Raw genomic sequence first — 113072 nt, forward strand, 5'->3', positions numbered from 1 at the left:
ACAAGTTGAACTCTACGCATAGTCATTCAAGGCAAGTCTATGTTATGCATCAATATAGTTTGAGACAATTCTAACACGACTGTCAATTAATTCAAGACGAGTTTAAGTCAAGCGTCAAGACATTTGAGACACGTCTAAAGCAGTTTTCCAGTGATTTGTAGTAAATTGGTATAACAATGTGCAAGTCTCCTGTAATATGAAATAAATCTAAGTCGTTTCCTAAAATCTTTCATTGCACGGGCCTACTGATTAAATATTCATGGTGTGTGGTCATGCAAGGCTTTATCCTGCCTTATTTTTATTTTCCTGGGATCTTCCCGGTGAAATCTTGACAGTTCTTGCTTTCATGTAAGTCCAAACCTGCAGCTAGGTCATAGGACTGCAATTGCAGTGATTATGAGGACTCTCACAGCAGGCCAATTTGTACATGTAACTTTAAAGAAAGTAACCCTACACAGCCTGCCACATGGATTTTTAATGAGAGTGCTTAGGCATCATACCACTGTCTGTTGAAGAGGTAGAGAGAGAACTGTTAGTCAGTTTACTTGTACCTGAGTCAATACACACTTAACCAAGTACACTTGGGTATTTAAACATCTCAGAAGAACAAAAAGAATTCACCTCTCTGGCACAAACCTCTCTTTCGATGCTCCACTAGTGATCAGTCCTGCATTGCAAGACCCATCTCCACATCCCTGTGTCACTGCTGGAGAAGAGTCTGTCGGCACCCATTATGTCTCTGCTATAGGGGACAAAGACTCTACTAACTGTATGCAGCAAAATTGCTCCTGCAAAAGAGTTACATTCATATAGCTGAAGAGTAACAAGCAGACATGTGGACTCGAGTCACATGACTTGGACTCGAGTCAGACTCGAGTCATGATTTTAATGACTTCAGACTTGACTTGATCAAATTCGGCATGACTTACGACTCGACTTGGACTTGAATACTATTAACTCGAGACTTGACTCGGACTTTGCCTCTTTTACTTGTAATGACTTGACATGCCTCGAGTCAAAAGCTAAATTTCCTGATCATGGACATCCTTCCCTGCAATGCGAACCTGCGAAGCCCCAAAGACCGCAAAGTGAGAGAGCCGGCAGGCAAGTGCGAGCAATGCAATCATGTGGTGGATTTTGGCCTTTTTGGATTGGATCAGGGACCTAACCAGCGTGATTGGATAATCCACGGGTTTCCCCTCATTAATATTCACGATTTCCCCGGATTTCATCTACGGAAAAGATGCAATTGTGCCACGGAAGGGAAGCCTAGTCGAGAGCTGTCCGTCTGGTCTGCGTCTCTCTCAGTTGCAATTGGCAGGTTTAAGATCCAGATTAGGTTCATGGTTGTGAATTATCTATGTAAATCGACTCTATAGATAACACGTTCATTCTACATGTTGAATGATGATAGCGTAATACAAATATAGGCTATACATACAATGACAAAACTGCCGTGGGCGATATGTTATCCATATCCTTTGTTCAAATTAATGTTCAATAGCTCTATGCCAATGGGAACAACAGAACGTGCGCATTACATATGGACCAATGCGACACGTTCATTACGGCCGTGGACCGATAAACACTCAGTACCGTACGCACACCAACCGGCATTTGCGTGTTTAACACCTTGTTTAACACTGGCGTTACCGCCGCTTAACCTAAATAATGAAGAACTGCTTTTAATGACGACTTGGCCGAGATCTTAACGTGCTGTTCATGCGTTTCCCATGAATAGCCTACTACTATAACTCGGAGCGGAGCAGGATATAATGCGCATGTGCGACGTTGCTAGGCAACGTGTACAAAGGCTGGGGGGGTGGGGGGGGGGGGGGATGCCCCCAGACCCCCCAGACCCCCCAGACCCCCCAGACCCCCCTACAACGGTTTAGTTTGTCACCTTTTTCAGCCCTTCTGAGTTTGCAGGTATGTACACAAATAACTAAGATTAGGGAGGTGTACTCTGTCTCTCTCTCTGTCTGTCTGTCTCTCAAGCGCCTACCCCCAGCACCTTTCATTGTGTGTAGTCATGCTGCTTAATTGTTATGCAGATTAAACATTGTTTTATTGAAATATTAGGTTTCTTTGTGATTTAAGCAAAATGTTGACCTACTGTAACTGGCATCCACTGAAGCATCAATGCCAGTTAGATGCATCCACACAGTCCATGCCTCACTAGTCAAGGCGCTTTACCAACTTTAGGATGACAGTGGTGCCTTCCTTGCTCATACATTTCTAACCCACCATTCACACACAATACTTTGAAGGTCTTTGGGCGCATGCGTATATACAGATATATAAAATATATGCATAGTTTAATCTGTATGTATAAAAAAATACTGAAGATTAGGTTGATATGTTGAAATTGTGTGATCGTTAGTCTGATAATGGCATTATTAAGTGAAGAGTACATGATGACTTGTTCAGGACTCGAAGAAGCTTGGGACTTGGACTTGGACTCGACTTGGCTTTGGTGTTACTTGGACTTGGACTCGACTTGCCCTTCTCTGTCTTTACTTGGGACTTGACTTGGACTTGACTGCTGAGACTTGGGACTTACTTGGGACTTGCCAAACAGTGACTTGGTCCCACCTCTGGTAACAAGCTACTGGTGACTGACTTATCACCCTTTCTGTTTTGGCATTTGTAATGCTTGTTAATCATTGAACTCTAATTATTGTATTAAAAAAACTTTACTATTAAATAAACTATTTAATATAGACATTGACTTCTGCACCAGAATGTCTAGTAATAGAACAACACATTTGGAAACATCCACATGTGTATAATGTATCTTTTATATATCTCTGCCATAAACATTATATCAAAGCTGTTGGCCGTTATACAGTCCCCTATAGCTCTTTGTTCAAGTCCCCATATTTAAAAGAATAACAAACTGTAAATCTGTTCACACATCATAACTTTTGGTGCTTACATTTTTGACCGGCACTATGTTCTCATCAGTACAAATGACAGGTAAGGAGAAGATATGGTGCTAAAACTAATCCAACCAGTAATGCTACAATAATATAAATGATTAGAACAATATGTTTTTAGAGGGTTTGCTGTCAGCTTTAACCTTTTCCACCTACGCTAACTTGTGTTATTAAAGACTGAACTCTCCCTGGTGAATTATTTATGGAGGGGAAAGGCAACCTGAGGACATGTAGATGCTGAAGCTTCACATGACTGCAAGGGCAGCGGATTTTGTGACAGCAGCAATGATTCACCAAACTATTAATTGTTGTGTTATTACCGAGTACAGTGAGTGGGTGGAGGTCAGAGGGATCAGCCTCGAAGATGCAGAAAGTCCAAAATATTTGCCCCAAAGATTTATGCTTGTTTTGTTAAAACGTTTTTTTTTCCAAATGTCGCCTATTGTGCAAAATCCATGTCATGTTTTTTATACATAAAGATGCTCCTCTTTTGGTCCTGTGTAGCTGTTCAGATTTGGCCACTTTGTGATGTCACAATGTTTTTTGGGTTGCACAACCATGAGCCACTAACCAACCAAGGTAACGCCTACCCACCTTATCACCTGAATCTCCTCCCAGAGCTTCATTATGTTTTATAAATCATTACTGGTGTGGCCAGCAGCAGCTCATTAGCATTTAAAACTACAGACACAGAATCAGCACTTTTGGAACAGGGCTGAAATGAAGGGGTTTATGGCATGCTGCAAAGCACAATCTGTTTGGTATTTCGAACACTTCAGAGACATGTTTTGTAGACAGTCTCTGAAACCTCTAATATATTGTTGTAAAAGAGTATAATAAGGGACTTTCAAATCTTAAATTGAGGCAGCACAACAGTAAAACCACCTACTGATTGTTTCTGTATACAGAGGCTTCTTTATAAGAAGTAATATCCGACAATTTTAAAACTTAAGCAAAACAGTGAAATTCAGGTTGAAAAGGAATATGCAATAAACTTAATAAATCAAGATAAAAAGCTTAAACAAAGCGGAAATACGAACTTCTGTTTATTCTTTTCAAAAAGCACATATCTATGTCTGTTCTTATAGTTCAGATTATGCTTTAACGTTCCTATGTATAAACTCTTAAAAGAAGATGTCTGATAACCCGTATCAGCAATATTAATACCTGGACGCCATTAGCTGAGGCTTATCTTCTAAAGATTCTTCATTTTCAGAAGTCTCTAAATTTTGAGCTGCAGGTGAGTAAGAAGGGGTTACAATGTACCTTCTCCAGAGGAAATTAGTTCTCCACTCTTATGAATGTACTCTTATGAATGTACTATTATTTGAATCTAAATTATGCCTGAGAGAAATCCTAATTTTGCAAGATTAGATCTCAACGTTTTTCAGCAGAGTCTCAATTTGACCTGTTTTAGCATACAGATAGGCACACAACTTATCAATTCTATCTAGTTCACCCTGAAACTTTATATGTATTTCATAAAATTATAAAACATAATAATGTCTGCTGGTGTGTTTGTCAGCGAAAATAGATTAAACTTGAGTACGCTTTTCATGAAACTTGGAGGGAGAGTGTGGTACATACCAAAAAAATAAATGTAAAGGTTGGAGCTGCGAATGCCTTTCTAATTTCTTCATTACCCAGCTAATTTTAGCTTTCTGAAAACTATGTCTTATGACCGCATTCACTCTCTAAATGCATGTGCAAACCTGCAGTATACTGCAGATGTAGACGACGAAGAAGAAGAAGAAGTACAGAACATAATTATAAAAAACTCTTTGCATCAGACAGCACAATTTAAAATGGCCAAGATAAATGTGCATGTATCAGTGATTCTGATGCAGGGTGGTGGATGTGAGATGAAGCAAGACAAATTAATTATAATGATTGTAATTTCAGCAGGTCATGACCGAAAGAACGAGATCGCGGATACAAGCGGCCAAAATGGGATTTCTCCGCAGGGTTGGTGGCATCTCCCTTAGGGATAAGGTGAGAAGTTCAGTCATCCGGGAGGGACTCAGAGTAGAACCGCTGCTCCTTCGTGTTGAAAAGGGCCAGTTGAGGTGGTTCGGGCACCTAGTGAGGATGCCACCTGGGCGCCTCCCTAGGGAGGTGTTCCAGGCACGGGAGGGGACCGAGGGGTAGACCTAGGACCAGGTGGAGGGATTATATCTCTTTGCTGGCCTGGGAGCTCCTTGGAATCCCCCAGTCAGAGCTGGTTAATGTGGCCAGGGAAAGAGAAGTTTGGGGCTCTCTGCTGGAGCTGTTACCTCCGCGACCAACTCGGATAAGCGGGAGAAGATGGATGGATGGATGGAATTTCAGCATTGGAATTTTCCTTCATGCACACTAATATATGTATTTGTTTTCAACAGGATCATAACATATGTTTAGAGAAATGCTTTTTCCCCAGGACATGAATGTCTTTTTGAACAATGTGCTTCTGTTTACTGCTGTCTTATAAAAGACACATAGAGGCTCTTTATCTCTACATCACTTCTGCAGCTGAATGAATCTTTGTCCCTCTGAAGAGGAGAGAACTGCCTACCTGATCAAAGTGTTTACTGTGACTCGGAGATTGAGAGCACTACCTGATACCAAAGAGGAAATAAAGTGCAGACGAAGCCGCACTTTGAAAAACAAACAGGGGCTTTGTTTGGCTGTGATACATTTGGATTAATTGTGTCTTCTCTTAACAGAATACTCAATAGATCACTTACCTCCCGCCTTACGTGTGTCTCCCGCTCACTGTCCTCTAGAGCTAGTAGGCAGGATGTCGCAGCTGTAAATTATAACAGCAGTTTGGTTTATAGGCAGGAGAAGGACAATCAAAACTCCTCTTTGGAAAACCATTCCACCTTGATGACATGAAAGTGGCCAGAAAACAAAATAGGGGCAAGACAGATGAGATCAACCTTCCCTTTCTCTCCTTTTATAGTTCAAATGTCTGCTTTTTTTATGACATCATCTAAAGTTATTCCTGCACTACATTTTATGATTAATAGCAAAAGCTATTTTTACCATGTGGAGTAATAGGAGCTTGTAAATAATGTTTATAATCTGGTGATGTCAGCTCCCCCCGTTTTGCTTCTATTCTCCATCTGCCCTGCATAATCTACTTACTTGTCTTTATTTCCTTGCATATTCTAGCTGCAAATGTAGCCTGTCGTGTATTCTAAGTTACGCGTATTATGTGAAGTGGATGTTGAATACAAATGATGGATGTACCAGCAGTACCTTTCCCTTATAAAGCTGTTTGGTCGCCCAACAAGATCAATGTATAACCATACTGTTTTCCTGTCATCAGCACTTACAGCCAAAGAACAATCCCGACCTACTGGGACTCTTCACAAATAGTCACTCAGAGCCTGGTGGTAGTCTTCACATTGTCAGAATTGTGCCCTAAACGTTTGACACTGTCAGAATTTGAACAGCCTTGGGACCAAAGACATCCTTTTTGTGACAAAAGCTGTCTTCACGTGCAATCTAACACCCTGGTTGTGAATGTACAACATATAGACTTTCTATAATGACAACAAGATAAAATATTCCTGCCATTGATGGGTTATACCTTTTACATTTCCTGCAGACACAATCCATCCTGTTCAGAGCTGGGAGCTTGGGAATAAAACAGTGCTGAAGACTTTAAAAAAAGACTGACGGAAGTTGTGGAGGAATAGGATGCAAGTCCTTCTGATATCCCCACCAGCCAGACACCATAATGTAATTCACAGATGTTCACTGCCAATGTGCGTACAAGTTATTTTCAGCGCTCTGTAAGAGTGTCCGAATTCTATTCCTCATGTTCCCAAGTGCCTCATGTGTATTTCTGTCTTGTTCACAATTTCCCAACGGAACCTGAAGCAACATATCAATCTCACAACAGGCAGTCTGGGAGATGGGACCCCAACATCTTCCCAAAAAAGTAAATTAACTCGCCTGGAGTTTTCTCGTGTCTCAACAACAGATAAATGCTTCCATATCAGCATGGTCTGAAAATGTGTTTTTGACCAAGCACATATGCTAGGGTGCATGAGTCATACAGTGGCAATTTATCTTTACACTCATATTAAACAGTTTCATAAGAGCAGACTCAGACTGCACTCTGCATCTTTACTTCCAGTACAGCTGTATGGCTCAGTAGGATAGAAGTAATGACAACATCTGATTGGTTGAACTGCAAAATGTGAAGGTCCTCAATGAGCTGGGTGAGTTAGAGGTTGGAAAATAACTGCTAAAAAAACAATAAGACAAATTCCTATATAATATATACATAATTGCACTATTAAAAGGAAACTATTTAAAAATTGAAATAAATAAGAAAACACGGATTAGAAAACGTACAAACAATCTGCATTGTACAATTTTAGATTAAACCAAATTGTTTTTTTATCGCCAACAAAACTCAAAAAGTATGGCTATTAGGAATTGCTATTTTATCTATTTAGTTGAGGTCAACATTTTAGTTAAGGCATAAAAACAATAAGGAAAAAAAAAACAGCAATACAGTACTTGAACCAAAGAAGGTGTGTAAATGTGTCCGTCACCGTAATATCCTCCACTTATTTTCTCTGCGCTGTGTGAACTTCATGGAACATAAACTGCTCATTTAATAAACAACTGAAAATTACCTCTCTAGTGACTATACCAGGTCATTTCATTTTCTCTAACAGCATTACATCTACTGGTTGCACTACCAGGTTCATGAGCACAGTAGGAGGATGTTACAGGGAGGCAATTGAGATTGCATTGCCTTTTGAACCTGATTAGAAGGCAAACATTTGAAACCTCAGCAATTGCATGAGGTCATTGGTGTAGGATGCAGGCAACATATAAACAGCTGTGATTGTAGAAATGTTCAGCCTTGTTGCCTAAAAATGATACTACCATACAAAAAAAAATGCTTTCTTAAATTAAAAAATATATATATTTACCTAATATATATAATGCTGGTACACAGCCTCCTGGTTTATGTCCGGTATGACCTCCATATGGTAAAATAGTTACACTTAAAATTGCGATCTCTCTTAGACTACAAAGTACAGTGTTTTTAACTTCAGTCATGAAGAGTGGCGGAAATTGAGTCCGATGCAGGAGACTGCAGGCAACGGGAACTTTGAATAATAACTTCAAGATCTGCAAAGAAAGGCAAAAGATGACAACAAAACAAAGGATCCAGAAAAGACTGTAGTCGAGAACATAAATACACACTCATCTGATGAGTGGATGACGTGCAGGTGGAGAGATGTGCTGAGAAGCTCAGGTGAAGGGAATCAAGTGATTAAACAGGAGTTAGGTCAGGGAGCTGATTGGTGAGTAGTTAAATGGCTCAGAGGAACTGTGGTAGCAGAAAAGGACTAACAAGGCTGATTCGGAGCAGATGTAAAATACAGTAAATAGCAAACATTTTCACTTTTTTCAGTATTACAATATATATTTAGAGATATATCCATGATTGTGCTTTGTTAACATTGCCATTGCGCCTCATCCGCATGGTGGTCTACTGAGGAGAAATACCATACAATAAGAGTTTAACAGGTCAAAGACTAGCGCAGTTCATAGTATCTTTGTGTAGGTACTTAAAGCCTATTGAGTACCTAGATGGTGCACTCAAAACAGTCAAAAATGTGGGTGTGGAACACTGGACACTTCTAACTCAATGAATGATTGACATATTGGCTATGTAACATAAGGTGCAGGAATAGCAGTGGATGCTCATGAACACAGCAATATTTAAATACAAGTTATACATAGGTTTTTTCAATTTCCAATAAACGCATATCTATACTGTTGAAAAAGTCGAAGGAGACGTGTAACCTGGCAATTTTTTACTTGTTCAGATAAGTAACATTTGAAGATTTCCTCTATCACCAAAGCACTTGGAGGTGCATCATTTGATGTGGAGATGTACAATTGGAGGGATTTGAGTTGTGGAACTTGAAGTGTGATTCATGCATGTCAATGATCAGGGCCTCACATCCACCACCAAGGGATCTGACTCTGAATACACAGCTAATGATGCTGTCAAAATGTACGGTTATCTGACATTAACTTTGTTCCAATTCAGCAAAGCAATAAGAGTGTGGATGAAGCTTTATTTAATTACAGAAGTGCACTCATTGTTTGGGTTTCTGTAGAAGTTGGCATGACTAAATGCATTACTGTTTGCTGCCTGCCAAGCTAATCTCACAGAACAATGAAATGCCTCCCACGGCTGGACTAGCATGTGGGCAGCTTTTGAAGCGGAACACAGGAAATAGAGAGGCGCCCTCTTTCAGAGACACACACTGTGGATCATAGATGGACACGTGTCAGCATAAACACATCTGTACATTTTTCCAAACACCTGAACATCGGAATAAATGTTTTTTTATTTCTTTTTTTTTGTTAATTGATTGTTTACTTTGCCATTCAAACCTAACCAAATGTGTATTTCGTCTTTAATGATTTCAACAAAAGCAACCACTTGACAAACAATGACATGTTTTTGTTCAGTTATTTCAGTAGAAGCTACTTTATAGAGTACTTTCAGCAATTACTTCTCCTTTTTGACATGCACTACATTACCTCTACTCCAACAAGGTTATATCTTGTTTGTTTGTCATCTGTCAGCAGGACAACGGAACAACAACTTGCCCGAATAATGTGAAACTCTGTGAAAGGGTTAGGTTTGGACAAATGAAGAACCCATTACATTTGGAGCCAATCCAAAAACAGTGCAGATACACAAATTATGTTTCACTTTCATTAACATCGGAAGATAGGGCATCCGTGCTGCATTCATGTGATCTCTGAAAAATCCGGAAAGTTAATTCACAAACTTGGAAAACTTCACATGAACGCCACCTCCTAGTCGAAACAACAGCTCAGAAACAGATAACTTATTCAAACACTCTAAGCATTAAAACACCACACATCTTTTCTGTAGTGTCCAGGATGTTTCTACATAGTGATTTAAGGCTCATGAACCCACCAAAGTCAAAAGAACAACTACGCAACTCGGGAAATCGGACCATCTGAGGAGCTTGAAAATGCACCTGAACCTGAACCTGAACCTGAGTTTTGGCTTTTATAAAGGTCTACGCTCTACAAGTGCAATTGTAGTTATTGCAAGTTACATTCATGTAAGACCAGCCTTACTCCCTAAATGTTCACAAGGATCATTATTTAAGACAGCGATGGAGACTGTGAGAGAACAGAAAAACGTACAAAAGGATTTTGATAAACGGTACCCTTTCAAATCTCATACTGACCATGGCATCTGCCAAGTCAATGTATATATTTTCTGGATGCATGTAATGCAGTTTGGCTTTCTTATGTGTTCTCAATGTTGCTGTGGACGTGCATAATGCGTAAAGTAGCCTATGTATAATGCAGTGCTCAAAGTAGCATATCTCACTCTGCTATCCAACAGTGATTCTCACTCCCTAAAGATACTATCAGGTCTAAATGAAGATAATAAAGAACATTAACAAACCCCCCTTGACAACGCCAGTCCAGAAAAAATTGGACATGCCCTTTTGTCTGAAAAAGAACAGAAGCAAAGGAAAAAAATAGATCTAGATGATTAGTTGGCATCCAATCCCAGAATCCATCTGTTATCCGTCTGATGATGATTTAGCACCGGGGGAACCTGCAATGTTTTGGGGGTTGAAAAGAGTTTGAGAAATCTGAGCTTTGTGTGTGTCTTTAAATAACCAACCTTAGCTAGCCAGTGGGAAAAAGTTGCCAGCTAAGGGAGTCCAGGGGAATAAACTTCTGTGAGAAAAAAGATCCAAATATGGTGGTCTGGCGCAATCTAATGCCACTATTATATTATACAGTACAGACTCTTCATTATTGCACATTTTAATGAAACCTATCTACTGTATGTCTGACTGCCCAATTGTAAACATGTAACAAATTATAATAAAGGAGAACCAGGCATCCTGTACTTATAAGCTTACAAAGTCTGTAAATAAGCAATAATGTTAAAACTATGCATTTTCCTGAATAATGAGAACTTTAATCATAACAACGTGTTAATTTGTTTTAGTTTTCATGCATTTATTGACACCATAACAAAGCTGAAGCTAACCCGAACCCTAATAACAAGAGTAAACAGTGGGTATAATTAAGTAGTCAATACAAAAAACTGAAACCAGAAAGCTATCTTGTTCTGTGGCCTGCAAATCAATACAGAATCTGTTTATAGTCAAAGGTTATGGTCATGTGGTATCATATTTTCCTAACCAATATCCAGCTTAGTTGTCGCTGCAATTAACCTTTAGCACCTCACTCCGCAACCTCGTTTGACACTGCTTTCAGCCCGTACAACACATCAACCCAGTGATGGGAACTGAGGTGTGATCCGTGCGATTTCTGCATTGAATCCCATTTTTCTCTGTAGATGTATTGCCTTGTATAGTTCCATAGAAACATTTCAGTTAGAAGCAATAAAGAGCTGCAGAAATAAGGTGCAGCTTGCAAACAGCCAGGATCAGCCAGCATGGAGAATGAGATGAAGTTTGCATACAGCTGAGCGATGGGAGAGGAAGCAGCAAAGAAATGAGCAGCTGGCACACAACGCCCAGAAGGTCACCACAACAAACACACTGAGAAAACTCACACACACTCCCAAACAAACAGATGCAGTGAATTAAGGAATACAGATGGAGCTTTGACAGTGGATACAGCTCATGCTTCCTGGCTTCAGGGATGACTGACATGTGATATATTTATTAAATTGTGCTATATTTTTAACAAAAGGCATTGAGAATGAACTGAAAGAGCTCCGGAAGAATGCTGCTGTCATTACCCCAGGAAAAAAGGAGAACAAATCGGAAATTGGAAGGAGAGCAGCTGCCATGACAATAACATGATCTGCGGGTCAGCAGAAAGAGAGAGGGTTAGGTAGATAATGATCCTGCTGATCCTCCAATATGTGGTGTACTTCAACACACACACACACACACACACACACACACACACACACACACACACACACACACACACACACACACAAACACACACACACACACACACACAAACACACACACACACACACACACACACACACACACACACACACACACACACACACACACACACACACACACACACACACACACACACACACACACACACACACACCCCAGATGAAGGTGACAAAGACAAGATTGTTTTTTACTTTGCATGTGGGGATTGAAAGACTGCTTTGAATCTTAAAATGCTTCAATCTTTGCTTCAGGTGTGCTTCATTTATAGACACAATCAAACACATACAAATGTGTTCTTCATACCTGGATAACTGAGTTAACTACATTAAATTGATGTGTAGCCAGGATTAAGGTAAGGGTTAGGGTAAGCCAGATTCTTTTTGTTCTTCATAGGTAGCTGAAACTCACCTTAACTTGGAGCCGTTTAGCTGCTTCAGGTCCTTACAGCAAGTGTTATCGATATGTCCTTTACAAAAACAATATATCAAATGACGATGTAAAACAATGAAAGGGGTAACCTCAGTGATGGACACTCAGAGGATTGCCACCTTAATCTGCAGCTCCCCTTGAGGCATAAAAAGCTTTATAGGAAGTTGTAGATCATTTCTGATTTAAGGGTAAGATGAAGTAAAAGAGAGATTTCAATGAATGAGATTTCTAATTTACCTCAGATACTCCAGGGATATACTCATCAATAAATGATGAAATGTCATCATCATTAGTCATTCCATCTTGTCTGCACTTCCATATCCAAGGGCATTGACATTTGAGTCAGTTTCGGAAATTACAGAGAATTAATAATAATAATATAATATTTTTGAGAATTTATTAACTGTGCTTTTCTTATGGGTTTTTGCAGGTTTTTATATTACACAGCACTAACAATGGTCTGCTTTATTAAAAGCAAATGTACCTGCAGGTTTTTTGTTGTTCTGTGTTTATCGTTTATTTCAGTTATTCTAAACCGCCTTGGATAAAAGCTAAATGAAATGTAATGTAATATATAAGATTGAGTTTTATGGTTATAATAGCTTTAAAATAATGCTCTCAGTAAATCACTGTAAGGTTAATAGCGCTGCTAACACCTTCAGTTGTTTACTTATGGGGCTTTAGGCCGTTTTACGTTTTGATTTCAAACCTGAACATCCTCCTGTTTGCTGGTCCAGAGCCATGAAGTGGCTTTTTCCTTTGGCTACCCCAACCTACCAGCAGCTGTTTACCTCTCACTTCCTGCACTCCTAGAGTCTGATTTGACTGTACTGGGAAACCACTGCAGCCAACCTCAACTGGAAATAGCCAGACTTGCCGACCTTTGTTCTTGCATTGTTGGACCAGGTCCTGGTACTTGGGAGCTCCCGTCTCCTGACAGTCAGTTTAATCAGGATGAACCTTCACCTCCTCAGACAATATGACCTCAGAGATTATTGGAGTTCCGGGGAAAGTGAAGTTTTTTTTACCCAGGCCCACAATTGTCTTGCATTATTGTGCACCCTGTAGGACGCTCTGCAAAATTGTTGATCATTTTTTTTCCAATCCATTATCTACTCTTAATAACATAGCACAGAATTCTATTAGCAATTGCTCTACTGAAAAATAAAACGGACGAAAACAGAACGTTGTAATGCATTCACTTTCTTCAGTGCATTTGTTGCTTCCGTTTTGCTTTCAATTGAAATCAAGTAAACTTCCAGCTCTACTGAACTCCAACAAAAATGCCATAGATATCATTTTCCCTATGATTGCCCTATGAGATTACATGAGGAAATTACTCAGGAAATGAATCATAAGATAAAAAGGAGCTGGCCAGCTAGCTGAGCTTAAGTACTGTCCATCATAGTGAGATAGATGGCCTAAACACCAATGTAGGCTTCCATCTGCAGCTCCAGAGAACCCAGCAGCTCAATTACATCAGCCTTCATATCTCAGAAATCTGCCCACTTACATTGAAATATGGATAGTTTGAAGATACTTTGAGTTGTCTTTATATGTGTTATAGATAGGTAGATAGATAGGTAGATAGATAGGTAGATAGATAGAATCGGAGGATGAAACCCTCTTTATTGTCACATACATGTACACAGCAGAGCACACACAGTGAAATTAGTCCTCTGCATTTAACCCATCCTAGTACAAGGAGCAGTGGGCAGCTACCGTGCAGCGCCCAGGGAGCAATGGGGAGGGGGGATTGGAGGTGTCCGGTGCCTTGCTCAAGGGCACCACAGCAGGGCCAAGGAGGTGAACTGGGACCTCTCCAAGTAGCAGTCCACTTTCCATATTTCAAGTCTGTTGGGGACTTATAGATAGATAGATAGATAGATAGATAGATAGATAGATAGATAGATAGATAGATAGATAGATAGATAGATAGATAGATAGATAGATAGATAGATAGATAGATAGATAGATAGATAGATAGATAGATAGATAGATAGATAGATAGATAGATAGATGGATAGATAGATAGATAGATATGGTGTACTTTTACTGCACTGCATGTATTAATATAATATTAATATAATCAAAACTTAAATCAGACTTTGGTTACACCGGGAGTCAACTCAAAATCCAACCCTTTACCAGCTTTTATTATACTTTAATGCATCAATAATTATACTCTGTCAGAGCCATTTCCTTAGTTTACATTAATTAACCATTTTAAGATTAGATTAAAAACATGAGATTGTGAGGTGTTTATTATTTACTTAAATTGCGTGTTACTCCTTCAGGTCGGGCTCGCAGCATAAAAGGAGAGGTGCTGCCGCCTAACTGTGTGGCTGACCAAAGCATACAGTTATTAGATCATCTCATCAGGACATTCTTTTTTATTTCTTCCCAACATCAAGCGTCTATTCCTCCGTCAGCCCAGGAGCGATTCACAAACAAAGAAACAAAAAATGATATCATGGTCACTACATTAGCCTAAAAACTTCTTTTTGGATGGAAAACTGGAGGAAAAGTGAGTGAAGGAGCAGCGGTATCCAAACAAAGGAACAAAGGAGATGGCGCAAACCAGGAAAACACCACAACGGTAAATAAAGTATCAACGTATCAACATGCTCCAATTAGTGCAACAAACTGGGTGGATGTGAATTATTAGGTTAAGGAAGAGATACATCTTCTTTTAACCCTGGTGTGGTGTTCAAAAATATGAACACCACACCAGGGTTTCAGCCAGGGGTGAATTGTTATAGAGTGTTACGGCAGTACGCAGGAATGTTCTCCTGAATCTGTCTTTGTGACAATTTGAAAAATTGCACACTAAGCAATTCACTTTTTGGATTTATTTTTAAAATGAGACACATGAGGTTAATAGGATACATTAAAGGGGTCTTCAATTATGCTCATATTCAGGTTTCATATTTGTATTTTGTGCCTCTACTGTGACATGTTTCCATGCTTTAATGTTCAAAAAGCTCTTTCACCTCGTCACCATGTTACGAAAGTAAACTAAGGAGTCCAATAGGCGTCTCAGGCTGAGGGGGGAGTGTGTGGCAAAGAATCTCCCTCTTGAAGGAACACAGGGAATAAAGCTTTTGCAGACCATTTACATGCACAAAAACACAACTACAGGAAAAGGCAAACCCCAGAAAGCCACATTGGACCCTCTGAATGTGTAGCTTTAATGTCCCAAGGAAAATCTAATTACAGGATTCAAACTAATCCGATTGTACCAGTCACACAGATCGCTATAGTTACAGCTGTGTTGACCGCAGCCAATTAGTGTGACAAATGACCATCATTTACAGCTGTTGTGGAAATTCCACACTTAATCACCTTCTGGTAAGAAAAGAACAAATCTACAAGCTTCAAATCAAAGTTGTGTTATTTAATAAAGAGCAGAGCATTCAACGGAATCATTTCCAGCTGGAGGCCAGATAACCTGCACAACCAATGTCGTACAAGGATCTGACCTCGATCCAACATTAAACCAGTTTCTTAAAGAGAAGGAAGAAGGGGTACAGCCAATCAAATTCTACATTCTGAACATTTGTCAGATGGACAAACTGCATACAACAAGGCAATTTACATTACAGGATGCTAAAAGAAAGGGAAATGGGAAAGGGGATGCTACATCAAAGGACTGTATTCAACAGTGTAATTTAGATTACAGGGTTAAAACAAAGGGAGGGGGGAAAGGGGAAGCTAAATCAACAGACAGGGGGACAGACATTTGTCTTTCTCAGGACTTTAGCAGCTTGATGTGAATTTCATTAGTGTGATGTGGATTGAAACTGTGGGAAAGTCGAACTGCAGAAGAAATTTACAGTCACATATATATAATTAAATGGGACTATTATAAATTTCTACGATAACAGCCATTAATATCCTATCCTCCTTAATGTGGCTGTCCACTGCGCTGTCCACTGGGATCAGTACGAACTTTTGTAACTTTTCATTATGTTCTCACTTCTTCCCCAAGGCTGTTTGATGTAAGTGGAAATGTTTGTGTGTGTGTGTGTGTGGGGGAACAGTCATGTTACTGGTTAACAACAATCCCAATCAAACATTGATGCATGTGGAGTACCTCCTTCCTGCTGAGTTCTCATTGAGATTGTGGAAGATAAGGAATAGGCAGCTACAGGAACGCTAAAGCAATGCTTCTGAAACAAACACACTGAAACCATGTTTTACCCTGGGCCACAAGGCTGTTACCAACAGTCTACGTAAGTCATCATTTAATTAACAACTCTAGCCAACACTTTTTCAATGCCTTTGCTGTTCAAGCTTGTTTTCATTATTATATCTCGTATGATATCTGATTTTATTGTTTATCGTTTGATGCACACAGACAGGGTTCATACAATCTCATGTATACTTTTGATAAAACACAAAAGGCTCATCTATTATTCTATTCAGAGCAAATCCCAAAGTGTAAGGCTAGCATTGTGATCATAATCTGCCTTAATATTTTTTAAACATGAAGACTTGAATTGTTTTTGATAGACCCCTAGCGGAGAAATTTCATTGATGTTTAAACAATAGACTTTTACATCCCCCTACTTCTGGTCATCATGATCCCTCTGAGTCAATCAGACGCAGGAATGCTTAAGAGTGGGCCAGATGTCTTAGATTGCTGATGCATCATAGATGGATTTAAGTCCCTGGACAGATAGCGATGTCGTTCACTGGTAAATCCTCAGGTTACTTTGGTGACCTCTTGCAAACAAAGAGCAATTGGAATATGTTGCCCTTGGGCTTTGGGATAGCACGAGCATTTTTGAACAACTTATGCCCAGTTGAAAATGACTTGCATGAACCAAGATGAGGAAGATTAAGAACAGTTGTTTTTGTATGTCTTTCATTTTCTAAATAATCTCCCAATAAGGTTGATCTTCACACCAAGCTGTTACCTTTGCAGATTCAGTTTTCCCAGCCTGGTGCAGTCTACAATTTGTCTTGGTAACACTTTGACAGCTCTTTGTCTTGGCCATAGTGGAGTTTGGAGTATGACTGTTTGAGGTTGTGGACAGGTGTCTTTTATACTGATAACGAGTTCAAAAAGGTGCCATTAATACAGGTAACGAGTGGAGGACAGAGGAGCCTCTTAAAGAAGAAGTTACAGGTCTGTGAGAGCCAGAAATCTTGCTTGTTTGTAGGTGACCAAATACTTATTTTACAGAGGAATTTACCAATTAATTCATTAAAAATCAGACAATGTGATTTCCTGGATTTTTTTTCTCATTTTGTCTCTCATAGTTGAAGTATACCTATGATAAAAATTACAGGCCTCTCTCATCTTTTTAAATGGGAGAACTTGCACAATTGGTGGCTGACTAAATACTTTTTTGCCCCACTGTATGTAGTTGAAGTTAATCGAGGCTGATTAAGTACTGTAGGTCTGATTCAGAAGCTATATTTGGGATCAGCAGCAGGTAAGTGTGTTATGACCAGGACATACGAAACACTACAGAAATATGATTTATAGCATTCAACCCTCCTTTAACTGGCTGTGGCTGTAAGCTGTCATTGAACACACACACACACACACACACACACACACACACACACACACACACACACACACACACACACACACACACACACACACACACACACACACACACACACACAAGAGACATTCATAAGTAAGTATAGCCACAGAGCCAATGTACAGTGGGATTGTGTTTTCTCCAGGCTTAATTACTGGCTGTGTGTGTGTGTGTGTGTGTGTGTGTGTGTGTGTGTGTGTGTGTGTGTGTGTGTGTGTGTGTGTGTGTGTGTGTGTGTGTGTGTGTGTGTGTGTGTGTGTGAACCAGTCATGTTACTTGGTTAACAGACAGATGTCACAAGAAGTCAAAACATTGAGTGCATGTGGATGTACCCCTCCTCTCCTGGCTGAGTATCTCACTTTAAGATTGGTGAAGAGTAGAGGAATGGATAGTTACAGGTAAGCTACAAGCAATGCTGCTGAAGAACAAACACACTGAAAAACATGTTTACCCCTGGGCCACAAGGCTGTTAATCCAACAGTCCTACAGTAAGTTCTATCATTTTAATTAACCAACTCATTAGCACAACACTTTTTTAATGCACTTTATTGCTTTTCATAGCTTCTTGCTTTTCATTATTTATTATCCCCTCGTATGATTATCTGTTTTTATTGTTTATCTGTTTTTGATGCACACTATGACAGGGTTGCACTACAAAATCTCATTGTATATTTTTGTATAATAACAATAAAGGCTTCTATCTATCTATTCTATTCTAGAGCCAAACCCCAAAGTGTAAGGCCAGCATTGTGATCAATAATATCTGCCTTAAATATATTTTTTAACCTGATGAAAGACTGCAATTGTTTTGATTGAGAGCCCCCTAGCGGTAGAATATTTTACATTGCATGTTTAAAAATAGCTTTTACATCCCCCTTACACATTTGTGGTCTTACTGTTGTATCCCCCTGAGGTGAAAGAGCGCAAGGATGCTTAAGTGAGTGGTGCCAGATGGTCTTAGATTGCTGATGCATTCATTAATGGATCTATAATGTCCACATGGACAGATAGCGGATGTCGTTCATCCTGTCAAATCCTGCAGGACATCTTTAGGGACTCTTGGTCAAACAAAAGAAGCAATTGGAATATGTTGCTTTGGGCTTTAGGAAGAGAAGCAGAGCATTTTGAACAACTTACTGCCAGCTTTAAAATGACTTAAGTGATAGAAACACATAGAAGAAAGATTCAAGACACGTTTGTTTTATTTATATTCTCTTTAATATATCTTAAAAAATGGATATACAATCTGAGAAAGTAAAGGTTGAGAATTTGAGGAACATATTCTTAATCTTCTCCCATGGCCCATAGATTGAGTAAGCCCAAGCAGATGCATCTCCCAATAGCATTCTGGGGAAAAAACACTGCTAACTGCCAAAGTAAAGAACATATGACAAGTCAGAGCTGTAAGGCTAAGATTAAGCACAGTTGGACTTCCATATCCAGGAGGCAGCTACCACCACACGATTCTTTTTATAGTGAGTACACAGGAGGGCTTCTTATTGATAGGCTGATACATTAGCCTTCAACGTTTGAGTAGACCAACACCATGCTGGAAGATAACCCTGAACACCCACATTCACATTTGCTTTCAATGGACCTGGTATTTGCTATATTTTCAGGTCCTTTATTTTAGCAGAAGCCAGTGACATCTGTTTCTCTGTTTACTTTAAGTTAGGTAACTGATCATTTGAGATGTTAAACCTAAGGGCCACAACAACAAAAATAAAAGAGGACCAAAAGGGGGGCAGAGCATGCTGACAACTCACATAATTTCAACACCTCATACATTAACTGCCCACGCACATGAACTCTCACACACGCTCAACAAACAGTATTTCAACCTCAACACAAACACACACCTCCAACATAAATTTCAATCTTAAACAAGTACATTTTTGACATCCTTTTAAAAAGAACCACGGCCTGATAACAGACTTTGCCTCATGCAGATGAGTGAACACAAAGCTGAAAAGAGTGAGAACAGTGTTGATGTTCTGAGATATGACTGAAACTGGAGGCACAATGCTAGCCAGGGCCGAGCAAAACACACACTAACAAACACTCACTGGCTAACTGAGTGACAGTCTCTTTCTTTCTCTGACACAAGTTTTATGGCCAGAATTCCACAATGGCAGTGAAATAGCAGCACCTACTCAAGTTTATTAGCAAGCTAACGAGTTAGCTAAAAAGCTTTATAGCAAGTAAGCTATTCCACGCGTAAACAGGCTAACTGGCTACAGAGTGTTTACTCTCCCTCCTCTAAACCTGTAATACAAGGGCTACAATTTTAATTATCTACATTGTGGGAACCTTAAGGAACACATAACTGGTGACAAATGATAATAAAGCCCTTCGCAAATTATTTGATAAGAGTTGGACAAAGGGAAAGACAATGTGTACTGTCCTTAAATAAAGACTACTTATTAGCTTTGGTCTCCCAGGGCTAACTTCAGTGCCGTCAATACTTCTTAGAACAGTAATGTATTTTATTCTGTACTGCAGCATGATGACAACTATATGAAAGAATAACTGTGAGGTTAAAGTGCTGACTTTTGACATTAACTATTTCTTTAAAAAGGTGTTCACAAAAATGTTTGGTGAACAGTGTCGGACTTCTGGGCCAAACTAATGATATCTGGTTCTTGAGCTGCTAAATGCTTCACTTTGTTCACAACCTTTAAGTCATTAAGAGTCTCCATCGGCTGTTGTACTGTAGGCTTGTTGGACCTTTTTTGCTGAAAACAGCCAAAAACGACACTATGAGAGCAGTGACCGTGAACAAATAGGTGTGAAAAAGAGAAGCAGGCGGAGGAAAAGACAAAAAAGGACAATGAGGAGAGCAGAAGCTGAAAACAGTACAATAGATTTGGCTGTGGTTTTAGAAGTCTTACTTTATCCCACTGGAGCTGAAAACACAAAAAGAAAGCATGAGCGTTGTGTGTGTGTGAGTGTGTGTGTGTGTGTGTGTGTGTGTGTACATGCAAGAAAAGTGACAACAGAATGGGACGATGTGGTCATTCACATGCTGTCTCGTGGTGCTTTAATGTGTGTGAATAAGTGTATAGATACTTGTGGATGTATGTGTTTACCTTTTACTACATGATGTTACACTGTGCGTATTTATATGTTTGTGAACTCTCATGCATTTTCTCTTTAGCGACACAAACATAGCAGGCACTGGAACGGAGAAACTGATAGCAACACATATTCCTTCTTTTGATTAGTCTTAAAAAGCTGAACGTGACTGCCTTTATTTTATTTATCTGCCGGTGATGCATCACATCCCTTGCCGGTCGTTGCCATGGCTCGTTTCCGACAGGCTCAGGGACACCTCAGGGAGGCGGCGTCATTCGGCGATCTTGTCACAATGAACAGACATTGTGGTCATCGCAACCATAATCGATTAGTACAAATCAAAGAATCATTTTCTTCTGTATACAAGTCTTTACGCATCTTTTTTCATTTAATTTTTATTTCGCTCCTGCAGGGTGGAGTTTATTGCAATCTGGCGAGCAGCAGGGCATGTTGTCGAGAGGAGGGGGAGTGGTAAGAGTCAGCTGTCGATTCACATGGGGAGTTGGCCGAGACAAGCAGAGGCAAGGTAGAGCAGTTTGGTTGGTGCAGGCTGGTGTAGGTAGCCGGTGCTTCTATCATCTGGCGTAGTGCTTGATGTAATCTTGAACCTTACTCCGAAAATCCTCCTGGATTAAAGACAAGAACAAATAAAAGGAGGGTATGAGAGTTAGAGGAAGAAGCCAGATATTAAACCTTTGTAAAGGAGGGGGGATTGAAAGAAAAGCAAGAGTGAAATGTAACACGATCCAATATTTTAAAACACATTAAATAAAGAGTGCATCAACACACACACACCACTGTTTCTCGACAACATCATTTATTTGGCTGCCTGCCTATGTATGTTAAGGACCACCCAAATATTTTTGCCGAAACATAAAAAAAAAAAAGTATCCATCTAAGAAATACATTTAAAAAAAATGTATTTCATTTGTATATGCTGAGCAGAGAGCCCATTCCCTCTGTCATTTACTGCCCAAAATATGATCCAATTCTGTGTTAGAAGGCTACAGACAGTGTTTCAAATTTTTTGACTTCTTACAAATTACATCAATTATAAAAAAAAATGTTGTTTCAAGGAATATAAAAATATCTTGTCAACAGTATAAAACTGTGTGCTCTTTGTAGTAGATTTGAAATGTAACTTGTTATGGCTGTATCACCTTGTTTGGCCTTTATTTTACATTCACAATTACATTTTGAAGATGTGTCACCTTGTGTAGATGTCTACATCCACATTAGCCTACATCTTATTTACGATATCTGTCATTGGAGTTGACATTCCTCTGCCAAATCCCTTCTGGTAATGCGTGCCCTCTCCACCCCTTCCCATATTTTGCCCTCCTCTTTATCATAACCTTACTGGCCCTCCTTCCCTCCCCTCGAACCATCCATCCCTCCATATGGTACCCACTCCTCTGTCACTTCACTGACCCATCCCTCCTGGTTACGTTGGTCTGATAGAGCTGTGTGACCTCTTCTGACAGCCCTCTTACTTTCCCTTGGCTCTGCACATACATTGAAGCCCTCCATGTCAACCCCTTTGGCTGTTTGGGAAACACATTGATGGTTTAACTTGACATTTCAGTCTTTATGTTCTTTAATACATCAGACAGGATGTATTTCAATACCATATATCTGGTTAAAGGCTGTAGACTTGTATTTGTTTGAACTCTAGCAGCTTTTTTGTTTGAATTGCAGTATCTGTGACTTTAATGCAGAAGATTTCTAGATTTCGGCTAAAATGTTGTTTGCATAAATGTATTCCAAGTGAATACTACTTAATTCCTCAGGGCCACCAGAAAGTCATACAAAAAACATGTACTTGGGTTTTACACATTCACCCATGCGTTTACTTGCTTCCAACATCTCTATTCACATCACTAGAAATGCACTTGAAATTTTAATAGGGATGTAATGGTGCAAGAGAAGTCGCGGTTCAGTTCATACCCTGATTAAGGAGTCATAGTTCAGAAATGTGGAAAGAAAGGCAGAAACACACATTTCTATTTATGTATTTTAAAAAGGCAGACAAAATCCTCTTTATTGGGAAAGGAAGTAACATTAACAATTTTGATTAACTTAACGCAACAGGGTCACAATAGGCTAAAAAATCTAATGAAAAAAGTGATGAAAAGTACTCATCGGAAGGCTGTTGAAAAGTAGAGGAAATAAAGATTGGCAAATGTTGGTGATGCCATTAAGATTCAAGATTAAGATTCAACTTTATTGTCATTGCACAGAGTACAAGTACTAGGACAACGAAATGCGGTCTCTGCATTTGACCCATCCTAGTGTTAAGAGCAGTGGGCTGCCATTATGTACGGCGCCCGGGGAGCAGTGTAGGTAACCAGTGTCTTGCTCAGGGACACCACGGTGGCACTAGGTCTTTCGGGGGCTTGAACTGGTGACCTTCCAGTTCCCAGGCCAACCCCCTATGGACTTCGCCACCACCGCCCTTGAATGTGTGTTATCATTTGTAGCGGACCTGAAACTGGACTCCCAGCTTCACCATGTGTTCTCCTTCCCCTGGCCATCGTTTGCAAGCAAATCTTGGGGGAAATTGCGCATGTGAAATGTGATTCTGCATTACGTGCATCACTGTGAAAAGGGTTTATTCTGCGTGCGGCTGTGTGCCCTGGGTCATGAACCCCACATTGTGACGGTTCAGTATGAATAAATAAACCGTTACAGACACTTATACTTCCAAGTTTCTTTTTAGCTCAATTAAAGTGCGCTGCGTGTACTTTTGAGCGATATCACAGTTAGTTTCTAACCTCAGCCTACCACCCCTTTATAGCTCCCCTCTCTTGGCCTGAATTTTACTTGTTGGTTCCCATTAACCATCCATCAGTGCAGGGGTCTGGACCATTAATTGGCATGTCTTGCTGTCTGACATTAAATTCAAGTGTCCCACACTGACATCAGATTGACAGCTGGTTTACACTACAGCTCCAGAGGTAAGTCACGGATGCACTGCTGGGGCTTCTGTCTGTGAGCAGGAAGCAAAGAACGTGAGGAAAACCACGAGTCAGGGGGAAGAGAAAGTGATGCAGAGAGACAGGAAGAGGAGGCATGTTATGTGTGGAAAATAGAAAGGAATGCTGAAAAGCTGCCAGCGACAAAAACGTCAGCAGTAATGACACCAGTTTGAGTATCTGTCCACAGCAGGATGATGGATTGGCCTTATTGCTGCTGAGGGAGGTCTCCCTTTAGACGCTATTTTAATGCCACAAGTGCAAAGGCAAGTGGAGAGCACTGCATTTCGGGTGCAAGGACTGTGTGGACTGTTGTGTATTTTAGGTGCAGTGGTGCATGGGTAAAAAAGCAAAAAAACACCCACATTTTTCAGAAAATTGCTTTAAAGTAAACCAATATTCTCTTAATGTAGAAGCTTCTAATCTGATTTGATTCACTTGAGTTCAGAGATTCAAATATTGATAAGGCTTGAGCTCAGGGATGAGGCATATAATATACATATAATCACAGAAATGGGTCACTGGATAAAATAACAACAATCTGCCTGACTCAAGTTTTGCTATGTAAAATACACACTTGAAATGATGAAATATGGTCCGTCTGTCATTGTTCATCAACCCTTATCTTTTGTGTACCCAGCTGTCTCTTGCAAGCTTTTGTAAAGGTTTGTAGGTAAATCCACGAGGAACAAACACCTAAACAGACGTACACACAGCATGCCACACTATGACATTTAGTGGAACAAATGAGGGAGTAGAAGGTTTGCAGGGTGCACATAGACGGCAAGGAGGGAAAGAATTCAAACAAACACAGTGGGGTTGTTCAAACAATGTGAAGCTTAGGCTTGCCCAAATTAGACCACATCACATCGACACGGAGGGTACAGCAAACACGCAAACAGACAGAAAACTAAGAATTGTGTTATAAAAGGGTGTTCAACATAAGCCCAATTAAGATGTCCATGAAAGACTTGAATGAGATTTGAATTGTTCATGTGGCGACGCAAATGAAGCACATTCCGTAAGAAGCAAGGGCTGTCTAACAAAACCAATGCAGCGTTGCGATTCTCCTCCTGTCGTCACTGATGTGAATGAAAAAGAACAGACGACAGCTGTTGTTTGTGGGCAACGGCACCCAGAACCCTACACTTTGTCATTTTTGCACAGAGACTAGTCTGAATAAAAGTCTAAGTTAAGTTTTTTGAACGTTGAAAGAGCAGCTACAATGGTAGCTTAGGCTAGCCCGTATTGATCAGATCTCCATTCAGAAACAAACAATTTCAACATTTGTACTTGCCATCTTGTGGACAAACATGTCAAAACATAAAATAAGGCTTCTTTTTTATTATCTTTATCATTATGGAGATATTTCGTCAATATTTTGATATTGTTCTTGCAATTAAATGCAAATTACAAATTACTTTGGCATAGTTTAAAGACTCCAAGCTAACTCTATAAACTGTATAGTCTATTACAAACTTTGTTTGGCTCCATTTCAACTATGAAAGGCAATTAAATCTTCTCGCCTGCTGCGATTTGGGCAGGTTCCTAAAATATGTAGCTTCATCCTAGGGAAAGACATGCAAATTAAACCCTTTGGGTACAAATGGTTCTTTTAAAATGATCTCAAAGTTGAGAACGGAAAGCCACTGGATGTGTTAGGTAAACAGATTGCAAAGGGAAAAATTAAGGGGAGTGGAGAGATGTGAAGAGGGAAGAGAATAAATAGAATAGAGAAGAGAGATGCCAAGAGATGCAGAGGTGGCCATGAGTCCTTGTCAACAGTCCTGGGTGTTTTGACACTCACTGAGAAATTCTGAATTTGGTTTGTTTAGTAAAAATGTCAAAGACCCTTCACATCTGGGTCTGGTCCAGAAAAGTGATTCTGCATCAGTTGCCAAGCTTTCCACTCCACACTCCGAAAGGAGTTTATGTTTTCGGTTTGTCTATCCGTCTGTCAGCAGGATTAATAAATAACTGCTGGTCTGATTACATGACACTTGGTGGAAGGCTGAAGCATGTTTCTGATTCACGTGGCAGATGAACCGATTTTGTTTCATCATCACTGTGAGATGTGATTGACACCTTGGGTCATGTAAACTTGGATACAGATTTTATCTTAAAGCTCATCAATACAACAAAGTCATTATAATTACTAAATAAAGGAAAATGCAACCATCCAAGGAGCATTGATTGAGCAAGTCTCAAATTGACTTTGTTTTAACTTTCATCGAAGGCTAACAATAAAGAAACTAAAGAGGGTGTTCCGAAAAGATTCATGGCGTAACTGCTGAGATTATTGAGATTAAATATATGTCTAATAATATCTATAAGAGATGCTAGTTCGTCCACTACACACAACTGTTTGCCTGAATTTGTTGACATCCACTGCCCTCCTTCAACTTAGACACCCCACTGCCAGGACAGGCACACTTCATAATGAGGCGCTACAGGTTGCAGTGCTATTAATATGTCAACCTGGTTAGAAAAGACCATAATGATCAATTATATTGGCATCTCTTTTACAGTTTCGCGTTTCACCAAGATGCACATATACAATTAAGACATAATACTTTCACACACTATCACAGACTGTCATCACTTCAATTCTACTCTGTTGCTGCTTATACAAAACCAATTGTGGAGTGAAGAAACAAACCGAAAATACACAACTTCTACCGAAAGCTTACAAAAAAAGGATAAGACAAACAGGTAAAGTGGAAAACAAGATAATAAAATATAATAATCATTAGTAAAAACTGTCTTTTCTGTTTTTAAACAGGATCTCGCATGACTCACAAAAACCGGGATGTCTCTTCCTCATTTGCTACAGTAAAGGCACAACATGGCGCCTTTTTCTGGCAGAAAGACACTGGCAAGACGTAAACTAGCATTGCTCCCTTGGATTATGTGCTACTATCTATTTGTTTGACACTGTATTTTTCATCATGAGCACCAACCCGAGGATGCTTGCTCTCCTGTCATGACTTGATCTGACATCCAAAGGGAGGAGGACGATAGAAATCACACTCACTCTGGCCAATCTGCTCTAGCTAATGTGCTGTTGGTCTTTGTTATGATAGTGTTCAACTGAAAGACACGTTCAACAACTTTTCCGGTAACTTCTACAATGACATCACATATTTCTAACTCAAAGTGCTCGAAACAGCAGCACAACAATGGTGGTGAAGCGCTTAGTCCCGAGCCGGCCGAATATGCATCATTGCAAAAGTGAAGGATCAGGATGCAGGATATGGTGTGTGCTTTTGTGTGTATCTGCTTGACATGATTGACTATTGATTAGAGAGGATAAGCCACCTGAGAGACCTAAGGACGCCAGAGCGTGAGCATGTTACTGACAGACAAAGAAAGAGCAGTGTCTCACATTGATGAGTAACAATCAATGGAGACTCTACAGAATGTGAAATACAGAGGGGAGATGATGGGATGCTTGGACTGTAGTAGTAGTCAACATCACATTAAGTATACCACAACAAACTCTGGTCACATGTTCCAGATACAATGGCAACACAGTTTACATGTTCCTATTAAAACACTGGGTCAGACTTTGATCTCTTCTGCTATCTGGCAGTTCAGCCTATGGCCATTTTGTAGACATTTTACTAAAAATAGTACAATGTATTATGTTTATATTCCAGAATTCAGTAGCTTATATGCAGCACAAATATTCATGTAAACACAGCTTATGCTGGAGCTGCAGAAGCTTTTGAGCCGATTAGTCTATTCCATTTTAGTGTCACCCAGAACTGTTTGACATACAGGTATTTGTGCATGTACACGCACAAAGCCATTCACAACCAACATTGGTACAATACAACAGTAATACACACACAGACCCACACTAAATTGCCCATGAGGATGCTTCCTTTCAGCCACTTTAACCAGTAAATGTATTCAGAGCAGCCACAGGAGGAGTTCCACTTCAAAAGCCTTAACACACACGCACGCACGCACGCACGCACGCACGCACGCACGCACCCACTCCCTGCTGAAGTTGATTACAGCAGGCGTTGACTCAGTGGGAGTGGGTCATGGATGGATGACTTTGTGTTTTCAGTTGTTGTGACTCCACAGAACCACAGCAGCACACTGAAGCAGTACCAACACTTACAGTAAAAGCAGTGTTAATTGCTTTTAAAGCATGTGTTCCTTTAAATTGGATCAATATTTTTCTAGACAACATCCACAGCTTTGTGAGGTAAATTAGCCACTGTGGAAAGTAACCACCCTGTTGCCTTTAGATCCTACAAGGAAATAAATTGACATTTCAAAGCTTTCTGGTAAAGAAAAAAAAAACGTGCTGGGAATCCACTTCAGTGGTGGCCTCATGCTAAAAAGTGTCACAAACAAATACAAATAAAAATCAACCGAGAAAGTCATGATAATTTTTGAACAACTCAAAACCTCTCCAAGATTAAACACAGAAAAAAGTCCAAAATCTGAATTCAGAACCTGTGCGACAGAGCAGCCCTCATTTCTTGCACACTCACTTCGTCTTTCCCTCTCACACACTTACAAAGAGACAAACTCAGTCAAATCTAATGAGCTCGCATGGCAGCCATTATCAAGCACTGCTGGCTCTATCCCAATGCATCATGGGAAAGGCTATGTGCACAGTGTCAAAGGTCAAATGTTGTACTTTAAAATGCTTTCAGCTCGCCTCAAACCAGGCTCAAGTAACAGCTATTACTCTGGCTCAGGAGGCCACCGGCAGAGTTACATTAGTGTTGTTTGCAAATTGAGGATTACTGTAAGCAAAACACGGAGAACATCTTTTTTTTTTTTTTCAATTTTCCGACATGATGTACTGATAAGGAGCTGCAAGGCAGAGAGTTAAGATAAAAATGGAAAATTGCAAATAGAGGGAGACAAAAATCAATTAGCCATGGTGTTTTTCTTTTGGAAACATCTTGAAAATCAGTTTAGCTTTGGAGAAGGCTGGCATTAAACTGCTCCCAAGACAGCTTAAAGTGAATCCTTGTTTATCTGGAAATTGCTGGATGTTAAGGCCTAGATAAATTATAGCTTATGTACAGTTTAATTCAGATGTATCCATGTTCAGAAAGTATTCCAGGATGTTTTCCGATGAAGGAACTGAAGAATAATGTGTTTTTTGGTCACAGCTCACCCTTAAATTGACTGGACTTCTAAGGATCGATCTGAATCATATGGACCCCTGATCAGAGCGTTCTTAGCTACAGTGTTTTCCTCTAGCAACCATCTGCTATTGCGAAAAAGCAGAAAACTCAATGTCCAAATTGAATTGGGTATTCAACAATGCAAAGATGGTGCAGTGATGATGTATTTTTGTAGGCCGACACGGATGTCAGCATTGCAAGGGCTCCCTCGTCAAAAAGTCAATGAGATTTTACATCGGATTTTGTATAGTAGAAAAAAGGGTTTTGTGATAAACACACATTTATGGTACTTACATGTTTTGTTCAGCAGGATAATCTCAACATATAACCACCCATTTTATTATAATTGAAGCATAAATGCAATCACCACAAATAAGTAGCTAATAGGCTATAAACAAACTACATCACATGACTTCAAAACACCACTGCTAAGCTAAATAAGTACTCCAGTTCGATGTGATGAAGTTTAGCTGTTTTATTTTGTCACTTGTGGGTATCCTTCATTTTAGAGATACTTAAAATCTACAGGCAATCACAATTGGGGTATTTGCTGATGTATTTTATGTCTGTGAAAAGACGGGAAAATTGTGTAAGCCCACAGACATTATTTAAGACATCTAATCAGAACCTCATTTCTGGGTTTAGAACTTATTTGTACACCATTTTAAAAACATACAAACACACATAATGTTAAACACACAACATATATATATATATATATATATATAGAAAAAGTGTGTAGTGCGGGGGAAGTCCTCCGTTTGCTGGGGTTGCTAATTTGAATGTGTAGAGTGTGCTGTTGTGGTCTAAAATGAACTAATCATGTATGAGCAACTACTTTTGTTAAAAAAAGGTTTTTATATGCACACAATCACAGCCATGCTGTGCCTTGTCTTTAGCCCACTACACCAGATTAAAGCCAACTCTATATCACATAATTTTACCTACAAAAGTAAGTAGTGTGCACTGACAGGTGCAGCAGAAAATTAAGTTGTACTGTATGTGTAAGAATTTTTAGGCCTATGAGCATACCTCAGAAATATGAAAAGGCTTCACAAGCGAATCGGCTGCTGTCAGTGGGTGCACTTCATTTATGTGTCACGCTAAAACAGAATGGGAGATGACAATCGCCCTGGATGTGTCAGTGAAGCCTCACCTTGTCTCTCAGATGATGTTCTGCTGCATCGATGTTCAAAGGGTCATCAAAGTTCAACAGGTCCTGGATCAAAGGCAAACACAGAAGATGAGGTGAGGACAGAAAAGTTTTATTGAGAAAAAGTTGAAGAAAAACGAGTCATGAAACAGGAGTGATTAATCATGACCGCAAAACGCTTGGTGGTCTTGTTAGAGAACTTTGCATGGTTCAATAATCCTATCTGTAAGGCACATTTTGTTTCCAAAAAAAACAACTGCGGAGAAAGATATTGCCCATTCAGCACTATTTGCTGTCTGCAATGTCACCCTGGATTCTGCAAGTGTGGAAAAAGAAACCATTATAATGATGCTGTTGCCGTTGAGACAATGTGCAAAAAGCGAGGCAAGTGGAGAATTATCAGAGATAAAAGGAGAGGAATGCCTGAGAGGTTGTTTCCTGATTAGGAGGTAAGATTTAGGGCATGACCACACATCAATGCAGATTACCATCATCATTATCATCAGAGCCAGTGATGACCTGTGGGTAAATTCAATCGATGATGGATTTATGCAAGCTTGAGGTTAGTAAAGTATGCCTATTTGGGCTAAACTAAATAATCTCTTTCCTTTCAGCTGCTTATTAACATTTGCTTTGGCATCCAAAGTGTTTAATAAATCAGACTAATTTCCTTGTCCTAAACGAGACTGTAACATATCCTCCATTCCATCTGTCATCTGAAAGCATGTTCGCAATCATTTTTCAAATAATTAAATCCCTTTTAGCATGCCTATTTTTTTATTGTATTCTGACTGATTAAACATTTCTAAATTTGGTCCCTAAACATAACTCCAAATCTGGTTTGTTATCTTAATTTTCAGAAGAGTCTGTAATGAATCACTGTATGAATGAGAAAAAGGGACATCCAGAACCAGCTGGGGAGGCAGTTACACAAGCGTAATGCGTTCTTATTTCCCTTGCGTCTTAAAGTGTTATTCATAACGAGAAACACAATTTCCCTAACGTCTAAAATGATTGTATTATTTCAAGTTTAAAGAGCGATGTGATCGGTGCTTGGACTCCGTCATTGGTGTATCCTACATAGCTTTAGCAACTTCGAAACTCCAAGGGTGTGGATTTGTTTGATCAGAAGGTAAACCTATGGTGCACTCATGTGATTCAGATCAATCTTTTGTCAAAGATAGCAGATCTATTCCTTTTTTAAAATTAACTTATGGAAAACTGCATTCATAAGTTAGTTATCTTTCTCAAATCTGCTTAAAATGATTTATGTTCTGGCCATTTAATTGGTCACTGTGATGACTGATCAAAATGGTATAGTTAAGTTGTTTAGCTTTAAACAACAATCCATGTTGATGGAGGTAAAACAAAGAGCAAAACTTACAGTAAACAAGGAGTTCAATCCCCAGACAACGTCCTAGAAAAAAGAATGAATAAAACATTAATGATGAATAGTCAAATAGTATCACAGTTTACATTTAAATACACACTCTTGTCACAAGGGACTACGTAACAAAAGTTAGTATAGTTGATTAATGGCAGAGTGCGAGTACAAATATGTACTATAATTTACAGTGTTAGCATATATATATATATTACAAATATTCCATTATCTTTTACCCAAACCAGATCTATGGATCATCAAATATTTAGTATTGGCTGCTTCTACCAACAATTATTTCAAGTATCTGTATGAAGCTGACACGATACATCCTTATCTGTGTCTTATAACATACAAACCCTGGGATACCCTAAACATACAGTATACTATGTAAAACTAAGCGAGTAAACCAGCATTTGCCCTTCAAAAGCATTGCAGAATTTCTCCGACATTTCCCTTGAGACAAAGCAGTAGCTTTGCGGTACAAAAGATTTAAGTTGAAAACCTTCAAGTCTCTCTCTCTTCTGGCAGCAGGAGCTGTGGGACACTTTAATGTACCACTGTATGCAGGGCAGGACTCTGAAGTACTATACATCTGAAAGCAGCTATAGGCATGCTATGTATGGAAATCAAAAACAACAGCGACATTATGATTCCCTTTTTCGCTTTAGCTTCTGACTTACGGTATCCCATGGGAAAAGAAAGGCTCAACAATAAGGATGTATTCGGGCTATGAAACAATTTGTATAAGGGCAAAATAAAGTAAACTATAACGCTAAACCCTGAATGGTTTCCAACTAGTCAGTCTGTTCCAACTGAAGCAGCGGTCACAAAGTGATAGATAAATACATGAATGTGGGATGTTTTATTTCTGCTGCAATCAACTTTGTGGTGGTTCTTTGATTAACAATTTCCAATGCATGCTGTCAGGAAATCCGTTCAACTATCTTTTGTTCCTTCCACACCTGTTTTTTTATTTCACTTAAATAATGAAATTAGGCTTTCAACGGTTATAAAAGCAGAGAATACTCGAATCACACAGCTAAGGAGAGTAGACTGTAGCTTAAAATAGAAGAATTATTAATATCACTGCACCATGATAAAAATAGCAGGTACTGTCTGGGTCTGCATAATACCACTGAAAACTTAACTCCTACAATGTTGTTTCTCCTAATGGAGCTGTCCGTTTTCTGCTGCTCAGGTGGTGTATAATTCCAGGGGGCCAGAAACCAGAAAAAATCAGACCCTCCTATTACTTTCTTCTCAGATGTTGGAAAGGTTGAAGGATCACTTGCAGCACAAAGTAGCATCTGTTCACATTTGTTATAATTTTGTCTGTATATAGGGCCAAATTAACTCTTATTTTTATGAGTGTATATATACAGCAGTTTAACAGAAATAGGTATAGAAAAAGATAAATATATTGTGTTGAAATTTAAAAGGGCCCTAATTTCCAGGTTCATATTTGTATTTTATGCCTCTACTGTGACATGTTTCCATGCTTTAAAGTTCATCATAATGCCTTTTCACCCTCTGTCTGAAACCAGAGCCAAGTCTGCTCTGATGGTTAGCTGGCCAGCTCGTTATGATTGGTCAACCACTTAGAGATGATGCTCCTTAGCCTATCCGTACATGTGTTTGAACAATAACCAATAGGGGCGCGAGTTTGATGTCATTTTATTACGGAAATAAACAAAGAAGTCCAATGGAGGCGTTTAATGCAGTGGGGGGGGAGTGTGTGGGAGAGAAACTCCCTCTTGAAGGGGCTTTGGGATTTTAGCCCTTGCAGACCATTGACATGCACAAAAACCTATACTGAACAACACACTTCAGGAAAAGGAAGACCCCAAAAAGCATAATCGGGCCTTTTTAAATTATTTCAAAGTATTTTATAGAAGCAAGACTCAAAGCAACAAAGTGGTGAGTTGACTGTATTTCCAACGTTGTGTTGAATGTACCATTTTTGCAAAGTTATTTTGTGTGGCACTGTCTGTGTTGGTGAGTGTGTGGGCTGAAGTGGAGAAGAGTGGTGACCAGTGAAGAGGGACATCATCACCCACTCAAAACTAACACAATCCTTTCTGACTCACAGCTTTAGCACTTACTTTTTTCGCAGATTGTTTTTGCACTCTCTGACACACATGAACCCGAGCCCGACCACTCGCATGCATATGATCACATCACATCTACGTCTAAGTAAACAACAAATGTCTGCATTTAAACTTGGACCAGGAGATATAAACAAAAACAGCCACGGAGGCAATGGTGGACAGGACAAAAATCACAAAGCTAAACTATCTATGAGCCACATCAATGTACCAGTATAGAGAAACGTTTTACAAATGGTTTCATGGCAGCGGCAAAAAAGACAAGTTTTCAGTCTGGATTTAAAAGTTGCACAGACTTGCAGTTTAGTTTTTTTCAGATATATGAAGCATAATAACTCAATGCTTTGAGAGACAGGAAGCCAGTGTTAAGACCTCAGAACTGGATTAATTTGATCCACTTCCTCAATTTCAGTGAGGCCTCAAGCAGCAGCGTCTAGAATAGTCGACTGAAGGTAAATGCATGATGTTCCAAGTTTTTCTAAGTCCCGCTGAGACATAAGTCCTTTAATCCTAGACATATTCTTAAGGTGATAAAAGGCTGACTTTGAGTTCTCTTAATGCAGAGCTGCCAACATTGTGTTTTAGAAAATACTAGCAAGCCGAGCGGAGCGAGGCAAATTTTTTTTCAAAGCCGGGGGTCCGAGGTCCGCCGAAGCCCCCTGAATGCCCCCTTATTTCATTTTTACTTTACTTATTTCTATTTATCTTTTGTATTCAACTGTTATTATTTTACTGTAAATTGTATGTATATATAGTTCCCTATTCCTTTTCCTATCACCCTGCTGCTATAACATGTGCAATTCCCTTACAGGATTAATAAAAGTTATCTTATCTTTTTTTTGGGGGAAAAAAAACGGCCCAGAACTTTCATTTGAGTCATCTGGCAATTGGCAGTTTTTGTGAAAAACCCTTTCCCGAAAACCCGGAAAAAAACCCCCAAAATTTCCAAAAAAAATTTTTTTTAAAACCCAAAACATCTGAAAAAACCTGCAATAAAAAAAATTTAATTTTTTTTAAAAAGGTTTTTCGGGGGCCTTGGGGGGTTTCAGCCTTATCCCCTTATTTAGGGTTGGGTTGGTTTTTCGGGTTGTTTAATTGCCTGTTGAAGGGAAAAACCCCCCCCCTAATTTTTGGGAAGAGGCCAGGGTACCCAAAAAGGCGAATTTTTTTTTTTGGGCCCGAGGAAGAGGTTCCACCCGAAAGGAAAAAAGGAAAGAGGGCCAAAACCCGCAGAGAAAGGGACTTAACCCTTTCCATCCTCGCTCCCCAAGGGGCCCTTTCCCGGCGCAATTTTATCCCCCAACCGGGGGGGCATAAGACCCTAATTTTTCCCCCCAGCCCACCCAAAAGGGGGGAACGCCGGAAAGCCCACAAATTAGCTCCCCCCCAAACTGCACCCAAGAACTTCCCCCGGGTCATCATGGGGAAATCTTCCCCCCAAATCCACCCTTCAAAACCCGCCCGCCTAACCCCCCCCTCACCCCCCTCAACCAAACCCTTTTTTCCGGTTTTTTCCCCCCTCGGTCTCCTCTCTTTTCTTTTCCCGGGTTCCTGTCCCTTACACTCTTTCACCATTTTCCCCCTTCAAAGCTTCCTTTTCAAATCCGTTTAAATTTGCTTTTCCTCCGATTTCCTCCCCCTTCCGGACCGCCTTAGGGCTTGGGGAAGGGGGGCCTCAATTTCTCCCTCTCCTCCGGGTTTCCCCTCTCCCCCCTTTTCCCAGGCAATGTTTTCTTTCCTTTCGGGGGCTTGGGCCTTTTTTGGGCGGGGGTTTTTTCTTCTTTCCCCCCCCTTTTTTCTGATTCATCCTTGCTCCTTTCCCCCTTTTTCCCTTGCCTTCTTTTCTTTTGCGCCTTTTTTCCCCCCCCCTTTTTCTAGTTTTTTGGCCCCCGGGTCCCCAAAAATCCCCAAAATTTCCTTCTCCCTCGGGGTTTTTTCCCCTTCCCACGGGGGGTTTTTTCCTTCTCCCTCCCCCCCCCCCCCCCCCCCTTTCCCCTGGCTCTCCCCTCCCCCCCCCCCTTCTCTCTCCTTTTTCCTTCTCCCTTCCCCTTTTCTCCAAAAATTTTAAAGGGCCCCGGAAAACCCCTCACTTTTTTTGGACCCCCCCCCTTCTTTTTAACAACTTTCCTTTCCCCCCCTCCTAAATTTTTTTCCCTTTTTTCCTCTTCCTTTTTTAAAAATTTTTCCACCCCCCTCTTCTCCTCCCCCCCCTTTTTCTCCTTTTTAAAAAATCCCTCCCACCAAACTCCCTGTTTTTTTTTTGGCCTCCCTGAAACGGGCCCCTCTCCCTTATCTCCCCCAAAACCTGCTTTCCCCAGGCTACTTTTCTCTTCTTTCTTTTTGGGTACCCCCGGACCCCGCACCGGGAAAAAAAATTTTTCCCCCCCCCCCCCCCCGGCAAGGGTCCCAGCTTACAGCCCGCCCAGGCCCCCCAATGGGGAGAGGGCCCCAGCCCCCCGGCCAAACCACCCCGCAAGGACCCAAAGGGCCGTTTTTGTCCCCAGCCCCAACCCGCAAAAAATCACAAAAAAGCAGAACAAAATTTACCAAAACCCCAAAAAACAAAACAACAAAAACCCCGAGAGAAGGGCCTGGAAAAACACCAAAAAAAAGAAAAATGAAAAAGGGGGGGGGAAAAAAGGAAAAAACAAAAAATTTTTTTGCAAGAAAAAAAACAACCGGGCATCCGAACTGAAACGAACAGGAAGGGGTTTTTGGACGAACCCGAAAAAAAACGCCAAAAATGTTTGAAGAGGGCAGTAAGACCCCAAACGCAGCCGGAAAACCACAGGGCCCCGGGGGGCCCCCGACGGGAGGGTTTCCACCGGCCCACACCTTCCTTTTAAATCACTTTAAATTCAACCAAAAAACCCCTCCCCCCCTTCCCTCCCCTTTTCTTTTCCCTCCTACTTTTCCCCCTTCCCCCCTCTCCCCAAAAAATCTTTTTCCAAAACTCTCGGGGGTCCCGCTTCCCCCGGGGATTCCCTTCTTTCCTTATACTAGCGAAGGGTTTCAAAATTCCCCCCTTTTTCCCCCCTTTTCACCCCCCCTTTTGAAGACTTCCTCAGCCCCCCGACGCGGCTTGGATTCCAAACTTGGCCTTTAAAAAAAAAAAAAAAAAAATTTTTAAAATTTAAAAAAAAAAACCCAAAAAAGTTGGGCCCAAAAAACACTTTCCCCCCTCCTTCTTTTTCCCACGTTTTTCCCTTCCTTTTTTTCCCCCCCCCCCCCGGTTTTTTTCCCCCTCCCCTCTTTTTTTTCCCTTTCTTTCCCCCCCTTGGCATAATCCCTTTCTCTCCTCTTCCTTGTCCTCCTTTTTTCCCCCCTCCCTTCCCCTTTCTCCGGGGGCTTTAAACCCCCAAAAAAAAAAAAATTTACTTTTTTCGGCCCCCCCGGGCACCTCCCTGAAAGCTAAACCTTCCTTTTTTAAAACCCTTTCAAATTTTTTAAAACCCCCCCCTTCCCGCCCCGGGCCCCCTTTTCCCCCCCCATTTTTCTTTCTTTTCCAACCTTCCCCCATTTTCCCTTTTTTTTAAAATTTTTTTTTTTTTGGACTTTTCTCTTTCTTTTTTTGGTTTTTCCCCCCTTTTTCCCTGTTTTTGGGCTTTAAAACCCCCCAAAGGGTTTTTTTCCCCCTTTTTCTTCCCCCCCCGAAAAACCCTTCCTTTTTTTTGCTTTTTTTTTCTCCCTTGCAATTTGCCCATTTTTTTTTTTAAATTTAAAAAAAAACCCCCCCCTTTTTTTTTTAAATATTTAATTCCTTGTTTTTTTGAAAGACCCCTGTAAAAACGTGGTTTTAATTAACGTTTTAAAGGCGGGGGCCCCTTTTTTTGTAGGACAGCCCATTTGTTTTTTTAACGCTTGTTGGAAAACCCCTTTTCTGTGTAACGAAAAACCCCGCTTTCTTCGACTAAAGTTCTTTTTCGGTTTTAAATGTAATTTTTGTAATTAATTTTTTAAATTTTTTAAAAAACAAAATATTTTCTGTGATGGGGCGGGAAAACGGGGGGGGGAAAGAGCGGCGCCTCACGTCAATTGAGCAATCCCTCAAAAAGGGGGAGCGGAAAAAATTAACCCCTTTTAAATTCCTGCCTGTAACAAAAAAAGGTGAGAAAATTCCCTCCTGTATAAAGCCTCCCTGTGGTTCAAAGATCTTGATGGATTTTACCCCGATATATATATGTAACAGTATGTAACCATAATGATTTACCCCCGATGAATCTGCCACAAAATACAACAATGCAAATGCAGACGAATGGAAAGCCACCAGTACGTTTAATTATTAGCCAAGATTACATTGATATCCGAGTGTTTCCGAGGGGATTGTTTAATGTCTGTCATCCATTTAACATCATACAACGTCGTTGTGATCACTTTGAACCCAACGATCTTTTTTTTTAATGTATTGGTGAGCTGAGTTTGAGAAATTAAACTGTGCAGCTAAAGTTGTGTTTTTGGTTGCTATAGTTATCTAGTTGCTATGCTAGCTAGCTCAAGAGACTTAAATAACCTAAACGATTTAAATGGAAGCGTTCAATTCGCATGTAATGATAGCTAGTTATCGAGCTGATGTTATAGTTTCCCCGATTTAACTCATTGTATTTTAATGGGTAAAGGTAAAAATCCTCAGGGTGCCTGTGCATCTTCGCATGAAATAATATATTAGCCTACCAGTTATTAACACGAGTTCTCTAGCTACCAACTGCCAACTCGTTGTACCTATCATAGGTGTGTGTGAAGAATGCTGAGATAAAATATGAAAAACAACCAGTAGTCAATGTGCAAGCTGCCAATTGAATTATGTTTTAATAAACTCTATTGACTTCACATATTTTTCACCGCACGGCACTGGTCTACATGATAGAATTCTTCATCAACAGCGGGAGCCAAAACAGCATAGCATCCTGGTAACAGTAGTGAGGGTATTACAAAAAAGAAGTACAGCCGATCCTATTGGCTCTTTGTCAACGCAAGGGACGAATCATAAAACGGCTTATATGTGAGCTTTAGGGCTGGTTGGATGTCAACACAGGCACGAGGCTGCCAGCTACACGATTCATTTTTCGATTTGTTGGGTAATGCGTAGGATATTCAAGTCAAGCGTAGCGGCGTAATTAGGGCCTGGAAATCGTATCTGCTACGCCAAAATCGTGTATGTTGGCAGCTCTGCTTAATGTGACTGTTGAAATTCAGGTCTGGTCAAAAAGCAAACACACATAAAGATAAGCACGTATTCTGAATGAAAAGCTACTTTCCTTGCAGCAACTTCATTGACTCAAGGCCACAGTGGAGAAGAATACAAAACTGAGATTAAAGTATGTTATAAAAGACATTGTATTTGTGTTTAAATCAAAGCAAAGTATTGTGAATTGTCAGTGAAAATACTATTAACTTTTTTTGACAAGGGGACATTCTATGTTTTAAGTTATTTGTGTGAAAAATGTCAGTTTGAGGATCAGTTAAGGGCTAGAAAGGACAGATCTATGTGTAGAATGGAAACAATATATTCAAGAACATGAACACAATCGGGAGAAAGAGCATGTGCGAGAGCATGTCTATGTACACCACGTCTGCCTGCTCCGACCCTGAATCTCACTACGAAAACTGAGTATAATAACAGCTTGGTTCCAGACTCTATATGCTCTTCATGACCCCCCACCACATTGGCTGCATATATGCATTCCAGGAAACATAAAGATTGATTCTCTCATTTAATTTATTTATACATACATACTGTACAGAGGGATGGAATAAATGGAAAGCAATGTTTCTATGAAGAGAGTATTTGGTAGTGGTTTTGGCAGAATATAGTGGAAAGGTCTTTGGAAAGTTTCTTCCAAGTGGAAATCAATACCTAGACGTGGGGTTTTCTAGTCAATAGAAGGTCTATCCTAACTGTATAATGTGTCGCTATTATGGCAACCAATTCCACTATTTTATATCGTCTACCAGCAAACTCCAGGAACCATTCCAGCGGCACTCACAATAGTTCTCTAGGGAGGAAATGTAAGAGAACAGTTTACTTCTCTAGATAGTTTTTGTTTACATTGCACACAATTTCAATCAATAAAGTGTTATAGACGAAGAAGCTCGAGCTCCCAAAATCTGCTAATGCTCAGTCTCTAAACTCATCAGTTGGCTAGCCTAGCTTGGACTCTAACAGGACATTAGGTTTATACAAAACCAACTCCTTCCCTCCATCTCTTTGACATTGAGCTCTGTCACTTGCTATTGGTCAATGGACCTCTAAAAGTTCAAGTCAAATTCTATGCCAAACATGAACACATACTGTATGTTTTTGCTCCGTAAGCAGTCAGAGATTCCAAATGATTGACTGATTGATGTTGTTGCAAAAAATATTGGCGTTTTAAAGCTGCCATAAGCAGGCTTTAAAGCAGTAACAACTCCCAACATAAAGGCATTAAGGTGAGCGTTGGATTACATCTGTATCACAATACTTTATTGATGGAGGACATAATGTGGTTAAACTAAAACATGACTTTGTAACATGTACCCAATAATTGTAGTTATCATTTATGAATAAAAAAAAGTAACTGATATATTATTTCCAACACAATATAAATTGAATTAGCCACCAGGCAATTTTGTTTGACATCAAAACATAGAATTTATATCATGTGATGAAGTTTGTAAATATCTGGATATAAAATATTGGGGAAAAAGGTGTTGGTGTAACATAAAGATTCAGAAGAAACAGAAGCACATTTCCATTTCCTTTTGTTTTATCGTCAGATTTATTCATACGAAGAGTAAAATAATGTGTTTATTTATGGTGACACTAATCCTGTCATCAGGACATTGCTGCTTTTTGTAAATATTTTATTATATCTTTTCATGGGACTACACTGAAGATATGACACTTTGATACAATGTAAAGTAGTCAGTGTACAGCGTGTATAACAGTGTAACTGTGCTGTGCCCTCAAAATAACTCAACACACAGCCATTAATGTCTAAACCGCTGGCAACAAAAGTGAGTACATCCCTAAGTGAAAATGGCCAAATTGTGCCCAATTAGCCAGTTTCCCTCTCCGGTGTCATGTGAGTCATTACTGTTACAAGGTTTCAGGTGTGAATAGGGAGCAGGTGTGTTAAATTTCACATTCTCTCATACTGGTCACTGAAAGTTCAACATGGCATCTCATGGCAAAGAACGGTCTGTGGATCTGAAAAAAGAATGGTTGCTCTACATCAAGATGGCCTAGGCTATAAGAAGATTGCCAGCACCTGAAACTGAGCTGCAGCACGGTGGCCGAGACCATACAGCGGTTTAACAGGACAGGTTCCACTCAGAACAGGCCTCGCCATGGTCGACCAAAGAAGTTGAGTGCACGTGCTCGGCGTCATATCCAGAGGTTGTCTCTTGAAAATAGACGTATGACTACTGCCAGCATTGCTGCAGAGGTTAAAGGGGTGGGGGGTCAGTCTGTCAGTGCTCAGACCATACGCCGCACACTGTATCAAATTGGTCTGCATGGCTGTCGTCCCAGAAAGAAGCCCGCAAACAGTTTGCTGAAGACAAGCAGACTAAGGACATGGATTACTGGAACCACGTCCTGTGGTCTGATGAGACCAAGATAAACTTATTTGGTTCAGATGGTGTCAAGAGGGTGTGGCGGCAACCACATTAATGGCTGTGTGTTGAGTTATTTTGAGGGCACAGCACAGTTACACTGTTATACAAGCTGTACACTTTACATTGTATCAAAGTGTCATATCTTCCTTGTAGTCCCAAGAAAAGATAAAACAAAATATTTACAAAAATGTGAGGGGTGTACTCACTTTTGTGAGATACTGTAGATAACGTTCAAATATGTAAACAATGTAATCATTACGCACATGAAATAGGAGAAAATAGATATTCTGAATAAAAACAACACCCTTCAAGTACATTATGTTTGCAGACGACACCAAAAACAAGGCAAAAAGAGAGGGATAGAAACTTAAATAGACAACCCTAGGGGATGAGACAAACCCTGACAATAAATAGAGTCTTGGCAGGAAACTCAAAGGCACCTAGAGGATTTACTGTATGACCCTCTAGAATAGTAAATATAGTACTGAGACAGGGGAGCCCTAAAAAGTATCAGGAACAAGTCCCTGTCCCTCCACTAACCCTAACTTCCCACATTATGCATGCATTTACATATTTTCATTTTAGGTTTCAAGGTTTCAAGGTTTCAAGGTTTTATTTGTCATATGCACAGCAGATACAGCGTATATGTTGGCAATGAAAATCTTATGTCGCGTGCTCCTCCAACAACTCAACATGCATGGTGCAAAAGATAAATAACAAAAATAACAACTGCATCCGAGTGCAGTGATTGAGAGGAATGTTGATATAGCTTTGAGTCCCTGTGAAGGAGCACAGACAGGTGGCGCCGATTGGATCAGAATGTTGAAGACATAATTAAACATTGGAGGCAAAGCTTCACCCATATGACAACTTTCAGTTCCAAGTGGTAGTTGTACTCAAGCATAATTGTTACCAAATCTTGAATAGGGATGGCAGAGGCATACTTTCTTTGAACTTCAGTAAATGTTTCTTGCAGCAAAATCTCAATTGTTGGAACGGTAAAATGTACAAACCTTAAACAGCTCTGCAAAATGTTTTGTGTTTTGTTGTGTTCTGAAGATATTCCATAGTGCTTTCAACAGCCCATAGCAGTATTTCTCACACCCCCATTATGTCAGGGTAAAAAAAAGTAAAAACAGCTTAATAAAGAAAAGGCTGAATGTTGAGGGCTGTTGCAACCAGTTCTAAAGTGTTCTTGTGAACCCACTGAGACAAGTGGTTAACAATAAACCTCTGTTCAAGAGCTCCATGAGTTCTCCGAGTTTCAGCACATTAAAACACTTTAACAAGACCACAGATAGACTTATTTGAGATCACGTTTGTGTTATTAAAGCTATACAATCATTTAGGGCCCTCTAGGGACACAGGTTTATTAAGAATCTTGTGATTCCATTGTATTTTACCCAAAAATGGGGCTCTTGGTATTGATTTTTAAAATGTTGTATTAAAGGGGCCCTAGCATGATCATTTTCAAGTTCATATTTGTATTGTGTCCCTCTACAGTGACAAATGTACATGCTTAATGTTCAAACGTCTCATACTGCCTGTGCTATAGCACCTCTTTTCACACTCTGTCTGAAACCAGAGCCCAGTCTGCTCTAGTTGGTTAGCAGCCAGGCTCTATGATTGGTCAACTGCTTAGAGATGTCCTGCCCCTTAGCCTATCACATACAATGTGTGTGCAATATTAAATCAGACTACTTTTATTTTTATCACATATAAAAGCCTACCCCAACTAGATATGCTGTTGTTGCAAGCTAGTCCCCCCATATGTTTAGTAGAATTAGGCTTGGCCTTATTGTACTTTCATGTGCTTTGTGTTTTGAATGTTTTGTGCATGTTTTTTCCTACATGGCTGTGTTTCTATATGTTTAGGTCATGTGTGGGGGAATTATATGACTTCTGTTCTAATGATATGTATTTTGTTGCTTGGAATTGGGATTTGGAAGATAAGTGAAGTGTGCAGAGACGTTAGTGTGGAATATTTTCAACAAATATTATAAAGGTCTGCAATATAAAAGTTGTAAGTGCTTTAAAAAGCTCTTACCCTAGCTGTGAAATAAAGCATTGTAAAAATACAAATTGCTATCGCATATAGAGTCGAGTCCTGTCATTCCCTCATCCAAGACAAAAAAGGAAAAACCTTTACGTTACTTGTTCTAGTGAAAATATCTTAAGTCACAAAAACCTGAAGCTTCAACATTCTTAAAGAAAGTTACATGTTCCTTTTAAGTTAATGCAAATGATGTACCTTTAATGTTCTAGTGGGGGCCCAGCCTGTGCCGTCGATAGAGTGCTCCCGCAATAAGCTGAAATACAATAAAGAGAAACACAGACATTTATCATTTGTGAGTATTGCTTAGGACATTTTGCCGTTCATAAAATCACAAAGAAAACTGTAACATTTGCAAGAAACTGATAGAATGTCTGAAAGGGTTTGAACATCCAATTTCAGGGACTGCGTGGGGGAATGGATATCTAGCAAATCTTATATTTGCTTTTTCCATTTACTTCTTAGCAGGAAGAATGGAGCATAGAATACAATAATAGAAGGAAGTTGTAGGCAGCATTACCTCAAACAGATCTCTCCGTTCTCTGTGATGTTAGGATGCCATATTCTGGTCAGACATCTCACTTTAGGAGGCTGGAAATAATGTGAATCAAGAAACACCATTTTTAATAACAGATATAAACAAGTCAGAGCATTTTATACAATACAAGTCATTGTAGTTAGGTGAAAATTGAGCTAGAACAAATGCTTTTGCTTTTGTAGGTAGTGTGTACGTGTAAGCATATGTACATGGGCATTTTGCTTTTAGAAAAATAACACTTTTAGAATTAATGTTTTGCCTTTGTAAGCTACTACAATATAAAAAAGGTGAAAATTGTGTTTTTTCGATTAGCAAAAAGGCCCCATTCATCTAACTCACGTAATACCGTGACGACCGAAGATACCATTTCTCGGTTGACAATTTGTAAAATGCTCTAAAAATAAATTAATTGATCATTTCAATGATGTGCTTATGCAATTTAAAAACAAACAAACATATGTTTAATACTGACACCCAAGGCACACACTCAAATAGACAAATGGCGAACAGTATGTTAGACAACAAAATATAGTTCATAGTTGTCTATGTGTTTTCCCATTTTCTCTAACATGAATACAACAGCGCTCCCTGAAAGATTACTCATTTTTGTTGGTCAACATTAAGGATTTTATGCCTACTGTATCAGCATTAAAGTGTTCCATGTTTTTCTTTGTTTGTAGTTGTTAGGGAATATTTTGTGTAAGCTTGTAACCTTTCGCTCAGGCCAGTGACCTCTTCACACACGTGACTATTGGTCTCCTCACAGCTGCTTGTGTACTGCTTGTTTTCAAGTTAGCCAGTTGTGTCCTTCCACTCTGTCCTCCTCTGGCATACGCTAACGGCCTTGCAGGTGCTGTTATTTTCATTAAGGAGGGGCAACATGGGCTTTCGAAGCCTTGCTGTTCCCACAGTGGGTACAAGCTCGTGCTGACCTAAGATTGGCTTTATTGTTTAGGCACAGCTAGCTCCAGTTTGTCTGGACCCAGATGCTCTGGTAAACACCTTATTTGTGACCTAGATGGCAGTTTAAGTTAGACGTATTGTCCTAGATTGTTTAGTCTGCTGCTATAAGAACATTGATTACCCATTCGGAACTAGTTAAAACCTCTTGCTATCCCTGAGATCTTCAGAATTGGTTTGGCAACGGCTGTGGCAACTCGTGTCTGCAGTAAATGTCTTGTCAATTCTCCGGCCGCAACTCCGAATAAATCCAACAGCTGTCAATCTTTAAACTGCTGAGATTTCTATAACTATCTTCTGCATTCTCAAATCGAAGCAAGTCAAAGGTGCCTGTGTGAAATGACTATAATCCTGTAATTTGATAATGTTCAATTTCTTAAGCTACAGGGAAGCTGTGTGAGAATAAAGAAAATGAATTTAATAATAGTGACAGACCTCGGGATAAGGCCAGGAAGAAAAGGTAGTTGATTTGTCTCTATGTGCTAACGCCTTTTAACTGCGATTTTGTATTTTCCTTTGGTTGAAAATACACCCTTGACTTGTAATTGTATGAAACCCTGCTGCAATACAAACTACTGTAGGTCGTAATGTCTTTTCACTAAATCTGAAAAACAACCACATATTTCAATAACGTAAATTCACGTTGGCAGCCTTTTCCAAATCTCAAATAATCCAGGTATTATTTACAGCCCATATTACTTGTTCAGTTGATGCTTTCTAAATGGACATATCGTTTTTAAGGATTATGTCTGAGTCATTATTAGTCAATTCTTTTATTGGATTCCATTAGCTCTGGGGCCTTTCTGTGCTGTTTAACTGCTACACTCAAAAAAATGTTGGTTAACTTGATGGATAGAGTACCAATTACATGACAGCCTTAACTTAACGCCTGTAAATCTGAAAGAAAAACAATGACACGCTATTTAGAAAAGTCAAGGAATGGATATTTGTAATGTGAGCTACAATTACAATCCGCTTCAACAGATTTGTTGTGCTTGTTGGGCAATGTTAACCCACACACAGCTTTGAAAGTGACTTTATTACAGGTAATATACTGATGAAGTGGCCTTCTGAAACCATCTGAGTCATATTCTCAAGTCAGTCAGAGGAGTGATCTCTAATTGAATGCCACTGGGGCCAACATTATGAATCGATTAACCTTTCATGAATGAATGTTTATTATTATTTATCAGTCCATGGCAGGCGTCCTAAAACTGCCACAGATGGCTGAAAGGAGAGAAACTGTGTGTGATAAAGGGCTCAGACAAAACATGGGGATACAAGGCACACATATATGTGCAGGGTTACATAAGGACACAAACAAAAGACACCCAACACACACAGGCACACACAGGCACGGTGACATAAAGCAGAGAATGAATGGAAGAACAGGACAAAGTCACACGAGTCATGAAGGTCAGGTGGAAATAAATATGCTGTTTTTTGGGGTCGTTCCACTGAGAGATAAAAAAACGCCATTACTTTGATATCATTTATGAATTGCAATGGTAGGAAATGTGAAATTGATGCCCTTTGCTCACATTTAATTGTTGATATTTAGGGCACCACTACTTTGCTTGAGAATGCTTCATGCAAAGCTAATCTGGAAGTTTCTATTAAAACAAAGGAAGCTACCACCAAATGCATACATACAGCCCAGACTTTTACTTTCCAAAACAATGAGAAATTATTGGAAGACTCACCACCATGTTATAGGCTTCTGGGACGTCTATTTCAAACTGAAACCTTCCACTTTGGTAGTAGCCCTCATCTGGAAGAAAGTGGAGGAAGAAAAACAAAAGACAAGGGTTTTCAATAATAATTTCAATAACTACAATACAATTTGTGTGGTTTCCAACAAATTGTAAAGCACATTTTTATAGAATAAAAACAAATCTGCAGAACGAAATTGTGAATGATGCTTGTTTCCACACAGAACCGTTCTTTAGGAATTGATTTAAAGAAATAAGCAGTGGGTGATGCCATTTCCATACTGGAAGAAGAAGTGATTAAAAGCTTGGCCGTCAGAGCTCCTTTAGACATGAAGTGTGTGACAACCATCACTGAAATGAAGGAAGTTGTGTCTGAACTCAAACATGAAAGAAGTCGGTGGCGATAATCCAGAAAATTAAAGATCAATGAGTCTGCAACACGAGAAGCAATGAGAGAACCAATCAGGAGAGGTAAATCCTACCCTGGGAAGTTATCTCAGGGAAGTAATGTTGACCTGATGTCTGACCTTTCAGTCTGACCACATTCTGTAGATCAAACATAATCATGGCTGGGGCACAGACGCATCTCTATAAACCAATAACTGCATATGAATGCAGAATTTGTACTCAAAGAGACAAGATTTCAGAAATAAGAAGTGTTCTTGTTTCTGTTTGGAGTCATTGTAGTATTCACCAAGCATGACTCTTGTTTTTTAAGATATTTGTGGCCAGTTTAATCTTCATTAGAAAGGTATATTTTAAGGGGAAGATAGAAGGGACCACAACCCTAAAGGGACCAAAAGCTGAACTCGAATGGCACGGCAGCCCATTAACCAATCATGTTTGAGCTTGTTTTGGTTACATGCAGGTAGAAATGACGTGTTGACAGGAAAAGAGGAAGCATTAGCCAAAATGCAATCGTAGGCCAAGCTAAATTGGCTATTGTCTGACAACAATTGAGCAATGATTAGCTAAAGATAAAACATTAACAGAGTGTGCTTCTTGTGAAAAAATCTGCTCATGGACTTTGTCTCATAACTCAGTTCTCATGGTTTCTATGAGATGAGTATGTGCTCTATTAACTGAACAGCCAGTATCCAATTCTGCACCTTTTGTCTAAAAGTACCTTGCTGAGCTTTTGTTCATCGACACATTCTAAAATATACTTGGGGTACATACTGAAGTTAGATATACAAAGACAACAACAACAACAACAATAATAATAATAATAATAATAATAATAATATTACTGATACTAATAATAATAATACTAATCATAATAATAATAATATTACTGATACTAATAATAATAATAATAATAATAATAATAATAACAATAATAATAATAATATTACTGATACTAATAATAATAATAATAATAATAATAATAATAGTAATAATAATAATAATAATAATAATAATAATAATAATAATAGTATTACTGATACTAATAATAATAATAATAATAATAATAATAATAGTAATAATAATAATAATAATAATAGTAATAATAATAATTATAATACTAATAATAATAATAAAAGTAACATAATGCATTAAAAATGTAAAAAAGAAAATGGTTATTTCAATATTGTTCTGACACGGTAACATTAACACTTAAAAAGTTGTGTTTGAGATTAAAAACCATTACCGTTACAGCCATTCGACATTGGCAAAAAGACAAGCTGTTCCGTTGTCATTGTCGACCATCGCCTGTGTTCTCAAACACTGAGCAATTTGAGATAAGGCCTGCTTTGTAAAAGAGCTGTCCTACCGCCCGCCCATATACCCTTCACTGCAACAAAGGCAGAGGTACAATTTAATTAGACGGCACAAACAGTCACCCCTGTATTATTAATGAGCAGAGATAGAGGGAGAGAAACACTGTGAGAAAGAGAGATACCACAGTTAAACCGAACGTAGGTTAACAAAAGAAACAGATACACATCCAAACCGAGGGATGGATGGATATAAAAACAGAGAGTAACAAGAAGTAACAAACTGACAGAGCGAAAGACAGAAAGCATCTAGTGACCAAATGTGGCAGTCAGAGGTCAGGAATAATTCATGAGTGTCTTCAGTTTACTGGAACAATCAGTCTTTACCGACACAGGCCTGCATACCTGTGACAGTTGATGAGATAGCTTGCAGAATTTGTTCCAGAACCGAATCATTAAAAACTAAGAATGTCAAATGTATAAGTCGATTTTAAGATTCAAAATGTAGCTACTGCCAGATACAAATGCTTATGTTTTGCTGTTATTTTCTCTTGTTGGGAAAACAAGTATATATACTGTATAATTCTCGTTTTTTAAACAAAAAGATTTATAGCATTTTCCGGCCCTTCATCACACTAACTCTGAATGTGCACAATTGGCCATTACATTGGTGCTTGCCTTTTTAATACTGCTAAATTAACATAAACCCAACAATAACGTCCATCCCACAACAGTTTAGCGGCACATAGTGGGAAAAAATACACATGTATATGAATTATTTTTATAGTGGGGTGTTCTCTGTAGCAACCACAAAGGCTGATGGTCCCTCTCCTTTTGCTACGTGGCCAAGATAGTGTCCTGTGAGGGCAAGAAGTATCTGGCATTCTACACTCCATTTGATTTACGCAAAATAAGACACAGGAATAAGTATTTGAGAGACATAGTCCAAACAGAAAGACGCTATTTGATTGGTTAAAAGAAGGGAACCCAAATATTTGTCAAAAAATGCAAGACACAACATTTCTGTTCACTGTTGGCTATTTGTAGGTGTTTGCTATATGTACGGGATAAATAGTGCTCACTGTAAATGAAGAACTACTCAAGTACTTCAGAGGCTGATTCAAGAACAACCACCGAATCTGCATCGCAATATAATTTGGGAGGTCTGCTTTTTAAGACAGACAAATCCTACCATTGAATTGAAAGACCCACAATTTTAAGCAGTCTGAGAGGAACCTTAAAAAGTAAATTTAGCCTTTGTCTGGATCAACAATTTTGCCTTCTTAAGTGCATCCAAGAAAAACAATGTGAGCAACAAATTAGCCATCGGATCCAGATTTATTAGCATAACTGCAATGTCCTCTGTAGGAATAAAATGAAGGATAGTGATGGTATAAGGCTGGATTGGAGTTGACATTTAATTATAGTTTGTGACAGATTTCTCAAAGACGGATCCATTATTAAAAGCAAAACAGATTGGGCATATCTGAAAAAAATAGCAACAAACAAGGAAGCTTCTGTCTTTGTGGTACTGACAATATAAGGCCATTACAATCAGAAAGCTGTCATGAGGAGCTTTATACCATTTGTTATTTTTATACTTTGCAAGCAGTTGTCCACTTATTGTATATTTTCTTTTTGTTCAGGTACAGAGTGAAGAGTGGGGGCAGATACAGGCGATAAAGCATTCATATCTTATCAATTCTACGCCACTGTAAGTACAGTAATAAACCACTTTGATACTTATTTATTTTATAATATTTCACCTAATTTATTTTCCATTTATCTTTTATTTTATTTCATTCTAAAATGAAACCACTCTGGCAACACTAATTTCCCAGTTATAGATATAAGATATGGGTCATTTTTCCAAAAATGTAGTTCTAGCCAACAATACTTTACCTGGAGCATTTATTTTACAAACAAGCATTATTTATATGAAAACTGCAGTGGTGTCCATAGGTACTTGGCTTGGGAACTGGAAGGTCACCGGTTCAAGTCCCCGAAAGACCAAGCGATACCGAGGTGTCCCTGAGGCTAGAACAACACAACTCAACCAAAAACCAATAGTACCAAGTATGTTTCCCACAACGGTGACGTTCTCCCAATACAGGAAATTCTGCAATACAAATCATACTAAAATGCAGCATGGCTTTAAAACACTCTTTACTCATACAGCTGTAAAGTAACAGTAACGCGAGCACGTACATGCACAATACTGTGCAGAGCTGAACCTTTGATGACCGCCTGTGTAACCTCATTGGCTGTCCTCCAACCGAAAAACAGCCCCACCAGCCACAACAAAGCACCAGCAACCTCCGACATTGGCGTAATAACTGAAACCCTATTGTGTAGGGTAATTATCTTATAATTAGTTTCCTTTCTTTTTTTTGCCAAGCCTCCGTTTGGCAAGCCAAACAATAAATGCCTTTGATTCTGGTCCAAAATAGGGAATCCAAAAAATAGACCAAAGGCATGAGATAAACTAAAGCATAATTCATCTCCAGTTTTTGGATTGGTTTAAAAAGCTATATAACAGGACTATTTATACCCAAGCCCAGACATGACACACATCTACTCTGTGGAAAAGCTGTTAACACAAGTTTGAACTTTACAGCCTGCAACTCGCAAGAAGAACAAAGGGTGTTACACACATTTTCCGAAGAACTGTAAAATCAGATTGGTTCCAAAGAACCTTGCACAAGGGATTGACTGAAGAAGTAACTCTGTCTTTATGTGCTATTATTGTGTCAATAGGAGGACATTGTGTGTATAAAAGAATGACTAAACTAGGGATTTGCTTTTTGCCATAAATGTCATATTTCAACACCCCCTTCCTTCCTTAAAAAAAAATATGGCTATTGGTAACGATTTATTTTTCTTTAAACGCTCAAAGTTTGCAGGTTTCTGTAGCAATGAGGACAACAACACAACTGAAACTCAAACAGAATACAATTTGCATGTCTAAAGTCTTCATTATTGTATTTCTAATAATCCAAACAATGATGTGAGAACGTGTTCACCCCAAAGTGTTGCTGCTGTCCCCATTCCTCAGAGACACAGGGGTCCGGAGCATAGGGGTCACGGCACAGAGCTTTTACATGGGAAAAGGAAACTAATCCAACTGGAGAGACTAAAGAGACACTCCAGCTGAGCTGAGCTTGAAAAATATTGTTCTGTCTTTGGTTTTTATGTAGCACATACATTTAAAATTGATGTTAGTTAAACAACTGTTTGGTTAAATATTTAGATTTAACCCACAGTTTGAAACAATACAACATATAAAATTAACTATTCTGCTCTGAGCCACCAGCCTCACTTTAATGAGAAACTGGCAAACAATCATCTTTTGTTTCTTTGGTCATTGAATGAGGGGATTTCAGTTCTCTCGGAATACAAATCAAAAGCAAAGAAGGCTTGATTCTGAAAGTATTTTAAAAGGATAGTGAATGATTATTGCATTACATGCCTTCCATACAGCGAGAGAAGGAATGGTTGTTGACTCGAGATTTTAACTTGAGAACCACAAGTGTGAAAGAGACTGGTTTTAGGACTCATTCCTGCACTACTCTTTTGATATGCACATGTGTCCTTCGGATGCTAATTTAGCTTTAACTCAAGAGTAGCACAGTGCCAGGCTGTAAAGAAACTGTGTTAAAACAGTATTGCTTTGCTTTCAATCAAGGGGAAACAGACAGAGCAGGTAAAAGGAAAATAACAAAAGAGGGAGAGATGAAACAATGGGAGAACAGAAACACATAAACAGAGAAAAACAAGTGAAAGGAAGTGAAAAGAGCGAGACAGAGGCTCTGAATAATTGAGCGTGTCTCTCTGAGAACTCAATATCCTTATCAACTCCTCTTTAAGAACATGACACCCAATCCACGTCTCTAATTGCTGATCTTTGCTTTTCTCTGCAGATTTTAGCTTACAAAGACCTTTGTGAAATCTAAGCTGGAGAAACAGCATCGACTCAGGTGGCAGGAAGATGGATAGATCACAGATACACACACACACAGTAACTCACACTAACACACTAACAAACATGGCCTAGAACAGCTTTAGAATAACTTTAAATGAATTCACCACTTACTGAAACATCGAAATGTCAAAACAACTTAGTTGGCAAAAATTGATGTGGGTCAGGGACTTTAATAACTCTCTTGAAACAAAAGGAAACCCATACAAAATGCAGCATTTAATTTCACATAAACACAAAGAACAATGCCAAAATGTTTCAATTTAATGTTATTAAGACTATCCGAACAATGTAAAAGTAAAGAAGAAACAATATGACGCATGAACCTTCTTAGAGCACAATAAAACATTTTACTTGTTCTAAGTAAGGGATCATGTGCAAAGAGGGGGTCATTATGGAAGAGACACCCTACAGGGTGATCATGGAGCCGACGGTGAACCGAAAGCTGGAGCTGCAGCAACAGAACCTAAAATGATGGCAGCACTGATCCAGGTTCTCTGTAACTGTCCAAGTCTGTTCAGATTTTCTTTTTCATGAACCAGGTTTTAAACAATATCAGAACCCATATGGTGCTCCCTTAACTTTTTACCACCTTTTGATGTTGATGATTTCTATGTCGCTCATATTTTTGACCTCTTTCCTTTTCCATTTTTTCTCTTTACTGGGGACAGTTTAGCCATCATGAATCCAAAGTTTCTTGCTCTCCACATATATAAAAGTGAGCATTCCAAAAACTATTCCATATTGTTTCTGATGGATGAAAACTAATGTTTGTTGTCCACAGATGATGACTTCTTTCTGCAGATTGATATGACTGCAGTCATGTAGTCCCTTGAGCCTTAGCCACAGTGTGTTAGCGAGTATTAACAACCTCTGAAATGTCCGAATTGACAAATCAGAATCGACTACTCAATTAAGGTAACCATATACAAAAGACAAAATTAAGTAAAAGTGATCTGCTGTTTTGAAATTTGCTCAAACTTAAACCACATGTAAGATTTTGAAATATTAGTGCATAGAGTTTCATATTAAAAAACAGCACAATAGAACACAATAAATATGGCAGCTCAAGCTTCTGAAGTTGCTGTATTATTTAAGGATTATTTCAGCCATGTATGCCAGTAAATATTGTCTTTCCACTGCAGTTTCACAGTTTCATTAAACTAATTTGGAGTAAAAAAAAGACAAAGAGCAAAATGAGGCACAAAAAAAACACATGTTTTTACTCTTGCTTCCAAAAAAAGGCTTAAGATGGTGAGAAACAAATATTTGTTATCATATCTGACACAAATCTAATAACGGTTTAAATCATTTGAGATAAACCAAAAATCAACACATTTATTCATAGATTTTTCTTTATCCTCAATCAACTAGTTTTCTATTTCTCTCACAGAAACAGAAAACCATGTTTCCCTCCTTGTTCTCTTTAAAATAAGAAGGCAAAACTGGGCTTGAGGCCAGAGAAAGTGTACTACAAACAGCAAGTGGGAAGTAAGTGGTAAAACCGCCTCCGGAGACACAGCTAGTCCCATACCAGTGTTCTCCGTTTGTACAGTGCTCGACAGGTGGCCCATTTAGCCGGGGACACTGCTGAGCCAAGCATATTGGGCATGGGGAAGTATGACGGTGCCGCAGTAACGTCGAAAAACACTCATAGAAGAGTGGAGGGCCTTTTCAAGTGAAGACTTTAAGACACAATTTGTGTTTGTGTAAACACAAACCCTGCATACAATGAGAAAGCAGTGGTTGTCACTGCAATGTCCTCCCTGGAGGCCGAGGCTCAGAAAAATATGAAGAAATATTTTGCTCTGCATTCAGTATTCAGAGACTCGTGCTGCGATATAATCACAATTTATTTTCCAGTTCTCACATCTGTTGTAAAGGCTATTCTGGAGTGTGTTGTCAGAATCAGAAAAGTAATAAATACTTTTTTTCCGGGGCTGTATAGTATATTCATACAAACATAAGAATCTAAAATGGGAATGTGTAATAAGGAGATAAAATATATATATATATACAATATTTATATAAACATAAAAGGTAATGTGCCTGTGGTTCTTAATTAGTCATATCCATAAATATTTGTACTTTTTATAAACACTTCACATTATCACTGAAGTGTCTACTCCCAAACTCCATACTTCAGAGCTGCCGCCCCTCACTAACCTCTTATGTCTGCCTCTTCTCTCTTTTACCTATATTTTTTAATGCCTTTGTTCATCGTCTGTGATCACAAACATCAGAGAAAGTAAAAAGAGTGGTCGAGTTGAATTTTAAAATCGTCACACACCACAAAGCTTCTCTTCTGCTGACAGCGCTGTCGGCTGAAGAGTCAATCCCACCGGACGGCAGTGGAGGAGGTCGTACCGGCGTCTGGTTCAATAGCAGTTTAGCCGGCTTCATTGACAGTCTGCACCTGAGCTGAAAGCAGCAGAGCTGACAGAAACGAGTCAGGCTGCCTACCCTGCGCTGCCGCCCTGCATTATGCTGCCCTCTGACAGATTTGTGGTCAGGACATTTTTAGGAAAGCCTCTGTAGAATGACAAAACTAAGAAAAAGTGCAGGAATTTGATGGAAGACAAAAGCACTCATAGTATATACCACTGTGTAGATTGTAAAATAAATGGTAAATATATTGTTGTACCAGGTGCACAGTTTTACCTTTATTTGTTATGTTATAAAAAAAGTTTTGAGTATTTTTAGTTATTTATTTTTGACATTTCATTCTAACTTCTTACTTTATATTAAATGTTTTATCGTATAACATTTCGTTGTTAACGTCTTTATCTTTTTTTCTGTGTTTTTTTTACTTTTAACTGTCACAAAAATGAAATTCTCCCAGGATAAATAAAGTATTATGATTCTGATCAGATCAGTAAGACATGATATCAGTTAAAAAAAACTGAAAAGCTACTTTTCTAATATTAAACACATATTAATTTTTGTATTTTGTTTGGCCAGCACATTCAAATGTCAATATCCTGGTTCAGGTTCCCTGCTGGGTTTCCCTCCTTTCCCACAAAAGATAAATAGGCGTGGTGTATCATAACTAATAAATGTGATGTTAGATTCCCTTTGTTTTTTTCATGTGTTTTAAAACCACAACAACTTATGAGCAGCCACCAACCCTGCTGCAATAGGTGGACTCAATACTAACACTGCAGGGGTGGAAACCAAACTGACATTGACTGTGTATTTATCCCATTAGGAAGCAGTTGTGTGTGTAAAGGGACAGACGGATGATTTTTCTCTTACCAGGTGACACTGCCAGCCGAAAATGATGCAGCTTGTCCTCATCTGGGAAACTGGCTTTGCATGTACCTGAACAAAAACAAATGGGAGGAGTTTAGTTAGTATGGTCAGGGGTTAAAGCCATAGCTGCATGAAGGTCTACCATTAGTTTTCATCACTTTCCTTTGTGTCAAATAATGACACTAACATCAATAATTTATTGTATTTATATTAAATTCTATCTCGAGCCACACTCTGTCACATCTGCAGGATTTATGCCTGGGGTCTCCATGTGGCACAACATTCCCTCCTGCTGTTCAAACACATGTACTGCACTCAACACAGATGACATCAAGGGAGAGCATTATTTAACCAAGTTTGTGTGCTAGACATTTTTTTTTAACTAAATCAACAATAGATCAGCTCTTTAAACTGAATGCACAGTTTAGAAATATACTCTAGAAAGACACCTAAGGCTATTGACGCCACATATAGTGAGACTTCTAAAACATGTTTGTGGTATAAATGTAAAGGAAAAACCTAAATGGAATTTAACTTTGTCCTCACATTTAAATAACAGACCACAGAATGCCTTAACTGACCAATCACAATGGAGTACAATCACAATGGAGTATTCAATAGGGTTGGGAACCAAAACTCGGTTCCAAATGAGAACCTATAACAAAATGCTGGGTACCGGGTATCCATAAAAAAAATATCATTTCGGTTCTGCTTAACGGTTCTTAAACGCGGTAACCCGTTAGTATTACAAAGAAAGGCTACATATATGCACGGACCTAGGCTATCTGACAGGACCTGTATACTTAACGTGACTACGTCATGCATCAACGCAACGTGTGATTTGTTTAGATACCAGCATGCAGCATGGCCCAGTCACAACAACACTATCAAAGATGGGACGCGGTAAGCGCTCCAAAGTGTGGCTTCACTACGCTAAAAAAGACAACGACAAGGCACAGTGCAATGCCTGTGGGAAGTTAATTAGCTGTTCGTCAGGTTGCACAATTTGAGCAAACATTTAAGACAGCACGGCATCGATTTCAAAGAATGTACCGTCTCTGATGTCTTGCGGTCTCCGAGCCCGAGTATGCTATCAACAGCTAGCACTAGTAGCACCCCGCTATGTCCAGTAGAGACAGGTAGAGCTGAACGCGACACACCGTTCTCTTTAGCATTAAAAGGAAAGCTGACCAAAGAAAAAACGGAGTGTCACAGAGCGGTAACGGCGTTTGTAGTAAAAGGGCTTCATCCCTTCTCTGTGGTCGAATCTCCGTCGTTTAGGTATGCAAGGTTAAAAAAAATGTTTGTGGGATTGTAGGGTACTTGTACAATAACAGATACTGTTATGTTGAATCGTTTTTTGCAGGGAAATGACCAAGGCCCTAAATCCGAAGTACACGCTTCCCTCCAGAGATAGCTTAACCAATGAGTTGATTCCTGCCTGGTATATATCCTTTGCTATCAGAGGTGGCCTTTCAGTATTTGTGCGTGCCTCAACCCCTAGCGAGAGAGTTTTCTCCACTGCTGGAGACACTATTTGCCCAGGAAGATCACGCATACTACCAGAAAAGGCTGATATGCTGATTTTTCTTAACAAGAACTGTTGAGTTGCATACATCTTTAACATACCCTCTGTTTATTGACTTTGTTTACTTGGTTGCAGGCAGCTAGGTGCTGTGCACTGAATGTACTTTAGTTCTAGCATTTGGCCCCTATTGCTGCTCGGACGGACTTTTATTTTTCTCGAAAGTGACTTGTATGATTTATGTCAGTAGGTTTCCTATAAACACACAACATGCAGCTCAAAACATTATTATCCATAAATGGTTCAACCGCTCCTGCTTTCCATTGTGTTGTCCACATTTGTATTATATGCATTATACTGTTTAGTTTGTGAAATTTTCAGTTCACGCTTAAAAGAATAAAGATATTTTTGTTATCTAAACATTTGACCTCTTTTTTTTTACCATTTTGGAATCGAAACGGGGAATCGATAAGAACCGGAATCGATAAGCAGAATCGGAATTGATAAATTTCAAACGATACCCAACCCTAGTATTCAACAAGGCTATTGAGTAGATGAATGCATGTTGCGTACCCCTAGTTTATGTTTAGTATTAGTGTATTATACGTATATTTAGGATGGGACAATGACAATGACTTACAGCTCCTTAGGATTGCTTTTCAACTGCACTACGTCAGCAGGTTGATGGCATTAAAAGTGTTTTAATGCTGGAATACGTTTCTATTCACCGATGCGTTTACAGAGATCATTTAACAACATTTTATTATGATACTTGCAGCATCAACTGTATTTAGATTGGTGGTTTTTAATTACCTTTAAAGTCCTAATGTCTGGTTTTTAAGTCTTTTCTTTCTAGAGTGTCAATGCTAATATAAAGTGCTTTGAATTACCTTTGTGTATGAAATGTTCTACATAAATAAAGTTATCTTACTCTAACTCTTGAAATACTGTAATTGTTTTGTATAGCTCTTAATGGTCTTGGCCCTAGCTATTTATTACATTTGTGTTTAATTTATGAACCATCTAGAACTATCAGGTCTAATCGTACTTTCATTATACCTAAAGTTCAAGTTGTGACGCACTTTTGTACTGAAGAAGATGAGGGCCACACCTGAACATTTTGGACATCTGACTAAAAGTGAAAAATGTCAGAATTCTGAGATTTGAGTCAGAATCTTGAGGGTTTTTAAAAAAAAAATTTAATCACTCTTGGTTAGATCTAAAAACGCTTTTAAATCTGGCCCTAATCCTCTTCCATATCTTTGTGTATGAAAAGTGCTGTAAAAATAAAGTTTGATTTGATTTGCTAAACGGAAACCTTACAGAAGAAAAATCTAAAAGCACTGAAGTAGCTAAGTCCCAACATTAGCTTTGAGCCAATGTTATCACATGTCTTTCCTACAAGGCATATAACAAAACACATTTTCCAGCTAAACAAGTGTTCTTCTTTCTTCATCAACTACGTCATGTGTTTGCTTCCTTGGATTTCACGGTCCTCAGCTGAGAGTGAACTCATCAGACCACTAACAACAGCCGACATGCTGAGTTCAGCCAAAGCAACGATAATTAATTCAGCACTCATGCATAATAATAACCAGACAACTGAGCAACGAAGATCCGATAAACTGTAATGTCAATTCTCATGAAAAGGCAGAACTAAAACGCAGTTTGGGGGTTATAGTCTGTTTGAGCAAATAAATCCTGAGGCCCGAAGTATAACAAACATGACGCCTGAGTAAGGCTCAAAGCGCGCGTGTTGTTTATACTTTGGCTTATTTCCAGCTCCATACAGAAAACATGTATATGGAAGAGCCAGGTGATCTTGCTCAAACTGTAAATCTGAGTTGTTGTGATGAAATGAAATGCTTTACAGGCAGGTATACTGTAGAGTAGAGCAGGAATGACTGTTCAAACCCAGAAATGAGTTAGAATTTTTACCATTTCCAGTTCCCTTTTCTTGAGTTTAAGTTTTTTTTAACTGTGTTAGATCCCTGAAAAACGTTCTGTGGTTAACACAAGCTCAAGAGATTTTCCCATGTTGTTATATGACGTAAAATAAGTCAATAAATACCCAAATTGTGACTGTCGGAAAGACTACTCCATGACTTTGAACATAAGCCACTTTTAGCTTAGCGGTGGTGACGTTAGCTTTTTCCTTCAGGTTATTGCAGATACGCTTCAAATATCATGATAAGTATCTAAATATATCATCATGTTTTCTGCAATATTCCGAAATCCAATAGAAAAGTCCCATTTCTTTTTGTCGAGGGAGCCCTAGCGATGCTAACTTCACTAATGTCAGCCTACAAAAATATGTCATCCCTGCACCTCTATATTTCCTTTGTATTTTTCAGTCAATAATTCAGACTGACTGGCCTTTAATGAAAAGTTTGGACGTGAACAGATAAGCAAAATACAATGTAAGGCCTATGTTAGGAAAGAAGTTTTCCCCCGTTTTTTTGTTGAGGTCAAATCAGTGCTGATCATACATGTAGTCTATTAAAGTGATAAATCCGAAACTTTGCTATTTTGATAGAAAAAGCAGAAATGATATGTCTGACTCGACAAACTGAATAGGGAAATCTGTGTGTATGGCGTATAACGGGTAAAGCACTTGACCAGAGACTGAATATGGAAATGAAACAAACTAATATCATATTTTCTCTTTTGTATTTTTATGCATTTTCCTTGTTCAATGAAGACAAAATAATGCATCAAAAAAACATACTTACTAGGGAGATGGGCTTCAAGTTCTGAAACTTCTGTTGAGAGAAAAAGAAGGAATCATAATTAAGAAGTGACTAACAGTGATATCTGTCGCTTTATTATTTGTCTGTATAGTCCTATCAGTCAGCATGAGATGGTTGATCCAACAACATTGCATTACTTTTTAACATTTCGCTATTTTACATGGCTAATTAAATTCTCTGAAGAAGAAAAAGATCTGTTAAATTTGATTGTTGAAACAGACTGAGAGAAAAGAACAGTTGCACTTTCCTGGGAAGAGCAGGAAAGATAAGTAATGCAAAAATGTTATCAGAGAGCAGGTTTATTTTTACCGAGGATGTACTACAGTGTGTTTTACTAAAGGCCTAGCAACCTTAGTTTGAATTTCATGAAGTGCTGGTCCAAAGCCAGCTCATTAAGCAGTTTCCTATCTAAGAACTGTATTGACCTTTAACAAAACCATAACTCTCCTTGCTTCAGTACCTACAGAAAAACAAGTCACTCCAATGGAGTATTTTTTTCGACAAACAACAAAGCCAAAAGCTGGAAAGGACAAGGACAGTCGTTTCAAATTTAAAAGAAGGAGAGCGCAGGCAGATGTGTGGGAGCTGCTTCCGAAAGGCAACTATAAATACCTATAAATAAAACTGAAGGAGCAAGAGGCCAAACATGGACAGAGTGAAAAGAAATGAAAAGAGAGAAATAGAAATGTAGAAAAAGGAATAGAACACAAAGTCCAAACATCCATAGAGGAAAAGGAGCGTGAAATGTGAATTCCAGTGCTGAAAACCACCACGTTCTTGACCTGGAGTACATCCTCAAATATCTGTTTTGTCTTCATTATTCGAGCTGAAAAAAATACCGGTACCTTTGGTAAGGAGGCGGTCCCTGATGGAGACCCTGTGGGTGGAGTCAGAGGCTCCGGAGGCACGGCCCGCCTTCCCTCCATCGTCCCTCTTCAGCTTACTGGCCAACGTAAGCATGGCTGCGCTGCTGTGGTCTGCCTCGGTCTGCCCACCGCTGCACTGCTGCTGAAAAGCCTGTCAATCAAAAGGAAGAGAAAACATTGGTCAACGGAGAATAAATCACAAAGAGTTTCAATAATCATTTCTATCATTTTCTACAAAAGACGTGCACACAAGTTAAACTGGGAAATATAAATGTCTCACTGTATTGAATTTAATTTGTCGTCAGTGTAGAGTAGACCATGGATGAATGAAGAGAACTGGATACAGCATTAGAGGCAGGGCCCGTTCATACCTACGAAAGTTAGTCAGTGGATAATGAATGAAAAATGGCCTGACTCTTCTCTCCAAAGAAAAACGGGATCTTCCAGCAATTTTCCACATGTATTTGGCCCATAGAGCTTAAGCACTCGAGTTTTCCTTAGGCCCCGGCTCCAATCCACTTAGTCACAGCCGGTCTCGGCTCAGTCAAATGATTGGAAAATAACTCTGGTTTTGGCTGTAGCGCATTTAACAACTTTAGAACCAAATAATTCAAATAAGGGCATTTCAAGAGTTCGTAATGTGAAGTCGATCTACCCCCAGAAAATGGTATGCTGATATACAGATGTTAGGCCCTACTTTCACATTTTAAGGGTTAGGAGGCTTATGGACCCAATGACATCACGTAACTGATGCGGAAGTTGCAGTACCACTGTTTTGTTATGAAAATCTACTGCAAAGCCCTGGGCGTTGATTTGACAGCTTGAATAGACTTCCGCCCCATGATACTGCACAGATTAAGCAGACATACAGTAAATAGTTCAGAGGCTTGCTGGATAAAAAAAAAACAATAGAGCAAGGAAAGGGTCTTTAAGGTACATTATATATTATATATACTGTAAGGCCAAAGCTGAGCTGTTAAATTATAGATCTTAAAATCAGATCATGGTAGTAATTCTACATTTAGCTTCAGAGTTTCAACCCATGCATATTTAGAACCAACCAGGTCTCATATATAGGCGAAGAGGATAATAGGGACAGAAATAGCAAGTGTTTAATGAGCAAGACACAGGGAAATAATGAGGTCTAATTCTACTCCCTCCTTTACTTCCTATAGCGATAAACTAACAGCTACGACAACATTTAATTACGGTGGAATAATTGAGTGTTTGACATCGATTAAAGGAGTCTATTGCAATTAGGACTCCCTGGTAGGAAAAGACGTGAGGTGCCAAAAGATTTACAGTCTTGTTATGTGAGACCACATGCAGCCTGGAAACTAAGGCGATTAATACCACAGCCATAGCACTTTCCTTCACAAAGCCTATTGTCTTTAAAAAATGTAATGTATGCAATATATTTAAAGAGATACATTTGAATCATCTGCCGGATAAAGTTAACATATCATATCTTTGACACTCTCTTAAAAATGTAGTTTATCCGACATAGGGGAACATACACTGACAAGCAGTACAGGACAAAAGCGTGTTTCAACATCATGCTTCTTCCAACTTCCCTATGAGTCATTAAGCAGGAAGCCATCATATATGTTTGACATTCTAAACTGAAGGCATACTTTTCGAACATGTATTACGGTGAAACAATGTTTTTGAAAGCTTCAAATGTCTGTAATTTAAAGTTGATGTAAAACAATTTTCCAACCAAACAATATTCCAATTAAGAGACCACTTCAGCATTATCAGTTTCTCTGGTTGTATTATTTATAGGTATGTCTTTGAGTTAAATTCATTTTTATTTAATTTAATTGTATTCTATAAACTACTGACAATTTTTCTCTGTGTTGGAATTCAACAGACACTGGACTGGCTGCCATACATGTAGAGATACAGATTTAGGAGCTGTATATTAAATCTGATATAATGTATTCTAATGCAACATCAGTGGAATTATGTGGCTAAGGGAGGCTTTTCTCTGGCATTTATTGTACATGCATGCATATGAAAAGTAAACAATAGATGTACTTAAATCAAGAAAAAAGCAAGTTAAGTCTGGCTAAAAAAGTGTTCTACATTATTTTTGAAATACTTAAAAACAGAATCATTTAAAAGTTTAGAGGTAATTATATGTTTTGTACAAATGTCAGAATGCAATCAAGTCATGGTAAGACTTTACATTAAGAAGCAAACAGGAAACAGTGTGTAAACATTTTTTTTTAAATCACCAGTAAACAAATACCTATTCAAAAAACAACTTCCAGGGAATTTCAAGCTTTCAAAGAATTCTGCGACCTCTTTGCCTGGTGCTGCTGCATGAATTGTTCCAAAAAATTTATGACATACTACTTGTTTAGTCACTTAAGGCACATAGGATCCCATCTGCTGTATTATCCTGTTTACTCTATTTTTCTGCCCAATATTACCCTTAATATCACAGGTGGTGCAGATAAAATTATTTTAACCTTGCTAGGGGAGCAGATCACTAACATCTCTGACGTGTCCAGTGAGCACCGGGGCAGAGGTAGCAAAGGGTGAAGGCATCAGGTATCAGTGAGCCATGAAATGTGTGTCACTGAGTCTGACTCACAGCCCACCAGCCTGAGCTGTCAATCACTGCACCCTGGCCTGTTTCTTACTGACACCAAGTACCTGGATGTTAGTCAAGTAGCTGCAGGGGTAGGGGCAGAGCCACGAAGCAGAAAATAGCCTAGGCTTAAATACAACTAGCAGATACAATAATGAAAGATCTGTTGTGTAATCAGACTAAGTCCCCACATATTGGAACAGTATGTCAAGCTTATTTACATAACCAATATATAGGACACATTGGTAGAGTAATGTTAGGTTAACTTGCTCTGTAAATAAATATACCCCCTGTAACTCACGGTAGACAAAGTGAGTCCAGCTAACTTGATACTCAAACACGTAAAAGCCCGTATTCCTCGCAACAACACCTCTTTAAGAGCTCAAATTAATATTAATGCTTATATGAACACTTTTATAGGTAAAGTTACAGCTTCGTCACTGTACTTTTTAACTCGATAACCCAACGCAATAACAAACCGCTAACACTGCAGCTAATAACAGCTAGCTAAACACAACGTCCAAGCTTTAACGGTCTCAACTAAGGCTTATTCTGTGCACGTGTGCTTGGGTGCACGAGTACATGTCACTTGTTTCAATTTAGTAAAGTCGCACGCGAGTTGTTGACGAAGTATGTGTGCTAGCCAGTGTTAGCTTGTGTGTTTTCTGGTCGTTGTTTTTTACCTGCTGTCTCAGAGCTAGCGCCCCTTGCTACACCATAATAATCCGCACTCCTCGGTTCAAGGTGATGTCTGCGACTCCAGTCGGAAGATATAGGAGGCACGTCGGACTGTAAATAACTTAAAAGTGATTATTGGGGACTCGGAGTGGATTTAAACTGATTGGGGAATCAGCTGTCAGAACTTCGCTCCGGTGTCATGGGCAACGGAAGCGCAGTGAATGCCGTTTGTTATTGTTGTCCGGGTATACATGGCGGCAGATAATCCGTTCCGCTGTACAGAGGACGAGTAGGTTCCATAGACTGCAAACAGAGAGGTCGGTTCTAGCATTTTCGGCTATGAAAATGAACAGAAAAGTAATAATACAAAGTCAAAGTAATAAGACATTGTACAAATAATATGCTATAGGTAAAATTCCTGCATTGAAATTGTAACTTCAGTAAACGTTTTCCAAATACAAAAACGTTTTACGAAGACAGAACATTTGTTACAAAATTGTATTTAAAATGATCAAATTTATAATTTATGAGTTTTACTTTTTTAATTTGCCCAAGTGTTAGCGTGTGGACCCACACACTTATACATTAGAAAATACATACTTTATTAATCCCCTTTCACTCTGTTGGTATACAATGCTTTTGAATCATTTCTGAATATGCTTTTGAATAATGTTGGTGATTGTTTCTGTAAAATATTGATTAACTATACTAGTATACAGTGAAGTGCTTCACACATTAATGTCTCCTACTGTTCATTTATTTTGAAAGGTAATGCCTTTGGGTGATTTTAGAGACTTTCCTTTAAAAAAAAAAAAATGCAATATTTCTTCATTTGCCAAGAAAACCAAATAAACAAAGAAAAAAAATAATAAAAATGTATTCTTTTTTAATTTTTTTATTGTGCTATACTTCATGTGTATGTATTTCAATTATTGGTGAAATTATCCGTCGTGGATCATATCTGTATTAGTCAAATATATGACAGTAGCTGTGTTATGATATGGCTCTTAGCATTTTATTGCATATCTTTTATCTAATAGTAATAACGTCTTCCCAGATTGATAATAAAATTACAGTTATTTTGGAAAATATTGAATATAATGCTTAGGAAGGTTTATCCACATATTTTTTCACATGGACACATGTGCTTTAAAAATAGCACCCTTTGCAAATGGGAAACAGAGTCTCACAGTTTGACAGAACAGCTCATTGGCTTGTCGGAGCAAACCCAACCCCTCTAAAGTATTTGGACAAAACTTGAGTGACCTGCTTGGTTAGACAAAGTTTGTTTTCAAACCAAATTATAATGATCTTAGAGTGGATGATTATATTGTTGTTTATCTATATCTGTTAAGGTTGAAACAAAATGGCCGAATAAACTCTTAAACTTACATAGCATAGAGAACAAAAGGTCATTTATCCAGATGGGATTAAAATAATTTTATAAAGAGCGGGCACTTTTTCGTGAAAAAACCTCCAGCCTCTCCTCAGATGACTCTAATAAATAGAAAACACAGTACTGAAAATAAATGCATTCACTTTGAAATAAAATATTTCTGTCACTACTGTGTCTGGGAGCCCAACATCAGAGTAAAGAAGGGGATAAGCAAAGACTGTCGTGCTTCTCTGCCCAATGGGGAGTAATTAAGTGACGGAGGAGTCACCCTAAGGAATTTCAGACTTCTGTTTATCTTTTTTGGGCAGCTTTTAAATGTTAAATTAGCTTTTAACTTTGATGTCTGCATACCAATGGTGACTTTAACATTTTTTTCCTGAAGTAATAAAAAAACTTCTGCAGTTTACATGCAGGATACAAATATTAGGTTTTTTTTAGTCACTCGCTTTATTTCACTGATGAAAAAAGGGTCATGCAATATTATTATTCATAAAGAATCTGAGGTTGTGTTGTTTACATTTCTCATTATGCATATGCCAGTATTTGTTATATATATATATATATATATATATATATATATATATATACATAATATCAAACACAATGTGCCATTCTAAGCCCATACAAGGGTATGCTATAACACTTTATCACCTTAAATGTATTGTATATAATTGCAATTGTTAATTATTATTCAGAAACACTACAATCTAACTGTAGCCAAAACCCCTGACCCCAACTTTTACCCTAAAAAATGTCTAACACTAACCAAATACATTAAAAACTGAACCAATCCAAAACTAATCTAATCTAAACATCGGCTCAAAATAGTTAAGATATGATAAATAACATATTACCAGGGAAGATAAGGGTACAATGTAAATGTGTTTCACAGTACAGTCCCTAGCAATGAGCAACTGCTGCCTTAAGCTCTAAAACAGACACAAATACATTTTAGTGTTATCAATCACATTTCCTCCTTGTGGACCTCTGCAAATCCCACTTAAGCTGGTACATTTAAGTTGACCCTTTTATAAGATGCATTTCTGTAGTCTTATATGTATGTGAGGGGAAATAAGTTGGAATCACCACCAGTTCCATGTACATTAAAGTGACATGATGCTGTCATTTTAATTAGACTGTGAGTGTGACTGCAGTGACAGTAGCCCCAGTGCCTTTAATCTTACTCATGTAGAAACAAAGTGTTACACCGGGGGCTTTGCTCTTCCTGCTGGACCACATGGCCCACATGAGAGTGTAGTGTCTATTCAGTTTAAGAGGGAAAAACATCTCTGTTGCAAAAACACATCCTGTTATATGCTGTGTGTTCACTTCACTTTTGCCAAACTGTTGCAATACACTGCAGAAAGAAAGTGCATCTGCTCAGCTATAGCTAACCTAGACAAGTCAGTGAGTCTAGGTTTACATCCCCTGCCATCAGGAGGAATGCAATAGTTCTTTATGAAACTTCTTCTGTAGCTTATCTTGTCTGGGGTGAAGTGTTCCTTTAATTTGAGGTGAGGACGTCGACGACGACGACGACCTGTCTTTCTCAAATGAAATATTTCCTTCGGCACAGTGATTTCATTGAAAGGAGTAGTTTTGGAGAAAGTAAATAGTACCTACGTGAAACTTCTCACAAGATCTGTGAATTATCTTCATTTTGAAGTGAACTGTCCCTTTAATCTGAGAAGTAGCTTATTTACAAAATGTCAAAAAAATGTCCACAGTCTACTAGTTTGAGCACAGATCCATCCTGGTTGATGTCTGGCACAGCACTTTGAATGGTGATAAGGCAACATCTGTGCAGCAGATACACTGTTTAACTCTGAAGTCAGTCCAACTCACTTTGCATTATTTGAACATAACAGGAGTAGACTAAAAGTGTGAGTCACCATTTATATATATGCGGTCTATGGTCACCATCTGAGCATGGCATCATTGATGTGAAGAGGCAGATTCCATTTTCTTCTGTCACAGAGAAAAAAATTACAAACTTCCTCTCCCAGTCACACAATCACGAAGAGACACATTACATAACGTGATACTTTATGGAAACAATGAGCTTCTGTTTGAGCAGTAAAATCCTCCATTATTTGAATATGGGAAAGACTTTTCTGGAGGTTGATACAAATGAGTAGGCAAATAGAGTCAAACACATATTTGTATATTTAAATGTGAGTGCTGAGAAAAATGTTTCTGTTTTACAGTCTTTTATGATACGTTTGTGGGACTTCTGCATTATCCCTTTAATAACAGTGCACATACTGGAAAATACATATATACATTAACTATGCCTGGCTAATTAACTCTATTAAAGTTTTTGTCTTTGTGCGTTTAAAAGCCAAATCTATGACATCCACTGATACGAGGTTTTAAAGAACGCAAGATCTTATCAAGATAAGACATCAAATGAAAAACAGATTGATATAAAAACATATCACTCGAGGCAGAGCATGCTGAGGGGAGAGATTTGATTTCATGGGATGGGAAGGTAATGTGTTCCCTCAATGATCTTCCAGACAAAAGCACCATGTTTGTAAGAGATCCGAATGAAACTCTGTTCTCATACAGCTGCAACAACAGATACAGAGGAAGGCTCGGATTCACCAGATGGTGCCATGTTTATTTTTTTTCTAATGAAACCTTGAGCTGTTGCACATGACGTCACCTAGCATTTGTGATGAGTCGCCATTAAATGAACACTATCATGAAGAACATACAAAGATGTTACCTTCTGTTCTCAAAACATGTTTTTATCTTCACTTTTGTTTTTCAAATAAAATTGAAAGGGGGTATAGCTATGTACAACCAAACCTTCAATAAGACAGTAAAGACTTAAAGTGCTAAGACAAAAGACAAAAGACAAAAGACAAAAAAACACAGACAACACCCAAACAGGACAACACACTGGTTGAAACCTGTCAATCACAACGTAGCCACACCTTAAAACATACCCTGCCTTATTGTTAAAGTCTAAATTGAAACATAATTTACTAAATGAACACCATGCTCTGTTGAAGAAGACTTGACACTAAAGATTGAGACCATAACATTATAGGGAAAATGTTTACTGAGTTAAAAAAAAAACCTCATACATCTACATCTACAGTATTTGCAACCAGTTGAGGCGCCCTCTGTTGGCTGTTAGACAGAATGCAGGTTTAGAACCTTCCGGCTTTGCTTCACTTTTAAGACCTGATTGTTAATCGTCATTTGGATGCAAATACACAAAAAATAGTAAAAAAAAAAAAAACACCAAAAAGAAGACATAAACTTTATTTGACCAGTAAACTGATTACAACATAATATCTCTGAAATAGTTGTCAGGTCATGCATATAACTAAATGGCAATTCATTTGTTGTAGTTGCATAGGACATATATAGGACATAAAACATGCTGCAGTGAACTGCATGGATCAAGATAAAAGTAAACGTTATAACCTGTTTTGATCAGTCATACAGTCTATTTTAACAAAGGTATCATTCACATACACAATTTTGGTTAAATTATATGGTATGGCTGGTAGTGAAATAGCTCAAAGTCAAAAGATAAAAAAACTTGCTTCTCATGTGCAACCAGGTGCAGAACAGACAAACTAGCCAACTCAAAATCTCCTGCATTTTTCTCTGACCATATCTGACCATGGCCTCAAGTCACGCTAACAGCTACCCATTGCCCAACTAAAGGCTGAACATTTCTGCACTGCCCACACTAAAGCGTGTTTGTAATAAATGTCTCCCTGACTAAGATTCAAAACCTAAGAAAGAGACCAGACCGCACAGATGAGGGCATTTGGGATGTTTTTTTGTTTGTGAGAACGAGGATAAAGAAAAAAGAGCACAGGATTCTGTCAGAGCAGATCTTCCAGTGGTGGGGAAATGTTGCTGAGAGCATTTACACACAAACAGAGAGGGATGCTACAACAACAGGCCTGACACGCATCACAAACACGAATAATGTGAGACTAACAAAGAATCTGAGGAATTTATGGGATAATGTAATGTAAAAAAAGATTGTGCTTTAAGATACAAAACTCGTAAGGCAAGTAAATCAATCCAGTGAGTTTGCAATGTCATATAGAAAGACAATAGCTGTCACTGACAAACTGTGAAGCTATCTGAGAATATACAGACAAAAGTGTGAGTTCAACATCTCTGAGAATTGAAAAAAAAATAATCAAAAAAGCCTAAAGTTCCCATCACATATAAGACCGGCTGTATCTACGGGAGGAAAAAAACTTGGTGAGGGATGGGCTTTTTTAGGCAAAATGAGGAGAAGTGTTACAAAGCCATGACAAACTTTAAAAACACATGTTCTTCTTCCCATATGGCACAGATCAGATCAAATAATATGGTAACCAGGGAAAAGGCAGTATATTATTTGATATTTTCAAATTAGTTCTGGGCCAGCTTTGCAGGTTCAAAGGCAGAAATCAGTCAGTGTGATTTAGCTCTAAATACTGATGATACTGAAATACTGAAGTTTTTCAGTTTTCTCTGTTTTATATCTATGTTGATTGAGGTATGAGTCTGCTCAGGTTTGTGTCAAATGTTTATTCAAATGCACGTAAAGCACAGTAATTACATCTGTTTTCTAAGGATTGATAACTCTCAGATTTCTTGTGTTAATTTAGCCTTAGTGAGGTGTATGAAGATAATTAACAACAATTAGAGGAATCAGAAGGACAGCCTGAAGAGAGAACATTTAAGACTGAATATAAAGAGGCCCAGGCTGTGACGAGACCTTTAAGCCTGACAAGATGAAAATGTCTCAGAATAATTAAGTCTTTTTGGGTCAGACTTTTGTCTCCAGCAGACAGCAGACTTGTCTCAGCTCTCACGGATTGGACTTTTTCCTTTCTTCAGTCAAATATTGAACAGTTATACAATATAATGTATATATATGCAGTGTGGCATTATTTGAGCTGTTGTGTGCAGTGTTGGGAAATGTAGTTTGAAAATTAAGTTAAACTATTGACAGATTGACGATGTACTGTACTTCTAGCGATTTTATTTTAAAATAAAACACCAAAAAGCTAAATAAATACTATCAATTGAGTTTATTTAATGAAATGCACACATTCACAGGTCATATTGTGCATAACCCAAAGTGAAATAAAAGAACTCCCCTAAAAAATTACTGACTTGCACCATTTTAAACTGACTTCATGTATGTTAATTACAGTTAAAGCAAAAGTAATATAATCAAAAAATACTGTAAATTTCCTTTTAAGTCTCTACATTGCTTGTTTTTGATCAAATGTCTCCCTCTAGTGGTATTATAAACAACGGCCTCTCCTTTTTCAAAGTGAAAATGAATGATTACACATATCAGAACCATATTAAAGTGTAGCTACTGATTTCACATATATTCACATCCTCACTTTGCCCCTCATACTTTTTAATATATGTTTACTACAACCATTGTTTTCCCAATCTCTTGTGTTATTTTTTTGAATCTCTCCCACTTTTGTGTTCTCTCAATCCATTTGCCAAGATATTGGTATAAGTCACCAGAGGTGGGAATAAGTACATTTAGTCAAGTTCTGAACTTAAGTAGAATTTTGAGATACTTGTAGTTTACTTGAGTATTTCCATTTAATACTACTTTGTTGTTCCACTCCACTACAATTCAGAGGTAAATTGAGGACTTTTACCCGACTACATTTATTTGATTTCTTTTGTTACTTTGCAGATTTAGATTAATGATTAAATATAATCAACAATAAATTCACAAGCTACCCTGCAGTATACAAAGTCACTAAAACTAGCTGCACCGTTACCAGCTTTGATAACACATGCATCAATGCATCAATAATTATAATCAAAACCCATCATATTGGCCCCGGTCGTGGCGCAAATGGCTGGGGCACCTGCACCGTACACCAGCGACCCGGGTTAGATTCCCGACCCGTGGTCCTTTCCGGATCTCACCCCGACTCTCTCTCCCACTTTCCTGTCACTCTCAACTGTCCTATCCGATTAAAGGCAAAATGCCCCAAAAATATGTTAAAAAACAAAAACAAACATATCATATTATTCTGAAATGGACCAATTCGCAAAATAAGAACTAAAACTATAGTAGTTTAAATGTATTTTGATGCTGATACTTTTTTACTTTTTTTGAGTATCATTTTGAATGCAGGACTTTTATCTGCAGCATAGTATTCCTACACTCTGATACTTCTACTTTTACCTAAGTGCAAGATCTGAGTACACATTCTATCTCAGTTTTTTAATAACTGGAGGGTAAAAACGACAATAACACCAAACTAGCTGTTCCCAGGGTCCAGTATAAACTAGGTTAAGCTAAGCCACGCTAAACTAAGCTAAATAACAGCTTCTTCCAGCTTCTCATTTAGAATTAATTAACAAGAATAGGATTTCTTTTCTCATTTAGCTCTCAACAATAACATGCATAGGAGTAAATACCAACATTTTAAACTATTACATTTAAAGAAGTGGCATTTGTTACTAGAGCGTTCAAGTAACATGAAAATCACTTAATGCTGTAAGGGAGGTGTCAAACAGATTGCTTTACAAAGGGAGAGTTGACAGCAAAGTTTTTCTTTTACTTTTTGGAACCTGTGAGTGCTGGCAGCAGTCATTCAGGCTTCCTGTGGTTTGCAGGCCAGGAGGCAGTAATATTTTACAGACACCTCCACCTCCGTCTCTGCAGAGGACACCTTCATCAGGGACATCAACCTGAGGAGAATGCAGTTCATCTTTCAGTCAAAGGGTGTACTGGGAAACCTTATTCAAAACCTTACCTGCCAATTATGTCATTTTTAAAGAAACATGCATGATAGGGACAGACTTAATGTTATCTGGACTACAAATTCCGATAGCAAAAGTAACTGTAAAAAGTTACAAAAAAGTAACTATCATTTAAAATAGGGCCTACTTTTGTTGCTATAGTTACACTGTGAAAGATTAGGTCAAATTAAAAACAAGTAAATCACTCCTCTCAGGATGCCAATTTTGTAAATTGTGATTTAAGTAATAATTGTTTTACTAATGATGATATATGGAGTTTTGATTCCTTTGTATTAATCAAATGTTTGGAGCTTTGTCACTGTTTAGTAATAAGAGGAAATATGTTCAATGTTTGATTTTGAAATAACTTAAAAGTTACTACCAACAAAAACACAATTTAAATTATAAAAGGCTCATTAACTGTGTACTCAGTAAGTTACTATAATTTGATGATAATTTACAAGATGATTAGTGACACGTGCACATTTTAGCTGAGTTCTGAAGTTAAGTTCAGAACTAAAATACATTTGCACATTTGACCCATTAACCTTTTCCAGACTAAATAAACTCACTAAGCCCTGCTAATAATACTTTTCACAGAGCATTGTCGAATGTGTGATGTGCACACATGTATATTTTACTTTATGTATGTATAGTAGCATTTGCCATATACCTGTGAAAGATGTCCTGAGACAGGGCACTGGCTTTCTGTGGGTCTTCTCTCACCAGAGTCTGATAGCTGGAGAAAGACTCCACGAACCCCATGAAGCTGGAAAGAGGCATGGACCTTTTCACACGCACACTCTCATGCCTGTAATAGAATTTGACACACAGTCAGTACGGTATCAACCATGGATAATTTTCCACTCTAACCAACACATGCACCAAACAACTAAAAACAAGCTCTTACCACTCCTTGTCAGGGTAAGGGAGGGACTTATAAGCCTCTCGGTAAAATTCAATCGAACCGGTACCAAGGTGGGCACTGCGGTAAGGAACCAAGGCTGCATAGAACTGGTACAACCAAGAGACAGGAAGTTAGGAGATTCTTCAACACTATCAATGGCATGGTATAGCGCATGTCTTACAGATGAGTTTGCTTCAGCTATTTAACACTTCATAGAACTTTAATACCTTTCTATGTGTGCACATGTTCTACTTGTTTTAACACTTTAATGTTGACTGCCATCAACTCATTGTTTTTGTAACCTAACTGAGTGCAATTAAGATCCACTAGATGATGCCATTGTTCATTTTAAAAGTTACTGTGATTGTTTCTGGACAGAAAATTCACTGATGAAGTCTAGTATAAACCAGAATAGATGCAATAAAATAAGGAAATAAAGAGAACGTGTAAGATGTTCTTTGTACTTTTGTAGTTTTTTTAGAAAGCAAATATATCTCAATCTTAGTGTTAACAGTTCCATTGTTATTGACTGTGCCTAACCTGACTGAAACCTGCCTCTTTAAGTTTGATCGTTTCAGCTAAATATTAATTAATTTGCTTTAATTTGATTTAATTGAATTCAAGGAACTACTTAGAAATGATCTAACTAGGAAACTGACTTTGAACATGGTTTAACTATTGAACTCTAGCCTCGCCTTGTGTCTGGAAAACTACATTTTGCTAACTAACAGGAAAGAACAGGAAGCACAGGAAGGGGCCATGTGGTTTACACTTTGGAAACAGTTGTTGATGAGCTAAAAGTAATCTATTGTCTGTTATGCTGTGGTAGTTATGGAGTTTGCATATGTAATCACAAGTTTTGTTTTCATTTTTAGTTTGTTTAGTACTGTGTGATTATAGCATTGTAAGACTTCCTTCCCATTTGAAAAAAGCTACACTGAAACATTGACTGTAATTAAATGTTTTATGTCAACAGAATTCACAAAACTGTATTAGGTTAATTGAAATCAATAATATTAAGTTGAACTTAATATGTTTTATTTAAACTTAATCATTTTGCTTTCAACTAACTTAATACAGTTGTGTGAAATCTGTTGACATAATACATTTAAGTAGTCAGTCAACGTTTCAGTGTTTTCAGTATAGGGACTGTTAACCTAATGGAGATAGTAAACGGAGAGGGGGGTTAAAACAAAGAAGGGGCTTCTTTTTTTATGATTGAGTTTGTTTGGAGTTAGAGTTAGGGTGTATGAAGATTTTTGTTATCCATTCAACTTTTTGTATCTTGAAATGTTATTTTACTGTGAAAACAAAACTAATTGTATTTTGCTAAATACGACCCTACTTCCAGTTCCTCCAAATCTTAGGGTATCAGCTTAGTTTAAAAGTAAGATAAGAAACGGCCCTCCTTAAAAAAGGCTAACATTACACATCGGTTTGGCTTGAAACTGCTATGATTAAGCTAATATCATGCTCATGTTAAAGAATTAAGTTTGATTTTGACAAAACTTGGTATTTAAGGTTATTTTGGTTTTGATGTTGTGCTGTATTACTTGTGCTTTCCTTGGGAAGTGACATCAAAGCTGTAATGCAGATTGTACGGGTTTCGAAATCTGCAATCTAAAATGGGAAAAACTACAATATTGTGTGCATGTAATCTGTCATGGCGTACTGGGTCACTTTAATACAACCCTTGTTAATGTAGTAAGTAACACCTGTTCCTCGATGCTAAACAGCCCTAAATGTATCTCTAGCTGAGGAAGTGAATGCACTTGTTAGCACCTCTTGGCAGATTTGGTTGAGTGTTTGAGAGCAGCAGTCAGGGTAGCTGAGTTCCATGTCCATGGAGTAGTTGAGCAGAGCCATGCAGCCCCGGGGCTTCAGGACTCGGTGGGCCTCCTGCAGGAAACGTGGCCGGTCAAACCAGTGGAAGGCAGACATGGCTGTCACCAAGTCCACTGAGCTGTCAGCCAATGGCAGCTCCTCAGCAACACACTGTCTGAGGTAAAAACAGCCGGGTCAAACTTTAACCCTTGCTGACAGAATAATGCCAGGGATTCATCCTTGCCAAAATGTTGGACTTAAAGAAATAGAACACTACATATGCAGAAAATTTAGTTGTATATTAAACTGGGCCTACAATAATGTGTTTGGTGGCCTAAAGCGCCATTTATAAACATGCTTTTTACTGGTGCATTCAGTACCATGCTTTAAAAAAGTAATATGTCATCATAGTTTAAGTGTTCACAGAGATTTAACATAGGTTAGCTAACTGGGATTACACAAAGATTCATTCACTATTTTTATGTTTATTTTTTATTAACAGGCTGATTTCTCTTTCCTAATAATACCTTCGATTAAAGTTAATGTAATGAGTATTTTCAGACTTATTTTTTAAGACATTTAGGAGAGTTCTGTAAACTTTTACTATCAAGTTTAAAATCATAATACTCAGTAAGGCTAGCCACCGCCTGAATGTCATTGCTTCTAAAGTAGTTCTATGGTAAGAATTGCCTCTCAGCAGTGTTGTGGGTGACGCAGAGTACTCTAATTACTTTTATCGAGTAACGAGTAACGTAACGCGTTAGTTTCGTGCGTTCGGTAATCAGTAACTTAGTTTTTTGTTTTTTTTAAAGTAAAATCCCGACTGCAGCCTGCTTTTTGTCAGACAGTTCTGTGCCACCTGCAGATGTGAGTGTCTCGAACCCCCGGCAGTTCAGCTATTAGGCTATATTTGTAATTTGCCTGCTGTGCCAGTGAGCGATTTTATTGTTCCATTTTATTCGGCATTTTTGTTAGATCGTTGATTGGTCGTTAATTTATAAATGGATCTGAATCTGCAACCTGTTTACCTCAGATTCTGTTTACGTGCACGTAAATGTATGCACTTTCATAACTGCATCATATCGGCTACCTGGGCTGGGTACCAAACGTTAGGCAACTCCTGAATTTTGATCACAATCACGTTCTGTGATTTAAAAAAATAAAACAATAAAATGCTATGTGGCATATAACTGACTGTCTTTCTTGTTATTGTTATCCTGCAGAGTTAATTTGGTTGGATGATGGTATTCATTGTCAGGACGTCTCGGTGCATTTAAAGTAGGCTGTGTGTCTGCGTCAGTTAAGCTGCAGCATGTGCGAGGCGCTGCAAACGGCTTTTAATTTTCGGTAACGCAGGAGTACTCTAACGCGTTACTTTTATTAATAGGTAACGCTGTAACGTAACTGATTACTTTTAATTGATAGTAACGTTGTAACCTAATTAACTACTTTCCAAAGTAACTATACCCAACACTGCCTCTCAGTGAGGCGAATGTCCTGAAAGATACCACGTTGTTGCCACGGTTTTGCTGCTTGCTTTACCACAGTATTTTAAAGGGACATGTGAGCAGAAAGGTATTTAGTTGATTGCAATTTATAACAGAAACAATAGATGCAGCAAAATGCTTTGTACTGTCCCTTTAAGATAGCAAGAACAGCAACTGCTACAGAGTTTTAGCCACAAAAATAAAATTGTGAAATAAAGACTTCCCCAAGTTTCTTGAAGGATTTTTCAAGTAAGTGCTTCATTCTGATATTTTATACAATTTACTAGTATAAATACTTATTCTACAATATTGTACCTATTTTCAATGGCTTACATACAACATACATTCATCGTAGAAGTGCACACTGAGTGTCTAGTGTGATTATTAACTGCACTGGGATTTATTCTGCAAGGTGAAAGTACACTTATTTGGACTTTGACAGGTACTTGCAGCATCTTTTAATTTGCCAAAAAGGACACAAAAGCATTTCTGGCAGAAGTAAAATTCCCAGCAACGAAATGTAAAATGTAGCATTTAAAATTGCTTTGCTAATTTCTGATTCATTTGAGTTTTAATATCATATTTTATTCAGTTAAAATATATATGATGTGCAAACAGCATAAGATAGTTCCAAACTTTTTTTTTTAAGGTTTTGAAAATGTCTTACTTGTATGACCAACCCTGTATTATATGCAATCATAAATTACAGAATCATCATTATTTATTGTGTATTTTACAGTCCTGTACTGATAGGACACTGTATTTCTTCCTGCATGACCAACTTTTACCAGACAAGGGTCCCATTGTTCTTTCTTTTGCAAAGATTCAATAGGCTACTTTGCTTGTGATGTTTATTTAAAACGGGGGTTTGTCTTGCTTGATTGCACAATCTTTAGCCAGGGAAATACAATTATGTTGAATGAGATTCAAAAGAATACATGCATGTCTTTCATTTCTTCCTATGCAAGCTCCAACTCTAGATAAAACAAAAACATCTATGTGACCGTAGGCTGATTCATGCTTACTTGTAAGTGATGTTTGGCTCTTTGGCATGCTGCAAAGCCATTTCCACCTGGGCAGGGCTAACGTCTGTCGCCACCACAGAGGCAAAGTGTTTGGCCAGCAGGACGGTGCCCTGTCCTGAACCGCAACCCACATCCACCGCCAGCTCAAAGGGATGTCCTTTCTGACAACATATTAAGCATGTTAGTCTAAAATAATAACACAGCCATGATCACCACCATCTTTTTTCCATTTGTACTTACATGCTTTTCCAGGAAGTCAAGTACCTGTTGTATGAGATTAGCTGCTGGAGAGATTCTGAACTTCCAATAGGAAGAAGCATGGTCTTTGCCCTCAAACAGACGGCAAGTCATAGCTAGTTGCTGCCTCTGTCAATAGCTGTAGCATAAGATGAAAAAAGTACAGCAATCTATTTTATGTTCTGTTGTTTATTGGATAAAAGGAGCTAACTGGCAGTCACACACACACAAACACTGAAAAGCAGAAGAGTGAAACAGTGGACAGAGGGGAAAAGGGGCGGCCACAAAGTGCAAGGCCTCATGGTTTGTTTGTTAATGAAGGCCTTTAAAGAGACAGCGCCAAACTCTTTTACATGCTCTGGTTTCTAACTTTTTTCGACAATGCTGTGTTTTCCGACGTAATCCATGATAGTTACGTTGAGTGGGAATCAATGTCAAGCTAAAAGGTCTGTTTGAGTAATCGGGTCAGCTTATGTGATTTTCTGTCAGAACCAATGGGAACCCTGTGGAGAGGATGGGGGTGAGGTACCAGTGAAATGTGTACAAGAATGTTGTTATAACAGCATCCTGTGTGGAACTGTCCTCATTCTAAATCTGCGGGCTGTTCAACCTAATGGTACTCTTTAACTAGTAAACTGTAAAACAATGTTAGGGGTCAGCAGAATTAGGTTTAGTCCAATTCCTGGTGTAAAAGGCAATACATTTAAATTACAACAATCGTTTTATCGGCCAATCATCTAAAACGTAAGCCGCCTTACGTTTGTGATTTTAAGTAATCATACTTCAGGGTTAGTAAGCGTTTCTTGTTTGCTCTGGTTTCAAATGGACACCAAATAAATTAATGATGAACTTTGAATGCATCATGAAGATTTTCCTTTTGTGAGAATAGCTTTATTTGAAGTAATTCCATTCATTTTCCAATGTACTTTTGTGCAAGTTTCTTTAAAAACAGAATTACGCAATCTTGAAGCTGAATGTGAGATTACTGAGTCGAACAACAGTGTTTTTTAATGTCAACTTATAAAATGTTTTGTATGCGTTATCTGTTCTATCAAAAGGTCAATGTGTCACTTCAATGTTTTCCATAACTAACCCCAATGGTGTTGCATAATAAGTCACATAATAAACAGAGCGTTCATACGTGACACAAGCCGTTATAAGTGGTCAATAAGTTTACTATTTGAAAGACACTTAATGATAATAGTTGTTTACCATGACAATTTTTTATGTCAACACCAAAAAATAAACCAGCATTTACCCAATATTCCTTAATATTTGTTGGATCTTTCTGTTTTACAAAAACACAACTCTAATGGATATTAATCCAAAAAAACGAATTAAGTTTTGCAAAATTGGCCAAAGTAGACTAGGCTACTGCCAGAAGATCCTTAAAATAGAGTCACATTTCAACATTAGGCATTTATCCCAAAAATCAAATGCATTCACATGGACATTCTTTTTTGCCAACACTTGTTATTAGCAAGATAAATTCTGTAAAAAAAAAAAAAACACTAAAAAAAAGAGAAAGAATAAAGAAAGGGCAAAAAAGTCGTTAGAACAAGTAAAGAAGCTTGGCTAAAAAAAGATCACTTCCCATTTGAACCAAAGCATCTTAGCACCTCTTCCATGAAATAACAAAGGTAGGTATGTAATATTTCAAAATAACCTCCAGGTTATGTAATCGCTCAGGGTTCAGCAGCTCTAATGGGTAACAATTTGAGAGTAAGATTCACCGCAAAAGCAAAACTTGCAGACCGGAAAAAGACAGTAGACGCTTGGTCCATTACGTTTTCAGTAAATAATCTGTTAACTGGTCTAAACACTGTGTCTATAGATTATATTTTGAAGGGGTAGTTCAGAATTTTGGATATAAGACCTCATTGCCAAGTTAGCCAGTGTGCTATTTATCAGTGGAGACTGTTCTCAACACGTTTCATCCAGTCCTTCTAGTTGCAGAGTTCACTGCTGCTAGGCTAGCACAAGTCAATGGTTTCTGCTAGCCTACCAATAAAAACAGTCTTACCCACTCCACAGTACACCCAAATAAATTAAAACTAGCTAGCCTAGCACCAGCGAACTCTGCAACTAGAAGGACTGGATGAAACGTGTTGAAAACGGTCTCCACTGATAAATAGCACACTGGCAAACTTGGAAATTAGGTCCTATTTCCAAAATTCTGAACTACGCCTTTAAGTCTGGTCAAAGGTGATCCACATGCATTACAAAAGACAATCACTGAGTTCAACTCGAGGAAAGAAAATAGTTGATTTACGAATATCCACATTTAACAAGAGCACTCGATCAGTAAGTAACATCTAAGGCTCACTCAAACACACACAACCAATGCCACATGGTTGATTATAGTGGTTTTGATGCCAGGACACAGTAATATTCCAGTTCCTGCTTCATTTCCGTGTCAGGAGACATGACTCCCATCTCCTCCAGAAACCTGTGAATCGGTGCAAGTCAGTAATTATTAATATCCTTAAAGTAACAGACATTTACGATTCATGTGTGTGTATGAATAGATTACCTGTTCTGAGTATGAAGCAGCAGGTTTTCAGCCCTCTGGGGATCTTTCTTCTTGTAAGCTTGGAAACTGGAAATGGACTCAATATAACCGATCAGGTTCCTGACAGAGGTGGACGAGTTCGACTGAAGGCCTTCAATCCTGTTATATCAATGTATTAACGTATGTAACTGTAGGACAATTAAAGAATACTGCCGCATAATAAAACATCTTTGACGTTTTGACTTTGAAATGATCATTAATTCAAGAAAACAAAGTAAGCATATTTCTGATCTAAGGATTTCAGCTCTGAAACAGTAACTGCATTTCTTTGAAGACAATTTAATACTGTATCTGTGAAATTGCATAGGTGTGTTTGGATCTATGTTGGTATTTACCTTTCTTTGTCGGGAAAAGGGATGGCTGAGTAGAGTTCTTCCAGCTTGCTAAAAGCCACAGCTACCTGATTGCTAGTGTATGGCAACATTACCTGCTTCACCTGTAAATATAACAAGGAAAGGTTTTTGAAGTGCAGGGCTGGAGATGGGAGGGGGTTTAGCTTAGCTTAGCATTTAGACAACGCAGTTGGAAACAGCTTGGACGTCTCTGTAGGTAGTTTCAAAATGTGTCTACAAACACCTGTAAAGCACACAATTTATGTATTTTGTTTGTTTACTTCATTACACAAAGGGAAGTGTTAATAATAATTGGTCATGGGGGAGTTAAGTGGTGTAACTAGTATGTCTTGACCAACAATGAAAAATGGATTTCCATAATACTGGCCAACATCTTTAGCTACATTGCACAGGTTGCCAGATTTGTGATGGTACTAAACAACCTCAACAACAAATACTATGCCCTGGCTTATTTTCCTTCTTTCTGGCCATATGTATCCCCCTGCTTCAAGCCATTACAGTCTTCTATCAGCTCTTGCCTTTGGTGTTGGTGATACTGCAACGCAAAGCTGTGCAGTGCTCATGAAAATAGAGAAACCTACCTCTTCACATATCTGGTTGAGTCTCTCTCCACAGTCCTGGTAGTGAAGTCTGGGGAAAAAGCAACTGTAGCCCAGCAGAGCAACGCAACCACCTGGTTTTAATACCCGACATGCCTCAGCCAAGAACCTGGACTGATCAAACCAGTGGGCTGCTGATGCTGCTGTTAGCAAGTCCACAGAGCCATCTGGGAAAGGAAGGTCCTCCGCTGACCCTTTCCTGCATGTGCAACAGACAGGTCTCACTTGTACCTACGGAGGTCTCAATATCAGAAATGTTGTAGTTGATACCAATAAAAGTGAACATACACCACGGTAAAAACCTAAACAAACAAAATCCAAGTATTCTCAAATGCACTCTTTTCTCACTGTTAAAAAGTTAAATAGGTCATAATTCCTTTTCATATACTGTATATTGTTATATTGTTTTGAAAACCAACCATTAGCCTTAATGCACCCTCGTCTAACTCTATAGAACCTTGTTGCACATTAGTTAAATGCTACCTTTCTTCTGCCAAATTCAACACTGATTTGATGTTTACAAAGTCGTATTGTCAGCAAATAAAAGTGTGCATTCCCTAGAAACATTAATAGGAAGTTTACTGCTTCCCAAACAAATGTTCTATAGGCTGTTCGATAGTATCAAATCTTTGGGGTACAACACGAAACAAGTACTCGCACATTTTCAGAGTTTTGATATCAATTTGGAAAAGTATCAGTTCTCTTGACATTCCTACTTGCAACTTCAAATTCTTCATTTTGTAAAGGCTTATTACGTCCAAAAATAAGGAGCATCTCACACACTCCTACCTGTAGGTGATGTTGGGATACCCTGGCACACCTTTGGCCTCCTCCAGTTGACTCTCGCTGATGTCGATGCCCTCCACTGCCTGGAAATGCGGTCCCAGTAGCCGGGTATTCTGACCTGTTCCACATCCCAGATCCACGGCAAGCACATGTGGCTTTCCTTTCTGAACAACAAAGTGGTCAATATGGTGAATATTGCAGGTTTTTGCAAATACTGAATGGACTGATATTTTGTGTATTCTTACCTTTTTATCAAGGTTTTGAATAATAATGTTGATGAGCTCGTCTGGAGGCGTAAATCGATACTTTTGGTAAATAGAGGCATGATCCTTCCCCTCAAACAACCTGTATGCCATGGTGGTGCGTTTCCGTCTTCTTCGGTTGCTATGTGTTGCCCTCTCAGATATGCTCCGAAACAGTGTCCTTCGTCGTCTATTTTCTCTTTCAGTCTCCTGCCTGGTGTGCCCTTAGTTTTATTTGCCTTTAGCCTCTTTTAATCTCTTACCTCGCACCTTCTAATCTTCCTGCTTATTGCACTTCAAACAGCATTTGACTTTTCACCTACCTCCTGAAGCATAGACAAACATGGAAATAATCCCGGAGGTAAACAGTAACTACATAAATCAACTAGCTGTTTAAAAAATGGTAGCACAAATACATGTACAACTTCGTAGGAAAAAATGTCTTACAAGGTGTTGAGTAGTGGAATAATGACCAAAGCGGGTCTAGTTCAAACTGAACACTCTGTAACACAGCAGTTTACAAAGGTAACGGTGATAAAAGTTGAACATGCACTCGATCTATCCTCATTTATTCCCTTACCGGAAACACAGCGACTAGGACTTCAAAATAAAAGAATTTCCTGCAAGGATTACAAAATTAAATCAGTTATTAAATGCAAACAAAAAAACGTCCCCAGGACGTCCCCTAAAGGTGCTCTCTGAACATCCGCTAAACGGAATTGTGTAGGGTTCCCCTAAGGTTCTGGGGACGTTATTGGGGACGTTCAAATAACGTCCCGAGGACGTTAAAGGGACTTTCCAGGGACGTTTGGGGAAAGTCTTCTAGACGTCTTTTATGTAGTAGTAATAATAATAATAATAATAATAATAATAATAATAGTAGTAGTAGTAATAATAATAATAATAATAATAATAATAACAATAACAATAATAAAAAGCTACTATAATAACTTATTTAGGTTATTATTATTATTATTATTATTATTATTATTATTATTATAACTAGTACTACCACCAGGGTTACTGCTAATGGTAATAGCCTGGTTTATATGCGTTTCTTGAAAGCTAAAAGAAATACACAGATTCCTGATCAAATGTTTCTTTCTTTTATAACATTTAATTAACGTTTTTATTATAAGGATGAAAGGAAGGGGTGTGAGGGCGTTAATATTCTTCCCGGTCCTCCGATGCGTCTTCTTCCGATATTTCCTCTTCCTCCTCCTCCTCCTCCTCCTCCTCCTCCTCCTCCTCCTCCTCCTCCTGCTGACCACGATCGACACCGGCCACACGTATTGGCATCTACACAAATGGAAAAGAGGGCACCTTCGGATCGAATCCATCAGAAAAGTAAGAATTACAGAATTGAAGAAGATGTCTTGGAGCAGAAGTATAAAGTTACATAAAATGGAAATATTCAAGTAGGGGAAAAACACTTCAGTAGCCTAAATGTAACTTAAGCCTACTGAGTTGCATTCCACCTCTGCTAATTAGCTAAGGTTAAGTTAAGAAGTTAACCAGCAAACGCAAGTTAGCTAGAAAGAAGAAGCTTTTTTAAAGTCCAACACAAGTCATTTTTATATTATATTATAGGTTGTACCCTTTTAAGGTATGTGTACAGATGGATGACAAAGGGAAAACATTAGAAAACCAACAAAGTGTCTCAGGCCGCCATGAGCTTTCAGCTGTAACTTTACACCTGTATGTATCGGCACTCGTTTCTTTATTCATTTATAAAGGTTTTTCATTTTCGTTTGTCACCCATCTGTAGGCTATGTGTGCTTGAGAAAGGTACCTGTGCACGACCTGTCCCACGGTGTGGGGCATGCTTCAGTGTTACCGCTATACACTCTTCCACGCACCGGCTTTTGGTTTTGGGGTAGGCCTTGTGGCATGCACCAGTAAGATGTATGATAGAAAACACTACAACTCAGTAAACTAACGAAAGAAAGCAAACAACAGAAAAGTGAATTTTGTGAAGATTGTTGAAGGAATTTTTATAATTGAAAATGGTGAACTTTAGATAGATTTCCCTTAACACACTTATTTTTTTGTAAAAGCTCAAATGAAGCATTTCAGAACAGAGATGGTAGTGTGTGATTTGACATGGAATGACACCAGTAGAGCCTCTGAAGAATTGTGAATTACTATTTTGTGGTACTATAGCCTTTGCTATATTGCTATTTACAATCTGAAAATGTTTCCAAAAGCACAGGGACTTATATGTTTGTGTCAAAATTACATGACAGATACTTACTTATCACTGCTTCATTAATAGGGAGCTGCTCGAATGACCACTTTCCCTTTCTCCCCTTAAAGCTATATATCCCCCAGAGCGAGTTGCTGCCTATTTTCCTTCGCATCCTCTTCACACCATCGCCCAGGCTCGCTCCAGCTTGCAGGCTGAGGTATTGAATCTGTATAAAATCAAAAGATCTGTTATGTGGTGTGTCATTTGTCAAAATACCAGGAAAGTAATGTCACTGCACTCACTATTTTCTTTTTGTATGATGGGGACTGTATCTGGAGGCACAAGTTCTCTAGGTCTTCTACAGTTTCACATGGCTCCTGCAGCATGTCAATTATGTCTTCTTGGGTTGGTTGTGGCGTCCTGGCCTCAAACAAGTCCATCACCCTATTCATCACGTTATTTAGGTTTTCCTGCATTACTTCTAATTTTAGGAGCATCCTCCGCTCAAAGCCTTCAAACAGCTTAACGACCTCTGTATAAAGTAAAGGTGTAAATACAATGTGGTGGTGTAAAAATGAATGTCTACAAACCACTAATCAATCACGCATTAATAATTAAATTAAAACAAACACTAAAGTGTGTATACAGGGTCCCTGTGATGGTGGGGGTGGATTATTGGCAATAACTTGATGTAAATTCACCTTTTCCTAACTGGTGGCTGTCCTCAACACTGCTGCCTGTAGTGATTACAAGTATATTTACAGAAGGAATCATCAAGGACAACGAGTGGTGCTGAGGAAGTGTCTGCATCTCTCCCAGATGAACTGAACACATTTTATGCACGCTTTGAGAGGCCCCCGGCTGTGGAGGCACAGAAGGCCCAGGATCGCCTGCTCACTGGTTTTAACCAGTGCAGATGTGTGTAGATCTCTGAAAAGGATCAACGCACACAGGGCTCCTGGACCTGATGGCATCCCTGGCCGTGCTCTCAAGGTGTGTGCAGTTCAGCTTGCAGATGTGTTCACAGACATTTTCAATAGGTCACTGCTCCAGTCTGTAGTCCCCACATGTCTTAAAGAGTCCATCATTGTCCCTGTCCCCAAAAAGACAAAACCCATCTGCCTCAAAGACTACCGCCCAGTTGCACTCACCTCCATCATCATGAAGTGCTTTGAGCGGTTAGTCAAAACTTTTATCACCTCCTCCCTCCCTGACTCATTGGACCCCCTGCAGTTTGCCTACAGAGCAAACAGGTCCACGGATGATGCCATCTCCCTCACCCTCCACACTGCCCTCTCCCACCTGGACCAGAGGAACACTTATGTGAGAATGCTGTTCATTGACTACAGTTCAGCATTCAACACCATTGTGCCCTCCAAGCTCATCATTAAGCTCAGGGACCTTGGGCTCAACAGCGCCCTCTGTGACTGGATCATGAGCTTCCTAACGGGCAGATCCCAGGCAGTGACATCCTCCACCTTGACCCTCAACACCGGAGCCCCTCAGGGTTGTGTGCTCAGCCCTCTCCTCTACTCCCTGTTCACGCACGACTGCGTGGCCACACACAGCTCCAACACCATCATCAAGTTTGCTGACGACACGACCGTCATCGGCCTGATCACAGACGGCGACGAGACGGCGTACAGAGAGGAGGTCAGAGCCTTGATATCTTGGTGCGAAGACAACAACCTCCATCTCAACGTCAGCAAAACAAAGGAGCTGATTGTGGACTACAGGAAGGGGCAGAGAGAGGCACACACACCCATCACCATCGACGGGACTCCTGTGGAGAGAGTCAGCAGCTTCAGGTTCCTCGGGCTAAACATCAGTGAGGACCTGACATGGACACATCACACCAGGGTTATATCCAAGACGGCTCGACAGCGGCTCTTCTTCCTCCGCAGGCTGCGGAAGTTCAACATGGACTCCAGGATACTCTGCAGCTTCTATAGGTGCACCATCGAGAGTATCCTGACTGGCTGCATCACCGCCTGGTATGGCAGTTGCACCGCCCTCAACCGTAAGACTCTACAGAGGGTGGTGAAAACTGCTCAGCACATCACCAGGACGGAGCTGCCATCCATGGAGGACCTCTACACCCAGCGGTGTAGGAAGAAGGCCGGTAGGATATGAAAGGACCCCCATCACCCCAGCAACAATCTGTTCTGTCTGCTGCCGTCTGGCAGACGGTACCGCAGCATCCGGACCAAGACCACCAGACTCAGAGACAGTTTTATACCACAGGCTATAAGACTGCTGAACTCCTGAGCTCTGTGAATGTCTACTCACATCTGTTTGTAGTACACACATGTGAGTATAGCTGATATAGCTATACTCACATTGTGGAGCCCTTGGCAAAAAGAAGGGTCTTTGGGGGGGGCGGGCTGCGCTTTCTTTTTTGCGGGGGGGGGCTACATTTTCATCTGTGTCATCCATAGTCAACAGGAAACAATGAAATCATATTAGATCCATATAAAAAGATTTGACTTATTAAACTTTTTTTTGGGTTGGTTGACATTTATGTTACCTTCTGATGTTTCATCATGTAAATCAACTGCAAAGCAAGACAAAAAATCCACATGACTGTCATCCGTCACCACTGGATGCATTACTTTTCAACGAATTGAGTCCTTTTATTAGCTGTGTTAACTTTACTATGACTGATTGTTCAAAAGGCCACATTTGTTTTGGGGAAATCTGTTTACTTAGTAGTCACAGTCACATATGATTACTTACATTCAGGTGTTTGTGGCCTTGGCTCTTTTCTTTTTTGGCCTCCGTCAGCTGCAGAACCAATAATGATGTTATCATCAATGCAAACAAAATAATATAATAGTAATTCAAACAAACAAATCAGAAGTTCTAAAAGCAGAAGTATTTTTTCCTGCTCTCTCTCCAGGTTACACCATAGGCACCTGACAACATACAATCAAGCACCACCATCTCATAGCTATGGTCATCACGCTGAAATCTCTCTAGATTTCTCATCTTAATGAGAAAGTGAGCAGCATTTGCTTTTGAGTACTTACATTGATTTTTTTCTGTTCTTTTTTCTTTTCCTGGGCTGGTCATTTTCCTCTGTCGGTTAAAAATGTAGTGAAGATGTTTTTTCTAAACAAGTAATGGAGCAAAATATTCGTAATATTTATAATTCTACCAATGACCCTTCTTGGGATCATCACCCGGCGGAAATCTCTGTCCGACTCCTCCACATGGGACGTTTCCTGTCCCTTGCGGGCCCTGTACCGGGGCGTAGCATAGCTGTCTGTAACAACAAGTCGACAAATCGACCCATCACAATCTAGTGTGGAGTAATTAGTGAACATATTTTTTCCGAGGGAGAGGATGCTGTCTGACTGACATCAAGACCTGGATGCAAAATAACTTTCTCAAACTCAACTCCAATAAATCCAAAATCCTCATCATTGGTCCTGACTCCCTCACCCACTCCACTTCTCCCTTAACATTGATGGCTCCACCATCACCCCCTCCACCAAAGTCTGTAACCTTGGAGTTATCGTGGACCCCACTCTGTCCTTCCTCCCCCATGTCAACCTTACTACCAAAACCGCCATTATCCACCTCCGAAATATCGCCCGCCTCCGCCCCAACCTGTCAACTACCGCTGCTGAGAAACTCATCCATACATTCATTACATCCAGGCTCGACTATTGCAACAGTGTTCTCTACGGCACCACCACCGAAGTCCTCAATAAACTCCAATATGTCCAGAACTCTGCTGCACGCCTCCTCACCGCGGCTCGCTCCAGAGAACACATCACACCTGTCCTCCGTGAACTTCATTGGCTTCCAATAAAACACCGAATCAACTTCAAAATCTTACTCACCACCTACAAGGCCTTCAACAACTTAGCACCCCCCTACCTTGCTGACCTCCTCCATCACCATGCCCCCTCCTGATCCCACAGGTCCGTCTCTGCCAACCTACTACAAGTCCCCCGGACAAAGCGCCGGACCTGGGGTGATCGGACCTTCTCAGTTGCTGCCCCCTCCCTATGGAATTCGCTTCCCTCCCACCTCAAAGTCTCCCCAACCCTCTCTTCGTTCAAATCTGCACTAAAAACACACCTTTTTACACTAGCCATCCCCACATAACCCCCACCTTCTTCTTCTTGTTTTAACCTCTGTTTTGTTTTAACCCTAGTATAAATGAATAAATGATCTGTTTGCATAGTTTTGATAGGGCAATATGTAAAGCGTCTTTGAGTACCATAGAAAGCGCCATATAAATGTGATTTATTATTATTATTATTATAAACAAACACAGAAATCTGTTTAACACCATTACATTGACTATGTGTGGAGGAAATGAGTGTAAGAAAATATATAGATGATTTGATATTATTTGAGTAATATACCTTTTTCGGAAAATATCCTCAAAACATGTTTGGTCCAGAGATGTTTGTCTGGCAAGAAACATTTCTTGGCTGAGGTGCCAGCATTATGTTGTGGCCAATAGCAATATAGGATCTGTAAGGACACAGTGAGATCGCTTAAACGTAGTTGATATCATAAAAAATGTTAATTGCTTAAAATCTTCAAAAATATCTTACCCCATCATTCCACTCCAGCCATTTTGATGGTGCTGCCTCCAGTTCATTCTCTGCAGTGAAGTGCAGCATGACGTACTGGTTTGTGGCCTGAATTCAAATAATGACAATAATCATGATAATAATAAAAATCAATGTTCTAGATGCAAAGAGGCAGGTCAGTCAAGCTGTCCGAATTCACAAGGTGTGAAGGATGGCAACCACAACCCTTGATCCATGACCTTCCTTGACCATGAACGCCCTCCTCTCAAGGCTGCTCTCATCAAGAAGCTGCATTTCCGATGTCTTAATACTGGCACGGAAAGTTCCATAGACACGGGAGTCACAAGGTGTCATTGTGTATGGCTGCAGGTTGGTGTAAACTCTGCACAGGACAGTCTGATCATTTTCACTTCCCACAGACACCACCCCACAGCATTCTTCACCGCTGACCATGAAGAATCTGTTTCTTCCCCTTATTGCTTTCCTATGGATTTCATCTTGTATTTTTACTCTTGTGGTTTCCTCCAGGCGGTTGGCAACCTGCATGAGCGGATTTCTCCCTGATCGCACCATTCTCTTTATATGTTGCAGCTTATTGTCAAACGGGAAGGCACTGAAGTTGTCAAGGGACCCAAATGTGTGGACATCAGCTGCCAAATTCAGCAACGAGTGTACACAAGAAATCTTTGTCGATACAACATCCCTCCGCGTTCAACAAAGTACCTTAAAAGATCACTTGCATATGAACTTTGAGTCACAGCCACCTGAAGGGACACAAAAATGCACATAGCATTGCTGAAGGCCATGAAATGCCCGAAAAAGGTTTTCCTGGAGTACGCCTTTCAGCACAATCTTCCCTGTGTAAAGAGCAAATTGGCGCAGCTCGGTTGCTTTCCAGCGGTCGAGTTTCCTCCAGTCCCCTTGGCTTCCTGACAAAACAATCAGGAATTACAGATCTCAGTGCCACCAGACGCTCGCTGACACGAGTGATTTGGCATCTTCACATTCGTGTTGCTGTCTGTCCCCTTGTGCACAGCAGCAGTAACTTCCTCATCACCCCAAGGTAGTATTGGTGCATATAATTGGCAGGAAATGACCTCACCATGTCAATGGGCATGCTGCAGAAGGGAGACGTTTTTTCTGCCTGATGATGCTCCGGCTGCCAGCACTCCCTGAATGACTGGTCCATCCTCAACCTAAGGTTGTCCACTTCAGCGAAGAGCATTCGCCCAGCCCAGAACCCCTTTTGGTCACACTTATCGCAGCCGTAGTACCCAGAGTAGAGCTTTACACACCTCACCATCGCCTTAGCTAGAGCATCACAAGTAATGCACTCCACACCATCCTGCATGACTTTGGATAATTCTCTTGCTGCTCTCTGATGAAAGTGATATCCTTTGGTTTGGAAGAGGCCATGGAGAGGGAGAGGGGGAAAATGCATTTTGGTGTCAAATTGATGGAACACAGAATTGGCCAGAGTGACTTGTTTGAAGACTTGAAAAGAGGTAAGCCATCAATATTGAGGGAAAAGTCAATCGATTGTAGGTCTTGTGTTGCTTCCGGTGGATATTTGTTAAGGTGCAGAGAGAGTTGGTCGGCCACATTATATGCTATGGTCTCCACACCTGCACCTGAGCCTAAACCTTGGGTTATTCCATAGCTTACTTTTGCATGACAGGATGAGTCATTATGGACATGTACACATTGAAGAAGGTCAGTAAGGTAAGATCTAAGCCAGGATAGGGCATATCCTTTGATACCAACGTGATGTTCAAGTCTCTGTAGTAAAATATGGTGATTTATAGTGTGGAAAGCAGCACTCAGGTCTTTGATTAAGGCAGTTTCAGTGCTTGTTTTGGTTTGGTGACATTAATGGCTTGTGGCTATTTTGCCTCACTTTTGTGTTGGTCACTTTGTCGCTATTCAAATTGAGCTGCAGCAAGTTTGTTTGTTTCCTTTGATCACCTCAACAGTAGAAGTTATGTTGAAGCTCCCATTGGTGTTGTATATTTGGTTGCTGTGCCTCCCTGCTTGTCCCCCCTCACCTTTTTGTCCTAGGGCCCAGGGGCGTAAAGACTTGAGAGAGGGATGAGGATCAGTGCTTAATTTGTAAATCATAAGGTGCCGGAACGCAAAGTACATGACAGCTCAGGGATGACGAGACGCGTACAGGTCCCGGAACGTATACATAAAAGGTGCTGAAAACAACATGAAAATGTCCACTTGCAACGCTGTGGGACATACAAGCCTCGATTTCAAATAGTATCCATGGTATAAATGTTATGACGATAATTTACAATTATTTTAGGATAGTACGCACAACGCACAACAACAACACATCACCACAGGTGGGACTTCAGTATACAGCCAGCAATCAATTTCTCAACAGGTTTAACGTGTAAAAAAAATATGTATTATTCAAAGATTGGCACGGCGGCCTATTAATAGACAGTATGTTTGCTCACCATATTTAGTTGTTTAAAACACCCCACATCACGAGCATGTCCGGATTGTCCTCCATCTCTTTTTTTCTACTTTTACTGCGTGTGTCTGTGGCAGTTCTGTGTCCTTTGGCCACCCAGGACCTCACGTACGGGACTGGATTGAATTTAGCCAGGGGGGGTTCAACAAGATTTAGGAAGAGTAAAGATGACATGGTGGATGTGAGCAAAGAGCTACGGTTGGGAGTGCAAATCAAGTTCATTTGTGAAAATCCGCGCTCACATTCAGCACTTGCAATTGGAATGCTGTTGACAGCAACAAGTAACTCCATCAGCTCATCGGGGGGGTCTTTGCCATCTGAGTCTCTGTACCTTCTGTAGGCCCGTATGACTGCGCGCGGGTTGGCAATGTTGAAGCGCTGACACAGTGACTCGACCTCAGTCTCTCCATACAGCGCACCTGCGTCCTCGGGCCAGTATTGTGCGTAAAGCACCTTCAACTCCTCAATGAACTTGTTATATCCAGTTTTATCTGGCATCCGGCCTCCTTGAGATAACATACGGTCCTCCAAGTTCTTGGCCACAGTTAGAAAAAACTGCTTGGGGTCGAGTGATCTGTCGCTTGATTTTCCTCCATTCAGCGTGATGCCATGGAAAGAGTTTTCCTCAATTCTCCTTTGGCTCAGTTCAGTGTAGCGACCTGGCCGATCCGACATGGCCTCAAGTACCCTGATTTCCCGACAAATTGACTTGTGTGCTGAAATGATGGTAATGTCTCGTTTTTGAAGCTCGACTGAGAGCTCAGATAATTCTTGCAATGCATCGCACATTATGCCTAAATTGTTCACAAACGCATGCGAAGATAAGCGCATAGCAAGCCCACTGTATGTTTGCTTTGTGACACTGTTACGGGAGGGATCTTCTGATGCAGTTTTGAAATGCTTGTAAAGTGCTGGGTAGTTCTTCCACACTGCTTCAACGGTTCTAAAACTTGATGCCACCCATCTAGTGTCTAAAATACGACCTATTTTGCATAGCTGGACATCCAAGCTCTCAGCTGACTCTCTCAGCTCCATTCGATTTTTGTTAGATGTGCTATACAGTGCATATATCTTGTCCATCAATATTTTAAAGTGATTTATAGCACCCATCTCTTTCACTACGTCTGCGACTGCAAGCTCAAGCCTGTGGGCTGAGCAGTGCCACACAGTAATGTTGGGAAACATGGCCTGGAGCCGACTCGCCACTCCGCTTTTACGCCCTAACATAACCGAAGCACCATCACAAGTTACTCCAATGAGGGTCTTAGAGAGAAAATCCTGTGTCAAATGCAGGCGCTCCAGAGCAGACAACAGTTTGTGGACAATACCTTGAGCAGTTAGATCATCTAGCTCTACGAGTTCAGTAAAAATGTTTGTAGGCTTGTCCATATCGGGCAACTGAGCCCTAATGTATATTATCAAGCAGCTCTTTTTGCTTAAACTGGTTGACTCATCCAGCATTACACTGATTTTGGGAGTGCACTGTACTATTTTTTCAAACAGTTTTCTTTTCATTTCTTCAGAAATATGTTTCTGTATGTTTCCACATGCAACATTGGAATGTAAAATTCTCCCCATATCGAGTCCATTTAATTCTTGGCAATCAATCTCCTGTTCGAAGCCATATGCGGGACGGTGGCGTTTAGCCTCCTTGTACGCCGTGCGAAATACGCGAGCTGTGGCCATCTGTTCAGACTGACTATTAATTACAGATTGTCCTAAAGTGTCCACTTTTGCCTTTTCGAGAATGTTTGCTGCTGCTAGGTGAGCCTTGGTACGGGCATGTTCAAATACCTTTTTTCTAAGTGCCCGTTGCTGTTTTATAATATCTGAAGCAGATGAGGTTACTGTGCATAAAACCCACTCTTTTGCCAGTTTCATCCCCGACGTCTTCTCTGCCCCCAAAGTCCCCACCGCCTTACACGTTGTGCAACCCAAACCTGATTTTCCCCTAAAAAGCCAGGGATAGTAAGGCCCCGTGCCCACGACAACGGTAACGACAGATAAACGTAGAACATTTCGACAGATGTGCCTATCGTGCACACGGCGACGGCGTTTTTAGGAGTTGAAAACGGAGAAAACGCAAACGCCCCTCAAAGTGGAGATCTTGAAAACGTTCCAGTCTCTCGTCGCCGTAGGAACAGTTCAAAACGCAGAAGTGCGTTTTTTGCACAGGTTTTTTTTTTGCACAGGCATCTGGAAGTGACGTTCTAGCGCCAAATTTGAGCCTGCCCTTTGATAAACATGGATGAACGTGTAGCAGTAGCCGCGTTGAATGGTATGCATGCAGGCCAACAAATGGCGAGACTCTTTACCGAGAGTCATTTAGACCATAGGAGACGATACCAACGGATATTGGACATTATTGACGCACCGGAGGAGGAGACACGACGAAGTGAGAGACGAGTGTGGACGAGGCCAGGGAGAAGCTCCGAGTGGTGGGAGAACTTCGTTAATGATGTGGTGGACGAGCAAGCGTGGTACGAAAATTTCCGCATGACCAAAGACTCCCTTTATGCCCTGACTGACCTACTTCGTCCTCACATCGAGGGTCAATCGACTAATATGCGACAGCCAGTGCTGCCTCTGAAGAAGGTGGCATGTACACTGTACTATCTTAGCGATGAGGGGCGCCTCCGCAAAACAGCAAATTCATTTGGTCTGGGGAGATCTACGGTGTCGAGGATCGTACGAGACACGTGCCGTGCAATTACGGTTCATCTCGGACCCAAATATATAAAGCTGCCATTCACTGTCCCGGATACTGAGGAGCTAGTGGCTGGGTTCCTAGAAGACCATGGGATGCCCCAGTGTCTAGGAGCAGTAGACGGGACACACATCGATATCAAACAGCCGCCTGTGAACGCCACTGACTACATAAACAGGAAGAGAAGATACTCGCTGAACGTCCAAGCTGTATGTGACCATAAGTACAGGTAAGGCTACAGGCAGTTTATCACTCCAAAGACATCAGCTATACACCACCATCACTCAATTGGGCACAGAGCAGTCTGTCCCATCCAATAGCCTTGTAACAAAAAAAATTAACAGAATGTAGCCAATATAGCCCAATATACATGTAGTCTATATTAATAAGCCTACAGTACCATATTGACACAACATTTAGCTATATTTACACACCCATTCATTAATCTATTTTTGTTAGAAATGTACATGTTGTGGGGGTTTTCTCTTTTAAAAAACCTTAAAGTCATGATGCTTCATTTGTGTTGCAGATTCATGGATGTGGTGGTGAAATGGCCAGGTAGTGTGCATGATGCCCGGATGTTCGCCAACTCGAAAGTCAACAGTTTTTTGAAGACTGGGAAGATTCCCTCACTGGAGAAGCAGATAGTGGAGGATGAGGAAGCCATCCCCATCTTCCTGTTGGGAGACCCGGCCTATCCCCTCCTGCCATACCTGATGAAGGAATATGCAAATGGAGGCGCAACCCCTTCTGAGCAGTACTTTGGCCTCTCCCTATGCAAGGCTCGTATGGTCATAGAGTGTGCATTCGGTCGCCTCAAGGCCAGGTTCGCCTGCCTGAAGCGACAAATGGACATAAATCTCAGTGACCTGCCTACTGTGATTTATGCCTGTTTTGTCCTCAACAACTACTGTGAGGCTTGCCACGAGACCGTGAATCACCATGCACAAGAGGAAGCCGTGCAAATGGATCGGGACCAGCAACCTCCCACACAGAGGAACAATTATACCACAGACTGCAACGAGGCAGGTGGAAAGCGGGTGAGGAGAGTCCTCACCAAGTATCTGGACCCATAATATGTTCTTTTAAAATCAGCTTGTTTGCCAGTAAAACAGTTACTGGTGACACCTGTGTTTATGTTTATGCACATTATTTTTTTGGTGTTGATATTGTTTTGTGATCAGTCTACCAGAACTTGTGATGTGTTGTGTTCATGACTTTATGTACTCGTTCTCAGTAATTACAACAGCTAATGAATAAAACCCTTTTTTGTCAAAATAACCTGCATTAATTTACTAAGATTATGATTACTATGTTTAGTGGTTCTGCAATATGACAACTGTTTAAACGTCATATCTCCTATGATTTCAGTTGTAACACTTTCTGTGTAACTACATAGAATTAGCAGACATGATGACAAATGAGGACAACAAGGGGGAGCATTCTGTTGGTAACTGATTGTCCAGTAGATGTTCGTGACCTGTCAAAATGAGGTGTGTAAGACTTTTCTCAATAACACATGCAAATCAGGGGGGAAATCAAGTATTTTATCTTGTTGAAACATAAATACAGAAAACATAAATCCCCCAAAAAATGTATATAGTGCAAATGACAGTTTTACTAAGGTGCAACGCAACATAAAAAACCCTTTTATGTCAAATATTCAGGACAAAGTGCATGTGAACATCATGCAAAGACAGCCATAAACCAAATATACAGTAACACTGTACAAAAATAGAAATATAAAGTACACTCGAAAATCGGCCTGCATAGCCACATGAGGTAGCATCAACGGCAACAACGTTGAACAAGTCATTTGACAGTATGTAAGCACGGCTAGGCTACTTACAATGAAAGAAGATCAACCTGGTCTTCTTCATCAGTGCTTTCTGAAAGCAGCTGGTCTGTGTAGGAGGCGGCCCTGGGTGGTTGTGGTAAGTATTGGTGAGAGGAGGGCATGGGTGATTCTGGTGTCATGAATGGGTGGGAGGGGGGCACATATGTGCTTAAGGAGGCCATGGGTGAGGTGTGCGAGTGAGGTGAGGTGTGCGAGTGAGGTGAGGTGTGCGAGTGAGGTGAGGTGTGCGAGTGAGGTGAGGTGTGCGAGTGAGGTGAGGTGTGCGAGTGAGGTGAGGTGTGCGAGTGAGGTGAGGTGTGCGAGGTGGCCATGTATCGTGTCTGTGTACATGGTGCTGGTGGTGCCGTGTCTGACTGGCATGAGGCTCTAGCTGGTTCTGGTGGTGGCATGTATGGGTTATAGGAGGGCATGTGTGGTTCTTGTGGTATGTATTGGTGGGAGGAGGGCATGGCAGGTGGTAAGTAGCTTGAGGAGGCCATGGGCTGTAGGTATGTGGGCGCGTTGTGTGAGAAAGCCATGTTTGGTCTGTATGAGGGTGAGGTGAAATGTCTCACAAGAGTTTCAAAAGACTGGCTCATCCTGGTTTGGGCAGTCACTAATGCATCCATTCTGGAACTGTGTTCCCTTTCCGAATTCTCCATGATGTCGGCAATCCTCTTTTTAATTTGGAGGGCTTCATGGTGTTCATCGCTCCGCACTTTCTTCTGAAGCCTGCTTGTCTTGTAGCTGTTGAGTTTGGCCTACAAAATAACAGACCAAAGCAAACATTAGTGGACTTGTAATAGTGCATCTGTCCTTGTCCTGTACAACATGCATGCACAATCCACCTTCGTGACAATATTACAGGTCTTGTATAGGTCTTGTATGCAGGTCTTGTTGTAGGTCTTGTATGCAATTTCGGTTGTGTGCAAAAGATTGTCTTTAGGCCCACTGCAGCAATGCTGTAGGCGTTTGCGCGCTCTCTCTCTCTGTGTGTGTGTGTGTGTGTGTGTGTGTGTGTGTGTGTGTGTGTGTGTGTGTGTGTGTGTGTGTGTGTGTGTGTGGGCTATGTGTGTGTGTGTGTGTGTGTGTGTGTGTGTGTGTGTGTGTGTGTTAACGCGATTTCAAATATTGTGCCATTGTCAGTTACAGACCAATAGGGATACCAACTTCAGTGGGCTACACTTCACTTGAATTGTGTCAAAACGGTAGGACTGGAACATTGTGACATCCAAACCATTTCAACATCCAAACAATAACGAGTGTAATTGTGCATCTGGCAAGCACAACTGTCCTTTGTAATTCGTGTAAACAATATTTTTTACTCACTGTCATTATAAAAAAAAAACACACACACACACACCCGGAACAGGACAGGTGCCCCTTACATTGCCATGATGTTTGGGGCTAACACTAGCGTCAAACACATAGTTTTACCTGAAGTAAGTGTCTCCTCCTCGAAAGAGTTTCTCTGCCCGGCTCCGAAGATGAGCTGTCCTCCTGCACCGATTCTTCTGCTTCTGCTAGTTCTACACCGCCCAGCTCTGCTGCCCCATCATTTACGTCTGCCGTTTCGAGGCCATGCTCTACTGTTGTGGAGGCAGGGGTGGTACCCCAAATTTCATCACATAGCTCGAAAAACAAAGACACCACCCTCCCGTGCCCACTACGGCTCTGGGTGTCCACAGCATGCCTATATTTTATGCGCACGGCTTTAATTTTGGTTGCAACATGACCTTTGCTAACCTGGTCCTTAGCATGAGGGTACTTTGGGTCGTTTAGTGGGTAGTTCTCCATGAACGACTCCCATATTTCAGTATATTTGTTTTGGACACTCTCCCAATCAACATTATCCACTGCCTTCCTGGCTTTGTAGTTTAAAGTTGTGTTTAGCAGCAACTGGACCTCCTCATCTGTCCAAACAAAGTTTGAACTAGGCGTACTGTTATTGCCGCCGCGCTTCGCCATTTTCTTCTAACTGACGCGGAGGAAGTAGCCACAAAACAGGCATTTGGTATTGTTGCTACTGCCACCTACGTCCGGGGCGTGCTTACTTCATCGGCAAACTGCGAGTATTATGAGTTTTATACGTTTTCCCTGTTCCCATGGATAGACAGATATCCACCCCCAAAACGCTCGTGAGAACGCAGATAAACGCAGATAAATTGTGGAGGGGAAAAACGGACATCTGCGTTTTTGCTTCAGAGCGTTGTCGTGGGCACGTAGCCTAAGTCTGCTTCACTTTTAGCTGAGCTTCTGTCCAAGCAGTTGTGCATCCCATCCCTGACCTGTCGCTGGACGTCCCACACTCCTCTACGCTCTCCTCTCCTACTGACTCTTCCTGCTGTAAGCCTGATGTCGCGGTTCCACTTGCCTGCTCCAGCTGTTGTACCGGGCTAGTTGATGCCAGGGTACCCACCGGTTGCTGTTGGTGGTCCACCTGGCCGACGGTAGCTGGCTCCTGCTCCGGCTGGCGGTGAACCTGACCCGCTGCTGACACGGTGCCAGCCTCCTGCCCGGGCTTGGCTAGCTGTCGGTTAGCTAGCTGGCTAGCTGTTGCGGCGCTAACCTCCTCCTGGTTTTGACCATCAACATGACCGCTGCAGCTGCCCTCGTCGCTGCTTGTGGAGGCTTTTCTGACTCGTTTTGAAGTGTCTATTACCTCTTCCTTCTTTTTGAAGAAAGACAGTAAATTTAACTGTCTTTTTGACATGCTTGCATTTAATTAGTTTCTTCCTCTCTGCGAAGTGCTCCTCATGTGGCGAATTTCAAAAGTGAACGCGTTTGTCCGTTGGTCCAGCTTTTCAGTGCGTCAACACAGATCTCCGACTCTTTCAAATCTTAATCTTAATAAACGACATGAAATTCTTGGGATTTTTTTCTGTAAATTAATATCTGTATATTTTATTTCATTTTAACCATTTTTTTTATTTTTATTTTTTGTGAGAGGTACCGGATCTGCCCAAATAGGTGCCGGAACACAGGGTGGCCAAAATGAAGAGGTGCCGGATCCTGTTCCGGCAGGATCCGGCTCAAATGAACCACTGATGAGGATGCAGAGGGTCTCTACAGTAGTGTTTGGTTGAAATGCATTGGTTGATGTTTGGCCTTTTATCAGTTCATTGTGCAACACTGCCACCTTTTGGATTTTTGTTTTATGAGCAATACATTGAAAGGTTAACCGAGAGCTTGCAATACTATAGTTTCAGATGAGCATAATTGTGATTGGTCAGATCTTTTGCCATGACAATTTAACAACCCTAACCAAACATTTCTAACGGCTCTCCTCATTCCCACGTTTGGATTACTGGGTATGTCATGTCCCACCATGATCTTCGGACAAGTTCACTGAAAAAGGTACGTTTTGGGCACTTTTGAGGTGTTGTGTGAAGAGATTATTCAGGTAGAGCGAAAGCGGTAAAAAAATATGAAATTAAAAGATATTTTTGTCTTGAGAAATATTAGTTTTTTTTGTCGAACCCAGGTATGCTAGTTAGCAGCTAGCTGGCATGTGGGTAGCTAACTAGTTAGGTACGACACACGGTACCATATGGCTTGTTAGCCATAGCCAGGTTAGCCATACCATTTGTCAGGTTAAATGGTAGCTGGTATGCTAGTTAGCAGCTAGCTTGCAATTGGGTAGCTAACTAGTTGAGACATCTGATTGTGATGGAAGAAATTACAAGTACGAATCGGGTGAGCGTCAGGGGAGTCTCAAAAACGAACACACGAATGCGCTGCGATCCATGCACAGAGAGCGGATTGTGTTTGCAGGTTCAGCGGTTTGAAACGGAAAACAAATGTTGATCAAAAATACATATGTAAAACTTTTTCTGTATTTGGATTTTATTTACATGTATGCAGTGTTTAAATTGGCTTTTGTAAAGTGGGGGAGCCCTTCACTCGCAGTGGTCAATGTCGCGAAACATTTCTACTATATGAATACACTGCTACTAACACACCGTTAATTCACATTGTGTTCTTTATTAGTTATTCTTGCACATATCACAACAATAACATAACCCATTTGTCCTTTGACAAGTCATTTTGTTTGGCAATAGGCAGCAGTTTTAATGAGCAGTTTAGTTGCAATACATACTGTGGCCACCATCCTACACAGTGCACCTTCAATTCATGACATTCCAAATGGCACTCATGTCAAGCTTGTGGTGGCTTTCATGCCTCACTTTACAAGACGTATGGTCTGCAGACCGCCGGGTCATAACCCACTTTTTAACGTATTTAGTGGGGTTCCACAACTCCAGTGGTGGGCCCACTAAGTTAATGAACATTAAATATGACAAATTCTCAACTTTTAGTTGATTGCGAATGGGTGAAATTATGTTGTTCATTAGGGAGAACCCTCTTTCACACTCTGCAGTACTGACGGCCAGTGTGTCTCCTGCATGTTTCAACTGTATCAGTCCTCCTTTCAGTGGCAAGCCACTGTCCTTAAGGTCTCTGAAATCTTGCTTGACATTTGAGAAGTGGATTTTAAGACTGGTACAAAGCAGCCTTAATTCGGCCTCTCCAAATAAGACTGGCACTGGAGTTGGCCAGGTTTCGGGATTAAGAATATTCAGCAGCTCATAAAGTTCTAGTTCACCCTCTGTGACCATCCTGGACAGCATGCTATTACTCAAAGTGTGAAAGAATTTCTGAGGTGGAATCATTGTTTGCCTCCCACCTGTTCTCACTGGCACCCCTTTGAAAACACCTTCTTCAACACCCTGACAAGCAAGTTTATAGTATGCCCCTTTTTCCTCCCCCATTGCTGAAAAAATCTCAGCCTGTCTTTTTATTTTTTTCATCGCTTCAGAGAGACGGATGTCTCTGCTTTGTAATGCTTCTGATAAATCTTTTAGTTCCTCCAAAGCATCATACATAAGTCCAAGATTTTTAATGAAGTCTGCAGATGACAGTTTATCTCCCAGGCCTTCATACATACACCTCTCTAAAGAGGTTCTAGCCGAATCTTGACTAGCACTTGTGAAGTGCTTGTGCAGGGCACTATACATGTTCCACACAGCCTCAACAGTTCTGTAGGAGGAAGCTACCCACCTCACACCTAAAACCCGACCTATCCTCCGCAATTGTGTTCCCACTGATGCTGCAGCACTGTTAAGTTCTCTGATGTTTTTGGGTGATTGGCTGTAAAGACTGTACAATTTGTCGAGGAAGCTTGTAAAGTGGTTAGTCTCAACACAGCACTTTACTGCATCACCAACTGAGAGTTCCAACCTATGATTGAGACAGTGCCATCCCACAATGTCAGGGTATTTTGCTTTGAGTTTTGCATATACGCCTGCCTTTTTACCCAGCATCACTGATGCCCCATCTGAGCAAAATCCAACAAAACAGTCCTTCAGAAAGTCATCATCTAGTCCATTGTCCACGAGGCACTGGATCAATGCATCAGTAATGCCATCTGCTGTAGTTTTTTCCAGCTCAATGACATTTAAGAAAAATAAAGTGGGTCTGCATTTGCCACAGATGCTCGTAAGTATATAACAAGACAGGATTTCTTACTCACTGTAGTGCTTTCATCCATCAGGATAGACACCTTGGGCTTTGTACGCCTGATACTGGACATTAGGGATTTCTTCATCTCTTCAGCAATAAAATGAACAATGTCAGTGCATACCACATTACTGTGGAGGACTCTGCCCATGTTGAGCCCATTGAGTGTTTGTAAGTCTATGAGGCCCGGGTGATCTGTAAACGGTCGGTTATTTTTGGCAATATAATATGCCGTTCTGAAGACCTTTTCAGTTGTGCTCAACTTTTCTTGCTGTGCTCTGAGAAAACTGTCTTCTAATGAAGCCTCAGGTGTTTTCTGATAAACTGACTGAGCTAGCTTGTGACTGTGGGAGGTTTTGTGGTCATGTAGTTTTTTTCTCAATGATTTCATTTGCTTATCTTTTGTGTTTCCATAAGGAGTTACTCTGGCATTTTGCCATTCAGAAGAAAAGGAATGCCTTATGGGTCCTGACTTAAAAACTCCTGCTGAAGCTGCATCCCTACAAACCTCACATCCTAGGGCTTTATTTGAAACCTACAGTGGTATGCAAAAGTTTGGGCACCCCTCTGAGATTTCATGACAATTTGCTTTTCCTTTATAATAGAAGATCACAGCAACAACATTTGTTTTCCTACAAAGATGTAGACGTTTTAGTGTTTTCCAGACCAAAATTCTTAGGGTAGCATTACATAGTTTTATTATAATAAAATAAAATGCAAAAAATGGGATGTGCAAAAGTTTGGGCACCCTTATAAATAGCATTCATTTCAACACCTGTACGGATTTATAGCTGACAGGTTGCTGCACAAAATTGCTTTGATTAGCTCATTAGACCTTCAATTACAAAGACAGGTGGAACCAATCATGAAAAAGGCTATTTAACATAGGTAATAGCTGGCTGTGCCTGGCCTAGGTTCTTTCTTAGGGAGTGGCAAGATGGGGACCTCAAAACAACTCTCCACTGACCTGAAAGCTAAGATAATCCAACATTATAAATTAGGAGAAGGGTACAAAAAATTATCTGACAGGTTTAAACTGTCTGTCTCCACAGTCAGAAACGTAGTTGTGAAATGGAAGGCCACAGGAACAGTCCGTGTGAAGGAAAGATGTGGTAGGCCGACAAAAATAGGGGAAAGGCACAGGCGAAGGATGGTGAAAATGGTCACAGAGAAGCCACAGACCACCTCCAGAGAACTACAACAACATCTGGCTGCTGATGGTGTAGTTGTTCACCGTTCCACAATCCAGCGTACTTTGCACCAGGAAGAGCTCATTGGAAGGGTGATGTGCAAAAAGCCTTTCCTGAGTGTTAATCACAAGAAGAGTCGCATGAGGTATGCAAAAGCACATCTGGACAAGCCAGAAGCATTTTGGAACAAAATACTGTGGTCAGATGAGACCAAGATTGAGTTATTTGGTCATAACATGAACAGGTATGCATGGCGAAAAAAACACACTGCATTCAATGAAAAGAACTTGTTGCCCACTGTAAAATTTGGTGGAGGATCTATCATGTTATGGGGCTGTGTGGCTAGCACAGGTACTGGAAAACTTGTTAAAGTTGAGGGCCACATGAATTCCTTACAGTACCAGGAGATTCTTGACAAGAATGTTCTAGAGTCAGTCACAAAGTTGAAGCTACGCCGGGGTTGGATTTTTCAGCAGGACAATGATCCTAAGCACCGATCAAAATCCACCAAGGAATTCATGCAGAAGCACAGGTACAATGTTCTGGAATGGCCATCCCAGTCCCCAGACCTTAACATCATTGAAAATGTATGGATTTATTTGAAGAAGGCTGTCCATGCACGGAGGCCAAGAAACCTGACTGAACTGGAGACGTTTTGTGTGGAAGAATGGGCCAAAATACCACCTGCCAGGCTTAAGGGACTTGTCTGTGGCTACAGGAGGCGTCTACAGGCCGTTATTGCAGCAAAAGGAGGCAATACTAAATATTAATGGAATTATTTCTTAGGGGTGCCCAAATTTATGCACATGCCTATTTTTGTTTGAATGCACATAAACATGTTTCTGTTTGACCAATAAAAGTTATTTCACTACTGAGATGTTTCTGTTACCATAAGGTATAACATATGTTAAAATGAAGTTGCTGCTTCAAAAGCTCAGCAAGTGACAAACTGATGCAGTGGTTTTCCTAAGGGGTGCCCAAACTTTTGCATACCACTGTATATGAAAGGGAATTTGGTCTTGAAGTGTTTGTTGTTTCATATTGTTTTAAATTCCAGCATATTGGCAAATTGCTGCTGGAGGGGTCTGTAGCTGGGCCTGCTCTGCTGCTGGAGGGGTCTGTAGCTGGGCCTGCTCTGGTTCTGGAGAGGTCTGTAACTGGGCCTGGACTGGTGCTGCTGCTGCTGGAGGGGTCTGTAGCTGGGCCTGCTCTTTTGCTGGAGGGGTCTGTAACTGGGCCTGGACTGGTGCTGCTGCTGCTGGAGGGGTCTGTAGCTTGGCCTGCTCTGGTGCTGGAGAGGTCTATAGCTGGGCCTGGACTGGTGCTGCTGCTGGAGGGGCCAGCTGTAGCTGGGTCTGCTCTGGTGCTGCTGCTGGAGGGGCGAGCTGTAGCTGGACCTGCTCTGGTTCTGGAGAGGTCTGTAACTGGGCCTGCTCTGGAGCTGCTGCTGGAGGGGTCTGTAGCTGGACCTGCTCTGGTTCTGGAGAGGTCTGTAACTGGGCCTGCACTGGTGCTGCTGCTGCTGGAAGGGTCTGTAGCTGGACCTGCTCTGGTTCTGGAGGGGTCTGTAGCTGGACCTGCTCTGGTTCTGTAGCTGGGCCTGCACTTACTCCTTTGCTGCTCCTGACAGTGGTACTGTTAAATGCATAAAATATGATGGTTACCAATTCTAAACACTGTATTAAATATGGCTGGGTTTTTTGTTGTTGTTGTTGTTTTTTTTGTTGCCAAAATGACCTCAACATACCCACTGAAAAAGTCCCTCAGTGTCCGCTTCATTGTCAGAGTTACAGCGTCTGAACAGAAAAATCAAGTTAAATACCAATGTATGTGGGGGTGGTCCACTATGCACAGGCTCACAAACTTGAATGTAGTTAAAATCAACATGAGCTACAGTACAGAATGAAAAAGAATCGAGCTACCTAAAGACATTGTGGCACTGAATCCATCTGATGTTATTACTGTAACAAGCGAAGCAACAATAAGTCTTTCAAAAGCCTACCCTACCAACACTGCCATTTACCATGTGTGCTGAAGTAGGTTACCACTCATCCTTTCCATTAGAAATAACTAATTTGTAACGAATAACGAAGTTTAGTGACCTCATAACTTTGGCCAAACTCATAGGATTGGGAGTCGAGCACGCTATCCAGGCTGGTGGTTGTCTCACTAGCAAGAGAGACGTTTGCTAGTTTCCATACGCAAAGCAACGTTGCAGCAGGCATTCGCTCAATCAGTTAGCCAACTCTTTCTTTTTTAAAACATTCTGATGTGATATTTAACTAGCAGGCTAGAACCCACAGAATAACTAACTTGGTAAATGAACAATCTGACAGAAATACAGCCTGAAATACGAACTTGAGGGTGATTTTTATTTCTCGACTGAGAGACGTCTGTTAATGATACAAAAGGACATTCATTGCCTGAGAAGCTAAAATACACGAAAGAAGCACAACTTACCCCTGTCTTGCTAAAGAATTGTTCCTATGTTGATAATGTATTTGCAAATTCATAGCACGAAGATACAGCACAGACAGCGACCAACTGCAAACTCGTTTCACTCAGAATGACATCTCGCATGTTCTTCTTCTTATTTTTGGGTTTTATGGCGGTTGGCAAACTAACGGGAATGGTGCATTACCGCCAAAAATCTCGCATGTTGCACTGACTGGCTGGATTGAATAATGCTGTGATGTCATGGCTCTGCACAGTGCTGTAATTCACCTAAACTTGCTTTTATTTTCAGCGTTATTATTGACAAACCTTCCTTACAATTTTAATATTTTTTAGAAGACTTGAAAAATTAATTTAATCACATTAAAAAAAAAAAAAATTAAAAATATGATCACTGGAGCAGGCGGAGCGGAGCTCCGTTTGCCGGTCCGTCCGAAGTGAGGAGGCGGAGCTGCGCTCCGGAGCGCTCCGCCCCAATTTAAACCCTGCTACTAGGTGTCCCGACTGGAGTGAGCTTCACTGTTTATTTTTCGGCGCAGCTTCGTTACTACACAACTAACCGGAGCAAAGTATAATTCCGCCGCTGCTGAGAAACTAGTCCCTCAAAATGTAATGTGATCATTGCGATGCAAGGATAGTTTTATTTCTAACATTATTCTATCAACACAGACATTTACATCGATAGTTTGGCGTTTTAATTTTTCTGGGTGTACTGTGGAGTGGGTAAGACTGTTTTTATTGGTAGGCTGGCAGAAACCATTGACTTGTGCTAGCCTAGCACCAGCGAACTCTGCAACCAGAAGGACTGGTTGAAACATGTTGAAAACGGTTTACACTGATAAATAGCACACTGGCTAACTTGGAAATGAGGTCCTATGTCCAAAATTCTGAACTACCCCTTTGACTGAACAGGTCTCCTCAACAAACTGCCTGTGGAAGTCCGAAAAGTCCAGGAACGAATGAGTCCATCTCTCCCTGGAAACAGGTCTGTTATCCTGCCCATTTTCCAGTTCTGCCTGGGAGTGTTGTCCTCTCCGATCAGGATGACATCTCCTACCTTCAGCAAAGTGGGTGTAGGTGTTAGGGATGTCCCGATCCAGGTTTTTGCACTTCCGATCCGATACCGATATTGTATTTGCATTTCCGATCCGATACCGATACCGGCCGATACCGATACCGGCCTATCCAAGCATGTATTAAAGTTTAAAGTTATTTAGCCTACTAACTTAGTTGTCAGACTCATGTTGAAAAGAGTTTTCCTGTTTATTCAGGGATAAACACAAAATTGACAAAATTATAAATAACAAACAGAAATGGCATCAATTAACAGTAAAAAGTGCAAATGATACTGTAAACTGTACACAGTTCACTCACACTCTTAGAGTACAGTATACAAACACCCGCACCCTGCAACACTCAAACACAAACTCAAACACAAACAGTCACACAGACGTGCACTTCCAGTGTAAAGTGCAAATGCACGTTCACAAATACAGTGAAAGACATGTACGTTGGGTGCCTGTACTTATGTGACGAGATAAATGATCTCAGAGAGGTACACAGGCTGAACTCACAAAAGGGACAGCACATACAAATACAAGCATACACCAAAGGGACAGAGCACAGACACACACATTTGCTGTCCCTGTACATAAAATGTGTGATGTAGTGACACTGTAATGACAGGTTTGGGTCTGAAAGAGTGTGGGCACCAATTAGCCAAATCAGTGAATTAGTGTGGAGACAGAGAGAGAAAAGGGACATAAAAGAGGCTCATTAGCAGTCTCCATTTACATTACAAATAATACTGTAAACTGTATTAAGAAAGCAAATCACACAAACAACCTGAGTAGAAAATAGTCTAGTAACTCAGCGTCAGTACTCTGCTCTTGAACAAGTGTAAACCAAGGCTTTAAAAACAATCAGTGCAAATAATATTGTGAACTATATAAAAACAAAAATGACTTCTACTCCCCAATCTCCTCCACACTTTGCTGCTCCATCTCAATCTACACACTCCCTTCAACTGTATGCCCTGGCTGCAGTCCGAGCATGATGGGGAGATTCTTTTTTACAAAGACGAGCATTTCAAGATGCTCAGGTGTCAGCCTGCTCCTGTGTTCATCAATGATGAGTGAGACTGCGCTAAAAAGCCTCTCGCTCTCAACGCTGGTGCAAGGAGCACTGAGAAACGTGGCTGCTGTTGCTGCCAGGGTGGGTAGTCGAGCCTGATTGTCTCTCCAGTATTGAAAAGGATTGTGCTTACGCCCAAGTGGAGGCTCACTGAGGTAGCTCTCCAACTGAAACAGTGCCCCTGGGGTGATCTGCTGCTCAGACGGACCTGCTGTGCCGCTCTCCTCCAGTATCTCGTCAAAGTAGCTGCCCAGGCTGCTGGTTGAGCTTCCAGCCTCCATTTCTGGTGTTTGCCTTGCTGTCTCAGCCTCAGCCACACCTTCCCCAGAGGGCATGGTCTTCAGTTCTTGTTCCATTTTCATCACCTCTACCTTTAGTGCCTCCTTTGCCTGATCCAGGTTGGTAGCAGTGAGGAACCTTAACATTTGGATGTAATGTAATAAAGATGTATCAATTATTTTATATTGTTTCAGTCAGTCTCCACATATTAATGGTAAATGACAACCAGTAACACACAAAATAGATCACAAACGATCAGCAAATGATCAACAGTGATGTTAATTTCCTCACCCATCAGATAACTGAAGACAAATAAGAATATTAACACTAGACTAATAATAATAAATTCCCATCACCTTATATAACCATAAATAATAATAATAATAATAATACAGTGGAAACCGCTTATAGTGATCACGTGGTCCAGAGCCAATTTGAACACTATAAGCGGTTGATTACTAAAACCAAATTTGTATTACGTAGGCCTACAGGTATTTCACTTATTTATGCAGAATATCATCTAAATGCCATTTGTATTGTTTTTCAATGAGAAAAATTAAATGAAACGGTAGCTTCAGCATTTACTGAATTGTATTATCATGCAAGTTTAATTATAGTACTGCGCAGTGCGCAGACACTGTAACTCAAATACAGTAGCCTACGTAACTTATTCTGCGCTGTGCGTCGGCTCTGCTGTGCCGCCGGTGCATTTTTTTTTCAAGTCTGACATTCATAAAATGGCCAAAAATTAACATTATAAGCGGATTTCTTGATTAATAAGAATTATTTAAACAGCATTTGTATAGAAATTATTCTTTCCCAAGCCTTTTGATCTATATAAGCGGTTGATTACTATATCCGTGACCACTATAAGCGGTTTCCACTGTAATACATTCCCATCACACCTACAAAACAATAGGCTACTGAAATACTGACAAAGAAATAAATGCCCGCTGTACAGTAAAATATTTTCAATATTGTACTAAAGCTTATAACATTCTCAAATAATTATAAAGCACTTACTTGTCTTTGTAGCGTGGATCTAGCATTGTTGCCACGGCATAGAGGGGTTCCGTTTCCACATGGTCAAAACGTGTGTGAACCGCATCGAGTAATGTGGCCTTCATGGTTTGAATCCCTCGGTGTTCTTCGCTCTCACTGTCCAGAAAGCGTGTCAGGACACGGACAAATGGGATAACATCAGCTGCTGTGGCGGAGGCTGCACTGACCTGGGCTGTCAGCTCTTGAAAGGGTTTAAGAACTGTCGCCGTTTTCTCTAGCAGCGACCATTGGTTGCCTGTTAATGTGACTGGCAAATTGCTGTCGCTATCCGATACATAGGCCTGCAGCGCCCGCTTACAATGCACAAGGCTGTCGATCATCATCTTCGTACTGCTCCATCTGGTTTTAACGTCCTGTTGCAAACGCTTCGGTTCAACATTCAACTCTTCTTCAACATCCTCGAGTTCCGCGTAGGCCTTGGGGGAGTGTTTGAAGTGGGTCACAATTCTTCTCCCATTGGCGATGGCATCGCTTACAGCTCGCTGTGCCAATAGACCGTGTTGGACAACGAGTTGTAAGGTGTGCGCAAAACATCCCAGGCTGGGCACTCCAAGCTGTTCCATTGCCTTTTTCATATTGGCCGCGTTATCTCTTTGAATTACATGGACCTTCTTTTTGTCAATCTTCCAAGCACGTAGCATATGTTCCATTGCGTCTGTGATGGCATTCGCTGTGTGTGAGCCTCTAAACTCGCGCGCATGTAAAACAGCTCTCTTTGGGGTGAAATCCGGCCCAATCCAATGTGCAGTTAAACTTAATAAAGACAAAGGACGGTGATCACAGCTCCATATATCAGTTGTGAAACTCAAATAATTTGCACTCTCTATCTGTTTGGTAATGTAATCTGTAACATCTTTGTGAATCAGGGGGATTGTTTTTTCAAGGATGTAATGACGGCTGGGCATGTTGTACCGTGGTTCCAGGTGCTGGATGGTGCGTCTAAATCCCACTTTACTCACGAGAGATAATGGCTCGTCATCCAGAATGATTTCCTCGGCAATGACTCGTGTTATTCCCTGGGCTTTAGCACTGTTCAGTGGCAGTATGTCACGCTTTGCAAACGTTTGTGCAAGAGTAAGTTGTGTTGGACCTTTCTTTTTCTTTTCTTCTGTTTTCTTTAAAAACTCCTCATGCTGTTTATGGTGGTATTTCGCCAAATGCTTAATAAGATTGGTTGTATTAAAATGCCTTACAACTCTACCACCACGCTTGACTTTATTGTGGCAAGTTTTGCACTCCACCTCTTCATCTTTTTCGTCTTTTAGGGTAAAGTAATCCCACACAGCCGACATCTTTACCGGTAACTTCAAATGGCCGTCTTAATGGTTAGGACACCTGTGCATAGACATAATATTATTATTATGTCTATGCACCTGTGGGTTAGGAGATGCGCTCGTGTGTTGGTGTGCTGGAAAATGCGGAGCGGATATTAGGGAACAACACAGAAAAAAGTGGAATGGATTATTTAAATCGGTGCGCTGGAAAACTGGATCGGGAGTCTGTGGATCGGCATTTTTCCATGCCGGCCGATACGCATTTTTTTGCAAATATCGGCGGCCGATCCGATCCAAATATCGGATCGGGACAACCCTAGTAGGTGTTTCACACCTGTGAGCTGATTTCAAGTCCATCAAATAGTCCTTTTTCCAGCTGTTCCAAAAGCTAGTTAAGAGTCTCTGCCGGTACCGCCATCTCTGGCTCATGTCCTCTCTGCTCGCATTGTTTGCCTGAGATGGTGGAAGCACATTTTTTGGTGGTAGAGGTTAGTCTTTTCCCCACCAGGAAGTGAGAGGGGCTAAGTGGCTGAGGCTCTGATGCATCATTGTGTACATAGGAGAGAGGCCTGGAGTTCAACACAGCCTCTACCTCTGCCAGCATGGTTGTTAGTTCTTCAAATTTCAGTGACGCCTTCCCCATGACCCTTTTAAACATGTTTTAACAGATCTCACAAGTGTCTCCCAGAAGCCGCCCCACCAAGCAGCTCGCTCGGCAATAAACTTCCAAGTAATCCCCTTGTCACTGAAAACCTCTGTGAGCTCTGAGCCCTTGAATGACTTCCATAGTTCTTTTAGATCTTGGTCTGCTCGTTTGGATGTTTTAGCATTGTCTGAGTAAATAACTTTACACAGTCCTGATCTTGTTATAAATCTCTTTAAAGAGGATATTTTCTGTGGTCTGATCTGACACTAACTCTAAATGCACTGCCCTGGTGACAGCACAGGTGAAAAGTGCAATACAGTATATGCCTTCTTGTCCTGACCGCTAGACCTGACATACAATGGCCCTGCAAAATTTACCCTAGTTACTTTAAGGGTGGAGACTCAGTTGGACCTCAACTAGAGTATCTCTGACCCCTGAATGCATTACTCTCTCATGACAGCACTGAACTACTAGCTCAGTGTATCTGTGATTTGTAGGTAGCACCCATGGGTGTTGCTCCCTAAAACTGAAATCAGAGTGCTGTAGCCTGCCTCCTGCACTCATAAAGGCTAATTTATGGTTGTCCGTCAAAGGCTATGGAGAGCCACTGAGAGCCCTCTCCGTCGTCGGAAACCCTCCCGGAGACACTCTCCGTAGCCTTGTGTGCGCCGGCCAAAATTCCTAACTACACGTCGAGGAGAAGGAGACTCGCGGAGACCGCAAAGGATTGTGATTGGTCGGTAGACGATAAGGTAACTGGTTGTTAACATTGTGAAGGCGAGCTTCCACGCTAGCAGTAGGCTGTGATCAGAGAGGGACAACTCATTCATTTTGCTAACAACATACTACATAATTGACTATAAATGTGCCTGCATTTTAGACATGATAAATACAATTGCCTGTTTCTTCTGTCATTGTAACTGTAGGCTTTTTACACATCGGCAGCGCTATAATAGAGATACCTGGCCATTGTTCACTGTGGAACGGAGCCGGAAGGTAAACAATCAAGCACTTTAACTGTAGACGTCGTGAGAGTAGGTCATCTTGCGTAGCGATGCCTACTGATCGGGTGGTGAATTGCATTGCGTACTTCGAAAGGTTCATGAGCCTCTGCGTGACCACGGAGTCGGATTGACGGATAGCTACAGTAGTATAATAGTATAATGAGACTTTAAGGCTATTTTCATCCAGGAATGGAGTCTTTGATTTTCAGCTGACACATTTCCTGGCTGAAACTATGCTCCCTGGTTACCTTTACCCATTACACTTCTGCTGCTGAGAGCTGTTCTGCAGTTAGCTCTCCCTGAATATTTTGGCTAGATCGAGCATTAGCTATTAATCTTTTCACCTATGCAGATATTCTCAATACAGTTTTTAACCTGCTGTACTTCTCTAGGTCTAGTAATGGCTCAGCTTCTTCAGTGCTCATAAGCTGTACTACAAGCTGAAACTTAGACCTAAGCTCGGCGTTCGCCTCATCTGCTACACAGCTCTCATCGATGACTTCTTCTCCATCTGTGGATAACAGTGAAGTGGGTCTCGACGCTCTGGCCTCTGGTGGGTAAATCAGAAGGATTGAGTTTGCCGTTGCAGTGAAACCAAATCTCTGGATTTGTGAATCCTTGTATTTCAGTCACTCTGTTTTCCTCTGGGCTCTGGGTGTTTTCATGAACAATGCACAGTGACTCCACCTCCCAGAAAGCATGTAGCTGTTTGGAGATCCGAGTGTCCTCATCTAGACCAGCCTTTCTCAAACTTTTTTCAGTCAGGGCACCTTTCAAAAGTGCATAAAATCCCAAGGCACCCCAATGTAAAATATGATTAAAAACGACACTACATAACTGCATAGCCTAAACATAAATGCAAATGTCCTGTTTATTTAGACGGGACAGTAAAGTGCAACACGAACTGTGAATAACAATAATGATAATAACAACTTTATAGGAACTTTATCTAGCAGCACCTTTACAAACACAGAAGTGCTTCACAAAACAATAAACCAGTCACAAATGTCATAAAACCACAAGTAGTAAGCAAGCACTCAACAACAAATTGAGACCAGGAGAACTCAAATGAAGTGCAGGATGCAGTTAAAATAAAATAAAGGGGGTAGACATGACAACAAATAAATAAAATGAGATACAATGAATAAGGTAAGAAAAAGATGCAGGTTTAAAAAATGTCATCATAGTCCTTGTTTCCATCCGTGTTTCCATCCGTGCCATCCGCGCACCCACACACACACACACACACACACACACACACACACACACACACACACACACACACACACACACACACACACACACACAATAATCCACAATGAGAGAGGAAGAGAGAGAGAGGTCGACGTGCACGCAGAGCGCAGGCACGCTCTCACACTTACACAAACAAGCCATGATGCAGACTCAGGGCTGGTGGACGAAGGCTCGCATGCAGGCTGAGGCTCCATGTTACAGTCAATCATGTCCAGTTCTTGTGGGGCTTTTCTTTTTAAAAAACGATCCATGCTGTTGTTGCTTGTTCCTTGCTCTTTTTGAAATTAAATGTATTTTCGCAGTTAAATCAAACAATGC

General features: G+C 40.1%; 5 protein-coding genes across 7 annotated transcripts; 1 reads left to right on the plus strand and 4 right to left on the minus strand.

The window, feature by feature from the left end:
* Positions 1 to 20783: 20783 nt before the first annotated feature.
* Positions 20784 to 64244, minus strand: ube2f (ubiquitin-conjugating enzyme E2F (putative)). 2 transcript variants are annotated; one of them, XM_063888379.1, is made up of 11 exons: positions 63993 to 64244; positions 60991 to 61081; positions 60690 to 60861; positions 59827 to 59856; positions 55573 to 55638; positions 46612 to 46679; positions 43931 to 44001; positions 43609 to 43666; positions 31657 to 31689; positions 30276 to 30338; positions 20784 to 21611 (listed from the first exon to the last, which is right to left on the minus strand). In XM_063888379.1, the coding sequence occupies exons 3-11, from the start codon at positions 60802 to 60804 to the stop codon at positions 21561 to 21563; spliced, it is 555 nt and encodes a 184-aa protein (XP_063744449.1). In that variant the 5' UTR covers positions 60805 to 60861; positions 60991 to 61081; positions 63993 to 64244; the 3' UTR covers positions 20784 to 21560. The 2 variants fall into 2 exon arrangements, with proteins under 2 accessions (XP_063744449.1, XP_063744448.1); XM_063888378.1 differs by lacking the exon at positions 60991 to 61081 and having other exon boundaries at positions 63993 to 64239.
* A 4399-nt stretch (positions 64245 to 68643) lies between these two features.
* LOC134867218 (putative methyltransferase DDB_G0268948) lies at positions 68644 to 78277 on the minus strand. 2 transcript variants are annotated; one of them, XM_063887621.1, is made up of 7 exons: positions 77623 to 78277; positions 77383 to 77543; positions 74829 to 75045; positions 73050 to 73153; positions 72813 to 72950; positions 71959 to 72088; positions 68644 to 71357 (listed from the first exon to the last, which is right to left on the minus strand). In XM_063887621.1, the coding sequence occupies exons 1-6, from the start codon at positions 77731 to 77733 to the stop codon at positions 71992 to 71994; spliced, it is 828 nt and encodes a 275-aa protein (XP_063743691.1). In that variant the 5' UTR covers positions 77734 to 78277; the 3' UTR covers positions 68644 to 71357; positions 71959 to 71991. The 2 variants fall into 2 exon arrangements, with proteins under 2 accessions (XP_063743691.1, XP_063743690.1); XM_063887620.1 differs by having other exon boundaries at positions 68644 to 72088.
* Positions 78278 to 78484: 207 nt separating this feature from the next.
* zgc:162396 (uncharacterized protein LOC555292 homolog) lies at positions 78485 to 82757 on the minus strand. Its single transcript, XM_063887622.1, has 6 exons — positions 82175 to 82757; positions 81933 to 82093; positions 81126 to 81342; positions 80527 to 80627; positions 80153 to 80290; positions 78485 to 80068 (listed from the first exon to the last, which is right to left on the minus strand). Exons 1-6 carry the CDS (start codon positions 82283 to 82285, stop codon positions 79978 to 79980), a joined length of 819 nt encoding a protein of 272 aa, XP_063743692.1. The 5' UTR covers positions 82286 to 82757; the 3' UTR covers positions 78485 to 79977.
* A 10615-nt stretch (positions 82758 to 93372) lies between these two features.
* LOC134866997 (putative nuclease HARBI1) lies at positions 93373 to 95336 on the plus strand. The gene is made up of 2 exons (XM_063887258.1): positions 93373 to 94330; positions 94631 to 95336. The coding sequence occupies exons 1-2, from the start codon at positions 93639 to 93641 to the stop codon at positions 95175 to 95177; spliced, it is 1239 nt and encodes a 412-aa protein (XP_063743328.1). The 5' UTR covers positions 93373 to 93638; the 3' UTR covers positions 95178 to 95336.
* Positions 95337 to 107111: 11775 nt separating this feature from the next.
* Positions 107112 to 109438, minus strand: LOC134867451 (zinc finger BED domain-containing protein 4-like). Its single transcript, XM_063888014.1, has 2 exons — positions 108538 to 109438; positions 107112 to 107652 (listed from the first exon to the last, which is right to left on the minus strand). The coding sequence occupies exons 1-2, from the start codon at positions 109224 to 109226 to the stop codon at positions 107112 to 107114; spliced, it is 1230 nt and encodes a 409-aa protein (XP_063744084.1). The 5' UTR covers positions 109227 to 109438.
* Between the last annotated feature and the right edge of the window lie 3634 nt (positions 109439 to 113072).

The sequence above is a fragment of the Eleginops maclovinus genome, chromosome 7 (genome assembly GCF_036324505.1).
Source record: "Eleginops maclovinus isolate JMC-PN-2008 ecotype Puerto Natales chromosome 7, JC_Emac_rtc_rv5, whole genome shotgun sequence".
NCBI classification, from domain to species: domain Eukaryota; kingdom Metazoa; phylum Chordata; class Actinopteri; order Perciformes; family Eleginopidae; genus Eleginops; species Eleginops maclovinus.

Coding starts and splice junctions, on each gene's coding strand:
- zgc:162396 (XM_063887622.1), bottom strand. CDS start 82,285: ATGGCATACAGGTTGTTTGAGGGGAAGGATCATGCCTCTATTTACCAA. Junction 82,094..82,174: donor TTCAAAACCTTGATAAAAAG/GTAAGAATACAC, acceptor TTTGTTGTTCAG/AAAGGAAAGCCACATGTGCT. Junction 80,628..81,125: donor TCAACCAGATATGTGAAGAG/GTAGGTTTCTCT, acceptor TTATATTTACAG/GTGAAGCAGGTAATGTTGCC.
- LOC134866997 (XM_063887258.1), top strand. CDS start 93,639: ATGGATGAACGTGTAGCAGTAGCCGCGTTGAATGGTATGCATGCAGGC. Junction 94,331..94,630: donor GTATGTGACCATAAGTACAG/GTAAGGCTACAG, acceptor TTTGTGTTGCAG/ATTCATGGATGTGGTGGTGA.
- ube2f (XM_063888379.1), bottom strand. CDS start 60,804: ATGCTTACGTTGGCCAGTAAGCTGAAGAGGGACGATGGAGGGAAGGCG. Junction 43,667..43,930: donor AACGGAGAGATCTGTTTGAG/GTAATGCTGCCT, acceptor ATTGTATTTCAG/CTTATTGCGGGAGCACTCTA. Junction 31,690..43,608: donor CCCCCACTAGAACATTAAAG/GTACATCATTTG, acceptor TCTTTTTTCTAG/GACGTTGTCTGGGGATTGAA.
- LOC134867218 (XM_063887621.1), bottom strand. CDS start 77,733: ATGACTTGCCGTCTGTTTGAGGGCAAAGACCATGCTTCTTCCTATTGG. Junction 72,951..73,049: donor CCTTACCCTGACAAGGAGTG/GTAAGAGCTTGT, acceptor ATTCTATTACAG/GCATGAGAGTGTGCGTGTGA. Junction 72,089..72,812: donor TCTCAGGACATCTTTCACAG/GTATATGGCAAA, acceptor CATTCTCCTCAG/GTTGATGTCCCTGATGAAGG.
- LOC134867451 (XM_063888014.1), bottom strand. CDS start 109,226: ATGGAACATATGCTACGTGCTTGGAAGATTGACAAAAAGAAGGTCCAT. Junction 107,653..108,537: donor GATCCACGCTACAAAGACAA/GTAAGTGCTTTA, acceptor CCAAATGTTAAG/GTTCCTCACTGCTACCAACC.